Consider the following 113,229-nt stretch of genomic DNA (forward strand, 5'->3'; position numbering starts at 1 on the left):
TTGTGGTAGAAGGAGTGTTTTAGTTAGAAACATAAATAGGAATTTGACATTTGCTGCAAACAGCCTATGACACACCATGGAGATGAAACAGCATCCATCTGAAATCAAAGTGTGGTGTACCAAAAAAAAAAGACAAAGATTTCCAAAAGCCTCAGCATCGTGGACATCAAATCAGAGACTGTACATTTGGGAAAACTACTTCTCTTTCACAACGTGTATCCTCCCTAAAACTGCTTTTAAAAAGGGACAACTGGCCCAAAATGGAGTCACTTGAACTGAGCTCCACTCATTAAACTGAGACTTAATATCTAATTTGATTTCAGCTTAAGCGTCCCACAGAAATGGAATCTTGAATCAGTCGATTTGGAATTACTTGATTAACACTAGTGAAATAGTCTGCCTGACAGAACCCTGCCATCCTCTGAAGAGCGCTGACCTACCGCAAACAATCAGCTCTCTCCCAGTCTAACTAACTTCCTCGCCTCGCTCCTCCTCCAAGTTTAATTTTGCACAGCTCTTCTGAGCTCCTTTCTGTTTGTCAGATGGAATGCTGCCCGACTCATGAATATTGATTATTGAATAAAGCCAGTAAGATCTTTAAAATTTATTCAGTAGAATTCTATTTTTTAACAAAACCAAATGGGACTACACTGAAGCTGCCTAAGCAAACCTCAGGGGGCTTTATAATTTCGGATCTCTCTGCCCCTGAACAGCCTCATAAAGTGCCTGCTGCCTGCTCTCTTCAAGTTACTGGCCTAATGTCTTTTCACTGGAGTACTTCCATGATGACTCTATTAAACTAATAATAATAATAATAATAATAATAATAATAATAATAATAATAATAATAATAATAGCTCCTTGGCATTTGTCTTAATTTTCTATATTATATAATGTAAAATGTACTTTCTAATACTCAGCCCTGCATGTATTGACAGCACCTATCACCATAAACATATCACTAGAATATACAGAACAGCCTCATTTCTCCCTAAGTCCTCCTGTCTTCTTTGTATACAGTTAGTCCCCGATCCCCAGCCCTATGAAACCTACAATGGGATCTATATCCCTCAGGTTTAGGCACACACTTTTCCAGTGTCAGGTAATAGGAATCAAACAACATGTGGCATTTTGACCCTGGTTACTTAGCACAATGTATCTGTGAGTCATCCTTGTTTTTGTGGGTATCAGTAGTTCATCTTTATATTGCTCAGTAATATTCCATTATTTGGATATCAATTTATTGGTTTCCCAGTTGAGGGACACCTGGTTTTTCTCCAGTTTTTGGAGATCATGAAAATAGCTACTATAAACATTTTCCCGTGGGTTTTTGTTTAAACTTAGGTTTTGACTTCACTAGAAATGAGATTGCTGAGTTGTATGTATAAGTGTATGTCTAATTTTACAAGTAATTGGAAAATTGTTCTTTAAAGAAGCTGAACCATTTTGCATTGCCAACAATAATATGAGAATTTCTATTCCTCCACATCCACTTCAAGATAATTTTAGATCACAGAGAAGTATCTCTACAAAATGTTGATGTAATTCCTGGAGAATTAAAACCCTCTGTGCATATTCAAGTTTGTAAGTGCAAGCATTTGTATGTATGCACAAGTGTATGCATGCATATTTCTGGTGAATGCATGCATTTGTATACTGTGTGAGTTTCACAGGGGTGGGTAGAGCAGGGAAAGGGACAGGTAGGGGTGTCTCTACATACTCATAAAGCTGATCAAATTGTGCATCATAAAAGATTTGGTTATTTTGACTCAAGGGAATGCATTTACACAACTCCATCAGGGACCCAGAATGTTTTCCAAGTCATTTGCAAGGTTCTCTTAATAGCCTGAAGCTAACTGGACACATCTGGATAGCACTTTAATGTGCTTTCATATACATGGTTTCATTTGATCCTACTAGCAGTCAGCTAGCTGAGTGATGAATGCCTGTCTGTCTTACCATAAAGAATAACCAGGGTTCTAAAAATAGCAAAACAAGTCCATAGCACTAGAGGACAGCGCTCCATCAGATTTTGTGCCTGTTTTGCTTTCTGGTACACCACAGTTGCCTGATGGAATATAAAATCCCCAGTGTAATTTGAATAGCCAAGATACGGAAGCAACTTAAGTGTCCATCAATAGAGGAATGGGTAAAGAAGATGTGGTGTGTGTGTGTATGTGTGTGTGTGTGTATACACAATAGAATATTAGCCATGAAAAATTAAATCCTGCCATTTGCGACAACATGGATGAACCTAGACAGAATTATGCTAAGTGAAATAAGTCAGAGAAAGCCAAATACCCTATGATGTCACTTATATATGAAATCTAAAAGACAAAACAAATGAACAAACTTAACAGAAACAGAACAAACAGAGGGGAAGAGGGTGGGGTTGCCAGAGGGGAAGAGGGTGGGGTGAGGAGAGAAACAGGTGATGGAGATTAATAAGAGGTAAGAAGTTTCAGTTATAAAGTAACTCACAGGGATGCAATGTACAGCACAAGGAATATAGTCAATATTGTAATAATTTTGTAGGGTGAGAGATGGTAACTAGACTTACCATGATGATCATTTTGTAACATATAAAAGTACCTAATTACTGTTGTACAACTGAAACTAATACAGTAAGTCAATTATGTTTCAGAAAAGAAAACAAAAACCCCAAGATCATCTCTGAATACTGTTTCACTCTCTGTCATAAACTGTTTGTATCCTCCCAAAATTCACACTTCACACAGTACCTCCCAATCTCATGGTATTAGGAGCTGGGGCCTTGGGGAGGAAACCAGGATTAGATGAAATCCTGAAGACACAGCCCTCATCAATGGGATTAATACCCTTATAAGTGTCATGAGAGAGCTTGCTTCTCTCTTTGTTCTCTATCAAGTAAGGACACAGTGAGAAGATGGTTATCTGTGAAACAGGAAGCAGTCCCTCACCAGACAGAATCTGACTAGGCAGGCATCCTAATGTTGGAGTTCTAGCCTCCAGAACTGTCAGAAATAAAATTCTGGCATTTATAAGTCATCTAATTTATAGTATTTTTTTTAAATAGCAACCCAAGCAGACCAAGACATGTGCCTTCCACATTAGGAAATCTACTTAACCCTTAATAAAAACACTTTCACACAACGTAAACTGACTATACTTCAATAAAAACAAAACAAAACAAAAACACACCCAGAATCAAACCATTTCTAAGCCACCCACTCTGTTCCAGGAACCCTCAAGTGGACTACTGTAGTAGCCTCCACCCAAGTTTTCCTTCCTCTTCCCTCAGTCTCAGTCTGTTCTCCACTGTGCAGCCACATTGAGCCTGTTAACACCTACGTAAGATCATTCCCCTCCTCTGATCCAAAATTCCTACCACTTCCAGAACAGATCCTCAACTTCTCAGGCAACCATTCCAGTCCCAACTTCTGTCCTCCCGCTCCTTGTTCCCATTTGAAGGAAAGAAGATCTTAATGATCTCAATTCAGCTTTACTTCTAAGCATTTTTACACCCTGGTACTGGGATAACCTTTCCACACCTGTTTACATTAGGTGCCAGAAATGGAAATATTTACATATAATCCTTGGTAAAGATTCAGAATCCTGGGCTTAGGTTTTCTCCAGGTTTCCCAGAACTTAAATCTAAAGGAATAGGACTTAAAGAATCCCTGGATACAATACAGAGAACATACGGGTGGGGATAGGAAACGTAAGGGACTGGAACATCCTACACATAACTGCGTAGGTTCCATAAGCACTTCTGCAGACATGTTTTAAGAGGCAAGTTACAGACGAATGAATACAACCATGTTAGGTTTCAATGGGTTCAGGCCCCTGGGTACCCATGTCTGGCCCTTGAGCAAGGAGAACTAGGGCTGGATGGCTAACCTGCGCCTCATCTGTGCGCCCGCACAAAGATCCAACCTCCTGGTGCCCAATGTCTTCATCCTCCTCCTTCAGCCTTTGGGAAACTTAAAACCCTAAAGGAGTTCATCTCCCTCCTTGGTTTAAAATTCTCCGAAGCTCCCGGAATCCTCAGAATATAGGTAAAGCCCCCGCCTGCTATTTCAGGCATGACTCCGCCTCAAACTGTTGCTCACCAGGCACAACGGACCCCAGGTTTCCTGAATTCTCACGGCTCAGTCGCAACTCCAAGCCTTTGTACGGGCCAGTTCCTCTACCCGCAACCCTCTCCCACACCTAGACAGACAGACAGACACACACACACACACACACCCCGCCCCGACAGTAAGACGAACAGGAGAGATGAGGTATTACGTGTATTCCCAGCCACTATCAGAAATACGACCCCATTTACTAGAGCCTCCTCGGCATGGACCCCAGGGCCCGGGCCGCAGGCACGCGAGCAGGCGCCCCGCACTCGGGGTTCTAGTGTCCGGTGGGAGAGGGCGGTGCGGGCCCGGAGGCCGCGTGTTTACCTGAGGCGGGTCCCTCAGCGCGGCCGCCGCCATCGGCTTCTGTGGGCGGAGCGGGGCCGGGAGTGGGCAGGCGGTTCTTAAACCGGCCCTGGTGCTAAACATCTCGGGCGGCGTCGCGGCCGAGCCTCACACTCGCCTTTGTTCAGCGATAACAACGAATCCTCTGACTCTTTCTCCGTCCAGTACCCACCAGTCCCAACCCAGCGCTCCGTAACTTCCGTCTGGATGAACACACCCGAGCAGCCAAAATGACCGCCCGGAGGAGGACGCCGGAAGTCCCGCCCCACGCTAGGTGCCACGCACGGAAACTCCTCTATTCTGAGCTTTCATTGGGTCAGCAAGGCCGCCGGTCGACACAAAGCATTCTGGGTAATGTAGTTCCAACGCCGTGGGTAAGGCGCTCCCCACCAGACTTCCGGAAGGCAATTTTAGTCCCGGGAGGGGCGCTGGTAAATGGAGTCAACCAGCCCAAAGACTCAGAAGAGTCTTTCAAGTTTATTCTTAAAGGGGCAGCACTCAGGTTTCCGGGGTGTGTTGTGCTACCCCCATTCACTCAGGGTTTGGAGATGCATTAGTTCAGCCTCCGTTAAGTTCACCATACCCTGTGAAACTGAACATATTATTTCAGATGCTTCCAAAAGACACAGATCCAAATGCACATACCATTCCTAGTAATTCAGTAACAGAATGTGTCCACTGGTAGCAGAAGCTAATAAATATTTCAGGGGGTGGAGGTGCAAGGTAGGGATATAGAATTAAGACATACAAACTTACTATTGAGACAGGCTGGGACCTGGGACCTGGGACCCGGTGCTGCAGTGCTTGCACCTGGACAACCTCTCCTTGAGCAACAGAATACAAAGAAACTGTAAGGGACTGAAAATAACTGCTTGCATGGGCAATTGGGGCAAGTTATGAACAAGACACAAAAAGACTAAAAGCCCAGTTACAACTTCTGAGGTGTCAACAGCAAAAGCAAGGTACTATACGTGATCCCTGCATACAGCACCACCAAGGGGGTGGGCAGACCACCTAAGCCACCCCTCCTGCTGGACCCCCTGGACCTGTCCCTACCCTCACCCCATTTAAGGGACCAGCTCACCCCTCCCTCTCCCACTCAGAGAGCAATCAAGGGAAACTGCTACTTGTTTTCGCTCCTTCATGCATAGTTCTCACAGTTCTCTGGTTGATAGTGAGGTAACAGGGTGATATTCTGGGAATCTCCATTATCAGCTTTCTGGCTCAAACTGGTCTGGGGTCTATGTACTAGTTGTAAGCATTCAGTTAACTTCTTCCACCTGGTGGTGATTTTAGGATCTGCAAAACAATTTAAAGATACGGCTCAGGATATTATCTATAGCCCTTGAAGAGGAAATAAAGATCCTTAGTTTTATTTTATGGCTAAACTATTATTTCATCATGCTTGACTACTTTTCTTTGTTTCTGCATTTTCTCACTTCTCTAATTAATTTTGCTCTTTGAAACTCAGGGAAGGCCTAGGAGGCTAAAGCTTTCCTATAAACAAGAGGCAGGCAACACAGGGGTGGAGGATGTCTGTCCCTGGGAAGACCCCTGGGCTGCCTCACATAGGAACCTGGGGGTGATGGGGTAATAGCTGGAGCCCTTGGGGGATTCCCAAAGGGCTCTGCAGGAGCCCATGGGGGACCCTGGGGAAAAACCAGGCAAGCCGGTCTCTGCAATAATGAGTTTCGACATTGATTTGGGTTTTTATTTATTTATTTTTTTTTTTTTTGCGGGGGAGGTAATTAGGTATTTATTCATTTACTTATTTATTTAATAGAGGTACTGAGGATTGAACCCAGGACCTTGTGCATGCTAAGCACGTTCTCTACCACTGACCTATACCCTCCCCTAACCCCGACACTTGTTAATCTGCATATATTTAAGTGACCACGAGTTTCTCACTGTAAATACCACATAAAATTGTGTGAATAGGCAAGGATAAGGCTCCTCACAGATCACTGCACTATGACAGGCACAAAAATTTTCACATAATATTTATGCTTTTGAAAAATGCGGTAAGTGAACAGATAATTTCGAGGATCTTGAATTAGGACAGATTTCAAAGTCAACATTTTGTTGTGAAAAGAATAAAAAGGCCCAACAGTTCACGGTAATAGCATCACATCAAGAGGCCACCTAGTAAGCCACCGAACAAGCACTAAACACTTTGAGCCTGTAAAGAATAGTGAACCATCAAATCAAAATCTTTTTAAAGACCCATGCAGAGTCTTAATTTACTATAGGAATATAAACTAATGTTGAAAAGAAAAATTCTCATTCTGGGAGGTAATGTTGCAATTATGTTTTATTAGTAGCAAGAAATACAACTTATTTCAATAAGATTTATTATTAATAACATCCACATTACCTAAATATTCGGGATTGAAATAATATTTAGACAAGTTATGTTTCATACCTGCACACTTTAAACAGCATTTTACATGACTAAATATAAAAAGATTAAAACAATTTTCCAATCAATTTTAAGTAAAACAAATGCCACAGAACTGCAGAATCACACAATTAGCCACAGGTAAGACTAATTTTTTTAGTGAAAGCAAGTTTATTTAGAGAGATAACACACTCCATAGACAAAATGTGGTTCATCTCAGGAGGGAGAGTGGCCCTAGGAGATACCTACTCCATAGTAAAGTGAGAGTAGATTCATTCAGGAAGATAGACTCCATAGACAGAGTGCAGGCCATCTCAGGAGGCAAGACAGGTGGCCCAGGTAAGTCTGTCTTTCAATGAGCAAGTACTTTTACCAGTTAGTCATAGGAAAAGGAAAATGATTATTAAATATGGACAATGAAGGCTACATGAAAATTTAGGTCTTTGAAAGTTGCTTTTAGTGGTAGAGTGCATGCTTAGCATGCATGACGTCCTGCGTTCAATCTCCAGTACATCCATTAAAAAAATAAGCATTTAATAAATAAATTAATTACCTCCCACAAAAATTAAAAAGCAAAAATAGATCAGAAGTTATCCTATAAAAAAAAAAGTCAGCCTCTTGTCAACCTTCATCCTTTCTTGAAAAATGAATAAAATACAATCTCTTTTAAAAAAGGAAGTTGCTTTTAGGTGCCAACAGCTGTCAAATTTTGCTAAAAATTACTTATATTTCATTAAAAATATTCATTTAGTACTTGAAGTTAAATGATTAAAAGCTGCAATCTTTAATAAAATAAATTCATTTTAATTGAATTATTTTTTAAAGGAATCTTACCATTTCTCTCTCTCTCTCTCACACACACACACACACACACACACACAGTATTCTTGACTCCTTTCAGTTCTTCAAAGTCTTCAAAAGCCTCCAGAAGCCAGTATATTCCTAGGGCTCTTTCTCACCATTTGAAAGGAACGTTGCCAAATATGCTTAAAAGGCAAATATATCTTTTGGTAATCAGCTTAAAGTTCCAATCAATGGTGAATTTTTAACAGTAAATACAAATTTTAAAAAGAAAAATAAATGCCTTAAGGCAAAAAAGGAAAGCGTTTCATCACCCACCCACATTTTCTTAACAGCATTTACTTGAGAAAACTTGTACCTCTGAATTCTTTCTTTAGGCATTGTAATATAAGAAAATATTTGTAAAAGCTAAATAAGCCTCTTGCCAGTTTTATAACCTAGGAATCTTCATCCCATCATCAAAAAAATCTACAAATAATAAATGCTGGAGCGGGTGTGGAGAAAAAGGAACCCTCATACACTGTTGGTGAAAATGTCAATTGGTGCAGCCACTGTGGAAAACAATATGGAGACTCCTTGAAAAACTAAAAATAGACTTCCCGATAATTTCAATCCTGGGTAAATATCAGGAAAAGATAAAAACTCTAATTTGAAGATATACACACCCCAATGTTGATAGCAGCACTGTTTACAATAGTCAAGACATGGAAGCAACATAAATGTCCATGGACAGATGACTAAATAAAGAAGATGTGATATATATATATATGTTTTATATATATATATATATATCAAACATATATATATATATCAAACATATATATATATATATATATATACATAGTGGAATACTACTCAGCCATAAGAAATAATGAAATAATGCCATTTGCAGCAACATGGATGAACCCAGAGACTATTATACTAAGTGAAGTAAGCCAGGCAGAGACACACAAATATTTGACATCAATGCTATGTGTAATCTTTTTTTAAAAAATGATACAAAGGAACTTACTTACAAAACAAAAATAGATTCACAGACATAGAAAATAAACTTATGGCTACCAAAGGGGAAAGGGGGCAGGGGTAAATTAGGAGTTTGGGATTAACAGATACACACTATATAGATATACAAAATAGATAAACAAGGACCTACTGTATAGTACAGGAAACTATATTCAATCTTATAATAACCTATAGTGGTAAAGAATCTGAAAAAGAATATATATCATTATATATATATAAATAAACTGAATCACTATGCTGCACACCTGAAACATTGTAAATCAACTGTACTTCAATAAAAATAAATAAAACCTAAATAAGCCTCTTGCCAACTTTACAACCTGGGAATTTTTTTCTCCAGGACCTGAGGGATAGCTCTTTGAAATTCAATCATCAAGAGAGTGCCCTGACCTTTCGGTTCTTGTGGGAGAGTGGGAATGCAGGTGCCTGAATCCAAGTTATAATATTACCTCCTGTCATAAAGGTATAAGAAATGTATTTTTCCTTTAGATAAAGGTATTTAGCAAATGCCAATGGCCACCCAAATTACAAGGAAAATTTATAATAACTTATAGGAAAAATAGTACTATCAAGTCCTCTTACTTGAGAACCAGTTATTTATCTCAAGAATATATGTGTGTGATGGATGTATCACCTGGGTTTATAAGAGTGAGATTTCTTACTGACTTCAGAATCTCCTTACTAGATTGCCTGTGATGCATATCACATTCTGGTTTAATGCTTGTGCAATAGAAAAAAAGTCTTCTTTCTCTTCTACTTGTTCGCAGAGGTTTGCTGGATGTGCAGGACATTTTATTTATAATTATGTTTCCACAATAGTTTCTACTTCAGAACTCCAAAACACTGAAAATGTCCTAAATGGCATTATCAAGAAATCTCTGGACTTCATTATTTAATAACACAAACAATTTAGGAAGTCAACTTTGAATAATTATCATTTTTAATTTTTTAATATGGTAAAATATAAAGAATGAGAAATGTACCATTTTAATGATTGGCAGAAAGTACATTAATGTTGTGCAACCATCAAGACTACTCATCTCCAGAATTCTGACATCATTCCAAATTGAAACTCTGTACCCATTAAACAACTTCTTATTTCCCCATACCCCTAAAAGGGGGCAACCACCATTCTACTTTCTGATGATTTCAGGTATTTCATGTAACTGAAATCATAAATAATACATCTGTCTTCTTGTGTTTGGCTTTTTTCCCTCAGCAGTATGTCTTCAAGTTTCATCCATATTATAGTATGTGTAAGAACTTCATTTTTTTTTTCAGTTTTCAGTTTTATTAGGTAGAATTGTTACAATTTGACTGCACATATACAATATATTGCATGTAAACACATCTACACAATACATTGCATATTTTTTAAATTTACATATATGTACTGTTCATTGTTTCTAGGAACATTTAGAGCCTTAGCTTTTTAAACTTACATAGTTATCAAAGGAAGAGAGCCAACCACAAAATAAGAATTAATTCAAAAAGATATACACCCTGCTATTAACAGGCCTTTCATTCACTTTTTTTTTTTTGCCTCAAAAACCAGAATTTTATAACTGGCATAAACATTTCCATTGCATAAAAAAACAACAAAATACCTAGAAATAAACTTAACCAAGGAGGATATCTATACTCTGAAAACTGAAACATTGATGAAGGAAGTTGAAGATGATGAAAAGAAATGGAAAGATATCTTGTGCTCTTGGAGTGGAAGAATCAACATTATCAAAATGGCCATACTACCCAAAGCAACCTACAGATACAATGCAACCCCTGTCAAAATACTCATAACATTTTTCACAGAACTCGAACAATTCCAAAATGTATATAGAACCATAAAAGACCCCAAACTACCAAAGCAATCTTTTGTAGGCTTTTTTTTTCTTCCTTTCTTCTTTTTGTTCTCTTTTCTTACGGTTTGATGACTAGAGAAGTTCCTTTAACATTTGTTGAAAAGCTGGTTTGGTGGTCCTGAATTCTTTTAGCCCTCCTCAGACTCTTAACATGGTGAAAACAAAGGTCCTGACATTCCCAGTGAATATTACTCCTACTACCATCTTCTTCATCTCACTTGGAGCTTCCATCCCTACATCTGCTAAGCCCAAGCACCTCAGGTTATCCTTGGTTCTTATTTCACTTTCTCATCATCCATGCAAGAAAACCTAACTGCTCCTTTTTGAACATGCATCCAGAATCCAACCACATCTCCTAAACCACAATCCTCACCTAGTCTGTGGCAGCCTCTACCCTGATTTTCCTTGCTCCTCCCTTACTCCTACAGTCCGTTTTCCACTTCACAGTTGAAGTCTTTTTCAGACCTTGGTAACACCACCTCCCTCCTCTGATCTAAGCCTCCCAGTAGCTCCAGAATAGATGACCAGCTTCTCAGGCAGTCTTGTCCTGATTCCAATATTCCTTTTCTTTGTTCATACCAGAAAAGGAGATCTATGGTTCCTTAACACTCTACCCCATTTTTAACTCTAAGCATTTGTACATCCTGGTATAAGATCCTGGATTAACCTTTCACACTAGTGTACACTGGTTGCCAGAAATGAGAACACCTCCATATAACCCCTAGCACTGACATATGACCCTGGGCTTGGGGTTTCTCTAAGGTCCCCACACTCAAGGGCTGGGAAAATGACACATAAGTGTCCAGGACATCACAATCCAGAAAACATCTAAGTAGGGGTTGGAAACAGTAAGGAACTAAGACACCCTCTACATACCTGTACTGGTTCCGTTAAGTGCTTCTACAGCCTGGGGACTCCATGAAAAGAGACAGGCATTAGACGAATGCAGCTGTGGTGGCAGAAAGGTTGATGGGCTCATGCCTCCCTGTGTTAAAGCAGGCAGGTAGCTAGTTATGTGCAAAGAAAGGGAGACACATGTCAAATGGCAGGAAACCATACATCTTGTGAACAACGTGGATCCTTGGACAGATCTAGAAAGGCAGGAACCTCCTGGCTGATAAGAAACCATACATTCTGGGTTGACAAGTGTCCCACAGGCAAAGAAAGGTGAGACAAGAAAGGAATCTCCACCATACTAATGTAACCTTTTGCTCATTATGACCTCATCTGACTTTCTGACCAAGACTAATTACGTGCACACACACACAAATCCCCCCACCCTCAGGAAGGTGGAGCTGCCATGAAGATCAGGAAAGGTGACCTCAAACCCCTCCTTGCCAATGAATATTCTGCCAGTTCAATTTTTACAACCTATAAAACCAGCCTGCCAAGGAAACTCAGGACAGCTACCACCTGGATCTGCCCTCTCTTCCCTTGACAGTGTACTGTCTATCCCTTAATATGTCATTGTTTTGCTTTCTTGATCTCTGTATCTCATTTCTGAATTCTTTTTTCAAGGAGACAGGAACCTGCCCTCTGACAACACTTGTACCCTTGCCTGGCCCTGGAGCCAGGTGACCTCGGGTTGGTCCGCTAATCTCTGTGCCTCAGCGTGACTTTGAACAAAGATCAAATCTCCCAGTGCCTCATCTCTCCCCTCAAATCTGTTTTTCCTTTGAACAGCCTTGGGAAACATTTAAATGCTAATGTAAATCCTGTCCCCTCTTTCTTCAAAACTCTCCATGCCTTCCTACGACCCTCAGCTTGACAGTCCAGGCGTGACTCTGCCTCACATTCTTCGTGTCCTGCAGAGGTAAGGTGAATTCCAGTTTCCAGATTCCTCCCTCCAGGCCTCCCCACCTGCGGGTCCCCCGCCTGGGGGCCTCTCCTGCGCCTTCACGCCGTCTGTCAGAAACACGGCCCCACCACCCGCCCGGGCCGCAGGCACGCGAGCAGGCGCCCCGCACTCGGGGCTCTAGTGTCCGGCGGGAGAGGGCGGTGCGGGCCCGGAGGACGCGCGTTCAGCTGAGGCGGGTCCCTCAGCGCGGCCGCCATCGGGGTCTGAGGGCGGGAGCGGCGGGACAGGAGGGGGACGCGGGCGCGGGGGTCCGTATCCCTGGCCTGTCGCGGGGCCCACCGGGCGGCGTTGCGGAGCCTCAGAACCGCCTCTGTTCAGCAGGAACAATGGCTCCTCTCCCACCTTCTCGGTCCTGTCACCCTGGTGCTGACAGCACTCCGGAGCCATAACAAACCCAGAGCAGTTAAAATGGCCGCCTCATGGAGGAGGCCGGAAGTGCCGCCCCTACAAGGTGGGCCTCAAACGGAAATTGCCTATGTTTTGAGAAGTCATTGGTTACACCTGCTGCCTGTTTTAAGCTGAACATTCTGGGTAATGTAGTTCTGACCTACGCACAAGCTCAAGGCATGGTCTCTTCCTACCAGACTTTCGGGAGAGAAGGCTGATCTCCGTAATGAGCGGTGCTGGAAAACTGGAGAACAGTGACTCCTATTTGAAGGGCAGAGGAGATCTTCTCCTTCATAAAAGGGCCATATTAAGACTCACAGGAGAACTCTCTGCAACCAATCACCCAAGTGTGTGCGTTACCAGAAGGAACCTGGACTATTGGCTCCACAAAGCCAATCTGCTGACACCAGGTTGTGGTGAAGAAAAATGCAGTATTTAATGCAGGGCTCCACACAAGGGAGCGGGAGACAAGCCTCAGGCCCATTCCCACATGTCTTTGAATTGGGGGTGTTTTTTAAAGGGGAAGAATAGGGGCCAGGATTAATCATTATCTGACATTTCTTCATTGTGCTTTTTGTCCGGTGACAAGGTGTTGTGGGTGGTACAAGAAGTTAACAAAGACAAAAAAAAGTTTAATAGACGTGCTGCCATAGATAACAGCAGGCCACACAGAGGAGAGGCACCTGTGTGCGCTCCGGATTGGAAGTGCAGGGTCTTTTATGTGGGGGAGGGGTTGGTGAACACGATGGTTTGGGGACTGTGTGACAAGCTCATGCACAAGTTTAGGGTCCGTGAAGGGTGGTGGGGTTTATGACTCTGATAAGGTGGAAATCTGGGCTGAAACGAGCCAGCCTGAGCTGTTGTGAGATTAGGCATTACCTGGGGCTATTAGTTTGTTAGGGCAGACAAGCCCAGTAAAGAATGTACTTTATCTTTCGAGGAATTGCAGGCAGACTTCTGAGAGCCAGGAATGGGGGTCATTGGACTTTGAAGGACATCAGTTGGCCCCACAGTTTGGGGTCAGGATGTCTCTGGTGTATAATTCTCTGGCCAGGTGGTCCATGGCTTGGGGAGGTCTCGTAACTTACCTTGCCCTAGAGAAACAACTGAGTTTCCACATTAATGGTCATACCTAATAGCAATTTTAGTGCATTAACGATGATGTTATTGACAATAACAGTTTTGGTCATCTGATTCTGGTTGCTTAGTGTTCAGCAGTGTTCAGGACTGAGGTCAGAGGGAACAAGAAAGGGACTAAGTTTTGGATAGGGAGATTAATCATAAACCCAATAAAGGAACTCTGTTTTAGGGGGACCCGGTTTCATTTAGAGACATATTTCAGACTAGTGATGCTCAGCATGTTCCCAGAGTCTAAAAATATCATTTGAGATGCTCTCAATGGTCATAAATCTAAAGGAACATATCATTCCATTGAGTAGTGGAGATACAAAATGACTCCACTGGAAACTGTAGTTGATAAACGTTATGGTTTTGTAGTTCAAACACATGCACTCTCAAGCTTTAGATTCATGTTTGTAAGTCCATGTATGTTTGGTCAGGGACAAGAGAAAAATCACACCAGATAGGGCCAGAACAAGGAAGATAGAGGAGGGATGTGCACCAGCCTGAAACAGGAGTGAAAGATGGAGCACCATCAGTAGTTGACACATAAAACATTTCTCCTCCTTTATAATTAATAATTGCATCCAATTTATTACAAAACACTTTATCCATATCCTGACATACATCCAGTTCCTTCAGGAATCTGAAATCAATTGCAAAAAGAGAACAAGGGAACAAATGTGCTACGTGTACCAAAGCATGCTCTCGGAGGTGGGTATAACTCAGTGGTGGAGCACATGCTTAGTATGCACAAGGCCCTGGGTTCAATCCCCAGTACCTCCATTAAAAAAAAAAAAATGCTCTCAACACCTTGTTAAAGATAAAAACCACAGGGCCATAATGGCATCATTTGTATTAAAGATCATGATTCCAAAACTAGATTTAATACCTAACCTAATTGCAGTTTCAGTCTTCCTGAGAAATGTAATCATAATCAACCAGTTTGGAATTTTCTGGTCAGCACCAGTAAGGTAATCTGGGGGCCCTCTCTATCTTCCCCCAGAGGAAGAAGGCACAATCATCATGAGAAAACCTGTGTAATTCCATTCCCCATCAAAGAAGTCTCAGCCAGAAATAATCCTTTTCTTTTTGGCAACTTCCTTGCCCCACCCCACTTCTGCCTATAAAAAACTTCCATTTTGTGCAGCCCCTCAGAACACCCTTCTCGTTGCTAGATGGAATGCTGGCCAATTCAAGAATCACTTAATAAAGCCAACTAGATCTTCCAGTTTCCTTGGTTGAATTTTGTTTAATAATGAGAGTAGCTTAAACTGATGATTTCATCTTTTTGCTGGAAAGTAATGATCATCTTTCTTGTGATAGCTTGGATTGACCTCCATGAGGAATTGAAATTATGTCAGAAAAAACAACTGTAAAATGCAAATTACAGAAAGCTGTTAATAACAACCATGTAGTCATTTGAAGATTTTAGCAGAAATAGTTCTCGTGGGAGCCCATAATTGGGTTAACAAATTGTAACAGATCCCAGCCATTTGTCTCCTTGAAGAACAAATGTGCTTAGTAACTGCTTTGCAAGCAGGCACTTGTGCATCCACACTCAGATCTCCTTGCCATAAAAAGCAGAGACAATGCCTTGCTTACATAGTTGAGGTTTTAGATAGCACTGCCAAGCAACACCCAGGCCCTCAGCTATAAACGCTGGGCGTGCCTGCGTTACATAGTCTTTTATCCCCAAAACAAGGGACTGGCTGGTCTGGTGGTCTGCTTTAACATATCTATAAGAATGTATCTTGTTCCCCTCTCCCATGACTTCCCTAAAGATAAACAAAGGCTTTGTACTCATTATGATTTCTACAATCTTGATCCCATCCTGTCTTTCCCTAAATTCCTGCATTCCATCACACAACTGTTAGTGATTTTTCCTTTGATTATACACAATAAATGTGGGAGCATTTGAGAGGCTCATAGAGTTGGCTCCCAACTCCCTCTCGCTCTCTTGACTTTTTCCAGAGTCTTCAGTAATACATTCCATCTCGATGGGACTTCTTCTAGCCAGAACCCACAAGTTATGGTGAAACATTAGTGGATGGTAAAAAAAAGTTAAGATGTCAGAGACATTTTAGCAGTGATATCTGAGAAGACATAGATTAAGCTCAGTACACAGCTAGAATGGTCACTCTGAAGATTTTGTTATCAAAATGTGTTCTTTCTCCATTCTTGAAAATACTGAGCAATACCAGTTGGAAGGAGAGTTAAAGAGGACAGAGTCATCAGGATTGCAAAAATAAGTGGAATAGCTGAGGTTGTACAGTATTATCCTTTCAGAATTGCACCTGAATTTCTGTGTCATGTTGCGTGGGTCTGTGTGCAAATATTTTCCTATAAAATTTGTTGTCTTAGTAAAAATAAACTCATTTTCCATAGAGATCTATACTTTGCTTTTCTAACTTAATATATCTTGGACATCCTAAACCTGCTTCCTCATTTCACTTGATGTCTCCTTATTGCCACACTTAGTAGACCTAAAATTGCCTGTTTTGCATTTCATTGTCTTCATGTTCCCTGGCCAGCTCGCTACAAGAGGGCAGGACTCAGGCCAGAACTACTGATCTCCCCTTAGTCCCTGTAAGGTCCCTCTTCTAGGCCCTGGGAAAGTCCTTTGAAGCATCTGGCATCATCTCAGGCCAGTTCCTCAGCATTCCTGGTCCAGTACCAGGTACCACTGGTATTAACTCCAGGGCATAAGGAAGCTATCCAAGGCCCCAGGATCCAGATCTATCTGGTCACGCAGGTTGGGGTTGGATTTGGCTTTCTCACCTGCCACAAAGTCCAGGAGGCAGCAACAAAAGCCCAGTCCCTTGGCTGTCCTAACCCTGGACCAGTCTGAGATTGTTCTGACACTTGAGCTGACACTGTTCAGTTGCCACAGAGGGGATCAACCTCTGGAGGAAGGAGTAGGGGCTCAGCCTCTGAGGCCAGTGATAAGGATGCTCCTCTGGAGGAGAAAGCTGGAATTCAGTGTCTATGTGGACCTGACCTCTGATGAGAGAATGAGGGTCTCTGACCGTGGGGTAGGGGTCCCAGAAAGCAGTCTAAAACCCCAGGTCATCCCTGCCTACGTAAGGCTCACTCTGAAAAAATGTAGCTGCAAGATTCCCTGTTGCCTCCACAGTCCTGGGCTCTGAGCTCTTCGCCTCCACCCTCTGTTCTCTGGTTTCCCCGTCTTTGTGCAGGTTTGGAAAGTGCCCTAGGAGGATGGTGGGATGATGTAACTTCACCTGTTGTGCTGTCCTTCCTTCAAGGCTACAGCCCTACACTGTCTGTTGTTCAAGGCCCGAGATGAGTGGCTTCATATATTTTGTCAATTTTGAGTGAATATTGTCCTTATTATTCCTAGGACACAAAAAATACTGCAGTTGAGATACATAAAACATAAAATAATCCATTGACTACAATAGATTCCTTAGGCCATTTGTGCTTTATTCTCTAAGGTCATCTAGAAAATGTCAATTTCCACAAAGGGGACAGGAAGACACCCATCAGAGAATGAGAGTGACTACAATACGGTTTGTCAGAATAGCCATCTCATGATTTCTAGATGACACATCAAAAACCTTTATTGATTCAGGATCATCAGAAACCTTTTTAGAGCATAGGGAGCACGATAGTAATAATAATTAAGAAACTTGCACACATAAAATGCTTTCATACATGGTAACATTTAGCTATCTTTTACATTCTTGCTGTTACCTTGCTATTTTTAAAAAAATATTTATTTCGTTTTTATTTTTAAGGATATTATCAATGGATATATAGGGAGGTTTGTTGTTTTGGGGGGTAATTAGGTTTTACTTATTTATCTATTTATTTATTTGATAGAGGTACTGGGGATTGAACCCAGGACACACTGCATGCTAAGCAGGGGGCTCTACCATTAGCCATACCCACCCCACTACCTTGCTATTTTAACGTATGTTCTTTTGTTCACATGTTTAAGTGATTGTTTCCTTCCACAAAATGGGACTGGAAGTTTTCACTCTTGCATCATCAGACATGTTACTAAAATTCTCACAAGGATTCCATTTGCAAATCATCCTCCCCAAAGATCAAAATATACCTACCCAACCATTGCTAAAAAGACATGAAATGTCCACACACCAAAAAAATTACAAGTAAAGCAGTCTTCTTGCACTTCTCTTCATGCGGAGTTAAGCTATTAGAATAGATGTTGTGACGGTCAATGTTTGGTCACTGATGAGAGGGAGAATCATCACGACAGTCATGCTCCTAGTGGAGGAAAAGCTGCCCCTTGAAATCAAGGCTTACCAGGCATTGTGCTCCTCCAGGCTTTTAAAAAGAATTTACAAGGAGATTAAAAAGACACATTAGAAAGGCTAAATTTTAAACAAAAAGGGTCTACTGCAGAGCACAGGGAATTATATTCAATACCTCGTAATGGCCTATAATGAAAACGAATATGAAAAGGAATATATATATATATATATATAACCAAATCCCTTTGCTGTTTACCAGAAATTAACACAACATTGCAAACTGACTATACTTCAATAAAATTAAAAATTAGTATTGAAAAAATTTAAAAGAAAGGCTAAATTTAAGAACAGTTGGGGAAGGATATAGCTCAAGTGGTAGAGCTTGTGCTTAGCATGCATGAGATCCTGTTTTCAATCCCCAGTACCTCTTCAAATAATAATAATAATAATAATAATAATAATAATAATAATAATAATAATAATAATAATAATAATAATAATAAATAAACTTAATTACATCCCCCCAGAAAAAAAAAGAAAAATGATAATTTATTAAAAACCCAAAACACTGATTATACTAATTGTTAGTGAAGAACTTGAAAACTGAAATTCTCACCAACTACTGAATTGAAATGTAAAATTGTGTAAGTTTGGAACACAGTCTGACACATTTAACAGCACAAACATCCACCTGCCATCTGACCTAGGCAACTATCTATATGTTTAGATAGTAACTCAAATGAAACATATTTCCATGTAAAGACTTGATATAAATGTCTGTGATAGCTTTATCTGTAATAGTATAAAATTAGACACAACCTAAAAATTTCAACAAACAGATGAATGGATAAACATATTGTGTTTTCTCCATACAAAAGATATTCAACAATACAAAGAATGAACTGTTCATAAACATTACAATACATTTCAAATAATTATGCATAGAAGAGAAATCACACAAAAAGGAAGATCTGATTTATATAAAATTCTGGAAAAGGCAAATTAGTCTCTACTGGAAGGAAGTAAATAAATGGTTATCTGTCAAATGAAGACCATGGAAATGAAGGAGAGAGGAATTACCTAAAGGCAGAAGGTAATATTGAGGACAGATATGTTATCTTGTTCGTGATGATGATTTCCTGGTGTGTGTGAGAGAGGAATATAGATATATATTTACATATATTAACACATATATACATCCAATAGGACTTTAATTTTAATGGACACTCTACTCACACAGAGAAGAGACAGAGTAAGAGCAGCCTCCATGGTGAGTGAACATGCCCCAGAGCCGACGCAGAGAAATGATCTACACACATCCCTCCTGCGCTGGTGAAGGACCCTCTTCTCTCCCCGCCAGGAACAGACAGAGTGGTGGGGTTGGCCAGGTGCCATATTATGGGCATACTTAGAACAAAACAAAGTGCATATCAAGCGCAGAATAGGGGAAGACCCTCCCAGACAATTCCCTGTGCTCACCAGACTGAGAGGGCTCCTATTTCCATGTGAGGAAATTACATGTCCAGTAGAACTTTAAATGCGTCATTTATTCCATGCTGATTATGCCTCAATAACACTTTGTAGAATTGGTTCTACATAATTGTACACCTCACATTTCTCTAGGAAACACAGATTAGAAGACCCTGTATTGACTTAACCATCTCTCTCTTCATACGTTGGGAAGACTGGTCCTGACTCAGTGACAGGAAAAAAACTGGCAAAACTAAGGCCATCACTCTTTGAGCCACCAAGAACCAAGGCTGCAACACAAATGGCTCATGTCTGGACTAAAGAACCTGTTTTCTTACCCGTGGAGCAATGCCCTTTGAGTATGGCTATGAGCATCTACAAAATGTTCAGATTACTTGTACTGTCAGTCACCTGAGCCATAAGGGACACAGTGCAGACCTCTGGAAGCAACCTCAGAAGGGGGCCTCTTTTCTTTTGTAAGCTGCAGCCTCCCTGACTCCCTGTTGATTACACCTCATTTCTGCACCAACTCGAGATCCCACATGGTCCCTTATAGCCAGTGGCACCTGCCTATCAGATCCAGGACTTCAAGGCACATGGCTCCATGGGGAAGAAGAATCCTTCAAATGTGCTGGAGAAAGGGGGACATCAGCTAGAACAAGGGCCCTAAAAGGATGCTCCTACCTGCCCTTGGTATTGCCCAACTGTCTGTTCATCAGCGTGACCTCTGAGCCCTCAGATGATCCTGGCACACGGACCACAAGGTTAAACCCAAACATCCCTTTGGTCTCTCCCAAGAGGTCTTAGGGAGCAAGATGAACTAGGTCCCAAGCTGGACTGAGCAGTTGTTCCCTGCCATTCTGCTGCACTGTCTGAGGCACAGAGTTAAGAGCCTCAAATATGTGTGCAGCATTTGCTAACTGCTTGGTTCTCTTCCACATGCTTTATAATTATTAATATACTACAATCCACAGGACACTGTGCGATGGATACTACTATCACTAGTGTAGAGATGGGCAAAATGAGGCCCAGAGGGGTTTAGTCAGGAGCCCCATGTCCCACCGCCCTGTGTCAGTGCCAGGAAGGTGTCACATACCAGCTCCTGAGTCCAGGGGCTCTATCCCTGGGCCATGGGAGGCCCATCTCCAACAGTCAGAACAATCAGCATGCAGGGGTTAGTAACGTGTCCCTAGGAATTGGTCAGTCACTTAAATTCATTATACGTTTCTGAATTAAGCCTATGGGCTCATTTGTAGAATCAACATCAGTAAAATTTTGTGTCTCCACTGAGGAGCATGTTATGTATCCTTCCAGATCCTCCAGAAAGAACGAGATGGCTCTTCCCTGAGGCTCTGCACTGAAGTGGGAGGGGGAAGTGGAGAGAGGAAGAAGAGGAAAAAGAGGAGAATGAAGATGGTAGTGACACTATTAGTGACAGCAGTGGGGATCGTAACCACAGACCTGCACAGTCAGAGAGTAACAAGACTCTGTTCTGAGCTCTATTCTTTTTTTTTTTAAGTGTGATATAAACAAGATTTTTATTAGTGAAGTAAAATAATAGTGAAAGATAGTACAGTCCTGAGAATTGGGAGCAGGCCAATCCAAGAGAGGAAAAATGGCCCTGCGCTCTTTTTTAAAAAGAGAGAGAGAGAGAGAGATAACTGACATGTAACATGTTAGTTACACGTATACAGCAGGATGATTCCCCATTTGTATATAGTACAAGATGATCCCTATGATAAGTTAACATTCATCACCAGTTACAAATTTTTGTGTGTGATAAGAAATTTTAAGATCTACTTTCCTAGCAATTTCCAAATACACAATATAATATTTTTAAATTAAGCTATAGCTGATATACAATATTACATAAATTTCAGGTGTATAACCTAATGACTCACAATTGTTAAAGGTTATATTCAAATTATAGTTATTATAAAGTATTGGCTATACTTCCTATGTTGTGCTATATATTCTTGAAGCTTATTTATTTTATACATAGTACTTAGTATCTCTTAATCTCCTATCCTCCCCTCCCCTCTTCCTTTTCCCCACTGGTAACCTCTAGTTTGTTCTCTGTATCTGTGAGTCTCTTTTTTATTATAGTCATTATTGTGTTGGGTTTTTTATTTTTTATTTTTGTGTGCGTGTGTGTGTTGGAGTTTTTAGATTCACATACAAGTGATATCATACAATATATGTCTTTCTCTCTCTGACTTATTTCACTGAACGTAATTCTTCCAAGTCCATCCACATTGTTGATGGCAAATTTTCACTCTTTTTAATGGCTGAGTAGTATTCCATTATATATACATACCACAACTTCTGGAAAACATTCATCTGTTGATGGGCATTTAGGTTGCTTCCATGTCTTGGCTGTTGTAAATCACGCAGCTGTGAACATTGGGGTGCATTTATGTTTTTGAATTAGTGTTTCAGGGTTTTTTTGGATGAATAATCAGGATGGGAATTGCTGTATCATATGGTAGTTCTATTTTCAGTTTTTTGAGGAACCTCAATACTATTTTCCATACTGGCTGCACCAATTTATATTCCCACCAACAGTGTACGAGTGTCCATTTTCTCTACATCCTTGCCAACATTTGTTATTTGTGGTCTTTTTCACCCTCATATATTTTGAACCCTCATACAGTGCTGGTAAGAATATACAAAATACAACTATTTAAAGCACAAATTAGTATTTCTTCAAAAGCTAAATATTCACCTACCTCATGGCTCAGATGTCACACTCTAATTTTTTTACCAAAAGCTAAATGAAACAAATTTCCAAAAACAAACAAACAAAAAAGCCACGTATTTCCATATTAAGAACTCTACACAAATGTTTGCACCAGTTTATTTTCAATAGTTAAAAACCTGGAAATACCCAAAATGTCCATAAACAAGTGAATGGATAAATACTGGTATATCTAAAGATAAGAATATTGCTCAACCAAAAAAAAAAAAAAAAAAGGGTGGGATGAGCTACTCGTATAACATCATTGATGACTCTCAAAATAATCACAAAGCATAAAAGAAACCAGAAAAAAAGAAAACATTGTAAGATTCCATCATATAAATTATAGAAAATGAAAAGGTATCTGTTATAAGGGAAAAGAAATCAACAGTTACTTGGAGGGCTCTGATGGCCAGGGACAGAGATTATAAAGGACACCAGGGAAATACATGGTGACAGATATGGCCACTACCATGACTACTGATAATGTTTTCACACGGGTCAAAACTTATCAAATACTTCACTTTAAATATGTGCAGTTACAAGAAGTAAGTTATATCTAAATAAAACTTTAAAAACACTTCAAGATAGAAAAAAAATCTGTATAGCCCACTTTTGGGGAACATATACTTGGTAACCCTATATTGACCAATTTCTGGTCATGCCTTCTGGGGGTCAGTCTTGCTTCAGTGGCAGCAAGTACTGGCCAGTAATAAAGAACATCTCCACTTCAGTCAACAGGGATGCTGGCCAGGTCACAAGAGCCACATCCCTGGACTACTTTCCTGCCTGTGCAGGAATAGCCTTGAGGTGAACATTACAGAGAGGTCACAAGAATCCACAAAACCATACAATTATTTTCTGACTGTGATGTCAGCTCCACGAGGTAAACCTGCCTGGGAGTTCTGAGACTCGTGTAGACACCGATGCTGCAAATTAGTCATCATCACAGAGACATTTGTGGATGCCCTTTCAGAAGAGGCACCTTGCATTGAGTTTGCTGCTGTCTCCTCTACTCCCAATCCAGGTCATATACCTGCCTCGGTTTCCTCTGGCCCCACAGTCTTAAAATCAGTGACCATCACCCATGGAATTGTGGATGTCAGGGAATGTGCTCTTTGCAAGACCCTCAGATTTCCCCTTAAAAATGCCAACATCGCCTGTGATAGTTCATGAAAAAGGGGAAAAACTAATGCTGCTCTAGGAACTTGAGACTGCTACATTTCACCTCTCTTCACAGTGATACCTGAGTCTAAACTCATAGCATCCAGAGTTTAAATGAGGACAAAAAGCCTTGCCCTCTTTCCCAGGAGATCACTGGCACCAACTCAAATTTCGCCAAAACGGGCAAGCCATTTTTTGCCATCAGACTTTCCCTCCTAAGGCAAAGAGGGGTTAAGACCCCCATAAAAACTGTTCACCTTTCATGCCTGTAAAGCCCAAACCTCCTTATGAAACACCTCTCACAGTAAACTGAACACTCAAAACAAAAAAGGACTCAAACAGTAAAGCATTTGTACTATACAAACTAAAGCAACGTGTGGCACGCAATTTGGGCCAGTAACTTGTAAGCTGGAAAAGTTCATCATGTGAGAACGTATCCCTGAAAACAAGCTGTCCTTTTCAGCTGAATTCATGATGTTCTCTGGGCCAACACTGATTCAGCCTCTTGCACAAGGTAGTCAGAAAGACAGGAACACCAACCCCCACAAACGCTAGACCAGCGGTGAGCTTTCCTGAGTGCACTGGGTGGGGGTGTGGCGGTGACTGATGCACACTGTGTGGACCTGCCAGGTGGCTGAGGTAAAATGGCTTTGGCCACAGTAAGTGGCAGTGACATAAATCTGACAAGAGCCACAGATAGGTTAGAAAGTGAAACACAGCCACACACAGTTTCCACATATCTGAAACTGATGCCTGTGGACAACTGGAAGTGTGAGACTGAATTCGGATGGACAGCTCCTCAGTTTCTTCTAGCATTGTCACACTGAACAAGAAAATTACACATTCCCTTGCACATTTAAGGCCTTTCTACAGTGTAAACTCTACTCTACTGTGTATAATTATTATTGAGGTGAACTCTTTAGGGAAGAATTTCCCAAATTCCCAGCACTAAAGAGGCCGTCTCTTGTGAATTCTCTGATGAGAACAAGTGGTGGGGCTAGAGGTAAAGACTTTCCCACACTCACCACACACTTAAGGCCTTTTATCTGTGTGAACGCTGATGTTGAGAGTGCAGAGCTTTTGGGAAAAGATTTTCGACATTCACTACACTCATGTGGCCTCTATCCTGTGTGAACTCTGATGATAACGGAAACCAGACCTAGACGAAAAAGATTTCCCACATTCACTGCATTTATAAGGCTTTTCTCCAGTGTGAACTCTCCAGTGTTCAACGAGGTAAGAATTTCTTCTAAAGGATTTCCCACATTCAGTGCATTCATAAGGCCTTTTGCTTGTGTGAATTCTCTGATGTTCACAGAGGATGGAACTATAGCGAAAAGATTTCCCACATTCACTGCACTCATAAGGCCTTTCTCTTGTGTGAATTCTCCCATGTCGAATGAGTGCTGACCCATGGTTAAAAGATTTCCCACATTCCTTACACTCATAAGGTCTTGATGCTACATGAACTCTCTGATGATGACTGAGGTTGGAACTAGAGGAAAAAGACTTCCCACATTCACTACATTTATAAGGTCTTTCTCCTGTGTGAACTCTCTGGTGTATAAGAAGGTGACACCTTTGGATAAAGGATTTCCCACATTCATTGCACTCATAAGGCCTTTCTCCTATGTGAACTCTCTGATGATTACTGAGGTGGGAACTGGCAAAAAAAGATTTCCCACATTCACTGCACTGATAAGGTCTTTCTCCTGTGTGAACTCTCTGGTGTGTAAGAAGGTGACATCTTTGGATAAAGGATTTCCCACATTCACTACACTCAAAAGGCCTTTCTCCTGTGTGAACTCTCTGGTGTATAAGAAGATGACATCTTTGGATAAAGGATTTCCCACATTCACTACACTTATAAGGCCTTTCTCCTATGTGAACTCTCTGATGGTAACTGAGGTTGGAACTAGAGGAAAAAGATTTCCCACATTCATTGCACTTATAAGGTCTTTCTCCTGTATGAACTCTGTGATGATGACTGAGATGGGAACCAGAGCAAAAACATTTCCCACATACAGTGCACTCATAAGGCCTATCTCCAGCATGAGTCTTCTGATGATAACACAGGGCAGAGTTGGAGGTAAAAGATTTTCCACACTCACTGCACTCATAAGGCCTTTCTCCTGTGTGAACACTCTGGTGGTAACGGAGGTTGGAAACAGAGGTAAAAGATTTCCCACATTCACAACACTGATAAGGCCTCAATCCATTGTGAACTCTCCAATGGTAACAGAGGCCAGAGCGAGAGGTAAAAGATTTCCCACATTCACTACATGCATAAGGCCTTGATCCACTATGAACTTTCCAGTGTTGAGTGAGGTAAGACTGAAGACTAAAGGATTTCCCACATTCACTGCACTCAAAAGGCCTTTTTCCTGTGTGAACTTTCTGGTGCAGAATGAATACTGAGCTACTGATAAAAGATTTCCCACATTCACTGCACTGAAAAGGCCTTTTCCCCTTATGTACTCTCTGATGTAGGATAAGCACTGAGCTATTGGTAAAAGATTTCCCACAGTCACTGCATTCATAATGCCTTTTTCCTGTGTGAACTCTCCAGTGTACAATGAGGTAAAATTTCTGTCTAAAAGATTTCCCACACTGAGTACATTCATAACGGCTTTCTCCATTGTGAAGTATCCACTGTCGAATTAGAACGGATCTACGGCTAAAGGATTGTGCACATTCACTGCACAAGTAACAATTTTCTCCAATGTGACTTCTCCAGGGATAAATGAGAACAAACTTTTGGTTAAAGGATTTCCCACATTTGCTGCACGTGTACTGCCTTGCTCCAGTATGATTTCTTTGATGCAGACTGAGGCTTGAGGTCTGCCTCAAAGATCTGCCACTTTTGCCATACATATGAAGCCTTTCTCTAGTGTGAGCTCTCTGGTGCAAAACAAATGAGGATTTGGACCTAAACGCTTTCCCACATTCACTGCACACAAAACACTGTCTTCCAGTGTGGATACCCTGGTCCTGAACAAGTATGTGTTTGGGGCTGAAAGACTTCTTGTACTCTCCCCCATTATGATGAGTTTTTCTGCTTTGTAAAGTTGCCTCACATAGGGCAATCTTGTTTGGCTTCTCCCTGGTGTGAGTGACCTGCTGCTGGAGATGTTCCAAGGTGGCCAGGAAGTCCTTCTCAACTTCCTCACAGGTAAAGGGCTTCCCTGACCCATGGAATTTGCAGCTCTTTACAAACAAGGCTGTGTCTACACCACTTCTGAAAGATTTCTCTTCTTCCATATTCTGGTGTTTTGGGACGTTTGCACTGAAATAAAATTGTTTCAACCACACCCAATACCCGAACACTTTCTGGCTGTGTTGAGTTTCTTCATACTCAGCCAAGTGAAAAATACCTCTCAAGACCAGACTACACTTCTCACAGGGGTGGCTCTTCTGGGAAGACTGGTTTGCCTTGGGAGTCTTGGCTGGTGACATGTCTATAGAAACGCTTGATTGAAAGGGTGACTCTGTGTTCTCTGTCGCACAGCAGCAACCTGAACACAAATAAATGATGGTGAAATACACATTGACATTATAGAGAGGGTGTAACTTCCTCAAAAATGTGATATGTCCCATCTAGGAATGAGTCTATGGGATGCTTTTTTAGAGAAGAGAGTTGTAATTCCATCTGGGAAGTGGCTACTGGCATTACTGGGTCTCTAAGGCAAAAGAACAGTGGAGATGTTATTAAAGGAAGGAGACAAGATACAGTGCAACACAAAGAAGAGAGGCATATCCTGAAACTTATTGGTCTGCCAAAGAATTCCTGCAGAATCTATTCTGTTGGTGACATGAGGCTGTAATGAAGCATATGGCCAAACCCAGGACAAACCGATTTCAATAGAGTAGATGCTGTTTAAGGCCAATTTAAGGATGTGTGGACACCTCATAGCACATGTGGACCAATGCCACAGTGCGAGAGAAGGAGCCACAGAGAAATGGGTGAGATATGAAGTCCAGAAAGGTGGGGCTTATCCCTGGGCTGTAAGTCAGTCAATAATCACAAGGTAGTAAAACTGACTAGTCAGCAAAGTATCAGCAATGGGGGAAAGAAAAGCAAAAATGGGTCGTGGTGCTGGCAATGACAGCAAAACACTGGTTAAATGACAAACATTCACGGTATGATCTGAGCACAGTCCTGATGTCACACTCTCCCCAGCTTCACCAGGGCCAGGTACCTGTGAGTTCACCTTGTAGCCTTAGCTACTGAGAATCCGTACAATCTTTGGTGCCCCTGGACTGAGCTGCATTGCGATGACATGGCTGGACCTCCCCACAGCCCAAACCACCACATCCCACCTAGTCAGTGAACTTGCAACCAACCCAAGGAGAGTCTTTCCCCACCAAAACCAGTGCATAAAGTCTGGAAGAGGTGACTGATTCATCAAATGTGAAAAGATCAATAAGCAGCTATAAGACACATGAAAAATCAAGGACATATGACATCTCAAAAAGAGCCTAAGTTTCCAGCAAGTGAACTCAAAGAAATGCAGATCTGCAAACTACCAAAGAATTCAAAATAACTGCTTTTAGGAAGCTCAGCCAGCTCCAAGAGAACACAGATAGATAATGCAATGAAACCAAGAAAATAATGCAGAACAAAACAGTTCTGAGATAGGAAAAAAAAAAAAACAATTAAATTCTGGACCTGAAGAACACAATGAATGAAATAAAAAATGCAATAGAGAACACCAATAGCCAACTTGATCAAGGAGGGGAAAAATCTGACCTTGAATCAGATGAGAAAAATGACTGAAGAAAGCCTATGTCAATTATGGGATGTCATCAAGGGAAATAATATTCACAATGTGGGAAGACCACAAGGAGAACTGAGGGAGAAAGGAGCAGAAAGCTTACTTAAATAAACAATGGCTGAAAAAACAAGTCAAGATAGAGATGTGGACATCCAGGTACATGACACCCATAGGTCCCCATACAGATTCAATCCAAAAGAACTTCACTGAGACACATTGTAATAAAACTTTGAAAAGTCAAAGACAAAAAGACTTTTGCAAGCAGCAAGAGAAAAGAAACTCATCACAGACAAGAGAAACCCCATAAGGCCATAAGCAGATTTCTCAGCAAAACCCAGGCAGGTCAGCAGAGAGTGGGACATTAAAATCAAAATGCTAAAGGGAAAAAACTGCCAACTAAAGAATATTTTATCCAGCAAAGCTGTCCTTCAGAAATGATGGTGAGATAAAGACTTTCCTACATAAATAAAAGCTGAGGGAGTTCATCACTACTTGACCTGCCTTAGTAGAAATGCTAAATGGATTCTTCAAGCCAAAATAAAAAGATACTAATTAGTAACAGGAAAACATAAAAATATGAAGCACATTGGTAAAGGTAGTATGTAGTCAAATTCAGAATATGCTTACACTGTAATATGGTGGTTTACTTGTTTTAATTCTAGTAAAAAAAAGTATTAAAAATAACTACAACTACAATTATTTGGTAATGGTCATAACATATAAAATATGTAAGTTAATTATAAAAATATAAATTGTCACATCAAAAACATAAAATGCAAGGGAGTGAGTTACTAAAAGGGGACTTTTTGTATACAAATGATATTGCTATCAGCTTAAAATAAATTGTTATGTTTTATGCAAACCTCATGGTAATTACAAAGCAAAAACCTACAGTAGATATACAAAAGATAAAGGAAACAAACCATACCACTACAGAAAACCATAAAATCACAAGGGAATGTGGCAAGAGAGGAAAAAAGGAACAAAGGAACTACAAAACAGATGTAAAAAAATTAACAAGATGGCAATTGTAATATCCTTACAAAATTTTCCAATCAAAAGTCACACAGTGGCTGAAAATAAAGAAAACAAGACCCTACAATATGTTGCCTGCAAGAGATTCACTTCAGCTTTAAGGACTCAAACAGGCTGAAAGTAAAGGAATTGAAAAAAAAAATATTCCATACAAATGGAAATTAAAACACTAGCTTACACTTATAAATAGCCTATACTTACACCAGACAAAAGACTAACTCAAAACCTGTCATAAGAGACAAGGAAAGTCATTATATAAAGATAAAGGAGTTGACTTATTAAGAGGACATAACAATTGTAAGTATATATGCATCTCACACCAGAGTACCTAAATACACAGAGCAAATATTAAGAGACTGGAAGGCTTAAGACAACAGTGCAATAATAATAGACTTCAAATCTGTTTTTAAAGAGTGAGTACACTGTCCACTCGGGAAATCAATAAGGAAACACTGAAAGACACTTTAGACTGCCTGGACCTAACATATACAGAATATTTCATCCAACTACAGCAGAACTGCATTCTTCTCAAGTGGACTCAGAACACTCTCTAGGACAGATTATATGTTAGATCACAAAACAAACTTTAACAAGTTTAAGAAAACTGAAATTATATTGAGATTATTATCCAACCACAAGAGTTTGAAACTAGAAATCAAAACCAAAATAAACACAGGAAATTTCATGAATATATGGACATTATACAACACAATCCTGAACAATGAGTGTGTTAAACAAAAAAATCAAAAGGAAAAATAAAATTATTTTGAGACAAACAAAAATGGGAAACAAAACATGTCAAAACCTGTGGGATGCAGCAAAAGCTTTTCTAAGAGTAAAGCTGATAGCAATAAATGCCTACATTAAAGAAAAAGAAAAATCTCAAACAATCTAGCTTTACCTCACAAGGAACTAGAAAAACAAACAACTAAGCCCAAATTTAGAAGGAAGGAAATAACAAAGATCAGAGCAGAAATAAACAAAATACAAACTAGAAAAACAATAGAAAGATCAACAAAGCTGAGAGCTGGTTTTTTAAAAGAACCAAAATTGACAACCCTTTACTAGATTAAATTTGAAGGAGAAAAGACTCAAATAAATGAAATCAGAAATGAAGGAGACATCACAACTGATGCTGAAGAAATCCAAAGATCATAAGAAACTACAAGCAATTAAATGCCAACAAATTGGATAAACCAGAAGAAATGGATATATTTTTGAAACTGAAAACTTGCCAATACTGAATCACGAAGAAACAGAAAATCTGAATAGACTAATAACAAGTAAGGAAACTGAATCATTCATCAAAAAACTCCCAAAAAGATAACAAACAAGGATATATTGTACAGCATAGAGAAATATAGCCATTGTTTTGCAATAACTCTAAATTAGTATAATCTATAAAAATTTTGAATCACTATGTTGTACACCTGAAATTAATACTGTAAATCAACTATATTTCAATGTTTTAAATGAATGAATGAATTAATTAATAATAAATCTCCCAACAAAGAAAAGCCAGAACTAAATAGATTCACTGATGAATTCTACCAAAGGCTTTAAGAAGAATTAATGTCAATCCTTCCTCAACTATCCCAAAATACTGAAGAAGAAACATTTCCAAACTCAGTATCTGAGGCCAGCATTATCCTGACATCAAAGCAAGATAGGGAAACTACAAGGAATGAGAATTACAGGCCAACATCCTTGATGAACATAGAAGGAAAAATCCCCAAAATATTCAACAGCACATTCAAGAATCTTACACTGTGATCAAGAGTGATTTATCTCTGGGATGCAAGGATAGTTCCTCATATGCAAATCAATAAACATAATACACCACATTCACAGAACAAAGGATAAAAATCATATAATCATCTCAGTAAATGCAGAAAAAGTATTTAACAAAATTGAGCATACTTTTATGTTAAAAATCCAGAACAAGTTAAGTGTATAGAATGGAATGCATCTCAATGTAATAAATCCAAATACAATAAGCCCATGCCAACACCATACTCAAAGGTTAAAATCTAAAAGCTTTTCCTCAGAGGGGAGGGTATAGCTCAGTGGTAGAGCTCATACTTAGCATGGACTAGGTCCTAGGTTCAATCCCCAGTACCGCTGCTTTAAATTAATGAATGACTGAATAAATAAATCTAATTACCCCCCCCTAAAAATAAATAAATAATAAAAAAATAAAAGCTTTTCCTCTAAAATCAGGAACAAGACAAAAGTGCCCAGTATCCACATTTCTATTCAACATAGTTCTGGAAGGCCTAGCCAGAACACTTAATCAAAAACAGATAGATAGACAGACAGACAGACAGACAGATAAATAAATAAATTAAATGTATTAAAATCACAAAAGAAGTAATACTGTCTGTTTGCAGAAGACATGATCTTATATATAGAAACCCTAAAGATTCCCCCTCCAAAAGTGTTGGAAAATTCAGTAAAGTTGTAGGATACAAAATCAACATGCAAAAATCAGTTGCATTTTCTATAAATTAAGAATGAAATATCTGAATAAGAAATTAGGAAAACAATCATTTATGGTATCATCAAAAAAGTAATACACATGAATAAATTTAACCAAGGAAATGAAAGATCTGGACTCTGAAAACTGTACACTGAGGAAAGAAACTGACACAAATAAATGAAAAGATATTCAATGTTCTTATACTGGAGGAATTAATAATATTATCCAATGCAACACACAGATTTAATGCAATTCCTATCAAAATTCTAATGGAATTTTTCATGGAAATAGAAAATGAATCCTAGAGTACACATGGAACTACAAATGACCTCGAATAGCCAAAGCAATCTTGAGCAAAAAGATCAAAGCTGAAGGTAACACACTTTCTGATTTCAAACTACATTACAAAGCTACAGTAATCAATATGGTGTGGTAGTCATAAAAATAGACACACAGAGGAATGGAGCAGAATAAAGAACACAGGAAAAAAAAAAAAAACCCATGCATACATGGTCAACTAATCTTTGACAAGGGTGCCAAAAACACACCACAGGGAAAGAAGTCTCTTCGATAAATGTTACTGTGAAAAGTGGATATCCACATGCAAAACAATGAAACTGGACCCCTAGTTCCACCTCTAACAATATTTAACACAATGTGGATTAAAGAGATAAATATAAGACATGAAAATGTAAAACTCTTTGGAAAAAGAAAACAGAATATGCTACTTGGCAGTGGTCTTGACAATGATTTTTCTGGATATGACACTAAAAGTACAGAGAAAAAATGAACAAGTGGACCTACCTCAAGCTAAAAAGCTCTGCACAGCAAAAGAAATAATCAACAAAATGAAAACACAATGTACAGAATGGGAAAAAATATTTGCAAGCCCATGTACCTAATAAGGGGATAATCTTTTTAAAACATAAGATACTCACGTAACTCAGCTGGAAAAGAACAATCCAATTAAAATATGAGCAGATGATCTGATTAGACATTTCTCCAAAAAGAATACACAAATGGCTAGCAGGTATATGAAAAATTGCTCTTCCTCCCTAATCATCAGGGAAATGTAAATACAAACCACAACGAGATATTACATCATATCTGTTAGGATGGCTATCATCAAAAAGACAAGAGCTAAGTGTACTCACACATGCACACTTGGAGTATTATTCAGCCTTAAAAACTAAGGAAATCCTGCCACATGCAACAATATGGGTGAACCCAGAGGGCATTTTGCTAAAAACTGTATGATATCACTTATATATGGAACTTAAACAAAAAATGTTAAACTGATGGAAATAGAGAGTAGAATGCCAGGGGATGGAGGGTGGGAAAAATGAGGAGTTGTTAGTCAAAGTGCAAACCTTCAGTTACAAGATAGTGCAGTCCATTTAACTCCATTAAACTCACTGCAAGACTACAGATCTCAAATTCTTCTCTATGAGGGTTCAGTACAGCAGATTTGAGAGATTTGAGTAGGGTAGAGAAGAGAGCACTGCAAACCACCTAGCCCTACCTGCCACAGCAACTACCTAGAAAGCTGGGGAAACAAGTAGTGCCCCAGGTCCACATGTGAAGACAGAGTCTTACCCAGTGAAGACATAAGTGCAAAGTTTTCCAGCATCACACTGAGATACAAGTGCCTCTGAACGTCATCAAGGAGCCTCCATTCCTCCCAGGAGAAGTGCACGGCAACATCTTCAAAGGTCATACTGTCCTGTCAACATGGGGACAGATGAAACAATGAACTGTCTCTCTCTGAGGACCCAGTCCATCGCCTCACACATCTATCCCACTACCATCTTCTTCCCAAGATCCCCACCTCAGAGGAGATACCAGGCCCTGGTGCCACTGATCCCCAAGCTCCCCTCAGGGTTCAGTTAATCACTGTGTTCAGCCCTGAGCAATAACAGGCAGGACACGGAGATGCCATGCAAGCTCTGGGCCTGGCCACGGAGCCCCATCCCTCTTGCCAAGCAACTCCCCTGCTGTCTCCCAGACGGTAACTCCAAGTCACAGCCAAACCTAGGCTGATGCTTCACTCTTAACTCCCTAACAGCAGGGACCAGGGGCCGTGAGCACATCACTCTGGAGACTCTAATACCGTCATTCCCCAAGGTTACGCCCCTACAGTTCTGCTACCTTCCTGCTCTACAATTTAGGCATTTCCCTGGACTCACTCATCTACTTGGCACAGAGCATCCAGAGAGCACCTGACACTTACACGGGATCCAGCACCATTCAGCCCTCTGATGGATCCCAGTCCCAGGGAAAGCCCCTCATGCTCCTGTGAATGCCTCTCCACCTGTTTCTGATCCTTGCTTCAATATTAGCCACACCCATGACATTCCTGCACTTCTGTAAAGCACTATCTATACCCTCAACAGTCACAACCCTCCTGTCTCTATTTAACCTTCCTTAAAACTCCAGCCCTTACAGTCTGCCTGCCAATCTTCCCTCCCAATGTATCACGGGAAGATTCTCAAGACACAATACCCAGAAACCCTACCGGTGGTGTCATCACCAGTGAAGCACTGGGCACCCCCTCCCGCCTTGTGTAGGATCCCTAAGAGCTTTTCCAACCTTCAGAACCTGTGGGACGACGAAGGTCACCGAGGCTGGGCTCCATGTGTACAGGACTCTCCCATATCTCCATCCAATCCTGGAACCTGGTGACCTCAGATTAACTTACTAACCACCGTGTTTCAGTCCTTGGAGGTGCCTCTAACCAGATTTTAGACCTTGGACAAGGACTCTAGTTCTCTGGGCCTGTCTCAAACATTCATATTCCAGTCTGTTTCCTCTCCCAGAAGAATTCTAATAACTTTCAAACACTAACTCAGAATGTCTCCCTCTTCTGTCCACCACCCTTCATAGCCTCCAGACCCCTCAGAACGAACGAATAACCTCTCTGCCGGTCCAGGTGCCACTCTGCCTCACTCTGTTCGATGCAGGTATCAGACGGACCCCATGTTTCCCGAATCGCCCCGCCTCACTCCGACCTCCAGCCTTTATATGTATCCTCCTCTCTGCCTGGGGGCCCGTCCCCGCGCCGTCACATCGTCTGTCAAAACACGGCCCCACCCGCGGCCGCCTCCCCCGCCTGGACCCCGGGGCCCGGGCCGCAGGCAGGCGAGCAGGCGCCCCGCACTCGAGGCTCTAGTGTCCGGCGGGAGAGGGCGGTGCGGGCCCGAAGGACGGACGTTTACCTGAGGCGGGTCCCTCAGCGCGGCCGCCGCCATCGGGGTCTGAGGGCCGGAGCGCCGGGAGAGGAGGGGGACGCGGGCACGGCGGCCCCTGTCCCCAGTCTGGCGCAGGGCACCCCAGGAGGCGTCGCCTTTGTGCACCGGGGAGAGACAAGACGTCCTCCCGCGCCTCCGCAATCCAGTCACCTGGGTCCTGATCCAACGCCCCGGACCCAGAACTGACCCAAAGCCGTCAAAATGGCCGCCACGAGGAGGAGGCCGGAAGTCCCTCCCCGACTTCAAGAGTTCGCCCGGAAATGCCTTCATTCCAATCTTCCTTGGCTCAACTCCGCGCAGGCTCTTCCGGGCAATGTAGTTCCCAGGCTCTAGAGGTCCCCGGAGAGGGTGTTCCCCTTCCTGACCAACCAGAATTTTTACCACGCGACACCTGGAAGGATGCTGGAAATCGGTCATCCTACCTCGAGGGCGGGAGGGGCTTTGTTCAGTGTTAGCTGCATCAAGGAAAAAACTTAAGACTTCTTCAGCTCCCAGAAAATAAAAATATTATTTGAGATGCCCTCAAATCTACAGTTCCAAATGGCTGTGTTATAGCGTCATTCGAACATAAAATGAGTCAGCACATAGTTGGACACATCATATAATTGTTCTTCAACTACATGTATCTGACGCCAGAGTACCCTTTTAAAGTTCTATTATGACTCGCTGTTAGCAAGAGAAAATAGTCCATACAGGGCTATGAGTGGGAAAAAAGACGGATATTATGAATTAAGTGAACAAGCAGGAGTTCTGCTTCTGATTCCACCCAACACTTTTCTCTTGCCTGTAGAGTCAGTGATTGTGTCCTACTCATTGAGGAATACTTTCATCCATCTCAAATGGAGAGCAACTTAACCAATGTTATTTCGGAATGAGTCAGTAGCTGCAACTTTGACATTCACAGCACATATGAAAGGGAGTATCTGAACACCAATATGAAAGAGGGAATCTTAAGAATGTGATCTCGTGTCCTTGCTGGTAAGTGATAATCATTTTCCAGTGATTGAAGGTACATTTCTTCATGGGGAACTGAGATAATATCAGAAAACAGTTTTGGATGCAAGTTTCAGAAAGTTAATAATGTTTATGTAGTTATTCAAAGACTGACAGATAACACTCTAGGGAAACAACACAATCAAAAATGGGCAGAATACCTACATAGACATTTCTCCAAACACACAAATGGCCAACAGGCACAAGAAAAGATGCTCAACATCACTAATTATTAGAAAAATACAAATCAAAACTACAGTACAATATCACCTCACACAGGTAGGAATGCCCATTATTAAAAATCTACAAATAATAAATGCTAAAAAGGGTGGGGAGAAAAGCAAAACCTCGTACATTGTTGGTGGGAATGTAAATTGGTGCAGCCATTGTGGAAAACATTATGGAGATCTAGAAAATTATAACTAGAACTAGCATGTGATATATTAAAAAAAAAAAAAAACCTAAAACAGTAATTCACAAAGATACATGCACCCTAATGTTCACAGTAGTAGTATTTACAATTACCAAGATATGGAAGCAACCTAAGTGTCCATATGTATGTGTGGTATGTATTACATACATACACACACAATGGAATACTATTCAGCCATAAAAATGAATTTTTGCCATTTGCAGAAACATGGATGGACTTGGAGGGCATTATGTGAAGTGAAATAAGTCAGACAGAGAAAGACAAATACTGTGTATCACTTATATGTGGAATCTAAAAAATAAAACAAACTAGTGAATGTAACAAAAAAGAAGCAGACTCACAGACATACAGAGAACAAACGAGTGGTTACCAGATGGGAGAGGGAAGCGGGGAGGGGCAATGTAGGGGGTAGAGAAATAAGCAGTGCAAACTATTGGGTATAAAATAAACTATAAGGATATTTTGTACAACACAAGGAATATAGCCAATATTTTATAATAACTATAGTATAACCTTTAAAAATTGTGAATTACTGTATTGTACACCTATAACATATTATACAGCAACTATATTTCAATAAAATAAATAAAAATGAAAAAAAAATTTTTTTACTTAGGTGTTCAAGTAATTACAAGGCAAGGCCCCAATTTAAAACCAAAAAAATATACTTTTGATTTTTGTAAATAAAAATATAAGTAAAATACACTAACAACTAAATTTAAATAATGACAAAAGTAACTCATATAATGTAAAAAAGAATTATATATTTTTTCCATATCCATGCAAACCATAAAATATTGGGCAATATTTTGTAACAGGCAATTTTTGTGAAAGCTACTAATATTTATTACTTCACCAGTTATACTTTTATCAGCCAAATTTCACTGACTTGGATTTTTTTTTAAACTTTTTTGGAACTTTTCTAGTGCATTCAAATGAATATTCATTGAAGTAAGAATGCTTTTTGTCTTTCCAAGTAGTTGTCTATTGTTCACATCATATTAAATAAACAATTTGTTCTTAACTAAAACTTGCACTGAATTGGGGAGGGAGGAGACTACTAATGAACTAAAAAAATTAACTATATGAAAAGATAATCTGGTTTGTGGAATAACATACTCTAATAGAACTAGTTATTTTGCATTCCAGCATAATAAATCACATTTGTTTATAGAGGGTCTGAAGAGAATTCAGCAGTTCTGGCAAACAGAGGTAAAAGAATCAAAATGTTTTTGTGATAATCCACCAATTGATGAGTGTGTTCTTGTTAACAGAATTAAGTGGATTAATGAGAAAATAAGCTGTAACATCATACACAATACGGATTGAGTAAAATTTTGTAGTGTATTTACATGGCATTTATATTAATACATGGCACTCCATAAAACTTAACAAAACTAGGATATTACTAATACAATAAAAATACCAATAAATTATAGTTAAGTACAATAAGACAATTGTGAAAAGGAAAAGTTATGGAAATAGTTCACATTTTAGAAGTTTAAATAAGTAGGTCACATACAAGCTCAAATACAAACCCTGGAATTCTGGCGTAAGTAAGTGTTCAGTGTTTTGTTACTTTCATTGATCCTCCCAGGGGGCGAAGTGAACACCTCTGCAACCACAGTCAGCAAGCTGAGCCTCAGGAAGCTCTAGCAAGTTGCTCAGGTATTTCTCAGCAGGGAATCCACACCAAGCGCTCAGGACCCTGCAGCTCCCTCCTCCCTACAGACAGGCCCGTGGGAACTGACCCAAATCAGAGGGTTGTGAGAAGCCCCATTTACTTCTGACATGCACCTGGGGGTTCTAGGGTCTGGGGACATCTGTGGGAGCTAAAGATTCCTGGCCCCAGGATGTCACTCACAGTAAGAGCCACAGAGGAGTGGACACCTCAGCTCTTCACATCTTCCAGTGAACCAGCGGGCAGGGCAGTTCCTAACCCCCACTCCCTACTTACACAGGAGGAAACTGAGACCTGGCGAGGAAGGTCCTTGCACTGGTCATGGATCCAGAACTTAACCCCAGGCAGCCCGGACCAGGACTTGTGGTCTTACCACTGACCTCTTCATTCCCTCCTAGCCAGGCTTTGGGACTCAGAGTAAAGCCCAATCCATCCTGATAAAATCTTGTCCTCATCTGCTCCAACCCACCAATTTCCATGGTGATAAACCGGGAAAATGGGTAACCACTACAAAGCAAGGCTTTATTGTATTCCTTAATGATGGAACTTAAGAATGTGATGGAGAACACATCAACAATGGAGATTAAATTTTAAAAGGGTATGGCAGAAGAATCCATTCCACTGTGAGTAGCACAAAAATTTTTTCTTATGTTAGAAAATTCTTCAGTATTAAAAAGTTATTCCATAAAGCAAAGCCACTCACATTATTAAAAAATAAGTGAAATTCCAACATACATCTTCGTTGTTTCACTGTCCTATTTGTTAAAGGAAAATAGGCAAAGGCCAATAAAGAATAAGAAAAAGATGAGCAGACATTTTAATGAAGATAACACAGATAGCAAATGAACATCTGAAAAAATACTCATCAAGAATCCTTATAGAAATTCAATTATTATAAATCAATAAAAAATGTTAAAAAAAGAAATTCAATTAAAACAAAAAGTGACATAACTCTAAAACCTCAATTAAAAAGCTAAAATTAAAACAACTGATAAACCAAATATTCAGTAGAACGTGGAAGAAATGGAACTCTCATACATTACTGGTAAGATGCAAAAGGTATAATCATTTTAGATCACAATGTTAGTGTCTTCAAAAGTAAAACATTTGTGACTCATACATTATTACATTGACAAAAGATAAAAGAAATATATATTCATATAAAGAACTAAAACAATGCTTATACCAGCTTTATTTTCAGTAGTCAAAGTCTAGAAACAAGACAAATGCCTATAAAACTGAATGAATAAACTAATCATAGCATATCCAAAAATATTACTCAGCCAAAAAAAAGTAGTATTTATATATCATTGATGAATCTCAAAGTAATTATGATAAAGGAAAACTGAAAAAAATACAGTGAACAGTGTATGATTCCAATCATATAAATTCAAGAAAATGCAAGGTATCTATTACAAGAGAAAGTAAATCAATGGTTACTTGGAGATGTGAGAAAGGCAAGGAGATTGTAATAGGACATGAGGTAAATGTACCATGACAGACATGGTCACTATTAGGACTACGATGATGGTTTCAGAGGTTCTTACCTCTGTTAACTTATCAAATTGTACACTTTAAATATATTCAGTTTAGCACATGTAAGTTCTACCTTAGTAAAGCTTTAAAAAACATAGCTCAAGACTTAAAGATCTGTACATCCCATTCTTTTTGGAAAATAGGTTTGGCAACCCTGTACTGACTCCACCATCTCTCTCCTTATGCCCTGGGGCAGAGAGGGGTCAGTTTTGCCTCAGTGGCAGCAAATACAGTGAGCAATAAGGAACATTTTTACCAGAAGTCAAAGGAATGCCGTCTGGGTCACAAGAGCCACATCCGTGGACTACAGAACCCCTTCTCCCTACCTTTCTTCCTGCCTGTGTAGTTAAGGCCTTGAGGCGAACATTACAGAGAGGCTACAGGAATCCACAAAGCCTTTTAATTATTTTTATTTTCTCTGATGGCTTTAGCTACACAAGATAAACATGCCAGGAGGTACTGATATTTGCATACAGACTGATCTGCAGAGTCATCTACGCACAGACATTTGTGCACGTACTTTTAGAAAAGGAGCATTCCACTTGTTGGCTGGTCTCCTCCTCTCGTTATTAAGCCAGTGATTCCATACCAGTTAGGGCTTCCCCTGGACCCAATGGTCTTACAACCAGTGACCCTAGCCCAGTGATGGACATCAGGAAATACAGCTCTCTGTAGACCTAGGGAGCACATCCTCAACAGTGCTGGAATATTCTGTGATCTTTCCTTTGAGTAAAGAAAAAAACTCATGCTGCTCTTAGAAGCACTTAGAGGTTCTCACAGCTGCTCGTGTCTCACAGTCAACTCTGAGATTCCTAAGATGCAAAGCTTCCAGGCCTCAAGTGGGGACCAGAAATCCCTGCTGTCTTCCCTAGGCAGCTATGGGCAGCAAGGCAAATGTGGTCAAAACTGGCAAGTCACTGCCATCATACTGTCCCTCCTCAGACATGGAAGTTTTTTGAGACCCCCTAAATTTTTTCTCCCCTTTATGCTTGTACAGCACAAATCTGTCTATAAACTACCTGCAGAGTAAATAACATCCAAGATTAAAGAGGACTTAAAGCATTTGTAAGGCCTTGATTATTGTACAAGCCAAAGAAATCTGCAGCAGGCAATTCTCCAGTTCATTACCGGAAACACTCATTATTAGTATCACATGAGACCAACACATCCCTGGAAAAGGTAGTCACTCTCTGCAAACTGTCAGCTGAACTTAGGACATTCCCTGGGAAAACACTGACCCATGTCCATGTCCAAGGTAGTCAAGGACGAGTGAAAGATGACACCATAAGGGCTCAAGTGACTCCTAATTTAACCAATACACAGGATAAGAGAGGTCAGCTTCCCTGAGCACAATGGCTTGGTGACTGATGCACATTGTGCAGCAGTAGAGGTGAAATGGCCTTGACCACAGAGAAGCGCCATGGATGGGTTAGAATGTGTAACATAGCCACAGATGCTTCCCATGTAACTTAAACTTACCAAGAACCTCCCCACTCTGCATGCTCACCTGGATGAGATTCAATTCAGACAGCTCCTCAGTTCCTCTGGCAGCCTTACGCTGAACAAGAAAACTGCGCATTTCCTGTACATCTAAGGCCTTTCTCTAGTGTGAAGCCTCTGATGTTGAGAAAGGGTAGACTTTCGCATAAAAAATTTCCCACATTCTCTACACTCATAAGGCCTTTCTCCAGTGTGGCCTCTCCTGTGTTGACTAAATTGGGAACTATCCCTGAAGGATTTCCCACATTCACTGCACACGTAAGGCCTTTCTCCTGTGTGAACTCTCTGGTGGTAACGGAGTTTGGAGCTAGAGATAAAAGATTTCCCACAGTCACTGCACTCATAAGGCCTATCTCCTGCATGAACTCTCTGATGATAACGAAGGGTGGAACTGGAGGTAAAAGATTTCCCACATTTGTTGCACGCATAAGGCCTTTTTCCTGCATGAACTCTTTGATGGTAAGAGAGGGTGGCACTACTCGTAAAAGATTTCCCACACTCATTGCACACATAAGGCCTTTCCCCTGTGTGAACTCTCTGGTGTCGAATCAGTATAGAGCTATTGGTAAAAGATTTCCCACATTCATTGCACTGGTAAGGTTTCTCTCCCCTGTGAACTCTTTGATGATAACCAAGTCCAGAGATTGAGGTAAAAGATTTCCCACACGCACTACACTCATAAGACCGTTCTCTATCGTGAATTCTCTGGTGTGTTGAGAGGGAAGATTTTTGGCTAAAAGATTTCCCACATTCACTACACTCATAAGGCCTTTCTCCAGTGTGAGCTCTCCGGTGTTTATTGAATTGCGATCTATCCTTAAAGGATTTCCCACATTCATTGCACTCATAAGGTCTTTCTCCAGTGTGCACTCTGTGATGATAACGGAGGCTGGCACTAAAGGTAAAAGACTTCCCACATTCACCGCACTCATAAGGCCGTTCTCCTGTGTGAACTCTCTGATGATATCGGAGGGTGGAACTGGAGGTAAAAGATTTCCCACAGTCACTGCACTCATACGGTCTCTTTCCCGCATGAACTCTCTGATGGTAACAGAGGGTAGAGCTAGAGGTAAAAGATTTCCCACACTCACCACACACATAAGGCTTTTCTCCTGTGTGAACTCTCTGGTGTTGAATAAGTGTCCACCTATTGTTAAAAGATTTCCCACATTCATTACACTTGTAAGGCCTTTCTCCTGTATGAACTCTCTGGTGTAAAATGAGGTTATTTCTTCGGATAAAGGACTTCCCACATTCACTACACTCAAAAGGTCTTTCTCCAGAATGAACCCTCTGATGATAATGGAGGTCAGACCTAGAAATAAAAGATTTCCCACATTCACTGCACTCATAAGGCCTTTCTCCGGTATGAATTCTCTGATGATAGCGGAGGGCAGAGCTAGTGGTAAAAGATCTCCCACATTCACTGCACCCGTAAGGCCTTTCCCCAAGATGACCTCGCTCATGATACTGGAGGGTGGAGCTACAGGAAAAAGACTTCCCACATTTATTGCACACATAAGGCTTTTCTCCTGTGTGAATTCTCTGGTGCCGAATGAGTGTCCACCTGTTGTTAAAAGATTTCCCACATTCACCGCACTCATAAGGTCTTTCTCCAGTGTGCACTCTGTGATGATAACGAAGGCTGGAGCTAAAGGTAAAAGACTTCCCACATTCACTGCACTCATAAGGCCGTTCTCCTGAGTGAACTCTTAAGTGTATAATCAGGTTGTTTTTTCGGGTAAAGGACTTGCCACATTCGTTACACCCATAGGGTCTCTCTCCAGTGTGAACCCTGTGATGATAACGGAGAGCAGTACGAGTGATAAAAGATTTCCCACAGTCACTGCATTCATAAGGCCTTTCTCCAGAATGAACTCTCTGATGATAACGGAGGTCAGAGCTAGAGATGAAAGATTTCTCACAGTCACTGCATGCATAAGGTCTTTCTCCTGTGTGAGATCTCTGATGATAACTGAGCGCGGACAAAGAAGTAAAAGATTTCACACAGTCGCTACACTTGTAAGGCCTTTCTTCAGTGTGAACTCTCCTATGTGGAATGAACACTGAGCTACGGCTACAAGATTTTGAACATTCACTACACACGTAACTGTTTTCTCCACTGCGCCATGTGTGGGGATGAATAAACACAGATTTGTGATTTAAGGATTTCCCGCATTTGCTGCACTTGTACTGCCTTGCCCCATTGTGAATTTTTTGATGTTGATTGAGGGTTGAGCTTCGCCTAAAGGATTTTCCACATTCGCCACACACATGAAGGCTTTTTGCAGGGTGGACTCTCTGGTGCACAACAAATGAGGATTTGTACTTGAATGCTTTCCCACATTCACTGCACACAAAACACTGTCTTTCGGTGTGGACACCCTGGTCCTGAACAAGTGTGTCTTTGGGGCTGAGGGTTTTCTTGCACTCTCCCCAGGCATGATGACTTTTCTGGCTTTGTAAAGTTGACCCGCACTGGGAGATTGGGTTTGGCTTCTCCACACTTTGAGTGGCCTGTTGCTGTAGATGTCCCACGATGGCGGGGAAGTCCTTTTCAAACGTCCCCCAAGTAAATGGCTTCTGCGACACATGGAATCTGCAGCTCTTCACAAACAAGGCCTTGTCTATGCCGCTTCTGAGGGTTTTCTCTCCCATGTGTTGCTCCTGGTGCTGGTGCAAGTCTCCACTAAAATCAAACTGTTTCACGCACGCCCCACACCTCAACAGTTTCTGGCTGAGTCGTGTTTCCTGGTGCTCAGCCAAGTGGAAAATGTCTCTCAAGACTGGACCACACATCTCGCAGGGATGGGTCTTCTGGGAAGACAAAGCTGCCTTGGGAGTCCTGGTCTGTGACCCTCCCAGAGGAACTGTCCATTCAAAAGGTGCCTCTGCATCCCCTGCTCCACAGCAGCAACCTGAACAGAAAGAGACGCTGGTCAAGTACCTGTTGATACAGGGACGGGCCAACTCACCACAAATGTGCATCTGTCTCATCTAGATCTGAGTCTACGGGATGCTTTTCAAGACAAGAGGGTTGGAATTCAGTTGAAGGAACAGCTGACTGTTGTGCATTCATTATTGGGCTTCAAGGTCACAGAGTAGTGGGGACCTCATCAGGGGAAGGATACAAAGGACAGGGTATGACACAAAGAAGAGAAGCACAACTCACTTCTCTCCCAATGGCTTCTGGCAGGAACTTTTCTGCTGCTGATGTGAGACTGGGTAGAAGTGTGCATCCAAGCCCATTAAAATCCCACTGCAACATACTAGCTGCTATTGAGGTTCAATTTAGAGAAATGTGAACATATCATATAGCACAACATGTGTGGACCAATTTTGGAGAGTTCTACAAAAAAGGTGGTGAGAGAAATGGATGAGATGTGGAGCCCAGAGAGGCAGAGATTATCCCTGGGCTGGAAATCACAGTAGGAGTGACAGAGTAGTGGAAATGAGAAATCAGCAAAGTGTTACCAGTGGAAAAGGAAAGGTAGAAATAATGAATGGCCACTGGAAATGGCACCAAAACTCTGGGTGAAGAAAGACAGTTTCCTGTTATGATCTGAACACAGCCCTGATGTCACACTCTCCCCGGCTGCCATTCACCAGAACCAGGCCCCCACTTGAGCCCACCTTGTCATGCCTGGAGTCACGCCCATTTTGGGATGCATAAAGGACTCCTTATAAGCTCTAGTTGAGCAACTACATGGGCATGCAGGATACAAATCCTAAAGGAAAAACAGGACAAATGACCTGCACTGTCCCTGAGCAAACTGGCACACAAGAGACCCAGAAAACAGATCTGGGAAAGTGATGTCAGCATAACAGCAGAGGACACCAGCCTTCACCACTAACAAAAAGTAGACAGCTACCCTCAAACAAAATTGGCTCTTGGAGGGCTCAAGAATCTAATTAAGACACTGCAGAAGGAGACGCCAAGATGGCAGAGTAGCAGGACGCTCATAGCTCACCCTCTCCTACAGATACACCAAGACTCACATCCACGGACCCACTCAGCCAACCAGAGCACCTGCGGAACTCTGACAGAACACTGTCCTCTTCAAAAGACAAAGACGCCAAAAATCTGGTAGGAGAAAGGGAAAAAAAGAAAGACAAAAAGGCAAAACAGTGCAGGACCAGTCCCGCAGGGAGGGAGCGGCAAAGGAGGACTAGCGCTTGTTCGCTGGGTCTCCCCCTCGCCAACGGAGAGGCCAGAGGCACAGAGGGGGAGCCTCCGAGGCTCGGATCTGTACAGAGCAGCCCTTGACCTACAGAACTAAGTTAAACGGGCACAGGGGGTCCCTGCGACTCCCAGCCCAAGACCTGAGCAGGGAGCTGGGGGCCGGGACAGGCTGCCCAAGGTGGGCGGAGGACGGGGACTATAGGGTGCTGCGCAATGTGAATGAGTGGGTGACACGGTAGAACAACCTGGGCCCTCCAAAAAACAGCATGGCTTATGTGCCCTGGGGGGAAGGGTGCATACCCCCATCTCTGAAACCCAGGGAAGGTTTTCAGAGAGGAGAGGCAGGGCTCAGGCACGGCTGCCATATCCTCCGAGGCTTGGCACCCAGGTGGGGGCGGGGGCGAAACCTGAATCCACGCCTGGGGGTTTGGCAGCTTCAAAGGCCAGACAGTTACTTGTTTGCAGCCCAAGTCAGACAGGATCCTTCCACCCTGGTGCCTCGCAAAGTTCACGCCGCCAGGACAAACAAGGAGCTGAGTTTGGACACGGAGAAGGGGCGGGGCTGTTCCGCGGGCTTCCCAAGGCCCGCCTGCGGAGCGCCGCCCCGGGGCGGAGCCACCAGTGCCAGGGGACGGTGAGTGGCCCCTCGCCTTTCTGGCAGGAACGCTGTGCTGGGAGGGGCGGCACGATCTGCTTGCTGACAGGCACTGGGAGCAGCACAGACTACGGCGCCAATGAAAGGCTTCTAGAAAGCTGAGTTCCGAAACAGGGCGAAGACACAAAGGCTTCTCATTATGAGCACACAGTCTCCAGGAGAACACCACCCCGTTTTTAAGTCTGTTTTTACCTGTTGTATTTTCTATTACCTTTTTAACTTTTACTTTTTAAACAGTTACATACCCTCCCAATTTTAATCCCTTTAAAATTTTTCTTTTAAAATAATATTATGATTATTTTAAAAAATCCACAGCATATCATTTTTCTCTCTCTTGGTTTTGATCTCCTGTTATTGATTATACACAGGTTTCAAATATATTTTTTTCTCTTTTCCCCCTTTTTAAAGGCTTTTAAGATACATCTCAACAAGATTGCTATTCTGCTTCAACTTGCTCTTCAATTATTCATTATACGCTGTTTTCAAACCTTTCTTTTCTCCCCTTTTTCAAAATTCTCTATCGTATCTTTTAATCTGTTCTATTTTTTACTACCTCTTTAATTTCTACATTCTAAACAATTGTATATGCTTCTAGTTTTAATTTTTTAAATTGTTCTTTTAAAGTAGTTATAGTTATGTTTTAAAAAATCCACCTGATTTCATTTTCATTTCTTTTGGGTTTGATCTCCTGTTATTGATTATAAATAGGTTTCAAATACCATTTTTGATCTTTTTCCTTTTTTTAAAAAGGGTTTTTAAAAAGACGTCTCAACTCAAATGCTAGTCTGATTCAAATTGCTCTTCTATAATTGATTATACACTGTTTTCAAACCTTTTTTTCTCCCTTCTCTTAAAATTCTCTTTATCTTCTTTTATCTGTTCTATTTTCTACTAACTTTTTAATTTCTACTTTCTAAACAGTTGTATATGCTTCTAGTTTTAATTCCTTTTTAAATTTTTCTTTTAAAGTAATTATATTATTATTATTTTTTAAGAAATCCACCTGATTTCATTTCATTTCTTTTGGTTTTGATCTCCTGTTATTGATTATAAATAGATTTGAAATATCATTTTTTGATCTTTTTTCCTTTTTTCTAAGGGTTTTTTAAAAAGATGTCTCAACTCAAATGCTAGTCTGATTCAAATTGCGCTTCTATAATTGATTATACACTGTTTTCAAACCTTTTTTTCTCCCTTCTTTTAAAATTCTTTTTTTCTCTCTCTCCTTTATTAATTTTTTAAGTTTTATTCCTACATAGGCATTAGATAAATGAACTCCTTTAAGGACCACAATAGATAACTGATACTCATAAGCCACAGTGCCAGAAAGATATGAGCAAGATGAAGAAGCAGAAAAACCATTCCCAATTAAAAGAACAAGAGAAAACCCCTGAAAGAATGATCAATGAAATAGACATCGATAGCCTACTAGATCAAGATTTCAAAATAGGAGTGATCAAAGTATTGAAGGAACTAAAAGAGATAGTGTTTAGAGATATAAAATATGTCAAAAATGAAATCAAAGCTATAAAGAAGAGCCAAGTAGAATTAGTAAACTCATTGGCTGAGATGAGAATGGATCTAAAGGCTGTGGAAAGCAGACTAGATAATGCAGAGGAACGAATTAGTGACCTAGAAGACAGGACAACAGAAAGCACCCAATCAGAACAACTGCAAGATAAACAAATAAAAACAAATGAAAGCAACATAAGGCACCTATAAAGCATGCCAATCTTCGCATAATAGGGGTCCCAGAAGGGGAAGAAAGATCAAAGGGGATTGAAAAGGTTTTTGAAGAAATCATGACTGAAAACTTCCCAAACTTGAAGAAGGAATCAGATATCCAAGTACAGGAAGTTCAAATGGTTCCAAACAGGAAGAACCCAAACAGACCCACACCAAGACATATCATAATCAAGATAGCCAGAGTCAAGGATAAAGAAATGATCATAAAGGCAGCAAGAGAAAAGCAAAGAGTGAGTTACAAGGGAACCCCCATAAGGCTCTCAGCTGATTTCTCTACACAAACACTACAGGCCAGAAGGGAGTGGCAAGATATATTCAAAGTCCTGAATGAAAAAAGATGCAGCCTAGGATACTCTATACAGCAAGGCTATCCTGCAGGATAGAAGGAGAGATAAAGAATTTCACAATCAAAAACTAAAAGAGTTTAGCAACACTAAACCCATGCTAAAAGAAATATTGAAAGGTCTACTCTAAATAGAAAACCAGCAGGATGCTACAGAAATGAGAAACTCATAACTGGAAAGGTGATAACTCATGAATTACAAATAAAATAAACATGAAATTGTAAAAGAAGACATCTAAATCATTAAGAGTGGGAGAGGGAAGCAAGAAAATATAGAGTATTTTTTTTTCTCTTTTTTAAATTTTTTGTTTTCGGTAGGATGGGTTTGAAATATAGTAATGGGATAACAGACTTACAGAAAAGGGTAACCACAAGCCAAAAACTTACAAGAGAGTCATAAAAACTAAATAAAACCCATGATAATACACAGGAAAATTACCAAACCACAAAAGGAAGAAGAAGGGAACAAAGAGGAAATACCAAAACAACTGCAAAGATAAGTTCAAAATGGCAATAAACATACATCTATCATTAATTACTGTGAATGTTAATGGACTAAATGCTCCAGTCAAAAGACATAGAGTGGCAGACTGGATAATAAAGCAAGAACCTTCAATACGCTGCATACAAGAGACCCACTTTAGGGAGAAGGACACATATAGATTGAGAGAGAAAGGATGGAAAATGATATTCCACGCAAATGGAAAAGCCAAAAAAGCTGGGGTAGCAGTACTGATTTCAGACAATATAGACCTTAAAACAAAGGCCATAAAGAAAGATAAAGAAGGACATTTTATAATGATTAAAGGAGTGATACAAGATGAGGATATTATACTCGTTCATATATATACACCCAATATAGGAGCACCTAAACACATAAAACAATTACTAACAGAGATAAAGGGGGATATTGATGGGAATTCAATCATAGATGGAGATTTTACCACCACATTAACATCACTAGACAGATCTTCCAGACAGAAAATAAATAAGGCAACAGAGAAACTAAACAATACAATAGAAAAATTAGATTTGGTGGATATTTTCAGAGCATTATGTCCCCCCAAAATAGGATATACATTCTTTTCAAGTGCACATGGAACATTTTCTAGGATTGATCATGTACTTGGGCACAAAAGAAACCTCAACAATTTTAAGAAGATAGAAATTATCTCAAGCATCTTTAATGGCCACAATGCCATGAAACTAGAAACCAACAACAGAGAAACAAAGGAGAAAAAAAGGAAAGCATGAAGATTAAACAATATGCTATTAAAAAACCAATGGGTCAATGAGGAAATCAAAACTGAAATTAAAAAATACCTTGAGACAAATGAAAATGAAAGCACAACCACACAAAATTTATGGGACACAGCAAAGGCAGCGCTAAGAAGGAAGTTTATAGCGATAAAGGCCTTCCTCAAAAAAGAAGAACAATCTCAAATAAACAATTTAACCCACCAACTAAAAGAACTAGAAAAAGAACAAAAAACCCCAAAAGGCAGAAAGAAGGAAATTATAAAGATCAGGAAGGATATAAATTAAACAGATTAAAAAAAAAAAATCAATCAAACTAAAAGCTGGTTTTTTGAAAAAATAAATAAAATTGACAAACCTCTGGCCAAACTCATATAGAAGAAAAAAGAGAGAGCACAAATTAGCAAAATAAGAAAGGAAAATGGAGAAATTACAACAAATAAAATAGAAATACAGAGTATCATACGGGAATATTATGAAAAACTATATGGAACCAAACTGGATAACCTAGAGGAGATGGACAAGTTTCTGGAAACATACAGTCCACCAAGACTGAATCAAGAAGAAACTGGCCACTTGAACAAACCGATCACAAGAAATGAAGTAGAAATAGCAATAAAAAAAATCTCCCTACAAATAAAAGTCCAGGACTGGATGGCTTCACTGGGGAATTCTACCAAACATACAAAGAACTCATACCAGTCCTTCTCAAACTCTTCCAGAAGACTGAAAAGGAGGGAATACTCCCAAACTCATTCTATGAAGCCACCATCACCCTGATATCAAAACCAGGTAAAGACACTACCAAAAAAGAGAATTATAGGCCAATATCACTGATGAACATAGATGCCAAAATCCTCACCAAAATATTAGCAAATAGAATCCAATAACACATAAAAAAGATTATATATCATGACCAAGTGGGGTTCATCCCAGGGACACAAGGGTGGTTCAACATACACAAATCAATCAATGTAATACATCACATTAACAAGAGAAAGGACAAAAACTACATGATCATCTCAATAGACACAGAAAAAGCATTTGATAAAATTCAACACCCATTTATGATAAAAACTCTCGCCAAAGTGGGTATAGAGGGAACATATCTCAACATCATAAAAGCTATATATGACAAACCTACAGCCAGCATAGTACTCAATAGTGAAAAACTCAAAAACTTCCCACTTAAATCTGGGACAAGACAAGGATGCCCACTATCACCACTCCTATTCAACATCGTCTTGGAAGTCCTAGCCACAGCAATTAGGCAAGAGAGAGAAATAAAAGGGATCCAAATTGGAAAAGAAGTGGTAAAAGTGTCACTATATGCCAACGACATGTTACTATATATAGAAAACCTTAAAAGGTCCACACAAAAACTACTAGAGCTGATTGAAGAATTCAGCAAGGTAGCAGTTTACAAGATAAACGTTCAAAAATCAGTTGCATTTCTTTACACTAATGATGAATCAAGAGAAAAAGAAAGTAAAGAAACAATCCCCTTTAAAATAGCACCCAAAGTAATAAAATACCTAGGAATAAATCTAACCAAGGAGGTGAAAGAATTATACACAGAAAACTATAAACCACTGATGAAGGAAATTAAAGAAGACTTTAAAAAATGGAAAGATATCCCATGCTCTTGGATTGTAAGAATCAATATTGCTAAAATGGTCACACTGCCCAAGGCAATCTACAGATTTAATGCAATCCCTATCTAATTACCCAGGACATATTTCACAGAACTAGAACAAATCATAATAAAATTTATATGGAACCATCAAAGACCTAGAATTGCCAAAGCATTACTGAAGAGAAAGAAAGAGGTTGGAGGAATAACTCTCCCAGACTTCAGACAATACTATAGAGCTACAGTCATCAAGACAGCATGGTATTGGTACAAAAACAGACATATAGACCAATGGAACAGAATAGAGCGCCCAGAAATGAATCCAGAAGCTTTTGGTCAAATAATCTTCGACAAAGGAGGCAAGAATATACAACGGAATAAAGACAGTCTCTTCAGCAAATGGTGTTTGGAAAACTGGACAGCAGCATGTAAAGTAACGAAGCTAGAACACTCCCTTACACAAAATACACAAAAATAAACTCAAAATGGATCAAAGGCTTAAACATAAGACAAGATACAATAAACCTCCTAGAAGAAAATATAGGCAAAACATTATCTGACATACATTTCAAAAATTTTCTCCTAGAAGAAATAAAAGCAAGAATAAACAAATGGGGCCTAATGAAACTTACAAGCTTCTGCACAGCAAAGGAAACCATAAGTGAAAAAAAAAAAAACAACCTATGGAATGGGAGAAAATTTTTGCAAATGAAGCTGACACTGCAGCAACACAGTGGAGATAAAGAAGTCGAACCACCACATAAAAAGGATTGCTGGGAGACATCAGCTTAGCAGACTCCTGAAGATGAACAGGAAAAAAGATGAAGGGTGGGGCTATGTGTATCCACCAAATGGTGGAGCCATCACATCCCCCCATGGCCTGTTCAGCAGAGGCCCCTGCAGCTTTCGGTTCAGAGAACCTCGACAGGCCCTGCTACACCTGCAGACCCAACAGGTCACACAGCAGAAGAGCTCAAATGTTTACAGTGACAGACCCCAGCTGCCTGCTCTGCTGAGGGCACTGGCAGCTCCTGCTCTAAGTTAACCGGTAGCCATCACCGCGGGGGACCTGCCAGAGAATAACATGCCGAGTCACCCCCTGACCCAAAGAAGCAGCTATTGTTCTGCTTCACAATCATGGCTGCCACTCCCAAATCCTGCACACACCCCAAACCCCAGAGCTACAACTGCTCCATGGATGCACATATTCCATAACCTGGCTCCACGGCTGTCACCTGAGGGCCACCGCCTCTGGCACCAGAGCCAAGGCCTCTGTGGGCGAACCAGTGCCTCAGACCCCAGAGACGCCGTCTCTCTACATGTGCCCACACAGGTGCCATCACCACTCAGCGTGTAATTCCATCTCACAAGTGAAGTCAGCATCACTGCAGGCTGCTCAGTTTCTGGGACCCTACCAGGGCTACTGCTCTGCATCCCTTCACACCCTAGCATTCAGATCCCCATGTCAGACATCAATGCCACCACAGCTACGAAGCCCCCTACAAGAGCCAGACTTAGCGTCAAGAAGGAACCCCTCGGCCAAAACATTTTCTGCAGGAGAAAGAGGTCAGGAGATCCCCAGCAGTCTTCTCCACTACTGCAGACATCCAAAGCTCTACCTACTGAGCACCTCTGCCATCTTTGCTGACACTGACCTCGGTTCTCAGAGCTGCACAGACACTAAGCCACTAGGCCTTCTAGTAGCTGGAACAGCCACTCCCCATCAAGCTGACACACTCACACCCATACTTAGGTGGAAATATTCCCCACTAAAACCTTGTGTCAACTCTGGAAGAAATGGAGTATAGCTAAGTGGTAAGTACATGCTTAGCATGCACGAGGTCCTGGGTTCAATCCCCAGTACCTCTACCAAAACGCATACATACATACATACATACATACATAAACAAATAAGCAAGCCTAATTACCTCCCCTCAAAAAAACAGATAAAAGCTATAAAAAAAAAAAAAAGAGCAATTAGAAGAAATGACTGCTCCATGAAATGTATGAACTTCAATGCAAGGGTACAAGAAACACACACACACAAAATCAAGGAAATATCACACCCCCGAGAGAACACAATACTTTATCAGCTGCCCTCAAGAAATGGAGATCTACAAGCTGTCAGACAAGAAATTCACAATAATTGTTTTAAGGAAGCTCAATGAACTACTAGAAAACACAGGTGAACAATTCAACAAAATAAGGAAAACAATATACAAACAAAATGAAGTTTTTAATAAAGAGAAAATATTTTTAAAAAGAGAAATTATGGCGAAGAATACAATGAAGGAAATGAAAACTAGCTGACATGATCAGTCAAAACAATGAATATGAAACTGAAGACAGATCTTTTGAAATCATTTAGTCAAAGCAGAAAAAAGACAAAACAACAAAAAAAATGTAAAGAAAGTCTACATGAATTATGGAGCATTATAAAACAAAACAATATTTGCATTATGGGAGCCTTAGGAGAAGAGAGATGAAGGGGGAGAAAGTTTATTTAAAGAACTAATGAATGAAAACTTCCCAAATCAGGGGAAAGAAGTGACCTTACAGGTAAACCATGCTCTTAAGTCCCCAAAAAGATTCAATACACAGAGAACTTCACCAAGACACATTAACATAAAACTCAAAAAGTAATGACAAAGAGAATTTTGAAAACAGTGAGAAGAAAACTGTCTTATACAAGGGAACCCCCATAAAGATACGAGTGGTTTTCTTACCTGAAACATTGCATACCATGAGACAGAGGGATGATATGTTCCAAATGCTGAAAAAATAACTCAAAAACTGCAAACCAAGAATACTTCACCAACAATGCTGTCCTTCAGTAATAAAGGAGAAACACTTTCTCAGACAAATGTAAGGTGAAGAAGTTCATCACCACCTAACTTACCCTACAAGAAATGAAGGCTAAACAGTTCTTTGAGCTGAAATAAAAGTACACTAACTAGTAACATGAAAACATATGAAAATATAAAACACATTAGTAAAAGTAAGTATATAGTCAAATTCAGAATGCTCTAATAACATACTACTATGTTAATCATTCAACTATAAAGGATAAAAGAAAAGAATATTAAAAATAACTACACCATAATAACTTGCTAATGGTTACTCAATACACAATACAATAAGATGTAAACTGTGAAATCAAAAATATAAAAATGCATGGGGGGTTTAACTGTAGTTTTTGTATTCAAAAAACTGTTTTGTTTTGTAATCAAAGCTACCTTGTTATCTGCTTAAAATAGAATGTTATAAAATGTTTTATACAAGCTTCATGGTAACCACAAAGCAAAATCTATAGCAGATACAGAAAAGATAAGGAGAAAGGAATAAAAGCATTATTACTGTGGAAAATGATCAAATCACAAAGAGGAACAGAGGAACTACAAAACAGTCAGACAATAATTAATAATAATAATAAAGATGGCAATAGTAGGTCCCCCAAAATTTCTCCTATCAAATGACATACAGCAGCTGAACAGAAAAGAGAAAAAGACTCAACTAAATGCTGTATATGGTAAAGTAATTTCAGCTTTAAGGACAAACATATGCTGATAGTGAAGGTACTGAAAGAGATATTCCACACAAATGGAAATCAGAAGAGAAATGGGGAGGCTATACTTAAGTGAGACAAAACAGACTTTAAATCAAAAACTGTCATGAGACAAGTATCATTATACAATGATAAAGGAGTTGATTCATCAGGAGGATGTAAAAATTATAATTATATACGTAGCATACATTAACTATTAAACAAATACTACCAGATCTGAAGGCAGAAAAGCCAGCAACAAAATATTAATAGGGAATTTCAATATCCCCCCTTCAACATAGATGGATATCCAGAAAGAAAGGGTATATTTGAACTGAACAACACTTTAGTCTAAATGGATATAACAGATGTATACAGAACATTCTATCCTACTATAGCAGAATACACGTTCTTCTCAATTGCACATGGAATATTCTCTAGGATAGATCATACGTTACGTCAAACAAGTTTTTAAAAATTTCAGAAGACTGAAATCATATCAAGTACCTTTTCCTAATACAATGGATAAAACTAGAAATCAGCAACAGGATAAAAGCTAAAAACTCCAGAGATAGGTGAACATTAAGCAGTATGCTCCTGACCAATCAATCAAAGGAAAAACCAAAAGGAAAATCAAAAAGTATCTTGAGACAAACAAAAATGGAAACAAAACATATGGAATGTGCAAAGTCAGTTTTAATAGAAATTTTAGAGAAATAAATACCAGCACTGAGAAAAAAGAAAGATCTTAAATAAACAACCTAACTTTATACCTCAAGGAACTAGAAAAAGAACAAACTAAGACCAAAGTTAGCAGAACAAAGTTAAAAATGAAGATCAGGGTGGAAATAAACAAAATAAAAACTAGAAAAACAATGAAAAGATCAACAACACTAAGAACTTTTTTTTAAAGATAAAATTGACAAACCTTAACCTAGACTTAGAGGAAAGACTCAAATAAATTAAGCAAGAAATAAAAGAGAAACAAAAGATCATAAAAGACTACTACGAACTGTTATACAACAAACTAGATAACTTAGAAGAAACAGATAAATTCCTAGAAACATACAACCTGGAAAACTGAAGAGGCCAATAACAAGTAAGGATGTTGAATCGGTAATCAAAAATCTCCCAATAACAAAAATAGGCCATGACCATATAGATTTCACCAGTGAAATCTATCAACATTTTAAGAAGCATTAATGTCAATCCTCAAACTCTTCCAAAAATTTGAAGAGGAAGGAACATTTCCAAACTCATTTTAGGAGGCCAGCATGAACCTGATACCAAAGCCAGACAAGGATACAACAGGAAAAGTACAGGCCAACATCCCTGATAATAGATGTAAAAAAAAACTGAACAAGAAACTAGCCAACCAAATTCAATAGCACATGAAAAGAATCATAAACTGTCATCAAGTGGGATTTATCCCTGGGATACAAAAATGTTCCATCATAAGCGAATCAATAAATGAGCTGCTATACCACTTAAACAGAATAAAGGTCAAAAAAAAAAGTATAATCATCTCAATAGACACACACACACACACAAAGCATTTGACAAAATTCAGAACCCTTCCATTACAAAATCTCTCAAAAACTTAGGAAGAAGAGAAGAAATATACCCCAATATTAAAAAGTCCATATGAGAAAATTCCGTAACTACTAGCATACTGAAAAGTAAAAAGGCAAAAGCTTTTTCTCTAAGATCAGGAATAAGACAAGGATGCCAGCCTCACCACTGTTTTTCAAAATAGTAATGGTTCCTAGCCAGAAAAATAAAGCCAAAAAATAAAAAAGAAATGAAAAGTACCCAAATCAGAAAAAAAGAATCAAAACTCTGTTTGCAGATGACATGATCTTTTTTTTAACATTTTTTTTATTGAGTTATAGTCATTTTACACTGTCCTGTCAATTTCCAGTGTAGAGCACAATTTCTCAGTTATACATGAACATACATATATTCATTGTCACATTTTTTTTCGCCGTGACATGATCTTATATAAAGAAAACCCTAAAATCTCCAACAAAAAAGCTGTCAGAATAAATAAATGAACTCAGTAAATTTGTAGAATATAAAAATCAACATACAAAAGTCAGTTGTGTCTATATACTAACAATGAAATATCTAAGTAAGAAATTAAGAAACCAACCTCGTTTACAATAGCACTGAAAACAATCATACTTAGGAATAAATGTAACCAAGGAGATGAAAGATCTGTACACTAAAAACTATAATACACTGATGAAAGAAATTGAAAACACAAATAAGTGAAAAAATATCCCACATTCTTGGATTGGAAGAATTATTATTGGTAAACTATCCCCACTACCCAAAGGAACCTACAGGTTCTATGTGATCTTTACCAAAAGTCCAAAGGCATTTTTACCAGAAATGGGTATGACACCAACAGCACAGGCAACAAAGACAAAAGTAAACAAGCTAGGCTACATTGAATTAAAAACCTTCTGCACATGAAAGAAAGCAATGAACAAAAGGTAGAAAACATATGCAAATGTCATACCTCATAAAGGGTTAAAACCTAAAATGTATAAGGTACTCTATAACTCAACAGCGAAAGAATAATCTGATCTAAAAGTGGGCAAAGGACCCAAATAGACACTTTATCAAAAAAGATCCACAAATGGCTAACAGACATACAAAAAAATGTTCCTCCTCACTAATCATCAGGAAAATGCAAATCAAAACCACAATGAGACATCACTTCACACCTGATAAGATGGCTACCATCAAAAAGAGCAGAATTAACAAGTGTTGGTGAGGGCACATATATAAGGAAATCCTTCTTTGTACAATGTAATCAGAATTTTTTTTTTAAAGGCAAAATCACAGAAGCAGAGAGTAAAACGCCAGGAGCTGGGGAATAGGAGAAATGGGGAGATGTTGGTCAAAAGGTGCAAACCTTCAGTTACAAGATTAGTAAGTTTTGAGGATGCAACTTAATAACATGGTGACTGTAGTTAACAATGATGTTGTACACTTGGTATTTACTGAGAGCAGATCTTAAGCATTCTCACCAAAATAGTAACAATAATTATTATTACTATAATAATATAACTTTATGAGGTGATAGCTGTTTAAATAATTTCACTGTGACAGTTATTTCACAATATATACATACATCAAATCATCACTTGTACACATTAATATATAAAATTTCATATCTTGACAAGACTGGGGAAAAAAAGAAAGAAAAAAGATCTAAACACTACAAACCTTGCAGGAGGGCTCTGAAGAGTAGCTCATGGTCCAGGTAAGTAATAACCATGACGATGCTTACATGCCTGGCACAGGCAGGGACAAGGAAATGTCAGCTACAAGAAGGGAGCAAAACCTGGGACACAGGTGAAATGGATGTGGACACAGATTCAGACAGAGAGAGAAAACAGGTAATGTAGAATCCATCAAGCTCACTTCTGATACTACTGATCTTGAATCCTTTTCCTAACAGGGTTCAGTACAGCAGGTATTGGGGCTGCAGGAGAAAGAAGAGGACAGTGCAAAGAACCAGCCCTAGTTACCATAGCAACCACCTAGAAATCTTAGGAAGCAAGTAGTGCCCACAGTCCACATGTGAGAAGAACAGCACTCCCTGGGGAAAGAGGGGGGTGAGGTGGGATTGAACATAGCCCAGGTCACTGAGAAGGCTGTGAGAGTCTTACCCAGTGAGGAGATAAGTGCAAAGTTCTCCAGCATCACATCGAGGTACAGGCGTCTCTGAGTCTCATCAAGGAGTCTCCATTCCTCCCAGGAGAAGTGCACTGCAATGTCCTCAAGTGTCACACTGCACTGTTATGACGGAGACAGATTTAAACTATGAACATTCTCTCTGAGATCCCATAAACCTTCTCATCCTACATCTGTCCCTCCCTCATCCTCCTCCAGAGCTCCCCACCACACAAGAATTCCAGTTCTAGGTTCCCCTGATGCCCACCCTATCCTCAGCGTCCCTTTAATCACTGTATTCAGTCCTCAGCAACATCGAGTAGGATGGTACAGACATGTCATCCAAACTTTGGTCCTGGCCTGTGGGGTCCCATCCAACCTGCCAATCAATTTTCATTGGGCCTCTAGAGCGTGACTCAAAGACACAGCCAAAGTTGGGCCCAGGCTTCACCCTCAGTCCCCAATACCAGAGACGAGGGGCTGACACTTCCTCCCAATGTGGTCATCATTCTGCAGACTGTACCTCATTAACCTCTGCAATCCCCACAGCTGCACTCCCACAGCTGTACTCCCACAGCTGTGCACATGGGGAAAGACAGATGCTACTCTGAATGCCTCCTGTATACCTTTATTGATCCTTGCTTCAACATTAGCGACCCAGAAATACATGCGACTACAGATGCCCATGACCCACTTCCACTTTTGTGCTGCACTTCCTGCCCCCTCAGCAGCCACAACTCTCCTCTCTCCCCTCAGTCTTCCTTGGAACCCTGGCCTTGATGGTCTCATTGTCAGGCACAGTGACTCTCACAAATGACAACATTTGCCCCAGACCTATTCACCGTCAAGACGGAACACCTCAGACCCCACCAAAGCTCACCACAAAATCCTGGTGAAGCTGTACGTTAGTGAATAAGCAAGAGCCCAGGCCTCACAGTCACCTGTCTCAATTACTCCTATGCCTCCAGAGCCATCTCACGTCCACTCATCCCATGGAAGCCTTAGTCACCTGTCAGACCACTCTCTTCCATACGGTTACAGTGTTCACTCGTACTCTTCACCTAGGGGAGAAGCTGGGTTGTTGAGTGCCGGCAATCCTGACCAGGTGCAGAGCCGGGAAACCACTCATCACGCACCCTCTTCTTTCAGACCAGCTAACAGTATAGCCATGATGATCTGCATTCCCCCACCTAACTGGAATGCACAGCTCTTTCCTTCAGAGCCTGTGGAGAGAGGAAAGCAACCAGGGATGGGCTCCAGGTAAGGTCAGCCCCCCCTGTATCCCCACCAGCCCTGGATCCCGGTGATCATGGACAAGCCTCTGCGCCTCAGTCCTCAGTGCTGCCTCTTACCAGTGCTGTGATCCTGGATGAGGACTCCCCTCCCTACGCCTCACTGTCCTTTTCACTCTCAGTTGAGTGTGTTCCCTCTTTGATCAGCTCTTGGAGAAGAATCTGAAACCCTAATATAGACTATATCCCACTTCTGTTTACAACACTCCATGGTTTCCAGGTTCCTCAGAATGAAAACCTCTCTGACATTCTACTACACACTGTTTACTGCCGACATCAGACAGACCCCAGGTTTCCCGAACCCTCCACCTCAGCCCGGCCTCCAGGCCTCCAGGCCTCCGCACCTGCGGGTTCCCCCGCCGGGGGGCCCGTCCCCGCGCCGTCACACCGTCTGCCAGGAACACGGCCCCACCCGCGGCCGCCTCCCCGGCCTGGACCCCGGGGCCCGGGCCGCAGGCACGCGAGCAGGCGCCCCGCACTCGGGGCTCTAGTGTCCGGCGGGAGAGGGCGGTGCGGGCCCGGAGGACGCGCGTTTACCTGAGGCGGGTCCCTCAGCGCGGCCGCCATCGGGGTCTGAGGGCGGGAGCGGCGGGAGAGGAGGGGGACGCGGGCGCGGGGGTCCGTATCCCGGGCGTGGCGCGGCGTCCCCGGGGCGGCGTCGCCTCTGTGCCGCGGGAATAGCGCCTCCTCTCGGACCTTCCTAGTCCCCTCACCTCAGTCACGGGCCAGCGTTCCGGAGCCAAAATACACACGAAAACAGCAAAAATGGCCGCTTCGAGGACGACGCCGGAAGTCCCGCCCCAACGAGATGCGCACGCACGGAAATGCCTTTGTTCTGATGCTTCATTGGCTCAACTCGGCGCAGGTTCTTCCGGGTAATGTAGTTTCTAGCACTCTAGCCGCCCCGGGATGGTATTCTCGGTTTTGACTACCAGAGCGTCCTCCATGCGGTACCTAGGGGTACTCGAAAGTGATGCTCCTACCTAGACGGAGGGAGGGGCTTTCCTCGTTGTGAACTGCTGGGGAAGGACATAATTTCATACACCCTGAAGGTCAGCGTGCTCCCAGGGAATAAAATTGTTATTTGAGATTCTCCCAAATCTACTGATCTAAATGGCCATATCATTACACGGAGTCATTAAGACATAAAATAGTCCACGCATAGCTGGAGACATTGTGTTACTCGATTCAAATGAATGTAGCCTGAAGCATTAGTTTTCTAAATTCTGTTATGATTTGCTAAGAAAAAAGGAAAAGACTCCGTTAAGGGCCATGACTGGAAATAAAGAAGAGGAGGTGTTAGGGCACGCTGAAACAGGTCGACAAACAGGATCTCTGTCTTTGGTTCCCACAGAAAACTTTTGCTTTGCCTCAGTAGTCAGTGATTATGTCCTACCCATTGAGGAATACCTTTATCCACATAACATTTCTTATTCGATATCCTAAGATATACTCAATTCCGTTTAGCAAACTGACAACTATCTCAAATGGAAACTAATTTAATGCTGTTTTGGTTGGGGTCAGTGACTGCAATTTTCAGAGTCACAGCATGTCGCTGTTACCGAATCAGTTTCGTTTGCCCCAAGTGCAGAAAACCAAAGGCTGAGTCGCTGAGGTTTGCAGCAGAAAAAGGGTTTATTTGTGAGACAGCAAAGCAAGACGACAAGTGGACTAGTCTCAGATCCACCTCCCTAAATGGGAAGGGCTTCAGATATTTATGGCTTAGAGGAGAAGGAGGAGGTTGGCCCTAGGCGTGGAGAATGGTGATCAGAGGCAAAGGAGAGGTGAAGTAGTCTGTGTTCTGCACATGCATATCTGAGTTGTGTGCTTCTTCATGGGATGAGTATTCAGAAAATAGTAGCGTTAGCATGGTCTGAGGGTGGACATTCAGGCAGGCCCATTTGAATGGTGGGTGTTCTTGACAGGTTTGAACTGGTCAAGACTAGCTCCATGCTCGTGAAAAAAAACTTAAGCAACTGTTTCCATAGTGACCCATCCTTCAGAGGCGTTATCTATAAGGTTTTGTGATATGCTGTCTAAGCTAGGTAGAGCTTGGAGGATATGTAATTTGCAAGAACAATTAAAGTGAGTTTACACGGTGAAAAAGAATATGAAAATGAATATATATATACATGTATGACTGAAAGATTGTGCTGCACACCAGAAATTGACACAACATTGTAAACTGATTATAACTCAGTAAATAAATAAATAAATAAATAAATAAATAAATAAATAAATAGAGTTTAGTCAGTGAAGGCAGGTTGCAGGGCATTTATTAAGTTATAGTTTAATTATAACTCAATAAAAAATGTTTAAAAAAAAGTTATAGTTTAACGATCTAACTGATAACTCCCCTACATCTCATCTCATAACTCATCTGAACTCCATGATCTCACATTTTTGCTGGTAAGTGATTATCACCCTCCAGTGATTGCAAGTACAGTTCTGCATGGGGAATTGAGATTATCTCAGAGAAACAGTTTGAAATGCAAATATCAGAAAACTAGTAATAGTATTGATGCATTTGTTCAAAGATAGTGCAATAAATAGCTCTGGGGAAATATGAGGGGATATTGAAGAAATTTAAGACGTTATAGAATTTTTAGCAGGGCTATAATCCTTAAAAACATTAAGCAATACTAGCTCAAAGTTAAGAGTTGAAATGCACTTTTATAGTAGCCGGAATAGTAAAAATGATCAGGACTTCAACATATGAAAAGTATGTTAATAAATATTAGTGGTAATAAAAGGCAAATGAGTTATTAAAGTTGGGGGACAAGCAAGAAAATAGAATTCAACTATTTCAAAGTATCCTGCTGGTGCTAATGGGTCACAGTAGTTTCTAAAAGCGATGTTTATAAAAACATAATTTCCAAAGCTGCCCACTAAATACTGTAAATGCATTTCTCTGAGAATGATTTTAAACAAACAAAAAACTTTCATTTAAAACAAATATTAAAAGGTGCTCAAAAAAGGTTCTCAAATGTAGAATATAATAGAATAATTTTATTTCAATTGAATACTTAGCACTTTTTATCATAAGCAAGTTTATTTCTATTTTTAAGGCTCAGTGCAATTTACACATGTGCCACCTGCTGGACAACTGAAACTTGCTCCTGGCTCTGAAGGTCTCCCTCTCCTGGGTGTGTGTAGAAGGCACCAACCAACCCTGCTCACCCAGAATATCCTCCTGCACTGCCTTAATTCACATCTTCAGCTCCTCACTGCTAAGCTTCCCTCCGGCCTCTCCTCACATCATTCATCCTCTGAACCACCTCCTCTCCCTGAGTCACCTCTCTAGGAACATCAGTCTAGTCGCTTTACTCCTCAAAAACATTCACGGTTTTCTAGTGCCTGTGGAATCTGCCCAAATTCTTTAGCCAGGCATCCAAGATCCTTCATAAAATGGCCTTGAACCACCTTTCTGAAATTGCCACCTACTATTCCCCAGCCACCCAAAAATGAATTTTCACACATTCTTCAAGGCCAAACTTGAGCTGCTCATCCTCCAGGAAGCTACTTCAGATCACGCAACTGGCCCAGATCACAACTGTTGAAATGTGTCTTGTTCATGCCACTTCTCCTGCCCTGAACCTGTGCTGTCTATTTCATGCTTTTATATGACTTACATTTATTTCAAAAATTTTATACAAAGTATTTCCATTTCTTTAATTTTCACAATTCTCTTGTGCTATATCCTTGTATCACTCTAATTTTTTGGATTGGCAATTTCCTATGTTTTGCTCCATTTTATATAAATGAATAATTTACTGAGAAAAATTTTATCCAATTCACACGCATACATTGGGCTGCACCCTTCAGGCCTGCAAGGCTTGTACTTGCTTCAAAACTGAAGAAAGAGCCCGGAGTCAGTGACAGATTCATCAATGGTTTAATGGAAAGGGAGATCTTACATGTCCAAAGCAAAGTCCTGGAGCTACTCCCCACCATGTGCAGTGGACAGGACATGGCAGCAGTCTTCACTGGAGATGGTGGGGAGTGGGATTACCAGTTATTGGGGAACTGACAATTCACATCAGGTTGGCTCACTGGTTACCAGGGAAAGTAGCAGAGGGGCATGCCCCTCACCACCCCTTTGATAAAAACTACCTGGGGTGGGGGCAAGTATGTAGGAAGGTCAGTCATGTGAGTAGGGTGTAGGTGAAGCAGGCACTTGTTGAATAGGGGATGTATAGAGAGCAATAGAATAGCCATCTTGAGTGGCCTGACCATACAACGTATGATGTTACTGCTTATTTTCTGCTCTGAATCACTTACTCTATAACTGAGACTAAAAGCACAGTTATCAGTTGATGGATTATCCCAGAAATATTTTGATTCATTTTCAAATGTACTGGAAAGTCTCTGTTTGCTAACCTCTGCTTTCCCTAACTGCTACATTAATTCTGTTCAAAACATCTTTAAACCAATCTAATTTATGATCATAAAAGACAGAATGATCAATGCTATTTGTATATATTATTCCACACACCAGATCTTTTCCCATGCTCAATTTTTGGTTCACTAAGGGTCATTGTTTTCTTCTCACAATATTTAATTCAAGTTTTACTTTAACTTGTTATATTTTTAAAAATTAAATTATTTATTTAATATAATGGAAACCACAGAATTATACTTGCAAATAAAAGCATTTTAATTTCTATGAATCCTGATTTGAATGCACTGCAAAACTTCTACATTTCAGGTTCTTACAAAAATACATCCCAGTCAAATGTGGTTGATAGAAGTAAAAATGATTAAGTAATAAATATTATACAAGTCTATCAGTATTCTACAGCCATTGTTTAAAAATATTTTTAAATTCTTAGCCTATTTTGAATAACCATGAATGGTTAATGGTAAATTTTGATATTACTATGAAATTTTGACAAATTAATGTATTGCTTACTTACATTGAATGTTTTCTCAAGAATTGCTACCCAGTTCTTTAAGGCTCTCAACTTCAACTGTATGTGTACCAAAAATGTTATAGATAAGTCCTTTTGTGTTTTATATTTAAAATTATTTTATGTGGTTATTTTAAATTTTGAGTGTCATTCTCATGTTATTTTGCTTTCATTTATATGTATAAAAATTTTTTAATTTTGGACCTTACTGTATAATGACATGCATATCCAAATTTATTTAGAAAAAATCTCATTTAAAAACTAGTGTATTTTTTTAAACATGCAGTTTTTTTTTTTTGTAATTTGATATGAGGAGTAAATTGAGATTTTTTTTCCCAATTCAATCTGCAGTCCATTTTAATGTTTTATTGAATTATTTATTTTCTCTACAAATCTGATAATCAAGATTATTACATATAAGCACCTGTAAATTTATTTATTGTGCACATATTTATAAGGTGTGTTTTTTAGACCCTCTGCTCTGAACTATTATTCCATGTATTGTTTTTTGGTACCAGAACAAGCTGTTTATATGTAAGCTGTTCCCGATGAAGTTATTGAAAAATTTTAACTGTTATTAAATTTAACTTAATATACAATTTTTAATTATTTAAAAATTAAAATTTGAGGAAACATTAGCATTTTGTTGGAAATATATAAAGCAATTTCTTTTTTTGTATTACTTTTATTCACAGTATTTAGCCTTTCTGTCTCAAATGTGAGTTCTATCTACTTTTACCTAGATCTGATTTTTAGAGTTTCTGGTAGGTTTTTAGATTTCTTTTAGTACTTTTCTCACATTTGTTATATTTAACTTGTTTTTCAATATCAGTAAAATATTTCTTTTAAATTTTTAACTTTAAAAAACCTTATATAAGATTTGTATTAATTTTTTTCTCCTTTTTAGACTTGTATTAATTTTTATTTTTATTGCAATTATGTATATCTTTTATGATGTTAATTATATTTCTTTTAATTCTAAAAGGATTTTCAGCTACACACAGATCAACTTTCATTATGAAAATATACTTTTTTATTTCCTTTATAATTCATAAGTATGTTCATAGTTATAGCATTAAATGTGTTATATATATCATCTCACCCATAATTCATTCAAATAAATGTGTAAAGTATAAGATCTCTTTTATTATAAGACAATTGCGTCCTCACACTAATTAAAAGAATAAGTATACAAGTTCAATTTTCCCACTGCTTCAAAATATTTTTCATTATCTGAAAGTTGAAGTCATAAATAATATACTTAAGATTTATGTGTATGTTATGCATGTTAGTCCTCTTTTATTTCAGAGGTTTCCCCTATCTTCTTGTTTTTCAATAGTGATTTCATTGGAACCTGGGCCAGACCTGCCTGCTGGTTTTGGAAGGTCTCCATGGGAGGTGGGGGATGCTGCTCCTCACCCAGGAGACAAAAAAGCTGGTAGCAGACATTCCAGGAGTGTTCATCTACATTAGCTAACATCTTGATTGTATCATTAGCACCAAGACCTAGCCCCACCCAACAGCCTGTAGGCTTAAGGGCTGGGAAGCCTCAGGCCAAACGTACTGGGTGGGAACACAGCCCCACCCATCAGCAGACCTCCAGAGCCACAAATGCATCTACGGCAAGCTCCTAGACAGGGCCCAACCCCCTAGAGGGCCAGGACCAAGCTCCGCCCAGCAATGGGCAGGCACCGACTCCTCCTGCCAGGAAACCTGCATAAACCTCTAGTCCAGCCTCATCCACCAGGGGCAGATACCAGAAATAAGAAAACAACAATCCCAAAGCCTGTGGAAGGAATCCACAAACACAGGCCAGACTCTACACTGGGACCAGCTGGACCCTGGGCCCTTGGGTGACAAGAGAGGAATGTACTGTTGGGATGCATAGGACGTCTCCCACAGAGGGCCACTTCTCCAAGGTCGAGAAATGTAACTAAACTAACTAAAAATATAAACAGAAAGACAGACAAAGATAAACAACAAGTTTATACTGTATAGCACAGGGGACTATATTCAGTATCTTGTAGTAACTTAGAGTTGAAAACAATATTAAAGTGAACATATGTATGTTCCTATATGACTGAAGCATTGTGCTGTACACCAGAAATTGATACAACATTGTAAACTGACTATAGGTCAATAAAAACATATTTAAAGAAAAGAACGAATGCAGGGCTGTAGCTCAAGAATACTGTATAGCACAGGGGAAAATAAGAAAGAATTCAGGGCAAGAATCAATTAATGTTGGACATGTCCTGTATGTATAGGAATCCTGGAAACCCTATTTGTGATATTCCTCATGCAATTAAGATAGTGCCAGGGGAGAGTGTAGCTCAAGTGGTAGAGCTGCATGCTTAGCATGAACAAGGTCCTGGGTTCAATCCCCAGTACCTCTTCCAAAAACAAATAAATAAGTCTAATTACCACCACCTCCCCCAAAAAAAGAAAAGAAAAGGAAAGAAAAAAAAGACAGTGCCTGAAATGCAGTAAGTGCTCATTTAACATATGTGTTGGAGTGATGAATTACCACGACAGCACAACTTTGCTATTGACATCTTTTTCTAAATATCCTGTTTGCTCCATGTTTTCAGGAAAGAAAAAAGAATCACAATTTGTAGATGTTTTGAATGTGTTCAAGATTCTAATAGAGCCACTTGCTTAGTTTTATTATCTCACTTCTCATGAAAGCAGCTCTTTTGCCCCTCTCCTGTTTGCCCATTTCTGTTTCCCCCTAATCTTAAAAGAACCTAATTACAGGAATGAGATCATGAGGCAATTTAACCTAACTCCTGACGTGCTCTCCTGAATGCACACCATGCCTGGCCTAACTTGTTGATTCTTTTCCTAGATTAAAAGAAATAAGAATCAAAAATTAAGTAGCTGAAGAATGATTAGCTCTCTACTCCCAACAGCCCCCTTAGCAATCCTGCAGGCAGACCACATGGGCAAGGTAATATCTGAAGAGTCAGCCAGTCTGCACACAATGGAGAATGATGCAGAATCCAACCTCCTCCCTTAATGACTCACTGAGATTCTTCCCCCCTTTTCCACTTTAAAAAATGTCATGGTTGAGTAGAATCTTTGGAGTTAGTTTCTGGACATGAGTCAATCTTCTCCATAGATTACCAGTCTTTCTGAATAAAGGAACTTTCCTTTGTACCAAAATTTGCCCCTTGATTATTAGATTTTGAGTGGGGAGCAGCTGAACCTGAGTTCAATAACACTCATATTTCAGTACTAAGGCTCAAACTTCAGAGAGAACTTACCTTTTTACATCTATTGTAAATAATTCCTCAGAGCTATTTCCTCCACTATCTTCATGTATCTCCAGAATCATGATTAACAACTCACAGGAATTTTTTCAGTGATCATCTCAACTCCCTGTGCAGATGCCTACCTACAATAACAGGCAAAATGGTGATCACTTCAAAACAAGATGACCTCATGGTGTCCCAAACATTTAAGGGTTTGTGTGATCCGTATTGGACTTCTATTAAACCTAAGTACAATAATAGTTTTATGTTTAACATTAATTAATCTAAAGACATGTCTATATTAATCAAACCAATAAGCTTAAGCCAGCTTCAAGTACCAGGTATCGATTCAGTACTGAATATTTTTTCTTTTTAGATCACATGAACCCGACTTTCATTCTGACCAGTTACATTTATATTTCTGAGTCTTTATAGAAGCACTTAATTTTCTTTAAGCCAATTAAATAGAGCTCTTTTACAAATTAATTTCAGCAATGCCATATATCTGCAACACACATACAGATACGTACAAACACACAGACATAAGAGACTCATCAATTACAAGAGACTGGATTCAAATTGGTTTTCTAGCAGATGGAACAAATCAAAGTTGCCTGTCTAGATAGCTAAACATTTTTACTAACTTCTATGCAAGACATTTAAGACTTTCATCTGTCCTTGACAAGCCAAATTCTAAATAACTTCCCCCTTTCTCAAAGTTTGCTTTCCAGAAGTTGTAACAGTGGTCGAGTCATTGGCACCCCTGTAATTCCCATTACTGGGACAGACATTTCTGATAGTGTTTCCAATTTACAGTTCAGAACGGAGTATGCTGCTCCAGTACCAACTAGAAAGTCCACTAGCTGAGACCACACTGTCAGTTGTACCCGAGGCTCTTGGGTGGCAATTCTTATGGGGGTCCTTAGCGTGGCTAAGAGCCTCGGGCCCCATCAGTCACTATCTTCTTCTTATGCAATTTGGGGGGGGGTTACCCTTACATTGGAAAGCTTTCGTACTTCCTTCTCTCCCTCTCCCTCTCCCTCTCTCTCTCTCTCTCTCTCTCTCCTTTTTCATTTTAGTTTTGGCCAGTCCTTTTTCCAATGCCCTTCCTCCTTACGATAAACGCACTGATCAACAGTCACAGCTGGCTTTTTCTTATCTCTCTTTTGTCCTCTGGGCCTTTGTTGACTAAAGGCTTTCATGGGTTTCTATCATAACATTGACAGGATTTCTGTTTCTTTTTTCTCTGGCTTTATAATCTTTAAAGGCAACCTCCAGTAATTCCCCAGGACTTTTGGCTCCTGCTCCTATATTATTTAATTTCTGCCTTATATCATCTGATCTTTGGCTTATACGAGTCCTATTTACCATGCATACATTTTCAGGATTGAAATCCTGAAAGGATGCTGTACTTTCAATAAGCCTGATGGATCCATTCCAGAAAAACAGACGTATTTTCTGCTGGTTTTTGTTTTAGGGCTTTCATAAAGTCTTGTACATATGGTATTTCTTCCCATTCACCATTTCTCTGACAGAACAATTCTAACTGGAGAATAGTAGAGTAATTTAATGACCCATTTTCAGGCCATTGTTCCCAAGAGCCTAAGTTATACGTTGTCCAAGCAGTATTGCAATAAAATATTATCTTTTTCTTAGTCGCAGGTAGATAACTATAATTAGACCAGTCATTCAAGATATTACCCAATGGGCTGTTAGATGGACTAGATGGCATGCCTCCCATAGTAACTTACTCCAAATACAAACGCAAATACAAAATACAGATTCCAGATTGCAATACCAGGCTTTATCGGTAGGTGGAAGCACAGACTAACAAATGACAGGCTAAAACAAATTCAAATTCCAAATTAAAAAAATTTAATGCAAATTTCAAGCGTATTTGCTTCCAAGTTCACCTAGCCAGAGATCTGCGTGACAAATGGGTACCTGTTTCAAATGCAAAGGAGAATTCCCCACCTGTCTAATTAGGGAACACCCAAGCGAGATCAAGGGTCCTCACCAGGAAATTACCCTAGTCCTGCAGATCAAATGCGAATGAGATGCTTCGGAAGAAACAGAACTGTCTTTTCTTCCTCCAAGGACTCAGATCGGGTGAGTGTGGTCTGTTGACGGGTGGAAGGGCAAGGGATGAAAAGGATCCACAGAGCAAAAGGGGCTCCATTCTCCGTGTCCCTCCCATCAGCATGGAGGGGCAATCGTCCAAGCCCAGTTGGCCCGGAAGCGAGGCGGAACCTAAGGCCCCTCTTAGAAAAGAGGGTGGTTTACTCCCCACACTGGCCACCAAGAATTTGTTGCCAAGAGATCAGCCCTAGTCTCCGACAAGCCAAATAACTCAGAGACAAGGTCTTAGAGCTTAGAAGAAAAGAGGCAGCTTTATTACTTTGCCAGGTAAAGGGGATTCACAGCAGGCTAGTGGCTTCAAACCTGTGAACTCACCTTGAGGTTGGGGCTTAGTGATTATATAGACAAACGTGTGGGAACACAAAGGTGATAACAATCAACAAGGGTGTCTGGTAAAAATTTCTCCTAAATCTTGATGAGTCACTCATGGGACCATCTGGTGGTCTGGCAGGTCATCAGCCTGCACCTTCTTTATCTGGTTAGACCCAGCTGGTGTCACGGAGGAACTCTGAAGAGTCTGGACATTCTCCTGAGTTTGTTATTCCATAACTCTTTTCCTGAAAAATGACTCAGAAAACATGACTATAAATTTTACTTGTCAGAGCAAGGTAAAAATAGCAAAGTCAAAAACCTTAGGTTTTGACAAAGGCTTGATCTCCAGAATATATAAGCAGCTCATACGACTTAATAAGAAAAAAACAAACAACCGAATTCAAAAATGGGCCAAAGACCTAAACAAGCAATTCTCCAAGGAAGAAATACAAATGATCAACAGGCACATGAAAAAATGTACAACATCACTACTTATCAGAGAAATGCAAATCAAAACTACAATGAGGTATCACCTCACACCAGTCAGAATGGCCATCATTCAAAAATCCACAAATGACAAATGCTGGAGAGGCTGTGGAGAAAGGGGAACCCTCCTACACTGCTGGTGGGAATGCAATTTCATGAAGCCACTGTGGAAAACAGTATGGAGATTCCTCAAAAGACTGGGAATAGACTCCCCGTATGACCCAGGAATCCTGCTCCTGGGCTTGTATCCAGAAGGAAATCTACTTCAGGATGACATGTGCACCCCAATGTTCATAGCAGCACTATTTACAATAGGCAAGACATGGAAACAGCCTAAATGTCCATCACCAGATGACTGGATAAAGAAGCTGTGGTATATTTATACAATGGAATACTACTTAGCCATAAAAATCAACAACATAATGCCATTTGCAGCAACATGGATGTTACTGGAGAATGTCATTTTAAGTGAAGTAAGCCAGAATGAGAAAGAAAAATACCATATGAGATCGCTCATATGTGGAAGCTAAAAACAAAACATAAATACAAAACAGAAACAGACTCATAGACACAGAACACAAACTTGTGGTTGCCAAGGGGACGGGGGGTGGGAGGGGACAGACTGGGATTTCAAAATGTAGAATAGATGGACGGGATTATACTGTATAGCACAGGGAAACATATACAAGATCTTATGGTAGCTCACGGAGAAGAAAATGTGACAATGAATATATATATGTTCATGTATGACTGAAAAATTGTGCTCTACACTGGAATTTGACACAGCATTGTAAAATGATTATAACTCAATTAAAAATGTTAAAAAAAAAAAATAAAAAAACCTTAGGTTTTAACAATGGGCCTGGGGACAGTGTCCGGTTAGTCAGGTTTGCCGACTGTTTTAAAAGCAAGCAGTAAGCAAAGAATTTGTTAGCCTAAGTGTGGCCATTTTATTATTTCTCCTTCAGTAGAGTGCCCCAGTACCTCCATTAAAAAAAATAAACAAATCTAATTAACTCCCTGGCAAAAAAAAATCAAAGAACAACAAAAGAAGTAACAAGGTAATGGTTACTAACTCCCAGGCATGGACTTAGTGGTGTGGTGTGTCCACTTGGCTTTATGGCTTTCCAGGTTACCTGAAACACCATCACTCCATCACTCCACGGAATCTGGGTACAGGCCGTTTAAGAGGAGAGAAGCCCCGCCCCATCCTTGGGATTTAAGGATACCATTTACAAACCTCTTTTTAGTGTTGTTTAGCATTTTCCCAGGAGGCCAGGCCTGGACCCTGAACCTCTCCCTTGGCCAACGGCTCACCAGGGACTACATTACCCAGAAGCCTATGCGCCGCACGTCCCGCTGGTCCAGCGACCCCGGGGGAGGGGCGTTTCCGTGCATGCGGAAGGCGTCTGAGCCGGACTTCCATCGTCCTCCTGGCAACCGGACGCTTTGTCGTTCTAGTGAGGTTCTACCCGATCTAGAATTCTTGGTTCGGCCCCAAGGGGGAGGAATCGGGAAGGCGCGTGAGGAGGCCTTGCCCTCCCAGCTGGTAGGCGAGCGGAGGTTCGGGGCTCGCGACGCCTGAGGTGACCCTGCGGCCGGGTATCCGCATCCGGAACCTGGATGCTGACCTCTCCCTGCGCTCCCGGCCCCGCCGCGCCCTCAGACCCCGATGGCGGCGGCCGCGCTGAGGGACCCGCCTCAGGTAAACGCGCGTCCTCCGGGCCCGCACCGCCCTCTCCCGCCGGACACTAGAGCCCCGAGTGCGGGGCGCCTGCTCGCGTGCCTGCGGCCCGGGCGCCGGGGTCCAGGCCGGGGAGGCGGCCGCGGGTGGGGCCGTGTTTCTGACAGACGGCGTGACGGCGCGGGGAGGGGCCCCCGGGCGGGGGACCCGCAGGTGCGGAGGCCTGGAGGCCGGGCTGAGCCAGAGGCATTCGGGCAATCCGGGGAGTCGTGTCCTATCAGCACGGAGCAGAGTGTCCCACCCTTTTGTATTAGGTTGGGGCAAGGAATGTGAGGATGGATAAGACCGGTAAGGAGGCTACTGCCGCGGCTTCCAGGGATGTTTTGACGGTGGATTGACCAGAGTAGTGCCAGGAGAGCGGGGAGGAGTGATCGGGTTCTGGATAGATTTTAAAGATATAGCAGGCAGATGTGGCTGTGATTGATAGCGAAAAAACAAGTTTTAAATTTGTTTGATTTTGTTTTTGGTATTTTTCAAGGACATCTTGAACATGGAAATCAGGAAGTCAAACTAGGGAGTAGATTTCAGAGTGGACATCGTTGATTCTGAGATGTCTCAGAGTGGAAGGGTCACATGGCAGCTAGACTGGAAGATCTGGAGTTCTGGAGAAGGGCCTGGGTTGGATGTCCACAGGGTGTAGAGTGTGGCTAGGCCTGCTGGACATCAGATTTAAAGGTAGCGATCTTAATCTTAATTAATTCATCTTATTTCAAATGGTCCTTGGGGTGAGAGGGGAGGGCTGTGGCTGAGGGCAGGGGGGAAAGCGTGGGCGTTCCTGAGACTTCCCCCCAAGGAGAGACATTCTGTCTGTCCAGTGACTGTGAGAAGAGAAGGCTGTGTAGGGCATGAGGAGCCTGGCCTGGCAGCAGCAGATGGGATGCCACGGAAGTCGGTGTCTGATAGTGTTACCTGTTCAACCCCTTTAACAGCTTGCTCTAAGAGAAGGTGCCAGGAGTGATTTCACTTTATTCAGTCTTGCTAAAGGCATGTACCTCAAAGGCCATGTGATAGACTATCCCAGCCTCCTTGTGTTTTTGACCAAATGTTCCAAGGACAGGCTCACTGGGGGCATCTTGCCTCATAGGAAGTTCCTACCAAAGAATTCCTTTAGTATGAGTCGTCCCAGCACAGGAAGTGTTTCTGCCCACACTCCCTATATGTTGTTTGTGGTTTTAGTGAGTGTAAGGGAGGTAGAACCCTACCTCTGCCTAACTTAGGTTTTCAGTGAGGACTCTTTAAGAAAAAAAACAGACTGATGAGACAAACAAATAGTACCTCCATTATAAATAAATAAACCTAATTACCCCCCCAAATTTTTTTAATTAATTTTTTTAATTGAAGTATAGTCAGTTTGCAATATGTCAATTTCTGGTGTACAGCATAATGTTTCAGTCATACATCTACATACATATATTCATTTTCATATTCTTTTTCATTATAGGTTACCACAAGATATTGAATATAGTTCCCTGAGCTGTGCAGAAGAAACTTATTTTTTATCTATTTTAAATATAGTAGTTAGTGTTTGTGAATCTCAAACTCCCAATTTATCCCTTCCCACCTTCTTTCCCTGCCAGTAACCATAGTTTGTTTACTATACCTATGAGTGTTTCTGTTTTGTAGATAAGTTCATTATCACTTGTGTCTTTATCCTCTTTTTTTTTAGATACCACGTATGAGTGATATACTGTATTTTTCTTTGTCTTTCTGGTTTCACTTAGAATGACAATCTCCAGATCCATCCATATTGCTGCAAATGGCATTATTTTATTCTTTTTATTGCTGGGTAATATTCCATTGTATAAATATACCACAACTTTTTTATCCAGTCCTCTGTTGATGGACATTTAGATTGTTTCCATGTCTTAGCTATTGTAAATAGTGCTGCTATGAATGTTGGGGTGCATGTATCTTTTTGAATTAGAGTTTTCTCTGGATATATGCCCAGCAGTGGGATTGCTGGTTCATATGGTAAATCTATTTTTAGTTTTTTGGGGATTCTCCATACTGTTTTCCATAATGGCTGCACCAAATTACATTCCTACCTGCAGTGTGGGAGGGTTCCCTTTTCTCCCCAGTGTGAAGGGTTTGAAGCACTGTTGGGAGAATGACCAGAGCATGTCATGTAATTCCCCAGGTAATAATCCCAACAACCATGTGCCGTGAATACTGTTATTTCCCCATTTCAGAAATGAGGAAACTGAGGCTTGGAGGAGTGAGACGTCCTGCCTAATGTAGCATACTTAACCATGGGGTTACTAGCTGCAAACCCAGGTAAGCCTCCCCCTAGAGCTCAGGCCCTGAAGTCAGGCACTAGACACCACGTGGTAGATTCCATGGTGAATTGGAAGCCAAACACCACCTGACTGGTCCTAATGCAAATTCAAAGTTTGTGAACTTGAAAGTAAGATATGGAAGAATTGTGCCACACCCCTATGCTGTCCTTAGTCCTGAGGGAAAATACTTCTTAAAAGTATAGATCTTGAAGCATCTTGCCTGGAAGAATGTATCCCTAGGCTGACAGGCTACCAGAAATTGATGACGTCATTCTGTATGTGTGATTATTTTCTTCCTCAAAATTATTTTATTTTATTTTAAAGACTTTTTTGGAGGAGAGGTAATTAGGTTGGTTTGTTTATTCATAATGGAGGTACTGGGGATTGAACCCAGGACCTCATGTATGCTATGCACATGCTTTACCACTGAGCTCTTTCCCTCCCTTGTCTGTAAAATCTTTAATCATTCCTGTTAAGACTACTTGTAGGTCCAGGGTGTGTGTATGTGACTTTGGACAGATACTGCCCCTAACTCCGCAAGTAGGCAGCCTTGACTCCCCTCCCACCACGTGGGTACCTGAGGGCCCAAGTCTGTGGTGATGAGAACCATGTATCTAGCACTAATTGTGCACCTTGCACTGTTTAAAGCACTTGGTACATAACCTCACCAAGATGTTGGTACTTTTTGTTCTGCCATTTTAATGAACGGATGTTTATGTTTGAGGAACATTTAAATCACTTCACAGATCTGCAAGGGAGGTTTTATCTTCATTTCACATCATGGAGGTGAAACTGCTGGCCTGGGGTCCCAGGATTGGAGGGTTGAGGCTGGGATTTACCAGCCATGAATCTCCAGAGCAGCCAGGGCCAGTGTATCCCACTCAGGATATGGAGCACCTGCGGGAGATTTTACAGGAAGCAGCCCCCCACCAGATGGAAAACTGCTGACTGCAAGCATGTAGACCCCAGACTGGTTGAAACCAGAAGATGGGTGATGATGAAAACTTCACTTTGATGCCAACTAATCTGAGAGGTGAGCACAGGCTGATCACGCCCCCTGCAGCCCCTCCCTCACACAGCCTTTAGGACCTTGGGCTCCTAACCAGCAACTTGGAAATGGTCTCAGGATATTAGTCCACTGTCTTCCCAGGTTTATGGCCTCAAATAAAGCAACCTTTCCTTTTCCACCAACACTTGTCTCTTGAATATTGGCCTTTTGAGTGGCAAGTAGCCGAACTTGGTTTTGGTACCAGCATGGTCTGGTTGCAGGGACTCTAAGGTGTGAGATGCAACCTAAGGCTTGGGAGCAACCAGTGGGCTAAAAACACAGTAGGTGCTCAATAAATAATTCCTTTGCTTTCCACCTTGTGACCACCTAGGCTTCCTTTCAGTGGCTGGTGGTGCCATGGGGACTACAGTACCCAGGAGTTTCTGCACCATGAGGTGGCAGCTCTCCACCAATAGTGGCCCAGGAGAGGGATCTTTTCCTGTGAGCACGTCATGTCGGGGCAGAGCTTCTGGTGCCCCATCTGGTTTCCTGTGGTGTAGATTTACTGGGGACTAGCGCCTCCATCCCCTGGCGTGGTAGCAGCTGCTCCAGTGACAGCAGCTAAACTGATAGCTAAGCCCTCACCCTCCCAATATGTGGGATTACACTTCTTAGCTTTCCTCTGCCCCGGAAATTGTGTCTGCAGGCTCAACCCAAGCCATCACTACACGGAGGGGTCCCCTGTCGAACCCAGAAAGATGAGGGATGGATGGCGTCCCAGGCACGTTCAGGTGCTTGGAGGTGAGGCTGAGCTGTGAGTTGCTGGTGACTCACGGGTCGCTTCCTCTCGGAGACAAAAGAGGGGCAGGGTTCAGGCCTGAAACGGCAAACAGAGGATTCTTGGCCTCCATTCTGAGGATGATGGGAGCCATAGGGAATTTGGAGCAGTCTCAGCAGACTCCCCCTGGCTGTAGAGTAGAGGACAGACTGAAGGGGCAGGGGAGGGCAGAGGCAGGTGTGGAAATAAAAGAAGCCCACCAAATGAGAACAAACAAAAGCCGTTTATTCAGAGTTTGCTGACAGCAAGGGAGTTGGGCGCCTCACTGCATTTAGGTGAGGTGCAGAGGCCGCGGTATGGGAAAGCTGGCTGGTCCCTAAGTTGGAACTGGGTGTAAAAGGGAAGAGGGCAGCTTCTACGAGAGTCCTGACCATTTTGGCTCCATGCTGTGGGTGTTGGAGAATTTTATTTTCACGCATGGTCACACCACAGGGAAACCAGGGAGGCGGGCACTGCAGTCATGTATATGAGCATTGGTGGGCTGGGCCAGGCTGACTGCCATGAAGGCAGCACGAGAGGTGGCGTTTTCAGGCTGTTATTTTACTGGGGCTGATTTTCTCTTCTGAAGTGGATTGTGAGAGGGAAGGGAAGGAGAGGTGACCCAGCGTTTTGGATGAAGCTGCTGGAAATGCCAGCAACTGAACTGGAGAGATCATCTGTAAAGTTCATTTTCAGAGGATGGGGTGTAGGTAGGAAAGTTGAGTGGTGTGGGGACCTCGTGTATGTGATAGAGTAACAGTCTCCCAAAGATGTCCGTTTCCTAATTCCTGGAACCTCTTCTACTCCTTCTACTGGGGTTTGAACCCAGGACCTCGTGCACACCAAGCACACGCTCTGTCCCTGAGCTGTACCCCCACACCCACCTCCTGACAACCTTTGGATATATTATCCCACATGGAAACAGGGACTTTATGTGTGTGATTCAGTTAAGGATCTCAAGATGGACAGATTATCCTGGGTTATCCAGTGGACCCAGTATAATCACAGGAGGATCAAAGTCAAAGAAGGAGAGTTGAGGAAGGAAGCAGGTCAGAATGGTGTAGTTGCTGGCTTTGAAGATGGAGGAAGGGGCCATGAGTCAAGGAATGCAGGAGGTTTTCAGAAGCTAGACAAGATAAGGCAGCAGCTTCTTCTGTGGAATTGCTGGAAGGACTATAATGCTGATTTTGATTTGTCGTTAGCATAGGGAAGCCCGTTTTGGACTCACAACCTCCAGATGTAAGATGATAAGCTTTTGTTGATTTAAACCACCGATTTGTTACAGCGGCAATGGGAAACTAATAGAGTGTGCACCTGAGATGTGGAGGAGGGCAGGGGGTAACTGAGGTGTGCGTGCGGTTCTGAATGTCTGTGACTGGAGAAAGGAAAGGAGCCAGATTGGGAAGCCTTCAAAGCCAAAATGGGGGTTTTGGCGGTAGGGGCCATTGGAGGTTGGGACAAGATGGGATCCTGATTCTGTCTCCCAGCATTCTCTCCATGCAGTGTGCAGAGTGACACGTGGGCAGTCCAGGGTGATATCCATGGTGTGGGCTGGAAAGTTGGTGGTAGGTAGCTGAAGACGTGGGGGAAGCATGCTCCAATGATGTGCATGTGAGGAAGGGGCCTAAACTGATTGTCCTAGGACCCTGTTATTGAGGGCTTAAGTGAAAAGAGTGAGCCCAGGCTTGTGTCTAGGAAGTCTAGTACGGGGTACCCAGGGGGACTGGCTGACAGGAGAGGAGGTGGGCATCTGCCTCCCAGCCGCTTGCTGCTGCGGGCTGACGCAGTGACCATGGGGCACACAGGAGAGCGCGAGGACCCCTGGTACCAATGCCTGGTACCTCCTCTGACCTGGGCACCTGGGGGTGGTAGGTAGAGTGGGGATTCTCAGTCAAGAGACTTCTCACGGATCTTGCTGTCCCATCTTTGCAGGGCTGTGTAATCTCAGGACGTGTTCGTGTACTTCTCCCAGGAGGAGTGGGGGCTCCTTGATGAGGCTCAGAGACGCCTGTACTGGGACGTGATGCTGGAGAGCTTGGCACTTTTAGCCTCCCTGAGTAAGATCCTCCCCCCAACCCCATCTCCTTTCTCCTTTTCCCCAGGGACCACTGTGTCCTTCCCACCATCAGATCATGGGCACTGCTTTCTAGCTGTTCCCTGAAGCGGGTGCCTCGGCTAAGCTCTGTGGCGTTTCCTCACCTCTTACTGACCCACGAAGCTGTGTAGACAAAGGTTTCGGGGTCACAAGACAGGGTTTGCCCAGCGGATCCCACTAGTCTTGGCACTTCTGTCCAGAATTGTGACAGCTCTGTGCCCAGGGTTCTGTCTCCTTCCTCCAGGTGACGTTTTCTGGGGCTCAATTGTACCAGGAGTTACAGGCACTCACAGAGTCACCATTTAGCTTACAGAGACCTTTGGATTCCTGCAGAACCTTCCTTCAAGGTTCTTTTTGTAATTACTTTTTTTTAATCTTGTGGTCTGTCACAAGATGGGTTGCTCTGAGGCGATACTCACCTGTCCTGGGTTTCCTGTAGGCATCACATCCTCCAATTCACACTCGGTCACTCTGCTGCAGCAAGGGGGTGAGCCTTGGGTGCCTGGCCAGCTCAATCTGATACCAGCCACAGAGAAAGAGGCTCAGCCCGGATCTGGACCTGGTGAGTGGACACCGGCGAAGGACATGATGCCATGTCTGGGTTCAAATCCAGAAGTATTGACTGTCCCCACCGGCGTTTGGGTTCAAGGCCTCTGGCCACGTGACATTTCTACCTGTCCTCCCCCGTTCCTGACACTGAGCCTTATTTCAGGTCTGACTTCTAGCATGTGGCTTCTGCCTTGCACCTCCCTCTTCCCTGCTCAGTCTGCATTCTTCTGCAATATTGGCCTATACTTCTTTTTTTCCCATTTTTTACAATTGAAGTATAATTGATTTATAATGTGTTAGTTTCTGGTATACAGCATGTTGATTCAGTTACACATACCGGTACATTCTTTTTCATTACAGGTTACTACAGGCCATTGAACATAGTTCCCTGCGCTGTCCAGCAGGACCTCGTTTATCTGTTCTGTACATAGTTGTTTGTATCTAACATCAGCCTGCACTCAGTGTGTCACAAGATGCACACACGTCCTCAAGTCGCCTTTGAACACCAGCTACTCACTTGTCATTGGATTTTCCTGCGCCTGAACATGCTCTCTGCCTAACACTCACGTGTCACAACAGCCAGCATCCTGCTGGAAGCTGTTGGCTGTGTTCTGCCCTCATATCCTTGCCTTCGGGAGGCCTCCCCCATTCCGTGACCATCAGTCCCATAGAGTTACCCAGGAGGTGTCAGACCTATGTCTGACAGGGTTACCCTCCACCAGAGTCAGCATGCATCTCATCAGGCCCTTCTCTACTTTCAGGTTGTTGGTGTGGAGTGGAGGTTGAGGCTGTGTCCTCTGAGCAGAGCGTTTCTTCAGGAGTGTCACAGATCAGGACCCATTTGGCAGGTCGGAAGACCCACCTGTGCGATGTGTCTGGCCCGCCACTGAAAGACATCTAACACCCGATTGAATGCCAGGGGGCAAAGCCAGCCTGAAACCATACATGTGTGAGGCGTGTGGGGAGCAGTTCTGGTTCAGCGCAGACCGTCACCAGCACCAGGGGCAGCATGGAGGAGAGAAATTCTTCAGGAGGGGCAAGGGCAGGGACTCCATGAGAAGCTGCAGAATATGTGTGCTGGAGAAGCCCTACATACACACTGCGGGCGGAATGGACTTTCCAGCCCCTTCAGACCTGCTTCAGCACCAGGGCCCTCACAGCAGGATGACGCCCCCCAAGAGCATGGAGCTCGGGGGAGCCCTTACCACCTGGCAGAGCGTCACAGGTGCAGCAAATGTGGGAAAGTGTTCACCCGAAAAGACACACTTGCCCAGCACCAGGGAATCCACACTGGAGAGAGGCCTTACAAGTGCAGCCAGTGTGGGAAGTCCTTTAGCCAGAGCTCCCACCTCAACGTGCACAGGCGAATTCATAGCAGTGACTATGAGTGCAGCAAGTGTGGGAAAGCCTTCAGCTGCATCTCTAAACTCAGTCAGCACCAGAAAGTTCACTCTGGAGAGAAGCCTTACGAGTGCAGCAGTTGTGGGAAAGCCTTTACCCAGAGGCCAAACCTTATTCGGCACTGGAAGGTGCACACGGGAGAGAGGCCATATGTGTACAGTGAATGTGGTTTGAAAGAGTTCCACCGCAAGTACACGCTTGTTCTCCACCAGAGGATTCACATGGGAGGAAAGCCTTGAGAGGCCAGTGAACATGGGACATCTTTTGGCCAGTGTTCCCAACTTACTGCCCACTTGAGAATTCCTAGTGGTGCTTAAGAGTGCGGCAGACGTAGGAGAGCCTTTACCTTAAGACCAGACCTTACTCGGCACAGGAAGTCTATGCTGGACAAAGGATTGTACCAGGAATGTGCTGTCTCCTCGCTCAGCCTAACAGCTCTCCCCAGAGCAAAGGGCCATCAGTCAGTGAAACCTCAGAGATTGGAAGTTCTGCAACAGGAGGGTTCCCTGTAGTGCCACGTGTGTGTGGTGCTTTCGGGAGCTGTGGTGCATGTTCTAAACTGTCAAGTGCCTCTGCCGGTGGTATAAACCATCCTCCAGTTCCCATTTGCAAAGTGCCAGCGCGTGTGTCAGTTAGCCAGTATGCGTGGGCAGGCAGCCCTCTGCTGTCTCCCCGGTCCCCGGAAGGAGTCATGACTGGCCTCAGTAGCCTGCTGGGGGCCTCATTTTCACCCTCTTGACTGGTTTCGGCCTGGAAAGAACCAGCACATCAGATGGATTCTCCAGGAGCTTGCAGAGATTCGCCAACGTGCATCTCTCAGGCTCATCTGCAGTTGTGAGCCTCACATTTGCCCACATGCACACAATAATAAAGTCCTTATTCTTTGAGCCACCTTTAATTTTTCTTTTTTCCCTTTGGCAAAAATTAAATTATGTAAACTTATTTGTACAGCAAAGCGATTCAGTTATACATACACAGATGCATACGTGTTTTTTCTTTTTAGAATCTTTTCCATTATATGTTATTGCAAGAAATTGAGTTTAGTTCCCTGTGCTACACAGAAAGTCCTTGTTGGTGCCACCCTCCATCATGAGGGTTCTGTTCATTGTGTGGGGTCTGTGGAGGACACAGTTGTGTCCTACCAGCACGAAAGGATAAACAAATTATGTGGGGATCCCCAGTTTTCTGTGCCTCAGAGCAGACAGTACAGTGGCAAAGAATAGCGATCCATTTCTGGCCTAATTTGCATTGCCACCCAAGGCCTTGTCGGAAAGACTTTTGGGCTGTGTGAGACACATCACTTGGCCTGGATGCTAGTTTTATTTTTGAGTCCTGAAGTATGAAGAGGGGCAGTTGGTCCCTGGTTCCCAGAGAACGTTTCATATTCCCAAGCATAATTAAGAAGCAGTTGTCCTCTGGTACCTGCCAAGGAGCCCACGTTCAGAATTCGATATGCAGGTATCACTGGCTGGAAGACTTACAGGAGCCAGGTGGAAACTATACTGGAACTGAAATGTGGGCTGTGAGTAATAAGTGGCTGGAGAGATTACAACACCCTAGAGGGACATCCCACGCTAAAGCACTGCTCAGGCATCCCCATCCTGTGGGATGGGAGGGCTCTGTCGCTCCTACGGCTGATGTCACTTCCAGGGCAAATAATCTAAGCATTTTGTGGACTCCTTTAGGCTCTTGATGGTTCAGGTCAGGGGTCTTGCTGGGCAGGCAGGAAAATGGGGCCTGAGGGGACGGAGACCTAGGGTTCCAGAGATGTGGGTTTCGTGACTTAGCCAGTGTTCCTAGTGATCATGTTGAAAGAGTAATTGGTTGCCAGTTTTTGCTGCCCTGCCTCCCAGGGCACGAGGAGAGAGATGCTGAAGGAAACAGGGTTGCCTGTAGGATTTCATTTGTCCTTTCTGTTAAGGCAGACTGTGACATTTGAAAACTCCCTTCGAATGTAGTCATTCTTTCTGTAAGTTTCCCTGTTAAGTGTGGGTTGTTTAACATCCAGAAATCCTGGGACAAAGCTAGGGTGAGTTTGGTTGCTGATGGTTTCTGACTGGCGTAATGGTTAGGCCGTCTGGCTCAACTCTGTTACCAGAAAGGCATAAAAATCCCTGCTGGTATCTTCCGACTTGAGCTCTCCTGAAGCCAGGCTTCACCACTCAGATACCTGTGGCTCAGTCTGGGAGCGAATCATAGCACTGTGTGAATAAGAGTCCGGGAAACTGCCTGGATGTCTCTGGACCCCAAAGCAGTCCTGCTTTTTCTTTGTCTTCCTACGTGGCATCCTTTGCTTGTAAGAAAACCTCACACGAGTCTGCTGTATGGAGTCTTGCAAGTATTTTCAGTTATAATACTCATGAAATGTTTGCACTTGGTGATGAGACTGGGATATTTGATACAACCCCCTTATCCTGATTCCAATAACGACTAAGGGGTTATTGTGCAGAAAGAAAGATGACAGAGGGTGGTGAGGAAGGACTTTGTTAACAGGCTGGTTTCCAGGCCGTCACTGGGTTGGGTCTGCAAAAGTGCTGCACTCATGAGGAGGAAGAACGGGAGTGAGGCCTGGAGTCTGTAGGCTGTGCTAAGTGCATCGCAGAGGAAATATGCTGAAGGGATGTCAGCCACGAGTATGGTTCCTCAGCTGCTTCTTCCCACCCCTTGTTCTAGCAAAAATAAAGGCAGGGAAGCAGCTAGAGGCTGTGGGGGCTACAGATCACAGCCTAAGAGTCACTCAATGCTGTACCTCCTAGCTCCATCCCCCTGAGCCAGCTGATGATTGGTGCTGTGACACAAGTGGAGACGGAATGACGTGAGGTATGATGTTATGGGTCTCCTGGTTCAGCCCTTGAGGGGGGCTTAATGCTGGGGAGAAATGTAAGGATTATGCAGAAGAAATGGTGAAGAGACGTCTGTTGAACAGAGTCAGGAAATGTTTCAGTGGTTCGTTAAAACTGACATTAAAAAGAAGATGGAGTAACTGCTAACATTGTGATGGATGATTGTAAAAAGTGGGTAATATGTTCAAAGAACTGGTACAAATTCTCTCCATTCATCCTAGTCTTAACTGCATTTTGAAATAAAAAGATTATACAGTGGGGAGGGTGTGGCTCAGTGGTAGTGTGCTTGCCTAGCATTCATAAGTCCTTGGTTCAATCCCCCGTGCCTCCATTAAGAAATAAATAAGTAAATAAAAACCTAATTACCACCCCCCCAAAAAAGAAAAGAAATAAAATTTTGAAAGGTTAAAAAAGTTAACCTTTACTTTCTGCAAGTTGCCTACTCACAGCTCAAATCCCATCCTGCAGGGAAAAGTCCTGGGCCTCCTGGAATCTAGGCAGTAACTCCACGCTCCATGCGCCAAGCTGAGACCTGCCAAAGTGATCAATGTTTTTTTTGGGGGGGGGGGTTATTAGGTCTGTTTGTTTGTTTATTAATGGAGGTACTGGGGATTGAACCCAGGACCTCGTGCATGCTGAGCACACATTCTACCACTGAGCTACACCCTCCACTCTAAAGTGATCAATGTTTTGATTTTTTTCACATCTTTGAAGGCCTCTAACTGGCTTTTCCATTTTAGATCATTCTGAAGTCTGCAGCAAAATCATTAGTTTTATGATTCTGGTGAGAGAGAGAGGAGAGTGGCGGTGGGTTATTGTGGGGGCAGGGGGGTCGCTTAAGCTTTGCTAGTTTGTTCAAACTGAGATTCACTGCATGAAGCTTTTAGTAGCATTTGCACTAAAATGCTGGCATTCTCCCTTCAAAATCTGGAAAGGGTGGAGGCTGGCTGGACTTACACCACAGTTTCACTGCCTCTCCCTGGCTTCACCAAACCATTACCTCTCTTTTGTCTCTTTACCCTCCCGGAATTAAATCTTACGTGTGTAATCTTCTGTTACGTGTGAAGTTTTGGCAGACCAAATCCACATTCCCGAAGTGATGCCTGTGAACAAAGACATAACAATTTTCAAGAGTCTGGAGAGAGCATGCTCCCTCTCTCCAATGTGAGAAGATGCTCATCTATGAATCAGGAGGCAGGACCTTCCCAGACACGGAACCTGACCACGTGCAGGTCATGATGTCAGACGTGCAGCCTCCACAACTGAGAGAAATAAATTTCTGTTGTTTACAAGCCTCCTAGTTTATGATATTTTGATAAATAGACTGAGCTGAAGTGAATATGAATGATACGGGTAATCTAGCCAAAAATACAGTCTTCTAAAATTTGGAGAACTCACGCTGAAGCAAGGCCTTTTGAGTACTGACTGTTGCAGTTCCTTTAGCCTCCAGGATATTCATCACAAGGCAGTTGCCATGCAGGTGGCAAAACAAGAAAAAAGAGAAGGGAGATCACATGGTCCAAGGATGTGGATTCTGTGACCCAGCCCCGCCAGCATTCCTGTTGACACAAGTGAAAACCGCCTTTATTGATCCCAGTCATGGACGCAAGACTGGCCTGGCTCAGACAGGAGGACAGATATGTGAATGAAAATACTGCAATGTGAGTGACAATACTGCAACCATATCACTAAACAAAGAATGCTGAAACCAAGTCCTCAGCGGCTGCCGCCACCCCCCAGTGGGGACAGGTCTGCAGACCAGACTCTGCAGCCACTCACAATGATGCCCTCTGAGCGAACTCAGAATAAGAAAGGACAGGACACCGGCCCTAGACAGCTGGGTGCTTGTCAAAGGAATGAATTCAGTGAGCCCAAATGTTTGCCTCCTCCCATACATAGAAAAGCACTAAATTCTTTAACTTGAGATGCTTGGTTTTCTTTACATAACAGGTAACCTTTTATTGTTCCAACTACCTGGTCTTAGTTGTAAAGCTCCTTATATATCCTAGCTGCTCCCCTACCTCTTCCGAGCAGTCCCTCAGAGCCATCTGAGAGGCTGTCTTCCTGGCTCCAGTCCTCCCACCAAATAAAACGTAACTCTTAACTTTAAGGCTGCACATTTATTTCAGTTGACACGTAGAATCAAAATGGAGTCACCAAAGCTTATTTTCTGAAGAGTGGGAGGTCTGGGGTTTTATTTTTACCTGTTTTTTAAAGGATTATTAAGGTATAATTGACATTCATTAAAATACACATGTTTAAAATTCACAGTTTGGTAAGTTTTACCACATATATGAACCTGTGAAACTATATCATATTTACGTATAAATAGGTATATGCATAAATCCGTGCGTATTTACCTCTTGTACTTCTGTAATCTCTCTCTACGCCCTTCCTGGCTCTCCCACCAACCATTAGCTTACTTTCTTTACAGCAGATTAGTTTTCATTTTCCAGACTTTTATATGATTGGAATCATAAAGTGTTTTTACTTTTTTTCCCCTCTGAGTTCATCATGTTGCCACCTTGTTTGAGATCATCACCGATGCTTCTTTGTTTTGTTTTGTTTGGGGGTAGGTAATTAAGTTTATGTATTTATGTATTTATTTTAATGGAGCTACTGGTAATTGAACCCAGGAACTCATGCATGCTAGGCACACACTCTACCCCTGAGCCACACCCACCCCCAAACTTTTTGTGTCATTCACAATGTCATAGCCAAAAACATCATACACAGTTAAATTTAGTCTGTATTCTTAACATTGTCATCACTGTCCTAAGTCCAGGTGTTAGGGCAGGCACATATATACATATGAGCAGAGAAAGGGGTACACAGACCACATGGCAGGAATTTGGCAGCAACGAGGGGCACAAGCCAAATGCAGGAAACCATACATCATGTAAGCACCAGGGGTCCCTGGGCTGAGAAAGAAAAGGAGGAATCTTTGGGCTGATAAGGGGCCAAACCATTTGGCCTGGAGACCAACAAAGAAAGGTGAGAAAAAGCAGGAAGTTCAAGTGTCCGAATGTAACCTTTTGCTCGTTATGCCCTCATTTCAATAAAATTAGGCTTGCAGATCAGAAGTAACCATCATGCACTGGTGCCATGACACTTCCGATCCAGACTAAATAAGGACAAAAATCCCTCCTCCCTTTGGGAAGGCGGAGTTGGGATGATAATCAGGGAGTACGACCCTAAGCCCTTCCCCGTCCCCAATGAATAAACCGCTCATTCATTTTTATAGCCTATGAAACTAACTTGCCAAAGAAACAGGGCCGTTGCTCACCTTAGCCTGCCCGCTCTCCCGTTGAGACTGTACAATCTATCACTTAATAAATCCTCACTTTACATTTTTTAACAACTACGTCTTGTCTCTGCATTCTTTCTGGAACTGGACAAGACCCTGGAACACAGGTTGCATCCACCAGCAACATAGCTATTCAGTAATACCATAAATCTCATTATGGCTTATAGTGTTTGTCAACATCCAAGGTATAAATTCTCCCACCATGAATGTGGGATGTACTCAGAGAAGGAGCTGAGAAATTCTACTTGGGTCCCCTGGGGTGTTTGGTGAAAAACTAAACTTAGCCCGTGCAGGACGTGACTTGAAAAGGCCAGGCAGACAACAGGTTTCCGGACTGGGAGGTGGCTGGAGATGCCAGCGGCCTCATGCTGAAGAGAGAATCCTGACCAGCCAGAGGGGAGGGACCTCCCTGCACACCCTGGGAGGGGCAGTAGAATCCCTGAGTGGCCTCATCTCAGTAGCCATCTGGTGCTGGAGCCGATATGCAGCCTCCCCAGAGGGGCAGTGGGAGGAGAGTGGGAAAGAAATGGGGGCTGGGAAGATCCCCTGCACAGCCATATTCCCTCTGGCCTCATCTGATTCCTTGTAAGGGATTCTCATCCGCTGAACTCTCTTCAAAGTTCTTTTCATCTTTCCTTTTCTGTGATTATTGACTGATGGTTTCCCACTAGTATTTCCCCTTCATGGACTTCACCATCACTTGTGGCTGCTTTTCCAGACACACCCATCGGGCAAGGGGGACACTGTGGGCCTCTGTGTCCCTGGTGAGGTCTCTCAGGAGGACTCAGGCCCAGGAAACTCATGTGGAAGGGCCTCCAGGCTGCCAAAGGGGAATGTTCCCCATGGAAGCTGGTAAGGATTTCTACTCAGAGGCTCACGTGCTCCAAGCTGTTGGGACACATCTGATCTGAGGTGGTGTCTCAGAGGGGACAGCGAGGAAGGGATGATCCTGGTGGGTTTCAGGGTCAGGTCAAGAGGAATCATGGCTGGGCAGGAGAGCAGGGTTGGGCCGAGGAGACACAGAGGGTTCCACACATTGCCAAGGCAATTTAGGTCCTTGCTTCTACCGCTAATCCGAAAGGCAATGCCCTGCCCAGAGTTCCTGGTCGTTCTTGTATGGGGAGGCCCTTGAGGATACAGCACAGTCCTCCTGGTCTGCGAGGCAGGGGCACTGGATCCCCACAGGTCCTGCCAGTTGGTCGCCTGCTGGCCCCTGGCCGTGGCAGGTGGAAGTCAGTTCTTGGGAACCCTCAGCAGTTGGGTTCCCAAGATACATGGTTAATTGAAGAAATAATGGAGCACAGTTTGGTAAAGTAGAATTTTCTTGTGCTAAGAAAAACAATATTAATGGGAACATATTTGAACACACCAACGCACGTACAGCAATTCACCCACGTGCAAAGCCATTCTACAAGGATGTCATGCTGCAAATATGGTTTTTCTGCAGCAAGTATAAGGATGGGAGGATTTTCACATTCTCTGGTTGTAAAGGAGAAGTAATCCATGAATAAACAATAGAGAATTTGACTTCTACACATTGTTTTTAAAAATTAAAATAAGACATGCGCACCGATAAACTTTTACAACCACAGTTCTAACATTCTGCAGCTGGCGAGGGGGTTTGTTTTACAGCAAGATTCTCAGGCACCCTGTCCACAGCAACCACAGCATGAGGACAGAGTGTCTCATTGCATGTGTTCATAAAGTTCAGCTGAGTACACCTGGAGACCTAACTGGTTTTATTAGGCAATCGTGACAATGGAAGCATCCACATAGGAACCAGAAGGAGCTCTGTGAAGGGTTGTACATATGGAAGCTTTTCATAGGAAGAAGGGTTGGGCCCAGAAGGTATTAGCAAAAGAAAAGGGAGGATTATTTTAAAGCCAGAACACCTTTTCTGGGGGAAGGAAGGGAAGCGCAAAGGTCTTGTCTTGTGGATTGCTCTTCTTCCTGTATTGGGGGATGGAGAGGGCCAAAGTGACCGATTACCTCATAGGCCCTAGTCAGGAAATCCCACACTCGTGGATCGAGTTTCTTCTGAAGGTCAGAACTGCACTTCAGTCTTGTTTTGGTGCCATGAGCAGTGAATGACTCCGTTTGGGGTCTGTTACTTATTTTTTAACTCGTGCCTCTGGATCACCTGAAGTCTTCTTAAATCACTGATACATTTTCGGAGGGGGGGGTGATTAGGTTTATATATATATACGTACACATACACATACACATTCACACACACAAACACACACATACATACACACTATTTATTTTTTAAATGGAGGTACTGGGGATTGAATTCAGGACTTTGTGAATGCTAGGCACGTGCTCTACCACTGAGCTATAATATACACTGCCCTCATTTTCATTTATATATATGTATATACTTAATGTCAGTAATTGGGAATGAACCCAGGAATTATGCACAGTAAGTACGCACATTACCACTGAGTTATACCCTCCCCTCCTTAAATCACTGATTGTTGGGCCTTGCTGCTAAAATGTCTGGGTCAATAGATCTGGGTTCTTGACTGAGAATGAGCATTTCTAAATGGTCCCTCGGTGATAGTGAAGGAGATGGTCAGTGCAGAGATGATGGTTTAAAAAGCTTTAAACGGAGGTACTGGAGATTGAACCCAAGACCTCATGCATGCTAGGCATGTACTCTACAACTGAACTATACCCTCCCCCCGATACCACTTTATTTCAGGGTTCAGATGCTCCCTTTTGTACATATATTCTTATTGAAAATAGCAGCTTCAATCTGGTACACGAAAATTATATGAGTTGAGTCATTGTTTTGTTTGATTCGTAAAAAAATTGTTTGCATCTGATGGTATTGAGACAGGAGGGAAGGGGGCAGGGCATACCCACTCAAGGAATGACAGCAACAAAATGGTGGAAAACTCACCTCCTAGCTAGCCTTGAGGATTAAGGTTTGACTTCTAATAGACCATGAGCTTCATTATATGCTCATTGTAACAGCCTGATCAAATAACATGCCCACAGGCTCCATGACAGCCCCAAGGCTAAAAGAATGGGCGATGGCCCATGTCCTGGTAATCTCAGCCCCTTCCCCAGGGCGGTGGGATTGATCCCACCTATAAGCCAGTGAAGCTACTGAGACCATAAAAAGTGACAGTACCATGCCTAGTGGCCCTTTGCCCTCTCTCTCCCCTTTAGAGACATCCACACTCTGTCTGTGGAGTGTGTACCTACTTTGAATTTAACCTGAGCACCCAATTCCCTGCCCTCTTTCCTTCCCTTTCTCTTGCCTTACACTGTATGCAATATGTATCTTTCTAAATAAATCTACCTTTACTCAACCGTGGCTAGCACTTGAATTCTTTCCTGCGTGAAGACAAGGACCCACACCTGGCGGGGCACGTCTCAGTAATTCAACTGAGACCTGGGACTTGGCCCTCCTCATGTCCTGCAACTGTTTTCCTTCATCAGTATGGTTTCAAAAGATATTATATGGACAAAGGTCTTCCTCAGTGGGTGAGAGAACCCCTAAATACATAGGCCAGAGAGACTCTTTGAGCGAAACCAAAAGCAGATCTGGTTGTTCATCTAGTTCAGGGTGGCCCACCATCTGTGTAAGAAAATCACAGGTTCCAAACGGAGTTATGCTAGGCCCTGACACCAAGCAGGGTCTCACTATCCAAGTGAATTGAAGCGTCCACTTTCCCTGGAAGTACAGCCTTAACTGGTCAGTTAGGAATTTGCTGCTCAGCACCAATGAGGTAATCTGTCACATGGGCCCTCTCTGTCCCCTAAGGAAGATGAGGTAATCATCTGTCCCCCATAGGTAGGTTACCTAAGCCTGAAATCATCTGTTTTAGTGACGACTTCCATGTCTTCCCTTCAAAAACCTTTCCCTTCCTGGGGCCCTTTGGAGCTCTCCACTTTGCCAGGTGGCATGCCGCTCAATTCCTGACTCAATCAATAAAGCCAAATACATCTTTAAAATTTACTCAGTTGATTTTGTTTTCTCTGTTACCACATCCCTCTTCTTTCTTCCCAGTTAGGACCTGTATAAAATCTTTTCTATTGTTCCTAACTAATCACACTGAAACTCACAAAAGTGACCCTAAAGCTACAGGCTACAACTATTTGAAGAGCAGTAACATCGTTTCCAGCCATGCATGGACTTAATCACGTCTGAATAGCTGTATGGAATGATGCTCCACTTCCTTCGATGGTGGACCAAAGAGAACCGCACAACCGAAAACTTGTGAGAGAAGTTTTATTTAGCGCCCTTGCTCAGTAGTATAGCTCTAGAGTTAACTTCTCAGCTCGGAGGATCTGCTTCATAGAGGTAAGGGTGGAGCCAGAGTATACAGGAGATTTCTTGCTGGGAAAAAGAAAAAACGAAGAAAGGTATTCAAACATTAAAAGGTTGTTGGTAATCACAAAGCACAGACAAGTCAAGTTAATGATTTCAGTGCTTAGTGCTTTTTTTTGTGTGTAGAGGAAGATGCAAGAATCTGGGGTCTTTGAAATGAGCCTTTAGGTATGCATCTTAGCTATCTAAGGCCATTGTCCAAAGCCCAGACTTCTTCCTGCTTAGCCCCATCCTGAATTCCGCTCGGGGCACACCTGGGCGTGGGGGTGCGGCGGCAGCGGCTTCGGGCTTCGTCCTCTTAGAACTGGAAAGGCGGACAGCATTCCCTGACCAACGTCTAAAATAGTACTTGTTCTTTGAAGGCAGGATGAGCTTCGAGGAGTCTGAAACAACGGTTCTCCTCGCCATGAACAGGGAGCAAAGCGGCTCGCGCGGGAGGAGCATCACTTTCCTGCACTCCTCAGGGAACCTCGTGGCCACCATCCCTGCCCTCAGGCTGGAGAACTTTCTTCCCTGAGGTCGTCAGAGCCCCGGGACTTACGTCACACGGAAGTAGGCCAAGGCAGACAGACACGAGGCATGAGCCAATACGGGAGCAGGATGCGGGCCTTCCCCGCCTGAGCATGCGTCAGGGGCGGGACTTCCGGCCTCTTCTGCCGGCGGCCAGTTTGCTTGGCGGCTCCGGCGGCGGAGTCGGCCCGCTGCTGCCGTTCCCTCGACCTCTGTCGGGGGCGAGGCTCCTCATGGGGCAGTGAGGGAGGAAGGGGGCACCCGCCTAGCCAGCCAGGGTGCCCTCACACCTGTAGCCTTCATTTCTGCGTCTCTCCTGTTGCGTGGCGGGCCGGGAACGAAAAGGTCCGAAGGAGACGCTGGCCCGCTGCACCGAGGCGCGTCCGAGGCTCCGAGGCTCCGTGACGCCCCCCGGTGGGCATCGCGCCAGGCCCGGGATACGGACCCGACGCCCGGGACCCCTCCTGTCCCGCCGCTCCCGGTCTCCTCTCCTCTCCTACGGCTCCCGGCCCCGCTCCGCCCTCAGACCCCGATGGCGGCGGCCGCGCTGAGGGACCCGCCTCAGGTAAACGCGCGTCCTCCGGGCCCGCACCGCCCTCTCCCGCCGGACACTAGAGCCCCGAGTGCGGGGCGCCTGCTCGCGTGCCTGCGGCCCGGGCGCCGGGGTCCAGGCCGGGGAGGCGGCCGTGCGTGGGGCCGTGTTTCTGACGGACGGTATGACGGCGCGGGGACGGGCCCCCAGGCAGAGAGGAGGGTACATGTAAAGGCTGGAGTTCGGACTGAGTCGGGTCCAGGGTACAGCAACCCAGACCAAAACAGGCTCCATCTAGCTGCAGAGACCAGAGCCGACTGGCGGCAGGGGGCAGGGGGGAAGGGAGGAGGCAGGCAGCACAGGAGGATTAATCGCAAGAGTCGTAGTGAATGTTGATGGACCAGAGTGACCGCACTGGATGTGTGAGAAGTGGTTGAATTCTGGATCCACTTTTGGAGAAGGGCCTCTCGGAATTGGGGGTGTTGCTCTTGGTGAGAGAAGGGAAGTAGTGAGGGACGACCTAGTCTTTCGTCCTAGTAGGCGACAGATGGAAGGCCCATCCGTTCGTTAGGGACGTTAGCAGTAGGTTAATTTTCCTTGGCGATACTGTAAGTTTATTTCCGCTCTTAAGAGTCTGAAATGTTTCAGAGAAGAGTGAGTGTAGGCAACAAGCGGGTAGCGGGACAGGCAGGTCTGGACAGCTAGGGAAGTCGTTGAGGATGGAGACTTTCAAAAATGATGGCCGTTATGTGCACGAGGGTGAAGCTGTTTAACACAATTAGGAGGGGAACGTAGGTTACGGTGGCAATGCTATTAGTAGGTCGAAAAGACGGGTGTGTGCTAAGAAGTGGCTCTCGCTGAGTGCCTGGTTGGGTTTGCTGGGCAGTGCAAATGCAAGCGAGGTGAAGTGGCAGTGGGAACGGTGTGGGAGAGGAGTTGATCGGGCAGGTGGCCAAGGCTTCCATGGGATGAGTGGACGAGAGATGGCTGGGGAGACGTAGCGGGAACTGAGACAAGATGGCAGGGAGGCTGGGAGTGCTGCTTATTTAGCAGTGTATAGCTTTCCAGAATTTTAAGGTGAGGTTTGATGGGGTCCAGGTAGTTTGAGTCTTGTTCTGACGGAAGAGGTCTGGGGCAAATATGGTCGTCACTGTTCCTGGTAGGGAGATCTTCAGGGCTGGGGTTTCCACAAAGGTTGAGTGGAGAGAGGAGCGTTGTGGCTGCTGAAGGGATAGCCTGGCGGTACAGAAACGCAGCAGGATCATGGGAGTATGAAATTGACTCTTGGTTCCCGGTGGCTAATAGTGAAGCAAGGATTAGAGGCAGCTGGGGAGGTCTTCTGTGCAATGTTGGACGCTTTCCCTGGCATTCGGTGCATTAGAGGACCATGGTTGTGCTGAATCGTAGTTGAATTTTTCAAGCATTCTGTGCAGGCCTTGTGCCAAGCACATGGGTGTGTCCCGGGAGACTCCTGTGGCGTGGAGCAGGAAGTGTGCAGGGCTGTGGGAGTGCAAGGGTAGGTTCTGAAGATGCGAGAGAGGTGCAGTCTACACTGTGATGTGCACATGGAGAGGAGGTGTGAGCTGATGGCTCCTGGACCCTGGTGTTGAAGACTTAAGGGTGAAGCGCGAGCTTGTGTCTTTCAGGCGTGATTTGGGAGATCCAAGAGGAATTGCTTGGCAGGAGGGCTGGGGCCGTTCAGGCCAGGCCCAGAGCTGAGATGGCATGTGTGTGCCCCTGTCTGTTGTTGCTGAGGACTGAACACTGATTAACGGGCAGTGAGGAGACTGTGGGCATCAGTGGCACCAGGGCCTGGCATCCTCTGTCAGGTGGGAGGTCCGGTGGAGGGTGGGAATGGCATAGATGTGTGGGGAGGTGGCTTGTGGGTTGTCAGAGGGAGAACGTTCAAGATTTCGTCTGTCCCCTTCATGACAGGGTGGTGTGAGCTTTCTGGATGTTGCCGTGCGCTTCTCCGGGAAGGAATGGAGGCTCCTTGATGAGGCTCAGAGACGCCTGTACCTCGATGTGATGCTGAAGAACTATGCACTTGTATCCTCACTGGGTGAGACCGTCCCCTCCGCTTCCCCCTCCCCAGTGGCATAGGCTCTGTGTCCTGCCTCACTCCCCTTTGTGAAGGTGGTGCTCTGTCCTCAAATGTGCTGCAGGCAGTGCTTGCTTCCGCAGTTTTCTGGGGGAGTTGTGGCAGGTGGAAGGCTGGGGTGTTTGCACTGCTCTTCTCTCTCCTGCAGCCTTAGTACCTGCTGTACTGAACCCTCATGGGGAAGGATTGGAGGTCAGCTGTCTTGCAGTAAGGCTAATGGATGCACCTTGGTTCCCCTTTCCCTGAGTGGGGCAGTGTGTCCAGATCCATGCAATTTCTGTGGCCCCAACTGGAGCTGACAATTCCATGTGCCTGGATTTGTCCTGTGTATGGAATTGCAGCCATTGTCATGGTGGGTACTTACCTGGACTTTGAGCTACGGTTCAACTGTTTCCTGTATTGTTCTCTTTGTGATGTTTAGACATCCTCTCTCCCTGTCCCCACCCACCCACCATTATTGTGGTACAATGCACAAATAAAACTCTATATATTTAAAGTATGTAACAGGATGATATCCATAGCTATTTTAAAATAATTATCGCTGTGGAGTTAACGTGTGAGCTAACTTAATTTATTTGTTCTTTCTTTTTCTTTTGGTGAGAACATTTAAGATGTACTTTCTTAGCAAATTGCAGCTTGACAATGCAGTGTTAATAACTACAGTCACCATACTGTGCATTAGATGTTCAGAACTTTCTGGTCTTGTAAATGATAGTATATCCTTTGACCAGCATCTCCCAGTTTACCTAGTCATCAGCCTCTGGCCTTCTCTTTCTGTTTCTGAGTTCACTTTATTTTTGTTTTCTGAAGATTCTCCTTATAAGTAATAGCATACTTATGTGTCTTTGTCTGAGTGGCTTCTTTGACTTAGCATAATGTCCTCCAGGTTTATTTATGTTGTTGCTAGTGACAGGGTTCTTTGTTTTCACGGCTGAATATTTCTTCACGTATATTTGCATGTGTGTATACCACATTTTCATGATCACTTCATCCACTAATAGACGCCTTAGAAGGTTTCCATCTCTTGTCTGTGCAGATAATGCTGCAATAAAAATGGAGATACTGATTTAGTTCATATATACCTAGAGTTATTGAGGAATAACTGTAATACTTTCCACAGTGACTGCACTAATTTGCATTTTTAGCAACAATGTTCGAAGGTTCTCTTTTGTCTCCACATCCTCACCAACATGTTTTCTGTTGTCTTTTTGCTAAGTCATTCTCACAGGCCTGAGGTGACAGTTCATGGTTTTGATCTACATTTCCGCTGAGGATTAGTGATTGTGAGCACCGGTTAACCATTTGTATCTCTTTCACTGTGTTGAATTTTTCTTTTGCTGTTCAGCAACCTTTTAATTTGATGTAGTCCCACGTGTTTGCTTTTGCTTTCGGTGCCTGTGCTTTTGGTGCCATATTTTGTATGTTTTTCTGGGGTGAGGGGCAGAGGTATTTAGGTTTACTTATTTATGGAAATGGAGGTTCTGGGGATTGAAGTCAGAACCTTGTGCATGCTAAGTATGTAGTCTAACCACTGAGTTATACCTTCCCTCCTTGGTGCCAAAGTTTGAAATTGATTGCCAAGGATAGTGTCACGGAGCCCTCTTGTGTATGTTTTTCTAGGAGTTTACGGTTTCAGCTCTTCCATTTAGGTGTCTAATCCTTGTTGAGTTCGTTTTCATGAGTCCTGGAATATGGGAATCCAGTTTCATACGTTTGATGTGGATATGCAGTTTTCCCAGCAGTGTTCACGGAAGAGACTGTGCTTTTGCTCCTGTGTGCAGTTTGTGCCCTTACCGAAGGCCAGCTGCCTGCGGATGCCTGGGCTTGTTCTGGGCTGTCTCTTCTGTTCTCTGGCCTGTCCGTTTTTATGCCAGTACCATACTGTTTTGATTACCGTCATTTTGTAATATGATTCGAGGGTAGGACTGAGATGCTTTTCACTCTGATCTTCTCAGGATTGCATTGGCTGTTCAGGCTCTTTTGTGGTTGTCTGCACAGGTAGTTTTTCTCTATTTCTGGGAAAAATAGTGTTGGAATTTCAGTAGGAGTTGCATACACACTAGAGGACTTTGGATATTACGGCCATTTTCACAATATTAACTCTTCCAATCCCTGGACACTGGGCATTTTCCCATTTATTTCCACCTTTAATGTCCTTTATCAGTGACTAAACACTTTTTCACATACACATTTTTCTGCTCCTTGGTTAATTTCCTTCCTAAGTATGTATTGGTGTTGATGCTGTTAACTGCAGTTGTTTCTTCCTTTCAAAACTGTCACTCTTTTTTGTTTGTTTGTTTTTCAGATAGTCTATTGTTACTGGGCTGCAATTCAAGTGATTTTTGTATGTTAATTTTGTATCCTCCAACTTTCTGATTTTGTTTATGCACTCTTACAAGTTCTGTGAGAGAGTCTTTAAGTGTCATCTGTAGAGAAGACTTTGCTTCTTTCTTTCAGATTTAGAGGCCACTTACTTCTTTTTGTTGCCCAATTGGTCTGGGTAGACTCCTGTAGTTGAACAGAAGTGATGAGAGAGTCCATCCTTGTGTCATTCCAGATTGGAGAGGGAAAACTTTCAGATTTTACTATGAATATGGACTAGGCTGTGACTTGTCATATATGGCGTGTATCATGGTGAAGTACGCTTCTCCTGTAGTTAGTTTGTTGAGAGTTTTTACTATAAAAGTGTGCCGAAGTTTTTGGAATGCTTTTTCTGCATCAATTGCAAAGATCATATGCTTTTTATTCTCCATTCTGCTCAAGAGGTGTATCGCATGTATCGCATTGATTTGTGTACCTTGAGGCATCCTTACATCGCAGGGGTAACTCCAGTTGTTCCGGGTGTATTTTTTCTTGCGCTGCTGAATTTGGTTCTGTGGTATTTTACTGAATATTTCTGCTTATGTGTTGATCATGAATGTTGGGTTGCAGCTTTCTTGTAGTGTCCTTGTGTAGCTTTGGTAGCAGGGTAATGCTGAGCTCATAAAATGAGTTTGGAAGAGGTTCATCCTCTTCAATGTTTGGAAATTTGTGGAGGATGGGGCTAATTCTTCTGAAATATTTGATGGACTTGACCAGCGAATTTGTCTGGTCCTGGGCTGTTGGTTGTTGGCAGATGTTTGATAATTGATTCCATCTCCTTACTGGTTAGGTCTGTTTGTTTTTTCAGTTTCACAATTCAGTCTCGGTTAAATGGTTTGTAGGATTGTATCCATTTCTTCTGGGTTATGCAATTTGTTGGTATTTAACTCATCATAGTAGTCTTTTGTACTCCTTTGTGTTTCTGTGTTAATAGTTGTAATGTCTCTTTGATTTCTGATTTTATCTGAGTGTTTTTTCTTTGTGGACGTAAAGATTTGTCAATTTTGTTTAACTTTTCAAAAGTGAACTCCTTGTCTTTTGTCTTGTAGTCTCTTTCATTTATTTCTGCCCTGAGAATTCTTACTGCCTTTCTTCTGGTAATTTTGGGTTTAGTTTGTTCTTTCAACAGTTCCTTGAGATATAAAGGTGTTTATTTTCTCTTTTTTTGGGGGGGGGTCGTGGTAATTAGATTGCTTGATTCATTGATCAATTGATTGATTGATAGTGGAAATACTGGGGCTTGAACCCAGGACATGGTGCATGTTAAGCCCATGCTGTACCCACTGGGATACACCATCCCCACCTCCCCACTGCATTTCTTCTTATGTTGATGTATCTTAGCGGCCTGTTGTATCCCATTAAGAATCCCATCAGTGATTCATTTCCCACCTGTACCTATCTGAGTGCCCTGTTAGGGATCGGGTACACCAGAAACTCAGGAGCACTGGTTGAAATTATGGGGTGATTCCTGCATCCTGCTGTTCCTCGCAGCCAGTATTCGTGCGGTGAGTGCAGGCACCTGCAGGTGAGCGCTTAGGTGAGCATAGTGCTCACTCTGCTCTGCATGGTGTACCCAGTGCACACTGAGTCAGTCCGTTTAGTTCTGTATTATTTCTATCTGTGTGTTGAACAAGTTGTGTGTGTGTGTATTGTTTACCTTATTTTGTTGAATTGTCTCTCTGGGTTATGTTGTTGCTGGCTGAACTTTGTTCAAACATTTACGTTGAATTCTTTGATACTTGGTAGATCTCCATTTCCTTGGGTGTGATTTCAGCTAAATTATGGTATTCTGTATTGGTTTCACGTTTCCTTGATTTTGGGCGGTGGTGGTTTTCTGTAGCCTTGCGCCAATGTGTGCTGATTTGTTGGTGCAGCCTGTTTCCTGCAGACTGGGTGTTACCGTGTTGGTGGGGAAAGACCCCACCTGTGGTGGGTGCAGCGGTGCCAGCTTGATCGTCTGTGGCCACTGTGACTCTGGGGAAGAGCCAGCTGTATTTGTGTTAGTGCAGCAGCTTCACCTGAAGTCACCCCCGGTGAAGGTATCAGGAGTTCTCAGTCAGCGAGGCTGAGCGTGTCCACAGCGGTGGGGAAGGCTGCTGGGGAACTCGCATACTCTTTCTCCCATGGACGGAGGAGCTTCTGGCCAAAGGGATCCATCCATGTTGGTGCCCAGTTGGCTCTTGGGCTCCCTGTTGGTTGTGCTGGCCCTGGTGTCTGACAGGCGGGCACCTGTGGGGTGACAGCAGTTCTGGGGTGTGGGTCGTTGCCTAGTCTTCAGCAGCCTTGCCTTTGGATTGTGAGATGTGGCCACGCAGGGAGCAGCCCCGGGGTCTGTGTGTGGCCGCACACCTGAACACAGTGGCTGCGGGGGGTAGAGCTGGCGACTCTGTAGCGAAGTGGTCTTCTGGCCCTGAGACACAGTAGTACGAGATGTAGCGGTGGCTACAGAGTGGCGGCAGGTTCTGGAATGCCAGCAGCCACAGAGTAGGTGCAGCACTTTGGCTGGCTCCAGGACGTGCACAGGGTTGGAAGGGGGTGGCAGCCCTGATCCTAGATTGCCACAACGGCAGCTCTCACCGAGGTGTGGCCCTGTAGCTTCGGACACTCCAGGGCATGTGCTGTTGCCATGGCTGTTGGGTAGCTGGCTGGCGCAAGCTCCAGTGTCCTCTGTGGAGCAGGCAGCTGGCGTCTCCTGCAGAGCAGGCCACCAGGGCTGCAGTGGCTCCCCCTTGTGGCTGACATAGTAAGCCCAGTGACAGCCCAGCCCTTATTTCCTAGTGTTCTCCAGATGTCTGTGCTAACACAGTGTCTCCAGCCATCCTTTCTGTGTGCTGGTTCCTTTCTTTATGCTCCAGTGTGTTGTAGTCAGCTCTTAATTTGACTCTTGAGCCTTGTAAGGCTAAGCGATTTCCTTCCTGGGCAGCCGTGGAATTGTTTTTGTCACTGGTGAAGGATGGTGTCTCCTTTTCTGCTCTTTGGTGAGGTCACTCACCTTGTGCCCTTCTCGGGGCTGCTGTGTGCTGCGTTGCTGTGGGACAGCAGTGGCCATTCGCTTGTCCCGTTTTTCCTTCACTGCTTGTGTCCTGCATGTCCCAGGTGGTTGCAGATAGGACTTAGAGAGAAGGGTCCTCTGTGCATCGTGGTATGAACATGACTGCAGCCATGGGCAGGTGGGCTCGGAGGGGCCTGATCCTGGTAAACGGCAGCTGGGGACAGTGTAGCATCAGGGCTGTGTTATGAATACAGCTGGCCTGTGTCTTTGTTCATGCAGGGTTTTGGTGCCATTGCATGTGTTGTGATTGTGCTTTCATGGCCTTGATCCCACCCTTCTGCTGAGGTTCAGATCAGCAGTGGAAAAGGCCCCACAGGAAGCTGTGGTCGGAGAAGTGAGTACTAGACTCTGCGCATCCTTGTGTCACAGCCTGTTTCTGTGTCCTTCCCCGGGTAAGGTCTCCACCATTGTCAGACTCTAGGGGCCCAGTAATGCACAGCAGCTGCTGCTCAAACTCAATTCCAGTTCCCTAGTCTTGAAAAGCATCCCATCTGCGTGAAAACCCTCATTCTTACGTGAGACTGTCACACATTTGTGGTGAGCTCGGCCCCCCTCCCCCACACCCATGAAGTCTACGTGTCCTTCACGATTGTCACTTTGCATTCAGGTTGCTGCTGTGGAGCTGGGGGTGATGAGACATCCTGTGAAGAGACTGTTCCCGAAGCGGTGACCCAGGCTGGGTCTCCTGAGGCCGCTTCGTCTTCCCAGAAGACCCACCCCTGTGAGATGTGTGGTCCTGTTTTGAGAGACATTTTCCAGGTGGCTGAGCAGCAAGGAACAGGACACAGCCAGAAACTGTTGAGGTGTGGGGCGTGTGCAACACAATTCTATATACCTTTGGAAAGCAGTGTGCAAGGGGCTTCGTTTTTCAAGAGCCACAGATTCCACGTGTCACATGATCCTTTTACTTCCGGGAAAATCGTGGCCAATGCCAGACCTCTGCAGCAACAGGCCACACCTACTGTGGAGAAGCCAAATACAGCCACAGCTTTACAAAGCAGAAGTCGTCCCATTTCAGGAGAATGCGACAAAGCCCTCGGCCCTGAACACACACTTGTTCGGGACCAGGGTGTCGACACTGAAAGACCACGCTTTGTGTGCAGTGAGTGTGGCAAAACATTTAGGTACAAAGCCTCATTTGTTATGCACCATAGAATCCACTCTGGAGAAACGCTTCATGTGTTTAACCAATGTGGCAAAACGTTTAGGCAAAACTCAACCTTCAGTCAACATGGAAAAATGTATACTGGTTCAAGACAGGACAAGTGCAGCAAATGTGGGAAATCCCTGAGCCACAAGTCTGACGTCATTTATCCCCAGAAATTGCACAGTGGTGCAAGCAGCTCCGTGTGCAGTGACTGTGCAGGGTCTTTTTCCGATAGGTCTGAGTTGATTCCACGTGAGAGAGTTTTCTCTGGAGAAGGGTTTTATAAGTGTAATGACTGTGTGAAATCTTTTAGCTGTAGGTCTGCCCTCATTTATCATCAGAGATCTCACACAGGAGAAAAGCCGTATGAGTGCAGTGACTGTGGGAAAGCCTTTACCACTAACTCCTTCCTCCGTCGTCATCAGAGAGTTCATTCTGGAGAACGGCCTCATGAGTGTAGTGACTGTGGGAAATGTTTCAACTTGAAGTCTTCCTTCATTTATCATCAGAGATCTCACACAGGAGAACAGCCTTATAAGTGCAGTCATTGCGGGAAATCTTACACCACTCGTTTTAACCTCCGTTGTCATCTACGAGTTCACTCTGGAGAAAGGCTTTCTGAGTGCAGGTACTGTGGGAAATCTTTTACATCTAAGGCTGCCCTCACACGTCATCAGAGATCTCACACAGGAGAAAAGCCGTATAAGTGCAGTGAATGTGGGAAGTCTTTTACTTTTAGTTCCAACCTCCGTTACCATCAGAGAAGTCATTCTGGAGAAAAGCCTTATGAGTGCGTTGACTGTTGGAAATCTTTTACGTCTAGGTCCTCTTTCACATATCATCGGAAATCTCACACTGGAGAAAGGCCTTATGAGTGCAGTGACTGTGGGAAAGCCTTTAAGACTAACTACTTCCTCCGTTGTCATCAGAGAGTTCATTCTGGAGAACGGCCTTATGAGTGCAGTGACTGTGGGAAATCTTTTTTCTCTAGGTCTGCCTTAAGATACCATCAGAAATCTCACAGAGGAGGAAAGCCTTCTGAGTACAGTGAATGTGGGAAGCCTTTTCTCTTTAAATCCAGATTTTGTTCCCGTCAGGAAGTTCATTCTGGAAAGAGGTCTTCTAAAAGGTGCAGTGAGTGCGGGAAATCTTTGACCAGTAACTTCGCCCTCCGTTACCATCTGAGAATTCATTCTGGGGAAAGGCCTTATGAGTGCAGTGTCTGTGGGAAATGTTTTAGGGCTAAGTCTTCTTTCACATATCATCAGAAATGTCACACAGGAGAAAAGCCTTATGAGTGCGTTGACTGTGGGAAAGCCTTTAAGACTAACTACTTCCTCCGTTGTCATCAGAGAGTTCATTCTGGAGAACGGCCTTATGAGTGCAGTGACTGTGGGAAATCTTATATCTCTTGGCATGGCTTAAGATATCATCAGAAATCTCACAGAGGAGGAACGCCTTTTAAATGCAGTTACTGTGGGAAATCTTATACCAGTCTTGTTAACCTCCGTAATCACCTAAAAGTTCACTCTTGAGAAAGGCCTACTGAGTGCAGTGACTGTGGGAAATCTTTCATGTCTCCGGTTTCTGTCACATATCATTAGTGACCTCACACAGGAAAAAGACCTTGTAAGTTTAGGCATTGTGGGAAGTCTTTTACCACTAGATCCAATCTCTGTTATCACACAGTTCACTCTGGATAAAGGCCTAATGAATGCAGTGACTGTGGGAAATTTTTTATGTCTAGTGATGCTCTGTGTTGAAATTATAGTCGTCATTCTGGAGAAAGGCCTTATGCATGTAGTGAATGTGGGAAATCCTTTATCCAAAGAAGCAGTTTGAGAAAACACCAGTGGGTTGACAAGAGAGAAAGACCTTATGTGTGTAGTGAGTGTGGGAAATCTTAGCATAGTAAGTGTAGGCTTAGTGAACTCTACAATGTTCACACGGGAGAAAAACCTTTTAACTGCAGTGAATGTGGAAAATCTTTACCTTTAGTTACACCTTCCAGTACCATCGGAGGCCTCACACTGGAGAAAGGCCTTACAAATGCACTGAATGTGGGAAATCTTTTCCCTTAAATTACCTCCTACATGGTCATCAGAAAGCTCACACTGGAGAAGGACCTAAGTGCAGTGAATGTGGGAAATCCTTTACCGCTGTCTCCAGCCTCCGTTATCACCAGAGGGCTCACAGCAGTAAGGCCTTTCAGATGCACTGACTGGGAAGTCTTTTACCGGTAGTTCCACCGTCAGTTATCGTCAGAGAAGTCACACAGGAGAAAGGCCTTAAGAGTGCACTGAATGTGGGAAATGTCTTAGCAGACAAATCTTTCTCAATGTTGGGGACTTCTCACTAGAGAAAGGCATGAATGTACAGGGAATGTGCATTTTCCTTGTTCAGTGTAAGGACACTGGGGAAACTGGGGGGCCATAGGGCTGGGTTGACTCTCACTCCAGGTGCTTCTGAGAGTGGCATGAGTTTTTTCCTTTTGTCAAATTAGAGATTACGGGGTGTTCGGAGACTTTTGATGGACCTGTGCTCCCCCAGTCTACAAGGAACCTGATGCTTCCTGGTGTGCACAATTCTTAGAGGTAATGGTGCTAGTTGTAAGACCCCTGGGTCCAGTGGAAACCATAATCAGTGCAGGAACTGGTCGAAGAGGGAGTGGAGGAGGCTGCAGCCAACTAGATGGAATGTGCCTCTTCTAAGAACGCACCCAGATGTTCCTGTGACAGTGAGCATGCAGGATCAGTTTGTACACAAATGTTGGGACCTCCAGGTGTGTTTATCGTGCGTAGCTGGAGTCACTGTCATGCAATATATGTGGAAGGTTTTGTTTTGGGTTCTGTGGGGGCTAGTGAATCTGACCTCAAGGCCCTCACTGCAGAGGCAAGACAAAAAGGAGAAGGAGGCTGTGGCTGTTGTGACCCAGGCCGCCTTTGTGTTGCCTCCAGTAGAAGTGTACGTCATTGCTCCCTGGATTTGCTGCGACTGAGCTCCGAGTGACCCCCAGCGGGCAGTCGGAGAGAGTTGGTGGATTCAATACAGGGTTGCCAAACCTGTTTTTCAAAGAGTGGGACATACCAATTTTTCATCTTGAGTCAATTTTTAAAGCTTTATCAAGGTATAATGTACGTGTACTAAGCTGCATATATTTGAAATATACAAGTTAATAAGTTTTCACCTAGGAATGAGCCTCTGAAACCACCACAGTCCTGGTCATGCCCATGTTTGTTGTGGTACGTTTAGCTCATGTCCTATTCTAGTGTCTCCTTGCCCTTCTCACCTCTCCAAGTATCATTTGGTTTCCTTTCCCTTGCAGTAAATACCTCTGCATTTTCGTGAATTTATCTGATTGGAATCATAAAGTGTTTACTCTTTTTTTCTTCCTATTTCCGTTGTTGCCTAGTTACTTGAGATTCATCAGCGATGTATATGAGTGACTTAGCTATTTTCTGTTGAGTAGTATTCCTTGAGTGTATCACTGGGCGTTTATGCATTCATCTTTTTCCTGGGTGTTTTCTGGGTGTTATTTTGCTGGGTTCTCATTATGGAAAATAAAGCTGCTACAAACATTTGTGTCAGTTCTTTATATGGATGTATGATTCCTTTATCTTTCATTGATAACTCAGTGCAATGTGTGAGTCATGGGGCAGGTGAATGTTTAACTCCTTTTGAGAGTGAGAAACTGATCGAAAAGAACGGTTCCCTTTTGTGTTCCCATCAGCACTGTGGGAGAGTTCCAGTTCCTCAAAGTCCATGATAAGCGGTTTTTTTTTTTTTTTTTTTAAGTGGAGATACTGGGAATTGGACCTCATGTATGCTGAACGTGTGTTCTGCCGGTGAGCTACACCCCAGCTCCCTGTGGCAATCTGGAATGTCAGCCCTTTGAGTCAATGAGTAGTGCTATCTCTCTGGTTTTCATTATACTTCCCTAGAGATTTGTGACCTTGAACGTTTGTATAATGTGCTGTTTACCACGTAGACATCTATTGTACAATTTTTGATCATATCATTTCCCAAATTTTTTCAATATGTTTTTGCTGTTTCCATCATTTAAGTCCCGGCACTCAGTAAAGCAAATAAATTTAGCTGCACTTTGTAGGTTTTGCCAATTTCCAAGGTATAAATTCTCCCACCGTGAAAGTGGGATGTACTCAGAGATGGAGCTGAGAAATTCTCCTTGGGGTCCCCTGGGTGTTTCGTGAAAACTGAACTTAGCCTGTGCAGCAGGAGACTTGAAAAGGCCAGGCAGACAACAGGTTTCCGGACTGGGAGGTGGCTGGAGATGCCAGCGGCCTCATGCTGAAGAGAGAATCCTGACCAGCCAGAGGGGAGGGACCTCCCTGCACACCCTGGGAGGGGCAGTAGAATCCCTGAGTGGCCTCCTCTCAGTAGCCATCTGGTGCTGGAGCCGATATGCAGCCTCCCCAGAGGGGCAGTGGGAGGAGAGTGGGAATGAAGTGGAGGGCTGGGAAGATCCCCTGCACAGCCATATTCCCTCTGGCCTCATCTGATTCCTTGTAAGGGATTCTCATCCTCTGAACTCTCTTCAAAGTTCTTTTCATCTTTCCTTTTCTGTGATTATTGACTGATGGTTTCCCACAAGTATTTCCCCTTCATGGACTTCACCATCACTTGTGGCTGCTTTTCTAGACACACCCATTGGGTGAGGGTGACACTGTGGGCCTCTGTGTCCCTGGTGAGGTGTCTCAGGAGGACTCAGGCCCAGGAAACTCAGGTGGAAGGGCCTCCAGGCTGCCACAGGGTAAGGTTCCCAAGGGAAACTGGTGAGATTTTCTCCTCTGAGGCCTACTTGCCCCAAGCTGTTAGGACACATCTGATCTGAGGTGGTACTTCAGGGGACAGCGAGGAAGGGGCGGTCCTGGTGGGGTGCAGGTTCAGGTGAAGGTGGATGATAACTGGTCAGGAGAACAGGGGTGGGGCCCAGGAGACAGAGGGTTCCGTGCCTTGCCCAGGTGTTTTATGTCCTTGCTTCTAGCACTCATCGCAAAGACAATGCCCTGCCCAGAGTTCCTGGTCATTCTTGTCCTGGGCGGCCCTTGAGGACACAGCACGGTCGTGGTGGTCTGCAATGCAGGGGCACTGGATCCCCCCCAGGTCCTGCCAGTTGGGCGCCTCCTGGCCCCTGGCCTTAGAAGGAGAAAGTCAGAGCCAAACTCCTCAGCAGTTGGGTTTCCAAGATACATGGTTAATGGAGGAAGTAATGGAGTGCAGATTGGTAAAGTAGGATTTTCTTGTGCTAAGAAAAACAATATTAATAGGAACATATTTGAACACACCAACCCACGTACAGCAATTCACCCATGTGCAAAGCCAGTCTACAAGGATGTCATGATGTAAATATGGTTTTTCTGCAGCAAGTATAAGGATGGGAGGATTTTCACATTCTCTGGTTGTAAAGGAGAAGTAATCCATGAATAAACAGTAGAGAATTTGACTTCTACACATTGTTTTTAAAAATTAAAATAAGACATGTGCACCGATAAACTTTTACAACCACAGTTCTAACATTCTATAGCTGGCCAGGAGGTTTTGTTATGGAAATGACAGGCCAGCTAAGAAACAAGCACCACTTGAAGGGTTGCAGTACTCAGATGTATTACAGCAGCGGGCTTAGAGGGGCTTCTCCTTCGACACTCTGAGCACCTCCAAGACGTGCGCACGAGGTTTTGTAGGGTAAAGTACAAGCTTGGGGTATTCGGCCAATACGCATGGAACAGCTTTAGCAGCATCATTATCACAAAAGTAGAGGCAGAGAGGCAGCAAACCAGCATTTCAAGGCCAGATATGTCTCTCTGAAAGTCCACCTCGCTAGCAAAAATTATGAGCAGGGAATCAGCAAACCAACAGTTATTAACTTAGTTTTATTAGTTAGCCCAGCAGAACTCAGATCAGTAACCAGACACTTATGACACGCGTATTTACAAGTTAGCTTGTTAGCCCAGCCTGTCTTCCTTCACATTCACCCCTCTTCATGCTCTCACAACCCTTGTTGGAGTAAACAGCATCACTCACCTGTTGCAGGGGCTCATAATTGGAGGCTAACATCTGGAGTTTTATAGTCTCTGTCTGCTCACTGGCAAAGCGGGTCAAGGAGTTCAGGACAGAGGGCCCAAATAGCAGAGCTGGAAAAGTCAGAAGCAAGGAACTTATGAAAGGTGCCAGCCAGGAGGTCCAGCCCCAGGGGCCTGTCCATGGGCTCTTGTCTAAAATATGTTTTTTCTTTTCCACTCAGTCTTGTAACTCTTGAACCATCCCTCTGACAATTCCTGATTGATTGGCATAAGAACAGCGTTTTTTATTTAGGAAGAGGCATAGTTCCCCTTCTTTGGCTGTGAGTAGGTCCAGACCCCTTCTGTTTTGTAGGAACACCTCAGCCAGAGAGTGAACCTGATTTTGCAGAGCTCCCTCGGTTTCTGGTATTGGAGATCTTGGCTGAACTCACCTGTAAGCTGATAATAGTAATAGGATGAAGCTATGCCACTGATTCCCGTGCCCACCCCTGCTGCCACTCCAAGCCCCACTAGCAAGGGGATCAATTGTATGGCTCGTTTTATTCTTCGCGGATGCTGATGAGTTATGACGGGGATACGTAGACTTTGATTATTAGGCATAATGTCCATTCGGGGAGTGCGATAAGCCAAAGCACATAAAGCTGCCCATCCGGCAGGGAGGCACCGGTAGGCAAGTTCGCCACACACAAGGTAAGTCCCGTTATTAGAACACCATCTTTGCGTGGGCTGGCACACTTGGCCCATAGAGTGAGAGGTTTTAATACATTGTTTTATAGTTAGAGTGCCCTCTAAAGGATTAGTTCCATTATTGAAATAGCATTCTGGTGCCTTGTTTGCAAGCTGTACCCAGTTCAGCCTTGAACTCCTAGTGGTAGAGGCAACATCGCTATTAGTCATAGTGGAAGTCTTAGTGAGGTTTGTCAAAGGTAAAGCCAGGTACATAGCCAGCAACCTTTAGCCAGGTCTGGATTGGAATGATTGAGAATCCCATGGACTGCGGCCAACAGCCAATCTTATTTGTGGATCCAGATCCCGAGGTTTGGCTAATGATGGAAGCTTTATTGGCTCCCGGGTAGGTAATAACTTCTGGTGTTGCCTCTGAACTGCTTGTTGGACTACTTGCCGGCGTGCCTGGTCCTGTACCCCTCCTCCATCATTCATCCCATAATGTGTTTGCTTGGTCCGGCACACTAGCTTGCCCGGTGTGCCATAGCACTTGATGCCAGATACATAATAAGCCTTAATTGTGCCAGTCCAGTAGGATCTGCCCTGATATGTGCACTCTGAGGTGGAGTCATAGCATTGACTCGGCGGATAAGTATAAGCTGAAAATACAGGTTGGTACATGGACCACCTATCACCCGGTTCAGCGTAGGTGCATTGTGCAGCCAAGGGGAGTGAGGGCATGAGCATCAGTAATGTCAGCCTTAGGATTATCTTAGACATGATGCTGCGGTTATGGCACCAGTTATAACAAGGTATAAAATAGCTACCAGTGTCCTATGGCCTATATTCCAGTCAGGTGTGGCGGTGCTGGGCAGCCCCACCGCCAATACGCAGGCTAGTATAGCAAACAGAGAAAGACGCAGGGGAGCACAAGAGGAACACATTTAACAGCTTCGTTGAGCTTTCCTCAGGCTTTGGCCGTGCGTTGACTAGCCAGCTTCCGGGTGTGGCAAGAGCAGGGCTCGTCGATCCTTCTCTGGTCACTCGATCTTGAACTTGAGCGGGTCTCCTGGTATGCTCTCAATTTTCCATGGTCCCTCTGAGGTGAAGTCGCTCTCTTAACCCTGGAGTGGTGGTTCTAAAGGGTTGATTCCTGCAACTTTAACAGCTGTAGGAGTGGTTAATACCACTAAATATGGTCCCCTCCACGTTGGCTTGAGAGGTTCGTTTTTCCAATCCTTCACCCATACTTGGTCACCTGGTTTATGGGGATGCACTTGGACTTCTAATGAAATGGGGGTTCTCTTCATTACCCAACCCCAAACTTCCCTTAGTACTTGTCCTAGTCCCAACAGTTGTTGTTGGAGCCCTGAATTTCCTATTTCTGGGGTGGGATTTCCCATCCTGACTAAAGGTGGTGGTCGCCCATAGAGGATTTCAAACGGAGAGTACCCAATGTTAAGTCTTGGGGTGCATCTAATTCTTAACAGAGCCAGGGATAAAAATGTCCACCCAGGGGAGCTGGGTTTCTTGGCTGATTTTAGCTATCATTTGTTTTAGAGTTCTGTTCATTCGTTCTACCTTCCCTGAGCTTTGAGGCCGGTATGCTGTGTGCAGGTTCCAGCGGATGCTCAGTGCCTTTGCTACCTGCTGTACAATCTCTGCCACGACGGAGGGTCCATTGTCAGACCCGATGGGGGCAGGCATTCCAAACCGAGGGATGACACCCGTGAAGAGAGCCTTTGTTACCTCTCTTGCTTTCTCTGTCCTGGTGGGGTAGGCTTCCACCCACCCTGTGAAGGTGCAGACAAAAACCAGCAGGTACTTATATCCCTTACTGGGCCCAAGTTCAGTAAAGTCCACTTCTAAATCTCTGAAGGGAGCCAATCTGCATCGCTGTCCTCCCATTGGCCCAGTGAGCCCTTGTTTTGGATTGTTTTGAGCACAGAGCAAGCAGCGTTGAGAGATTGATGCACACAGAGTAGGGAGATGAGAAACCAGGAAATATTGCTTTAGGAGGGCCTCCAAACCCATTTTTCCCGTGTGTGTGGCTTCGTGGTGTTGTTGGACTATGCGATAAGCTAGTCGTTCCGGGATGAAAACCCTTCCATCCGTCGTGATCCACCATCCGTCCTTTCCTTTCTCCCCTTGTTTGGCCTGTGCCCACTTGTTTTCATCGTGGCTATATTCTGGGGCAGTGGGTAGCTCTGGCGCTGCCATAACTTTAATTACTGAGTGTTCCCAGGCGGCTGCCTCTCTTGCCTTTTGATCAGCCAGCCTGTTCCCCTGGCTCACAGGGTCAATTCCTTTTTGGTGTCCCTTGCAGTGAATAAGGGCCACTTGCTTTGGATCCCATACTGCCTCCAGTAACTGTAAACTTTTTTCTTTGTTGTTGATTTCTTTTCCCCCAGCAGTGAAATGTCCTCTCTCCTTATAGATAGCTCCATGCACATGCAAGGTTGCAAATGCACATTTGGAATCGGTGTATATATTGACCTGCTTTCCTTTCCCTTCCCTTAGTGCCTGGACCAGTGCCCAGATCTCTGCTCGCTGAGCAGACCATCCTGGGAGAAGGGACTCTGCCTTTATTACCTCTCGGGTTGTTGTTACAGCATGATCTGCTCGCTGTTGTCCATTCTGCATGTAACTGCCGCCGTCTGTGAAAAGTTCCAAATCTGGGTTTTGCAGGGGCTTGTCGGTTAGATCAGGCCTGCTTGCATACACTTCTTTGATGATTTTTTTTTCAGTCGTGGTCAGGCTGACCTTCCCCCTCAGGCAAATATGTGGCTGGGTTTGAGGTTCGCACAGTCTCTAGACGGACTCTTGGACTTTCACATAGGAGCCCCTGGTAGTGGGTCATCCTTGTGTTAGTTATCCATGTGTAACCTGGGCCGTTCATCACGGCCACCACAGAATGGGGCACTTTTACATTTCAAGTCTGTCCCAGCGTGAGTTTGTCTGCCTCGTTGACCAGGGTGGCTGTGGTAGCGAGGGCCCGCAGACAGGGTGGCCATCCTGATGCCACAGGGTCCAGTCTTTTAGACAAATAGGCCACAGGGCGCTGCCGTGGCCCCACATTCTGAGTCAGGACTCCAAGAGAAAGTCCCAGTCTGGTCTGGTGTCAGGGCCCATGTTATGGCCACCCCTCAACATCCAGTGTGTCCCTGGGGGCTTGGCCCTGCAGCCATTTTCGTGCTTCGGTGAGAATGTGTCTCTTTTCCTCAGTATTGAAAAGAGTCAGAAGCAGCTGGTGAACATTTCCCCAGGTGGGCCAGTGAGAATGAAAGACATTCTCTACGAGGTCAGTAAGAGCCTGTGATTTGACAGTCTGATTACAGTCGTCACATACCACCCAGTAGAAATCATCGTGGGCTGCACAGAGACCAAACATTGGCATGTCTTCGTGACAGAACTCCATGACTGTCCCAGCATTGCTTCAGGACTGGGCAGGGGCCGGCGCTCCCCGGCAGTTCCCGTGGTGGCGGTGGCAGTGGCGGCCGAGGTGGAGGCGGTGCCAGGGCTGTGGGGGATGCTCTGTCCGCTGACCCTGCTAGGCGTGGCTACCCCTAACGCCATCCACGGCCAGCTCCGACACTTTCTGCTTCTTTTTGGGGGGGGGGGGACAGGCAGAAATCCTGGCCGGTTCACCAGTGGCTCTTCATCTACTATTGTTGTGGAAGCTCTTCTTAATTCTGGTCAGACCATGATGTGATTGAAATGCCTGCAGTTTTTCAGAGTAGGGAGTATGATGGCGCCTATTGAGAAGGTCTTTGGTGCTAAAGGGTTGGTCGCAGAGTATGGGGTGCGTGCGCTGAACAGTCCTGTCCTCCCTGACTTGTTGCAGCCCTTGTGTGTCCTGCAGTGGCATTTGGAGGGCCAGTGCTGCTGGCTTCCCAGCTTGTGCTGAGCGGAGTCTCTTTCCTACCGGCTCAGGCTGGGGACAGGGCTCTGCCTTTGGGTCCTCAGGTTGGGGAGGTGTTGACACAGAGGGTGGTGGTGTCTCCAGTTGGACCAGAGATGTCTGTGACCCGGGGGCAAACGGAGGGGGCAGGCACATCTCGTCTTCTGTGTCTCCCTGGAAAGTAGGCTTATTTCTATCTGTCTTTTTTGGCCTGGACCAGCTGAGCTGCTAATATCTTGCATTCTCCAGGTCCATTTGAGCCGAACCAAATCCATGGGGGTAGAGTCTGGGCGATATTGAGCCAGGAGTCAGTGTACGGGAATCGATCTGGGTGACCTGGGGTTCCAGTGATTATTTGATTGCTCATACTTTTGCTAGGTCCAAAGTTCCTCCTGAGGGCCACCCGACTCCAAAGGTCGACCATTTAAGTTCCCACAAAGTATGGAGCCTGCCAGGGGTCATTTAAACTCCATAGTCTCCTGAGAACCCCTTTTTGAAATTCTGATTCATGCAGTCCAGAACTGTCAGCTTGTTTTAGAGGCTCCCATTATTTTTAGTTCACTGATTTTATGACCTGTAGGTGTGGGTCTGCTCTTGGCACCGAGGACTGTGACCCCAGTAGCTCTGTTTTCTTTTCCATTCCTCGAGGCAGTGCAGTTCTCAAAAACCCCGCTGCCTCGCTGGGCCTAACATCTGTCTGCTTGGCTGCAAGCGGTGGCAGTGAGTTAGGGCTTCACGATAGGCGGGTGTCCCTGAGGCTCCCCTGGGCCTGGATGAGCTCTAGGGGTCCCTGCACAAAGCCTTCTCTATAGCGTAAATTGACAAAATATGAGGCCAGGATGGCTGGCCGGTGGCAGAATAAATGGACCAAAAAGGGGACCTGAAAAGAGGATTCCAGCCAGTGCTGGGGTGGCTCCCTCTGGCTCAGGTCTTGCGGGCTTTATTTTAGACAGAGGGGTAGTATTGAGGTTGGCTTATTGATCGCAACAGGATATTCCGGGGGACGGGTGACAAGGTAGCGTCTGAAACTTTATTTTAAAGTGGTCTCGTTTTAGTCCCCAAGGGTAAAGGGATCGTTTACTTATACGCTGTTTTATGTCCCTTTCCCCCCAGTGCCAGTGCCGGTGACACACACACACACACACACACACACACACACACTACATTACATTACATTACATTACATTACATTACATTACATTACATTACATTACATTACATTAACAACAGTCCTCCCACCAATGCAAATATCCTGCTTCCTGTAGGAGGGGATCCGCCTCCTCTTCTGTCCCCTGGGACAGGACCTGATTTCTCCCTGGGGGTTCCTACCTTGTCTGGACGGCCACCTGGTGAGTCTGTCTGTCTCTCCATTGAGTCTGGCTCTGGTTGTAGCCCAGTCACCCGGAGGGACTGAGTCGCCCTCACGAAAGTGAACCCGGAATACCATCAGGTGGTACCACCTCGTTCACTGCTGGAGCCCCGTCCCCCAGTTGGCCGGAGCCACCAGTCCAGAGGCCCAAGGGGCCAGCGTGGTTGAATCTCACTGGGGCCTCCAGAAATATTACGGAAATGACAGGCCAGTCAAGAAACAAGCACCACTTGGAGGGTTTGCATACTTAGATTTATTATGCCGGCAGGCTCAGAGGGGCTTCTGCTCCAAAGCTCTGAGCACCTCCAAGAAGTATGCACGAGGTTTTATAGGGTTAAAACTTACAAGTTTCGGGTGTTTGGCCAATAGGCATGGAGCAGCTTTAGCAGCATCATTATCACAAAAGCAGAGGCAGGGAGGTAGCAAACTGACATTCCAAGGCCAGAAATGTCTCTCTGAAAATTTAGCTGGCTAGCAAAAAAAACATGAGCAGAGAATCAGCAAACCGACACTTACTAACTTAGATTGACGAGTTAACCCAGCAGAACTCTGATTAGTAAT

At 43.2% G+C, this 113,229-nt stretch overlaps 3 protein-coding genes and 1 long non-coding RNA gene across 16 annotated transcripts; 2 read left to right on the forward strand and 2 right to left on the reverse strand.

Annotated features, from left to right (window-relative positions):
* Window positions 1-19,081: 19,081 nt before the first annotated feature.
* LOC105104382 (zinc finger protein 814) lies at window positions 19,082-35,876 on the reverse strand. Its single transcript, XM_031457277.2, has 3 exons — window positions 35,010-35,876; window positions 33,391-33,517; window positions 19,082-27,020 (listed from the first exon to the last, which is right to left on the reverse strand). The coding sequence occupies exons 1-3, from the start codon at window positions 35,457-35,459 to the stop codon at window positions 24,616-24,618; spliced, it is 2,982 nt and encodes a 993-aa protein (XP_031313137.2). The 5' UTR covers window positions 35,460-35,876; the 3' UTR covers window positions 19,082-24,615.
* Window positions 35,877-37,793: 1,917 nt separating this feature from the next.
* Window positions 37,794-60,327, reverse strand: LOC105106312 (zinc finger protein 814). 5 transcript variants are annotated; one of them, XM_031457274.2, is made up of 4 exons: window positions 60,063-60,327; window positions 59,295-59,456; window positions 58,230-58,356; window positions 37,794-44,103 (listed from the first exon to the last, which is right to left on the reverse strand). In XM_031457274.2, exons 3-4 carry the CDS (start codon window positions 58,261-58,263, stop codon window positions 41,276-41,278), a joined length of 2,862 nt encoding a protein of 953 aa, XP_031313134.1. In that variant the 5' UTR covers window positions 58,264-58,356; window positions 59,295-59,456; window positions 60,063-60,327; the 3' UTR covers window positions 37,794-41,275. The 5 variants fall into 5 exon arrangements, with proteins under 5 accessions (XP_031313134.1, XP_031313133.1, XP_031313131.1 ...); XM_031457273.2 differs by having other exon boundaries at window positions 59,243-59,456; XM_031457271.2 differs by lacking the exon at window positions 59,295-59,456.
* Window positions 60,328-71,998: 11,671 nt separating this feature from the next.
* On the forward strand, window positions 71,999-81,383 carry LOC105104383 (uncharacterized). 7 transcript variants are annotated; one of them, XR_010382504.1, is made up of 5 exons: window positions 71,999-72,331; window positions 72,849-75,679; window positions 78,384-78,508; window positions 78,986-79,108; window positions 79,857-81,383. It is a non-coding gene; the product is annotated as an uncharacterized LOC105104383 (long non-coding RNA). The 7 variants fall into 7 exon arrangements; XR_010382506.1 differs by having other exon boundaries at window positions 72,002-72,331; window positions 73,812-75,679; XR_010382508.1 differs by lacking the exon at window positions 71,999-72,331 and having other exon boundaries at window positions 72,339-74,644; window positions 75,393-75,679.
* A 10,192-nt stretch (window positions 81,384-91,575) lies between these two features.
* LOC135322142 (zinc finger protein 418-like) lies at window positions 91,576-104,269 on the forward strand. Of its 3 annotated transcripts, none has more exons than XM_064489944.1 (3): window positions 91,576-92,063; window positions 93,966-94,092; window positions 94,280-100,286. In XM_064489944.1, the coding sequence occupies exons 1-3, from the start codon at window positions 92,031-92,033 to the stop codon at window positions 94,375-94,377; spliced, it is 258 nt and encodes an 85-aa protein (XP_064346014.1). In that variant the 5' UTR covers window positions 91,576-92,030; the 3' UTR covers window positions 94,378-100,286. The 3 variants fall into 3 exon arrangements, with proteins under 3 accessions (XP_064346014.1, XP_064346012.1, XP_064346013.1); XM_064489942.1 differs by having other exon boundaries at window positions 91,578-92,063; window positions 100,152-104,269; XM_064489943.1 differs by lacking the exons at window positions 91,576-92,063; window positions 93,966-94,092 and having other exon boundaries at window positions 95,749-99,878; window positions 100,152-104,269.
* The last annotated feature ends 8,960 nt before the right edge of the window (window positions 104,270-113,229 follow it).

The sequence above is a fragment of the Camelus dromedarius genome, chromosome 9, assembly GCF_036321535.1.
Source record: "Camelus dromedarius isolate mCamDro1 chromosome 9, mCamDro1.pat, whole genome shotgun sequence".
NCBI lineage: Eukaryota > Metazoa > Chordata > Mammalia > Artiodactyla > Camelidae > Camelus > Camelus dromedarius.

What these genes read in the sequence shown, in the direction of transcription:
- LOC105104382 (XM_031457277.2), bottom strand. Translation starts at nt 35,459, where the DNA reads ATGACCGATTTCCAGCATCCTTCCAGGTGTCGCGTGGTAAAAATTCTG. An exon ending in CGCTGAGGGACCCGCCTCAG is followed by an intron (nt 33,518 to 35,009) that starts GTAAACGTCCGT and finishes CCATGTTGACAG; the next exon opens with GACAGTATGACCTTTGAAGA. An exon ending in TGCACTTATGTCTTCACTGG is followed by an intron (nt 27,021 to 33,390) that starts GTAAGACTCTGT and finishes ATTTGTGTTCAG; the next exon opens with GTTGCTGCTGTGCGACAGAG.
- LOC105106312 (XM_031457271.2), bottom strand. Translation starts at nt 60,092, where the DNA reads ATGGCGGCCGCGCTGAGGGACCCGCCTCAG. An exon ending in CGCTGAGGGACCCGCCTCAG is followed by an intron (nt 58,357 to 60,062) that starts GTAAACGCGCGT and finishes CCGTCATAACAG; the next exon opens with TGCAGTGTGACACTTGAGGA. An exon ending in TGCACTTATCTCCTCACTGG is followed by an intron (nt 44,104 to 58,229) that starts GTAAGACTCTCA and finishes CTTTCTGTTCAG; the next exon opens with GTTGCTGCTGTGGAGCAGGG.
- LOC135322142 (XM_064489942.1), top strand. Translation starts at nt 92,031, where the DNA reads ATGGCGGCGGCCGCGCTGAGGGACCCGCCTCAG. An exon ending in CGCTGAGGGACCCGCCTCAG is followed by an intron (nt 92,064 to 93,965) that starts GTAAACGCGCGT and finishes CCTTCATGACAG; the next exon opens with GGTGGTGTGAGCTTTCTGGA. An exon ending in TGCACTTGTATCCTCACTGG is followed by an intron (nt 94,093 to 100,151) that starts GTGAGACCGTCC and finishes CTTTGCATTCAG; the next exon opens with GTTGCTGCTGTGGAGCTGGG.